The sequence below is a fragment of the Tyto alba genome, unplaced genomic scaffold, assembly GCF_018691265.1.
Source record: "Tyto alba isolate M040663 unplaced genomic scaffold, T.alba_DEE_v4.0 Super-Scaffold_21, whole genome shotgun sequence".
Classification (NCBI taxonomy): domain Eukaryota; kingdom Metazoa; phylum Chordata; class Aves; order Strigiformes; family Tytonidae; genus Tyto; species Tyto alba.
This window is the reverse complement of record NW_024881295.1, coordinates 7,324,790-7,468,968: the sequence shown is the minus strand read 5'-3', so window position 1 is coordinate 7,468,968 and position 144,179 is coordinate 7,324,790. Positions and strand designations below refer to the sequence as shown.

The window sequence follows — 144,179 nt, the reverse complement described above, 5'->3', positions numbered from 1 at the left end:
GCTATTACTAGAGGTTGTGTTTATTTAAACTAATTATGTCAGATCACCTTTGTCTAGGGGTTGCTTAAGTCATCAAACACATCTCAGAGACTGTGGAGATAAGTTGTCAGATAATTTACAGACTCCAATGGTCCCTAACTGATTTAGTACCATTGCGTACAGACAGCTGTTCTATAGTTTTTAAATTTGGGCGGGGCTAAAATATAACCTGTAAAAGTGAGCCAGATGGCTTTTTTATACACTTGATTGCAGTTTTACCTCTTCTTCCTTCAGTTTTCGGTTAGGTCCCCAGGCTACTCTGTGGGAAAATTGGTCCTATATGATGACCGTGACTTTCTGTAGCTTCTGGTCCTTTTTTCCTTGTGTTTTTATACAAGAATATGATAAATTATGATGCTAATCCCTCTGAGGCCTATTAACATATCTTTGTGGCAACTGATAGTCTTCTGATGGCAATTTGATCTCTAAACAACACTCTCAACTATCTGTATCTACTGAGAGGTGTCCAAATCTGATGATATAACTGTACTTTTTCTCCAGTAACTCTCTTTGGCACAAACTCCTGACAGTATTCTGGGCTGGGCCAAGTGAGGCGATACTCTTTTGACTTCTGGGAAGGAGCTCTTTTTAGGGCACAGAGTTGCTTGATCTTTGCAACGGTGAAGCTGCCTGACTCCTCAATATCTAATATGCTGTTAACATGGGCTTTAGGAAAGATTTCTAATTATTCCATTGGCTTTATTACTCCCATTACTTACTTCTTTGCATGTAATTGTTATTTTCAGCAGCAGCTGTTTAACCATCTGAATCATTTTATCCCAGCTGAAACATATTTGGAAACTATCTTCTTTATGCAAAAACATCCTGATAATCTTTTAGCAGCTTTTGCAAGGATGTGACAGTGCATTGTCTGTTGTGGGCATGTGTTTTGGTTTCCCTTGTGCATCCGTTCTATGACTCATTTCTGCCAGTTTTCGTGCCATCAAATTAAAGAACTCGCTTATTTCAGCTGTCATCACTAACTTCTGTGTTGTAAGCGCTGAATGAGATCTCAGCCTCTTTTCCAGGTAGTCTGCTTATAATTTAAACTGCTGTAGGAATACTGGGAACATGCAGTCTCATCATTTTAGCTTGGATAGGTTTAATTTTCTTCTTTTACATTGTGCTGGGGAAGTTTGTAGCTTGTTTTGACTACATTTGGACTTTCAGTGTCCTGCTTGTTTGCATGCTGTTTCGTTGTTTCAGCTGAGGTGTATCCCCTCTGCATCATCAGAATGGGCTGAAGGAACAAGCATCTTTGCTGTCTCTGCCATTGTCAATTACTTTTGGAGAATTCCTTTCATACAGTTCATTTAGTTAAGAGTTTTTCTTTCTAAGCAGTGTATTGTGTTTGTGTGGCCAGGTTTTGGTAGTGGGGGGCTACAGGGGTGGCTTCTGTGAAAAGCTGCTAGAAGCTTTCCCTGTGCCTGATGGAACCAACACAGCCGGCTCCACCTCTGGCCAAGGCCAAGCCCATCAGTGATGATGGTAGCACCTCTGGGATAACATATTTAAGAAGCAGGAAAAAACCTCTGCACAGCAGCAGCTGGAAGAGAGGAGTGAGAATACATGAGAGAAACAGCCCTGCAGACCCCAGGGTCAGTGCAGAAGGAGAGGAGGTGCTGCAGGTGCCGGAGCAGAGATTCCCCGGCAGCCCCTGGTGCAGCCCCTGGTGAGGCAGGCTGTGCCCTGCAGCCCAGGGAGGGCCATGGTGGGGCAGATCTCCACCTGCACCTCGTGGAGGACCCCACGCTGGAGCAGGTGGGTGCCCAAAGGAGGCTGTGGCCCTGTGGGAAGCCCATGCTAGAGCAGATTCCTGGCAGGACCTGTGGACCCAGGGAGAGAGGAGCCCACGCTGGAGCAGGTTTGCTGGCAGGACTTGAGACCCCGTGGGGGACCCACGCTGAAGCAGTTGGTGAAGAACTTGTAGCCCATGGGAAGGACTTATGTTGAAGAAGCTTGTGGAAGACTGTCTCCTGTGGGAGGGACCCCACGCTGGAGCAGGGGGAGTGTGAGGAGTCCTCTCCCTGAAGAGGAAGGAGCGGAAGAGACATCATGCAATGAACTGACCACAACCCCCACTTCCCATCCCCTGGTGCCACTCAGCGGGAGGAGGTAGAGAAATTGGGAGTAAAGTTAGGTCTGGGAAGAAGGGAGCAGTGGGGGGAGGATGTTTTAAGATTTAGTTTTTATTTTCTCATTATCCTACTCTGATTCGATTAATAATAAATTAAATTAACTTTTTCCCAAGTTAAGTCTGGTTTGCTCATGACAGTAATTGCTGAGTGATCTCTCCCTGTCCTTATCTCGACCCACGAGCCTTTTGTTATATTTTCTCTCCCCTGTCCACCTGAAGAGGGGAGCGACAGAGCAGCTTTTGGGGATACCTGCTGTCCAGCCAGGGTCAACCCACCACAAACAGTATTCAGCAATGCGCATTGATTGAAGGATGTGGGGTGGGAAAGTCTTTCTGCCTGTTTTCTAATTTGATGCAAGTGATTTAGTTACAGCCAACTACAGAAACCATCTATTTTTAGTATTTAACATATCCCAGAGTTCACTGTCGTGGACACTTGCTCTTAGCATGGGTTGACAAGCACTTAAAGTTTGGAAAATAGTACTGTTTAAAGGTGTAATTTGCTGAAATACAAGTTCAAATATAAGTGATAAAATATTCCTTAAACTTAAGAAAATTTTTATATTAAATTGATCCTTTGAAGGCAGTTTTAGGGAAGAGAAAGCAGGAAGTTATAATTACAGAGCATTAGTATTTTGCAATAATAACTATGATGTGTTGTTTGCTAATAGCAAGAGCATTACACTGTATTTCTTTACAAAAGCTTGGTGTCTTTCCGTATCTCATGGACTGTGGGGCCCTGTGATTTGCTTCAATTTTTACTATGGTTGTTTAGATTTGACTTTCACTACAAAGTTCCACTACAATGAATACCTTTGTATAAGCAGAGAAATAGAGAGCTTTCTTCTCAGCATGTAGTGGGAAGAAAATTTGACAGAAGTCAAAGTGTGCAGTACTTCAGTATCGTGGCATCAAGAAAGTTATTCCTCATGCAAGCTCAGATTTGCTGGGTTACACTGCACACCACTTTCGAGCCTGTCGTGTTCAAGCCCACTTATTCCCAGGAACTGAGTTTGCATTTTCTGCTTCCATGAAATATAGGAAGGAAGAGGGATTTTTGGATGTATAGCATCCTGAGCCCGCTGAGGTGAATTAATCATTAAAATCATCGGTTGTTCTGGATTTCAATTAAACAAGAGTTGAGACAGCATGAAAAATTTTCAAAGCACTTACTTCAAGTGTAACAAGTTTTGACTTACAACCACATGTAAGTCCTAGGGCTGAAGGAACTGCTTCATGGGTGTGATCCACACTCAAGGCATTGTAAAATTTTGCAAATTCAAAGACAGATTTTCTAAGTGTGTTTAATACTTAGAGAGCATTAGTAATCAGTTCATCACTGATTTTTAAAAGGAATCATTTCAAGCTCTTATTTATTAATATCTAATGTAATAAGGAGAAAATATGTCAGCTCACCTGTAACACTCGAAATAACTAGATTTACAGGTTTGTGGGTATGAGGTTTTAAAATTCCTTCAGTGCCTTCTCTTAATCCTGTGATCCTGGATCCAGGCAGAAAAGGTTAATCAATCTGCAGTAGGCCTTTAGGGAAATGCAACTCTACCTCTATTCTTTCAGAATTACGACAGCAGAAGAATTAAAGAGCTGCTCGAATGCTCAGTGCTGTCAGTGGAAAAACATCCCTTAACAAGACTTGGAATTTCTTTCTTTTCTGAGCAGGGAGTTTTCTTCTTAGATTAAAAATATATTCCTTGTTTACAGCATGCAGTCCTGCATCAAGCAAGAAGTACTAGAAAATATTGTTCTAATCAGACTTGGGAAAAGAGATATTTTGTAGATCTCGGGAGGCTGAGGACTATAATGAACATTTGCAGGACAGCATTTTTGTTTCTCCTAATTTAATTAATGGACATTTTGGCTGCAAGTACTTGAAATGTGGAAAACAGTATGTAATGAGATCCATCTGTCTAGCTTGAGAAAACATAACTTCCCAAAGAACAATCAGATTGTTTGTGTGATTGTACTTTACTTTTGGGGGGGTGTCCTGATGTATGTAGTGGGGAGGAGAAGTAGAAAGAAGGATGGAAAGACAGACATCATATGTTCAATGGAGCAATCGGCCTCCTTCATCCTATAAGCCACATGCCAAAACACCCTATGTGACTAACATCCCCGGGACCTGTGCCATGGGCCTTAAAAATGTGCAGAAGTATGTCTAGGAGTAATGCACAGGCAGGCGATAGAGATGATTCACAGAGCATCCTCTATGGAATGGGGACAGACATGCGGCTCAAATAGGTTTCAGTTTTTGTCTTTTTAATTAAGTTTTTTGTTTTCTTATTTGTGTTATTTTTATCTAGATGCTGGTAACTAGTTTCCGTCTCAGAACAGAATTTTTTTACCCTGTGCAGGCTTTTCCAGCCATCCTGACTACTCCAGAAAATTGTTGTGAAAGATTTTATTCCAGCAATACTAATCTGTCCATAGTTTTTCCATCTGATCCCTATATCCTCAACATGGAGCATGCAACATTTTTCTGTACACAGCAATGGCCATTTCAGCTGCCTGGAGCTGGGAACAATTAATTGAAGCATCAAAGTCTGGTTGGCTTAGCAGCAGCATTTTTTGAAAACCTGGACAAGTCAGAATTTGAAATTTGAAGGCCAAAATAAAAAATTGTTGTGATTCAATGTACAAACCTCAGTAAGTGCTTGCTTTTCAGTGTGCTGAGTACTATGTACACCAGCTGAAATAATCCATGGAAACTATACCACTTATTTTAGAGCATTTATATAAACTTAGGAGCAAATCCTAGAAACATTTTTCTCTTATGTTTGTCAAAAAAGTTTAGAAATAAAAAGGAATAATTCAACCTCCTAAGCCAATCTGTTGCTATGGAATGATTTACCAGGACAGTGCTTAGTCCAATACATTTTAAGATTTGAGTTATTCCTTTGGCAGAGCATAATGCTGTCTCATATATGGCACTAGCAGGAAGTTTTGCCTAATACAATCTCATAATTTATAAGTGATTTCTCTTTTCCTTATCATGTTAGTCCTCTTTGCCTAATGGGAAATTAATCTTCATGTTCAGCATTAAATTGTGGCTTCACTTTCATTGGTGGGAATGTTCCTGTTGACTTCAGGAGGCTGGGATTTTACTCTCGATGGTTACGTGCTTCAAATGCTTATAGGTAATGATCATATCTATTGGCAAGTCCATCCTGTCCCTTACAAGACCCTAGGATTACGTGCCTGTTATTTCCTTAACTTTGATGGTTTTCCAGTTCTTCCCAATCTGGTGCAATTTGCAAATTTTATTTATGTGCTATTCTGCCATTCTTCTGAATTGTAACTGGTGTGGCTGGACAGGGCTGAACTGAACCTATTCTTACTCCTTGTTTGTTCCAGCTACTATGCATGAACAAAAGCTATGAACCATTAGTTCTGATGCTGACAGTGTTCACATCATTTTGAACAACTCTGTTTTTCATACATTTTGAACTGTGCAAACATCCAAGATAATTTCTGCTTCATGTGGGAGAGTAACATCCTCTTTGTTTCCAACAACAGGAACTCCCCCAGGGACATCATACCTTGTACAGAAACCAGCAGAGACCTTTCTGGTTCAGTCAGTGTGACCCATTCCAGTGAAAACCATTAAGCCAATGAGTCACAGGCTTACTAATACACATCTTGCCAAATGCTTTGGGCTGACACTGATTTTAAATAACAGCAAAGAAAAATGTGTCCCATATACAAGTTACCAGCTGTACTCAGCCTATGTTATGTGATCTACAAGTCAAAGAAGTTCTGACACAAATATTGTCAAAAATTTAAGACAACAAAAAAGTCTTATTTTAACATATGTTTACAACAGAGTAGTTTCTTGTTTGGTTTTGGTGGGTTTTTTTATTTTCTTTCCCCTCCTCCCCAGTTCATACTGAATTGCTCAAAGGCTACAAGGCAGCAGGCAATGCTAGTTTAATTACTTTTTTGCATGGTCTGCAAGGTTAACTTTTGATGCTAACTGCAGTACAAAAAGGCCAGGAAATATCATCACACTTTATTGACTAGAAGAAGCCATGGATTACTGGTACACCAGGCTCCCCAATTATGTTTTTAGGTGAATAATTATTAACGTAGAGGCAAAGGAAGGTCTCAGACCTGTTTAAAGCCCTGCACGTAAAAGGATATTACAGAGGAATAACATGAGTTGGCATTTGGAAGCCCTTTAGTTCAATAGTCCAAGGTCACCACACATAACTAATTTGGGAGTATTAAATACTGTGCACTACACGTACAAAATTTCAGTGGTAATGAACTGTAAATGAAAGAAACAACCAAAACTCTGCATATGGTAGTGAGATAAACAAATGGTGATGAGAAGCTACATCACTGCCAAAGGTGTTCAGTAATTTTGACCAACTGTGGTGCAAAGCTCTACTGAGTTGCAGTCATAGTCCTGAAACAAGAGCATGGACTTTTTGTCAGAGACATTATGTCTTTTTCTGTCTCAAATTTTGAGAGATCCCATATCTAATGTTGAGTGAAGCTGTTTCCCACCACTCAACCCATTCACCTCTCCTAAACAATTTGGCATTTTTATTATTAGTTCTTTCAAAGCACAGACTTTTTTATTGCGGATTTCCTTTCTCCCATAACTGGTGGGACTTCTGAGCATCAGTGCAATGGTAAAGAGAATGAAATGGAAAATACCTGCTTGTGTCAGTATATCAGCCTCTTGAAGCAGAAAAATCCACGTTTTGGTGTGTTTATAGAAGCTAATTTCTGAAATATCACCAGCTAATGATTTAACTTGGTAAATGTGTGCATGCTTCTGAGTTGCTGAATTTTATCTTTCTTCCATTCATTTCCTTGTAGAGTGAACAACCATTTCTTCTTCAAACTGTATTTGATGGCTGTTTACTGAACATAGAATAACTGTGGTTTTCTCACTCGTTTTTTCACTAGCAAGTAAGAGGTATCTTGAAACTAATTCAGTTTTCTGATTTCAGCAGTACTGGTTTTAGATGCTCTGATTTAACTAGCTTTGCTGCACTGTAATTATCCAACTACTTTGTTGATTTAGTTAAAAGAACTATGATTAGGTAAATTCCTCTGAAAAGATGCTGTCATTGATTGAAGTAGGAGTAGTGAAGCCAGTATTTTGTATGAAATAAATGTCACTTTTATTGGCCAGAAAAATACTTCTAAATTAAGTAGCAATGAATAGTAAAAGAGTCTGGTTTCTTCAGGTGTATGATTTATAATAAGAAAACAAAATTGATTTTGGATTTTGGGCTTTCCAAAAGCACACGGGGGGAGTGAGGGCTTGGCATGGCCAATGCTGGGCTCAGCCCCCCACACCAGGCTGCTCCCTGACCCCTCAGGGTCAGTCCTAGGGCCCGTACCCATTAGTGATTTTGGTCATGACCTTCAACACAGTAGGGGATGCACCCTGAGCAAGAGCCCATGACCCTCACAGGGAGGCCGAGAGCACTTTTCTGGTGCAGGAGCAGCCTTTCTGGGAAGTGACATGCCCCAGGAGAATGGTCCCCAGGAAGGCATCCTGCATCCCCCATTCCCAGTGAAGGGCACGCACTGGCCCTGGGGTGCTCTCCTGGGGCAGAGTTCAGGAGGATCCCCCTGGTGTTGGGGGACCAAGCCAGGTGTGGCATCCCCACAGCCTCCCTGTGTCACCAGTGACCTCACTGCCTGCTGTTCCAGAGCTCTTACCAGGGCCTGTGGTGAGGGAGGGCTCATACCATGAGCCAGGCAGAGCAGCTTTGACAAAGGAGAAGGAAGAGGGGAAAACTGTCTGGGACAGATGCGCTGCTCTCCTTCCAGCCACCACTGCCACCACACAACACATGGACATGGACCTCCCTCAGGATGCCACCAAGGCAACTGTGTATTGCCCCCCTGGCCCACCCATTACTGCCTCGAGGCCATTTTAACAACTTACTCTATATAATATTACGGAGTACTTGCAGGATAGTCAGTCTATGGCGGGTCATATTTTTCTATGCATATTACATGCATAATAAGTTGTATTACTCTTAGCTTATAGTTAGTTATTGTATTCTGAGAGCATGCTTGTTCAGGTACCTGCAGGCTAGACATTGTGTCCTGGAATTTGTTATGCACAACAATCATCTGACTTCAGTGCTATGCAAGCACAGATCTTCCCCTATGGAGGAGTTAACAGCCTTAGAATGATAGGAAAATGGACTTAAATTTATGGAACAAATAAGTCTGCAAATACTGTTTGATTCTTTTCAAAATAAAAATGACTGAACAGTGGCATAAAATTGTTTGTCCAGATCACAAGACACTCGTGGGAGTGCATAGAAAGGAGTGGGACTGATGCACTGTAAGCACTTTTTGCATTTTAAGAAGAGTTGTTCAGATGTTTGCAAACACAATAATAGGTTTTATTACAGATTGCTCTGTTACTGAAAGTGAATATCGTTTACCATCAAAAAGAATATTTTGTCTTTGTATTAATAGTGTCTTTGTATTAATAGTGATAGAGGCTCAAACTTTTCCCATTAGAGCTTAGATTTTTTTTTTTTTTACCTCTTCAGTATACGTTTCCAGTCTGAATAACAGAAATACACATTTACTTCCAATGTTCAGTAAATAAAACTATCCTGAAATGAATGACACTGGCATAATTTGTATTGAGATTGAGTCTCTTCTTAGTGTGTCACCTGGTCTGAACTAACACCATGTCAAAAAAAGGCTTCAGGAGTGAAAAGGCTTCCCCAGCCACAGTCAGTCATGCCAGGCCACTTCATTACATCACTTCAGAATGAGCAAAATTTGGAAAAGGACTCGAGCAATGAGTTGGTTTTTACCTTTACTGAAAAAAGATGACCACACCTTGGTGAGGATGGCCCTTGCATGGTGACCTGGCATGGCAGCTATTCAATGCCAAGATGTCCCAGTCAACAGGCTTGGAAAGGGAGGGGGTCCTGCTAGCCTGCTTCTCCTTTGGGCACAGCTCCTCATGCCCTTGCCTCCTGACCGTTAGGAAAACTGCTGTATGTTTGTGTCACTACCAAACGCAGCCCAAATGCAAAAGACAGGCTGTCTTCAGCTCTGCACATCTTGAAAAATTAACCTGGGGCAGTAGGAGGGAGAAGGAGGAAGACAGAGGATTCAAAAACACAAGCATAAATGACAAAATGAAATGGCCTGGAGTAACTTCACACTGCAACTGAGCATCAGGGAAGGGAAGAAACATTCCCCCTCAGCATTAGCTGCCTTGGTGTATATGAGCTAGGACACACCACCATTCTTGACCAAGCCACATGGCCCAAGGCCTCATCCAAAAGGACACCTTCTTGTACCACCTCGGTGGGGCTGTGAAAGAGGGACTGGAGCTCCCAGGCCTTTGTGCAGGCTGGTCTGTGTAAAGCAGAGGGCTGCTGTATTAAAGGAAGCCATCAATACCTGCATCAGGCTAAGTGTTCAGTGCTTACCACCTTGTCCACCCTAACCTTGACCTAAGTAATCATATGTTTGGTTATGCTGGGAGAGGCATCCAGAGTATTTATTTTCCTGGTTTGCATATAATGCTGTTACATTCTCTTCTCTTCCTCCAAACATTTGCACTGCTTCTGCATGCAGCTGAGGCAAGCTAGGCAGCTCTGCTGAGGTTTGCACCCTGACAGATTCACAATGCTTTTGTCCTGACTCTGCTGTAGGGTAAAGTTGCCTGTTCTTTGTTGGACTTGTGGGTGGATGTGGCCCAAGAGGGACCTGAAAGTAACCCAGCTGGGGTGTCGGGCTCTTGTCATGTGCTAAGGAGCTGCATTCACCTCCCTGTATAATCATCAGGACTCAAACCTGAGGTCTCAGGTTTGATACGGCCACAAGGCCAGGTAGCTGGCTAAATGAGGATAGATGGGCTTGCTGGGGCCATGGCTGGGCAGTATTTCAAACACCAGAGCTTGGCAGTGCCGGGGGTCCCATGAGCAGTGTCAGCAGTGTGTGCTGGGCAGGGGAAGGCGACCCCCAGCCAAGGGCAAGGGTTGACATGGGCAGGGCAATAATAACTAAGAGGGGATCTTATGAGAGCCTGGAGAACCACAATCATAAGTGTCTACCTTGGGGTAGCAACCAATGTGAGATGCTGCCTTGGTTTCCTCCATAGCATGGGAATTACCCCACAGTACAGCAGTTTGTGCCCTGTATTCCCTAGGAGGTGAAATATCAAAGCCGGATAGGATGCTGGCATACTTTAGAGATAACAAAAGAGCCTGTTCATGGACTTAAGAAAACAACATAAGCACTTGGCACAGATGAAGAAACTCATCGCAGTGACACCAGATTTTTGTAGAATATTGATTAATTTCAGTTAATTTTGGTTTAAAGTCTGGTGGTGGTGCATAGAATGGGACAGATTATACCGTCTTCCCTGGAGAAAATGTTATGGGATTGTTTTATTTTTGCTCTCTGTGTTGCTGTCTGATAGCAAACAGTTCCTTTTGGTTGCTTTCAGATAGGCTTTAATTTGCTCAGCTATTGCAGCCTGTGACTGTCTTGCCTATTTCTTTTCCTCTGCAGCAAACAGTGTGTCTTGTAGCTCCCTGGTACCATTCTGCAATCCCTTATTTTTTGTTCAGCAGCATTAGTTATCATACCTAGCAGCTGTGGGTTTACTTCTGACACTGGAAGGGATTTCAAAATGTCCAAGACCTCATGCCAGAAAGCTGTAAGGCTTTTCCCTACGGGCTATATTGTTTCTGTGTTACATCCTAGAGACAGCTCTGATACCCCTGTTGACAGAGGCAGGGTTTTCACAACTGAATAGGCTGGCATGAGCTTGAACCTTACACGTTATGAGATCAAAGATGGGTTTAGGCTATTGCAGAATGTGCCTCTGTAAGATTGTAATGACAATAGCTCATATTTTTGTCTTCATCACTAACACTTGCTTTTATTATGTTTACATTGTAGTAGCTTGTACAGGTGAGTTATCCTGAGGCTACTACAGCTAAGACAATCCTGGTTTTATTCAGTACTGCTTCCAGAAAAAGAGAATCCAGGCAGAGGCACAGACTGATGTCAAAGACTTGTCCTATGTCAGAGTGAGGCGATGATCTTCCTAGGACTGGAAGGAGAACCCCACCTGATGATTATCTGGGATCTCAATTATTCTTGAACCTTTTAACTCATCGTATAAAATGACAAAAGAAGCCATGGCAAGAGCCAAGCTTTTCCACACATTTATGCTCAACTTTCTGTTCCTTTCAGTTTGGTATTGAGTGAGAACAGGATTAATAAGATTGACCACATTTAAAAACATACACATGATCCAGACCCTTGTTTGGGACTTAAGGAAAATCCAGAAAGAATTTCACATTCCTGTGAGTCTTTTATAGTCTATAATGTTTCTCACTTCCTAAGTCTTTTTCTTAATATTTCCACTTCTGGACAGAAAGCATTTCTGAACCCATGAATAGATTATCCACCTTTCCCTGGAATTCATCTTTATTCCTATTATAACCCTATTAGGCATTTCAGTGGAACGGTACCTTCAGCAATGTGTTTGCCAAGTTTGTTTAGTAAATGTTTTGAGCTCTGTGACCTGATCTTTCCAACATCCTTTTTCAGATATGTTTAATGTTCTAGGAGTAAAACCATACCTCCTTTTCACTGGCATCCTGATTCATTTGCTTTTTCCCATTTTGCCAGAACACTTGAGTCTGGACCAAAGACAGCCTTTCTTATGTCAGTGCCCTATTTTTACATTTAAGGGTTGCTGTGCCTGTTTTGATCAAATATAGACAGTACGAGGTATATACCCTCCTTCCCTTTTCTCACTTCCAGTAATCCTTTTACTTTTCCTGAAAGGACAGGCTTGTTCATCCACTGTTTCACTAACTGAGCCCAGAAGGAGAACCAGCTGAGAAGCCTAGATCTCAGCAACTAAGGTAAGGGAGATTATAGCTCCTCAAGGTACTAGATAGGAAATATGTGTGATTTAGGCCAGAACCACGAAGTCAGGACCACGGAACAAAATTAGGGATGTCAGACTTGAGTACACTCATTGAATGGACCAGAATCACACCTGATGGCTGAAGATGAGACCTATATTTTCAATGAGCAACCTTCCCTCAAAATCTTTGGGACCCAGGGCAGTAGCTAAGAAGTTGCAGCCAAATTTGGCAAATGTCATACCACACAAATCGTATTTGTTGAATAACTACTGAGTTCCTGTGCGGAAAAGGAGAGGGGAGTCCTTGACTGCATATCTTCAGCTGGACAAAACAGATCTAATCCAGAGTTACATAATGATAACTTTGCAACCATTTTTGTCTCAGCCAAGTATCTGGCTGATTTGCGTTTGAGTTGCTTTCATCACCAGTAGGAGTTAATTTAGTATTTGTCATGGATTTTGCCTACACAAACAATACACTCAGCATTTCAATGACTGTTAAACTGTTGTCTGAAATTTGGTTTAAATATAGAAATTGAGATTAAACAAAACTTTGAATTAGAACTCCAGTGAGACAAAAAAATTGGGCAATCCTTCTGGTAAGAAGTTGAATACTTTTGTTTAGTAGCTCTGCTGCTCCCTTTAGCTTCAATTAGCTTTCATTCCAAAGCATTTTATGCAATTCCATATGAACGGCAATAATCCATATTAAAACATCTCAGGCTTCTCCTTCCACTCACATAAAATTTCAGATGTTCAAAGAGTTGCCTTTCCAATCGTGATGCCAGTGTCAGTCAAGCTTACTCTGCAGTTCCTCAGCAGATTTACTTGGACTTGTGTACTCTTTAGATGGCTTCTTGTTCATTTGCAAAACTCAGCAGAGTCCAGTTTTCATTCCTTTATCCCTGGAAAACTCCCTCCTCAGGAACCCATAATAATTTAAGGAAAAATTTATGCTGTATGTGAGACCATTTAACATCTTTCATTCTGAAAGATCCTGAAGCGTGTAGAAGGCAGTATTGTCACAACTGACCATAGTGCTCAGACACACGGGTAGTCCTGTGTCGACTGGGATAAGTCAGTTGGGCTACAAATACAGGCAAAAGCATGTCTGAGCAGAGCTGTGTGTACAATCCCCTACCCTCCACTGAAAAGCAGCAGGACTTGACTTATGTTTAGCAGTAATGTGACTCCAATTAATGTCATCAGATATATTTTTAACAGTAGAGTTTAGGTGCAGGAGGAGATTCAGTGCAAAATGATAGTGGCCACAATGGTTTGGTTCACATCTGCCTTCTTAAGTGTCTTGAGGAACCTTTAGGGAGCACAAACCACAGGAACTTTATTTTGTGTCTCTTCAGAAAGCTTGGATCTCCTGAATCACAATGTAGCTCTTCATCAGGAAGGAATATGATAACGTGATATTGCTGCAGACATACAATTTCAGTTTATTCAGCCATGAGGGCCTCTGCCTGCTGCTGTTGCAAATGCATACACATTAAAGTTTAACATCACATTAAAAAGCCTTTTCATCTTCTCTACTGTAGGGCTTCCTCAACAGCTATTCTGTTTTCTTCCACTTCTATATAGCCTTCTCTGTTTATTTTTGCACTGAACACGTGGTACTTGACTTCTTTTCTTGACAACTGTGGCAATATTTCTGGAGTCTATAACACAAGTTTTCAGAGCATCAGAGGAAATTCGCATGTGGTACAGGATCTCCAGTATCCAGGCAAGGAGGAGAAAAGACACAGAGGCACTGGATTCCTGATGCCCTCTTCTCTCTGTTGGCAGCTGGAAAACAAGCTGCAGTTCAGTCTTCACTTCCAGGCAGCTCCACTACTGCCAGGATCCCTGGAGAAACAGTGGGGGTTCAGGCCACTAATGTATCCAAACCAGAAGGAAAACACTGTGATTTAAAAAAAGAAATCCAATTTTTTGAGCACATCTTAATACAGCAGAACAAGAGATACAGAAATATTTTTGTTTGGTTTGACTTATTCTCATTTTAAATGCAATTTCTTGGTTTTCTTGCTCTTAAATATCAAGGTCATGTATTCTGTGGTAACATCTGACACAGCTCCATTAATTGCAAGGAGGCAACTCTATGCTGCTTGAAGCTCTGGCCCTTTAGTCAAGCTTCATGTGTCAGAGACTCTTTGAGCTTACATTGATGTAAGGAGAAGAAATATGTATTTGGGATTCACGGTTTAACTCTGTATGATAATGTAACTCATATTGCTTTCATGCACCCTAGTACCAGTTTATTAAAAAATTATAACTACCTTCGTTTTATCCCTTCTCTGCTTGTCTCAATGCAGTATTTCACATGTGTTGATTATATTCAAAAATATCCAAGTGACTATTTCTCCTCTTTCATTATTCTGGTATTTCACACCCTATAAGACTTGATCTGAAACATATTTATTAAAAGTGACAGCTGAGAACATACGAACCCAAGCACAGTGAAGACATTATCTACCTAGCTGAGTTGTGTTCCTGGAAGTGTTCTGCTTCAGGCTAGGCTGCCCCTTGCAAGATTTTGTCATCTGAAAATTCACCGTTACACAAATGTATCCCTGGAAACATTGGTAACAAAATTGGTATAAAATTTCAACATTTAAAAAATTGGCTAATTTATAAGTAATTTTCAGTCTACAGGTTTTGAAAGGAAATAATTATGTGTCCAACAGTTTGCAGACATTTTCATACATGTTCTTTTGTCTTCCATGTAGTATTCCCTTTTTCATACCCTTTTTGTGTGTCCATATATCCTTTCCCAATCTTAGCATGCTGCTAAGCAAAGGAAAGAAATAAGGAGAGAAAAACTTAAAAGGTGCAGAAAACAGGTTTTTAAAGGAAGGGGACATTGACAAAAAAATGTGCATTTTCTCCTCTCCTGCTACAGAAAAAGCAGAAAATTGAGATGAAGAAGAGATAAAACACCCTTCTCTTTAAAAGTCTTTAGCCAATAATTTGCACGTTAATTGTAATTAATTAATGGCATTAATTCCTCCCACCACCAACACTGTCTTGTGGGCATAATTTCATTCTGTCCTCTGTAGAGGCACAATAGGGGGGTAGGGGGAAATTGCAGAATGAGAGGGCTGCAGCCCATCGCTGCACTGCAGCCACAAGGCATAGGTCTCGGGATAAGTAGATGAGCATGGGGAGAAACAAGCCCCTCTGCTGAATCCCAGCACTAGAGTTAAGCTCTTCTTCCCCTTTCACAGTGGTCGGGAAGGTAGATCAGGGTTGATGGCACATTCAACTGAGGGGGTGTAAATCCACACTGCAGCACTGTGTGGCCCTTCACCTGCAGTCCTGTTTTCCCACTGGTGAGAGTATCAGTGGTTTTGTAATAAGAGGGATTTCTGGCCAAAAGTGAGCTTTGTTAGGTACAAATAGATTCACAGGAGAGGGGACTGCAAGGAAAGAGGACTGATGCTCCTCACCCAATGGAGAATTGTGCTGGAACCGGAGCATGTGTCCACTGGGCACCATGAGCGTGGTCCAGTTGCTCCTATACTCCATGTCCAGCAGCAACCAGTTTGCAGCACTTCAGGGGAAAAGGAGAGAGCTAGTTTTTTTGGAATTACATGTCAGCACATAAGGAATATTTCCAATTTCACCTTCTGTCTGTGATAGTTACTACTCCGTTCTCAAGCAGTACCAATCATTTCTAAAACATCTGAACACAGCTGTACACAGATCTATGGATGGTAGTATAGACAGAAGCATGACTGCTCCTCAGCAGAAGCATAACCAAGAAGAGATCCCATGCTCAAAAGCAAGCAGGGCTCTAACTGGAGGAAGATAGGAAGGTCTGAAAAGCTTTTATGGTTTTACTGCACTTGACAGGATTTCTGTCAGGGCCCTGAGGGCAGGAATAGGCCTTAATGACCCTGACCAGCCTCACCTGGGGCCTCCACCCACACCCAGGGACTCTATTTAAACTCAGCCCTGAGGCATTTGCTGTAGAAGTGCTGATCCAAAATTGTTGCTATACTCATCCTTGATCTGGATCTCAACCCATGGACTGACTTCCAGGCTTAACCTGGGACCTGCCTTGTCTCTGTGGATCTGCAGTTGATAATACTACTGGGAGAGATGGGCTAGCAGAATAAGGAGTGAGTAGCATGGGAGAAACAGCTCACACCACTGGACCAGTGGTATCTTGGATCAGGGCTTGATACCGAGTGACAATTGATAGTCTCAGACTGTAGAGCAGTTCCTACACGTAGGGTTGGGAAAGGAAACCACTCGCTCACAGCAGCTGTCTCTCTAGAGGAGAGATCTCTGGGACACTTACAGCTGTACTTGAGGAATTAGGTGTTGTATATCAGCCTGTTTGGTCTTGGGGAACATGGGGGCTAGGACTGGCTCTTGGATAAAACATGAAATCATTGGAGCTAGAATATTTAGCTTCTCCAGATCTCTGGATGAGATGATCTGGTGTTGTATTAATGATGCTTTAAAATTTGGTCTGGAGCTGTTGCCTCTACTGAAATGCTGGCAAAAAGCTTGTATACATGTACTAAGAGAGAAGCTTAGAAAACTTATTCTGCAGTTGAGTTTCCTTCAGGGAAGGTATTTCAACAGTGACCATGGCAAGTTTTCAAACAATTTATCTAGAAAAGAATGGTCAAAGGTGTAAGGATGGTTAGGTGCCAGGCACCTCACGGGCAATGAAACAAATGCAAACTGGGTATACAGCTCCTACTTATCTCCTATAAACTCTTTGGCTGATAGTACTGTGGTATAACCAGTCTGTATTCCCTTTCTGCAACTGATTCCTACCTTTGTACAGGGAAAGGCTCTGAAGAATCACTCCATATGATACTCCTGATGTTTATGCAGAGTTGGTATGTCATGGTGAGGCTTGACTGTGAGCTCCAACAGCTTCTATAAACAATAACTCATGGCCATATGAGACTTCAGAGTACCCTACATTTCCTATCACGTTACAAAAAATAAGGGATGAACACTTGAGTGATGGATTTGTCAGGTGTTTTCACTGTTATAGCTTAATCTTTCTCCCTTCCCAAACCTTTTCCTGCTCCAGCCAGCTCTGCTGAATATTGCTGACTAACCCTTATATGGATGACTCAGAAGAACTCATCCTGGTTTAGTATTTCCCTGTGTAATTATAGGGTACCAAAGTTGTTATTAATGTTGGTGCAATTCAAGGATATTATCTTCATTCTCCATATGTTCTGTCAGAACAAATGTTATTGCTACAAATGACGTTTCTGTACCAAGTCATACAAATGTAGATGTTTTTCTCTTGCCACTGCTGTTCATTTTTACCTTCCAAATAACTGTTTACACTTTAGAAGATTAAGCGAATCCATCTGTGTTTTGCAAGTAACAGGACCATGTGTCTAGTAGAGGTCAGCTGTAGGAACTGTGTGAAACCGTGAGAGTCAAGAAAAGCAGTTAAAACAGCAGCCACCACACTGTCTTAATGATGACAGACATCAGATCTGATGTTTAGCCAAATACTTTTTCCAGACATTTTTGGAAGGAAGTGCCAATGACTGTCAGAAACATCCTCAGAATGGCAGAATGCTCCATCCAGCTGAATTGTGGGAACATTTGATTACTGGCTGTAAATATGAGTAAAGGAAGTGTTAAAGGAGGTGAGTGTAATGCTGTGCTGAATTGAGCAAAAGGGTCAGGCAGAACTACTGCTTTGATGACACCTGTGGTGGGTTGCAGGACTCTAAATTTGACATCAACAAAGTCTAGATTTTCTTCTCCTCTCCTCCAGGCAGAGGTCTGCTTTCACTTAGTAGGGTTATAACTGAAATCTTTTTTTTACCTCCTGAACTTCTTCATTCCTCACTTTCTCCACTGAGTTGAGTCAATCTTCTTGCTCAGCATTTACAGTCCATTCACGATCCAAGTGTTGCATTTCATTTGTTTTTTGTATTAGGGGGCTTAGTGAGCCTTCAGTTCTAACATCTTTGGTCTTTTCTTGTGAATAGAGGTGTGGACTAAATGATTTTTAGCTCACTGTACCTTTACACAGTGCAAGTAACGTTCACAGCTTCAACAGAGAACTGTGTCCCACCAGTCAACTCTAAACCGCTTATCCACAGCTTGATCATCTTCACCAAGCACCCAGAATCTGAAAAATGTTTGAGGTAGAAATGAGAATTTGGGGTCTCTTGGGTATCTATTACTAGTCAAAATGCAATGCATCAGGTTTACCCTTGGAGCATTTTGTATATAGTCTATAGACTTTTCATATTGCCATGGTAGTTCAAGCAGTCCTGGTATTCACAGCCATCTCCTTATCGTGGGTACATACACAGGAAAGATCTGTCAATGATAATCTGATGTAGTTGATGCAATCACAGCTATACAGATACACCATTCATACATTACTATGGCCTGTGAATATTTTCTTTAGGATGTAGTATCATCGTTTTGTGGGATGCAGGCAGACCACCCATTCAAAAATCATCTGAATTTCAGCCAAGGCAGTGAAACTGAATTACTCATGAATGCCTGTCACTAGACTTGCTTTTTGCTCACGTTTTTGGGAAGAAAAGAGGTAAAGTCTCTTTGCCTTCTTTGGCACTCTAACTTTGGGCAGCTGAATATCTTCCAGAGCAAATCAATAATGATGAATGCAAAGTGAATTAATGCAAATTACGGACTAGTTAATCATGTGGAATTTATCAGGTAGATATGGGTGTCTATTGTTAGGTGTCTCTGGACTTGTATAGGACTGTCCAGACTGTCCTGATATGGCAATAATGAACTGTTAGAAAAATCAGTCTGAAAAGAAAGGTATTTCTATAAAGCTTTTTTTTAATAAAAGATAAATATTTATCTCCCTATATTGCATGCAAGTCACATATAAAACAGATGTAGTAATTTACTTTCAAGGCATCTCTTCTAAAATGCATGGGACACATAATTCTATATTTCAATTTATAGTTGAATGATAAAGGAACTTATCATTAATAATATGGATTTTATATGAACATTATTTTTTGTGAACAAAAAAAGGGTATTTAATATTTTTTAATGTAAGTCATGGTCTTTATTAGTGTATTTGCTAGGTGTGCTGTAGCTCGGAGTGGCAGGCTGCTGAATACAGGTTTTGGTCACTGACTGCAGTTTAACAAAAAGCCCCTTCAGAATAAGTATATTGTTAAGTTTAAGCATGAAGGTGTCCTTATTTACCATGGCCCCTGCTGAATCAAGTTTTCCAGTTCCTACAACTTCAGTATCTTTGGCATGCTGCAAGACTGTTACAATTCCTCAGCAGTTAAATATTACTGTTGCAATAAAGTAGGGAATTTATGTCATCTTTTTCATCATTACAACTTCATAAGAGTGTGTTATGGCTCCTCCCATTTAAAACGTTGTCATTTTACATGGCAGATGCATGCCTATCTCTGAGTTATCCCTGACAATTTATCTGCAATTATTTATTTTTTTATTTCTTTGTGATTACAATTGTTATTCCAGTCTAGTTTACTCATTGCTTTAATTTCATGCTTATCATTTAGATGTTGTTAAAAGTTAGCTTGACCACTGCTCTGTTGTAAATAGAGCAAGACATACTAGATGTCTTAAGGAGTTTATAATTGAAAGCAGATTGACGACCATAGTTAATGCATTACATTCCAAAGCAGTCCTTCCTGGGTTTGTTTTTTCTGCTGGATTCCAAATGCTTGACAAACTGATTTCAGATTTAGAGCACTGGCTTTATGGTCCATAACTACTCACCAAACAACTTCTACAGCTTACATTGCCAGCCTTCTGTTTACTGGCTGTTGATGTTAAAGTTTGTACCTGGGGTTTACATTGCTACTTTCATGGAGATGAAAGAGATGTGGTAGATGGGCCACATAACAATTTCTGTTCTCTCCTTGGACACCCAGGGGTGTGACTTCACATCATACCCCTTCTGATGTATGATCTGCCGATAAGGGCAGCCCTGTCCCCATCAGCCCCTCTGCATTGAATATGGTGGCCTGCAGTCTCATTGGCAGGAGGTCACTGCACCCATCTCAAAGACAAGAACTTCCTTTTCTTGTTTCTGCAAAGTGATCTGATTCAATGCATGGCTGCAAAATCTGTGATATAATGAAAACAGTGGGATGGTACAGCCAAGAGAGGAGAGACCAGCACCTGCAGTTAGACAAGGTTAGGAATAATATTAAAATATACCACTAAGTCCCAGTGTTATTATTAATGTTATTTGTAGGTTTAAAGGTGACTTCTCCGAGTTGCTCCTAAATCATTGAATAGGAGACTAAGAAATAGAAAAAGAGTAACTAACAAGTGACTCATGTAAGTCATTATTTACTTGTAATGGTGGCTTCCAGAATGCAATCAAAAGTCCAAGCTACAAGTAGACAAAAAAAGGAAAGGTTGTGTAAAGTTTATGTCCTTCCTTTTGGGAGTGGTCATTGTATGAAATTTATATTTCATATAGAATTTTGTCCAAAACAGGGAACAGAAGACTTTCTTCACTTTGTAGAAAGCAATCATTTCTTTTACTATTCTTGAAAGCTTTGTATCAACAAGCGTTTGTAGCTGTTATAATCTAGACTCACATCTAGATTTCATTTATCTCAAACTTGCCTCTCTTCAGATAAGTAGGTATACCCTCAGGTCATCTAAGTATTCCCAAGGGATGAACAGTGCAACCTTGAAAGCTGATCTGCTTGCAAGTCAGCATTCCCGTGCACAATCATACTTCTTCTTTGCCTTTCTTGGTTTGTTTTTTGCCTAATCTAATGACAAACCACTCAGGTGAAGAATGCAGTCATTTAGGAGAGTTTGGAGGAGCCCTGCGTGAGGTGATGCAGGTCTCCTAAAAATATATCTTGTTCCTTTCATCTGCACAGCTTTCTAAAAGAGGCATGTTGGAAAAAGGGCTGCCTCCGAGAGAATTCCTGTGAACACAGGAAAAAGCAAAAAGTTGGCACATGTAAAGAACTAGCAAGCCTAGCAAAGATTTAGGAATGTCACTTGCCATATGTGCATGCCAAGTAAAGAAATGCGGCAAACTGTTTCTGCCTTGTTAGCTACACTGGGTTTTAGGACAAATACCTTTATTGTCTTCTCTTCTGGTGCATTTGTTTTCAACCATGCAGATTTGTTTTTTAGAAAATGATTTATGAAGCCTTTTGAACCCACTGATTACTTGTCCCCTTCCTTAGCAGAAACAAATGCAGGTAACTATGGAACAAACAGTGGTTATTTCACTGGAGTATCATTAGAATTTCCACTCTGGCTGCAGATGGTTTCAGGTCTTGTGGCCAAGCAAAATAGCCTAAGTTTTCCCAGAAAGAGAATGTATCTAAAGGCTTTACTTTTTTCGAGTTCACAATTACTAATTAGATAATCTACAGCTGCTTCTCCTATGTATTTTTTTTTTCCAGTTTGTAAAAAGCATGCTATCCTCAGACTAGCGCATGTTAAAAATTCTAGCATACCTATCTTACAAATTCAATGCAATTCTTTCTCAGGACAAAAAGATGTAAAGATTAGACACGTGTTGTGAATCGCAGCCAGGAACCTGTTTTTGCGCTGTAGCCAGAATTTCCTGAAGAGCTAAAGATGTTGCTTCTTGGTAACCTCAGGCTCTTTTTTGCCCAAAGAACATTTCTGAATGAACCTGATCCTCCCTGTACTGTTCAACTAGACAAGGCTCCAGGCCTGCCCTGGTCACCCCCTTTCTTCCCAGTTCTTACCATTCATTTTTCTGACACACTTTCTTCTATTTTATTGTTCTATTTTTGCATGCGTGTTTGTGTGGTGTGTGTGTGTAGCTTTCTTCCTCTGTAAGCCTAATTAAATCTAATTGCATTGCCTGGGTAGACTTCTACAGAGTTTTGTCTGCAACACCCCATTTGGTTTAACTCAAATGTTAACTAAACGTGCACGTCTTTCTGAAAGCATGTCAAATGAGAGCCTAGGATATTTAAAGCAAGTGTGGTTCTAGCACCTAGCACGTTCAACTTAACAGTAGATAATGAGAAATAAAATTAAACACCTTAGCTGTTCTCTCCCAAACTCTCCTTTGCTTGGAATTGTAAATGCAAGCAAATACTTGGCAATTTTTAGTATTTTTGTTGAGCTTTTTAATGTGTAGGGACTCGTATAGGTTCCTGAAGGGAGAGGGTGAGGTTAAGATGAAGTGAAACAAAGCGTCCTTCAGATTTTGAGGTGAGGATTAAGGAATTGCAAGTGGTAGAGCAAGGTGAGAGCTCAGTTAATTCTACAGGACATGGAGCAAGCTCCAGGAAAGATGCACCCTTCAGTGCATCATTTTACTCCCCAAAAAGGGAAAGGCTCATGCTTATCAAGTGAACAGCATTCACCATCCATTTGGGGCCTGGTTGAAGTCCTGTTGGATTTATGAATTTACTGGTAGCTCCAGTAGCTATGTTAATCTTTGAACTAAGTTGATATATTTTTTTTTTATGCCAAGGTACAGTGCATAGTTTAAACCGGTATGATGTTCTTGCTCATATGTTTTACAGGGACAAGGTGCAAAGTTTGTAGTAGATATTATGATAATGTTAGTCCAAATGATCTAACTCACAGGAGCAAGGGGTAGAGGGTGTAATAGATTTATGTTCAGATTGCTATAATGCCCACCCCTAGAAAGAAGAAAAGGTCTTCAGTGTTTGCACTCCTTTTTTCCCTCAAACTAATTACCTGAATTAATGATCAGACGTTTATGTTAATGGACAATAAATTGAATGAAATAAAAATTCCCTGAGTAGAGACTTTTGCTTGTGACTTTGCTGAAGGATGAGGAATACTCAGGTGAGATGAAAGAACAATCAAAAGGTCACAAGAAAAGTCTTTGAGTAGGAGGCCCTGGTTATCCAGGGGACCTGGGTCCAAACTAAAGAGCACATGAGAGAGCAAGGAAGTTGAGGAAAAGAGGTTTACTGGGCTTATTATTTTGCCTAGACCATTTATTTCTTGCATTCCTTGGCTAGAGTCAAGAAAAGCAGTAGTCTTGTGAGACTTGTGTGACACTTCTGTATATATGCCTATGTGACTGCATGCATATGTTTACACCTATAACACATCCAAAAAGGTAACTGTAAGCCAAAAAAAATTGCATCTTAATCATGTGTTTGGGGTTGGAGTTTGCTTAGGTCACTACAGAGCAGGGAATTGGGAAGTTATCTCAGTGCAGTAGTTCCCTAATTTGTCACCATTTTAATGGTGTTGTCATGGTTTGAGCTCAGAGGGCAACTGAGCACCACATAGCCACTCATTCCTCCCTTCCCTCCCAGCAATGAGAAGGAGAAAAATAAGCCATGCTTGGGATTCAAGATAGGACAGAGAGGGGCAGATCACCCCTTATGATCATGGGCAAAAGGCAGACTCGTTAGGGGAAGAAAAAAAAAAAAAAACAAACATACATTTATTACAGACACTAACGACAACACTTAACAGAGTAGGACAGTGAGAAGCATTGCCACATCTTGAGAACACCTTCCCCCCACCCCTCCCTTCTTCCAGGGCTCAGCTCTGCTCCGGATATATCTACCTCCTCCCCCAGTGGCGCAGGGGCAGGGAATGGGGGGTGCAGTCAGTGCTGCTGCTTCTTCCATCTTCAGTGGGGGGAGCTTCTGGAACTTGTTCCCCCTGCTCCATTGTGGTCCCCCTCTCACAGGAGACAGTCCTCCACAAACTTTCTCTGTTGTGAGTCCCTCCCATGGGCTGCAGTGTTCCCCATGCTGCTCCAGTGTGGGACACCCCCACATGCTGCAGTCCTCCCAGCACCAAACTGAAAGAGTGGAGGCTGCTTCTTCCTACAGGGTCCCGGCTGACTTTGGGTGCAGACACCTTAAATGGCCCTTCATGGTCCATAAATCAGTGTCTGTTCCACCACATATCCTCATGGGTGGCAGGGGCACTGCCCTGCCGTCTCCCCACAGGATACAGGGGGGTCTCTGCTCCGGCACACCTCCCCCCTCCTTTCTTCCTCCGTTCCTCCACTGACCTTGGTGTTCATGCAGCTGCAGCGACTCCTCCTCACAAGTCCGACTGCCCGTCACCACGTCCCTTCTTAAATACGTTATCACAGAGGTGCAGCTGATGGGCTCAGTTTTGGTGCAGAGGTGGAGCTGGGGGAGCTTTGAGAAGCTTCTCACAGGGGCCACCCCTATAGCCCCCCCCCCTGTTACCAAAAAACCCCACCACTCACTCAAACCCAGGATAGGTGTGATACCTCGAAAAAAAAAATAGATGTCTTTTGTCTGGTTCTGAACTTCTTAAGCTTCCAAACAATGCATCTTGTAATATTTGCTGCTAGTTTAACTATCCATCCCGTACCACAAGTCTTTTCTGTATGAGGCTTGTTAAGAGATCATTATCAGGTCTCCTCAAGTATTCATCTTGTGTCATAGAATGAAGGTAGGTTTTCCAGTCCCTAGTCATCCATCTTATCCTTATACCTTATTTTTCTGACTTTTGAAATCTAACATCAGCAGATAATCTGCTGCCTTGTAATTGGGAAAGGGAAAAGTCAAGAGACAATGATCTTTGAACCTTTTAATTTTTGCCATTGAATTTGTCTTTTCCTTTCACACAGGAGTCTAGGTATTTGGATAATACCAGACTTAGGCTAGAAATATCCATTGTTCTTAGATTTATTTGTGTCTCTGTGTGATGCAATGCAGATACATTTTTCTAAGAACATTTTTAAAACTGGGTAGGTTCTTCCTCCAAGAGCTAGGAGCTGTCTGTGTCTAGCTTCTTAAAAGATCCTGGTCCTTCACAGAACTTTAGCTGAATGGGTTTTTGGAAAGGCTAATGAAATCTGCTGCTTTTGATATTAAACCTCAGTGCTTTGAATCCTCCCTCCCCATCCCCCCCAGGAAATGGGAAATGTTGCCTCTTATTCACTAGCTACATAAGCAGCTATTACTCTGAATATGAAAGGACCTTAAGCTAAATGCCTGAAGAAGCTGGTGTGGGTTTTCCTTTCTGGTTATATCTGCATGGCATGGTGCAGTACTGTGTAAAGATACTCTTATTTCCATGCAGGGTCCCACTGAAATCAGTGGCTCTGTATTTACAGAGTGTTTGAAGCATCAGGTCCTCAGCTTCAGTTGATAAAATATATAGATACTTCACTGTATCCTAGGCTGAAGCAAGATTGATATTTTTGATATGTGCATAGTGATACAGCTAAACTTCACTCTTCTGAATTCTTCTACGCTTACACATTTCTCTCAGTATGACCTAAAACAGAAACACACTGAAGTGACTGCAGAGCATGAAAACATTTCTGAAGTATGTCAAATAATATGTTTCTATCATAAAGCTTTCACACATTATGTGGTGTGTATTCAGAAAAAAAAAAAAAAAAAAAGTACTGTGATTTAAGGCCTATCCTGGTTAAGTTAAATTACTGGGGAAAGAATAAAGGAATTGAGAATGCAGAACTAGAATTGGCTTTTCTGGAGCTATTTTGAGCTGGAATGCATATCCTCAATATGATACCTGGAGCACAGATTTTCTATGATCTTCCTTGTTGAAGGAGAGAAGCTTCATCCAGAATATCTCTCATTAATGTCATAAAAGTTGCATTTACTATTCTGGTATATTGTCATGAATGTGTCTTAGATGCAAAAATTATATTTGGTCTCTCCACTTTCTCTGCATATTCACTGTAGTGGGAGTAGGATCAGGCTTTCGTTAGATATTTTGTTCTGCACTCTGTCTATCCGTCTGCACCTCCCTCTCTCATGCTCTCTTTAATCTTTCTGAGCAATTTTCTCTCTTCCTGCAGGGGTGATTGAAATGATCCTTTGAAGCAACCAGCTTTGACATTTGGAAAAAAAAAAAAAAAAAAATCAAAAAGGAAAGCATGCTCTAATTAAGGAAAACATAAGTTAAAGCTCAAGCAAAAATATAAGATTCTGATCGGTTCTTTCATGTATGCTCAAAAACTGCACTGCATGAGCAGAGGAGCTCATTAGAGGGTGCTTACAGAAAGTCCAAATTATCAAGCAGAGACACCCATGAGTGATATCCAAGATTGTATGTAGGCAAATTAAATATTCACCACCCTTCACATAGGTCACACAGGTTGTGACCTACTGCCCAAGCAGTTCAGGAAAAGATAAAATGTTTGTTTACACGGGGACTGTTAAACACTGTTCTGGGAGTGAAGACGGGTGCAAAAGGATGTGTATGTTCTCCACTGTTGGTTTCACTGAGAACCGAGACCTCTCAGTCCAGGCACTTGCACGTGTGTGTGCTTAATCATACCTGTGTGATTTATCAAATATATGGTAACAGTAAGAAAAGGACCTTTTCAAGGCCATAGTCATTTGTTCCTTGAGAGTGTTGTCCCCATTGTAGGTGTACGGTAGGTTGAGGGAGTTCTGAAAGTATAAGCTTCACCTTGTATCACCACATCTTATGGCTATCTGATATAAAAAGATGAATTTGGATGTTGTGAGAGCTGAGTCTGGCACTTCTGCACGCAAAATGCACACAGCTCATTGTTTCACTTGTAATGCCATTGTAAGGATAGTAATTACATTTGTTGTGAAAATGGCACACACGATATAATGAAGAGGTGTTCTGAGTTTAACCTCAGAGAGGCTCTCTGCGGAGCAGGGCTGGGGAGGATGTTGGGGGCCAGCGGGTTCAGCCCTGCAGTGCCTCAGCCAGCCAGTTTGCAGAATCCACTTCATAACAGTAGTGAGATACAGCTTAAAAATGAATAATTGTGGTGTGCCCACACACCGCCCTTTGAAAAGCTGTTTAAGTGGAACGATATAAATTGTTCGCATTGTTTTACTCACTTTCCTTTTCTTTTTTGCTGAGCGAGGAATAATTTTCTGCAGTGAGGTTGTGCGCTGCTGAAGTTTTTTTCTGAAGCTTTTTCAACTCATTTGGTGTTGTTGGGTGAAAATGCTAGAGGAGCAAGATGGGTGGAACTCACAAAAGCCCCTGGTTTCAGCCTCCTTGAGTTTCTGGTGTGCCTGATTCCTGGCATGGATGGTTTTCATGTAGCCATAGGATTTTTTGCTATGAGACTGAAGACAGTTACATGTGTCCTTAAAAGCACTACCACAAGCCCTCCTGTTGGAAAGCTGCACGCCCACAGGAGGCAAAATGGATAAAATGGGCACAGAGGTAGGTGGAAGGTCACAGGACTTTGGCAGGACTGGGAGTTTATTGCCTGCATTAATAACATGCTAGCGCAGGAAAAATAAAGTTTGAGAACCGATTGCACACTTTTTCCTGTAAGAATCCACATCTTGCAGTGGCCGTTTGTCACCAAACACTGTCCTGGAGGACTGAGCACCTTTAGCCTGGCTGCTTCAGGTAGTTCTCTCCAGATTTTGCTGGCCTTGCCTGGCTTACAGCATAGGTATAATGCTTTCTCCCCATGGACTGCAGAAGGAACCTACTCAGCCTAGGAGGACACGCAGGTGTTAGGGGGGCAGTCCATGCATGCCAACAGGTTCTTGTGTCTTGTTGCTCTTCCTCATGCACAAGTACAGCATAGGTTAAAAAAAAAGTTCTTTTTGGAAAAAATTGGGCTCTGAAGTTCTAGAATCTTGAACTGTTGGCAGAAGAAGGAAGAGCCTGTTCTTTACTCCTTCAGTCATTAGGCTTTTGTAGACAATTATTTTGGCATGCGTAACACATATACAATGATTGACCATACATTTATGCAACCTTCTGAATAAAATAAGGATTCTACCGGTGTTTGATTCTGCAGCCTTCCCTGATGACCAGTGTGACAGAAAAGAACATCTAATAGAGTAAGTCTTGTGTTCCTTTACATTTAAATACATGTATTTTAGTTTTATATCACTCTCCCAGCATACTTACTGGCAGCAGTTATGATGATACCATTTTAAAGCTGACTCCTTTGATAGCTTCAATCAGATCTGACAAGGAGTCTGTTCCCTACAGATATTTGTTGGGGCTTCTTGGCTAAAGCATCTTCCCAATCTTTTGACAAATTCAGTGTCTCAACACTATGAATCTCACACCCACCACCCCCAAAATACTGTCAGAGCAAGTGGCTTTCTTTAGAAATGTCTTCTTTCAAAGTTTTGCATGCTGAAAGTTCCTCTTCAGATTTACTAAGTCTAGCTTGTAGGAGGATCTGATGACGTCTTCTCTTTTTATCTTCATCTGCAGCATATCAGTTGTTCCTGCCCTGCGGACTTGATGGCTGATCCCTCACTGCACGCACTCCCCTAGCCTGCCTCTGTGTACTAATGGGGCTGGAAAGTGAGTTTCTTGGTGCCAGTGAGCACCAAGTTTCTTGGTGTCCTGTGAGCAGGACCTTGCACCAGGGCGCCTGCGTCACTACCACAGGCAAAGGCCAGGAACTCAAATCATGTCACCGGATTGCCTAGCACAGTTCAGAGAGTAACAAATATTAACTGCCTGCTGCTGACTAAGAGGGACAGCTATCTGCGACAGACAGTATCTATTTTGCTTGTTCTTGCTTTGTAGATTATCTCGCTGTAAGAAGAGAGTATCTGGGTGAAGAGGCCCCTGGAAGGAGAAGGGATGCTCCTTCCCTTAGGGAGAAATTGAATCTGCCCAAGGGAGAGAAACATCTGGATTATGGGTGGATCAGAGGAAGCAGAAACAAGGCTTTAGCAAGGCAGCAATTTACAGCACAGTGAGGAAGCGGCACTGCTGAGAGAAACAGCGAGCATGCTTCAAGCTCTGTGCTGATGTAAGAGAAGACTTCTTAGAGAGCTGAGGAAACTCTGCAGACCGTTGCAACCCACCAAAAATCTCCAAAATGCAGCTTGAGAGTAATGACCTGCCTTTCTTAGATACAATGGACAGGGCGAGATTTGTTTACAAGCTTTTTAAACTCTTCCACTGTCTTACCTAGTCACCTGGCATCTTCTGATCTAAAAAGTCAACAAGTCAGCGTTTTGGTCTAATAAAGACTGTTTTTTTTCTAAATTTGAATGCCTTCTAGGTTGTCTTTGAGGAATTCCCTGTGAATGAAAATGTCTTGACAGATTAGTATCAAAGCTTGGGCTAGTCTGGGATTCTATCACACGATCTGGTGATTTTCATAAAATGAGTTAGCACTCTGACCCGATTTGAATCGAATCATCATAGTAGTAAATGACACTTTGTTCTCATGTTACCAGACTTAACAGAAAATGCTGATACTGAATCATCAGATCACCATGAAGATAAGATGCTTTTCCATCCTCTGTGTGTGGTCTCTGCAGATCTGCTCTAAGGTGCATGGCTAGACTGTCTCTGCCTGGCTGGAGGGACTTCAGCTTTGCAGAGCAGTGGACACTTCAATTCTCTTCCTCATCAGGGTATTGTACATCTCTAATACTGAGAAACTGCCTCCCCAAAATGTATCTTTGAGTTTTGCAGCATTCTGAAGTAGGTTATACTTTTCTCTGCCCTGGGGAGTAGAAGGCACTGGCAGGGACCTGGACTAGTGGTCAGGTGAAAATAATGCTTCCTTGTGTGGCTTTTTTTTTCTGCCCATCTCTGTTCAGTGGGCACCTCTTCTTTGAGCCACGAACTGTCTTGCATTACGTGACTTTATGATGACCATCAGTGGTCTTGCTCTGGGTTGAGGCTGCTCTGAAAAGCAAAAAGGAGCATTTATTTTCTCTGACTTCAGCAGATCAGGTATACTGCTGTTGTGCTGCCCTGAGCAGGCCATGGGTTGCATTAACCATATTGCCACTCTGACACTTGCCAGCAAATCAAACCATGTGAAGCAGGAGTGCGTGTTAAGCCTCTCCAAAGGTTGGTTTAGTAGCTCTATTCTCCCTTCCCTTCTCCACAGCTCTTTACGACTGAACCCTGACCAAGGCAGAATCACAGCCTCCTCTGTTTCTTTAGGAGTCAGCAGAGCTATAAGATTTGCCGCTGGTGCTTCAGACCCTCCATGGTCCTCTCTGGGCTTAGATTTATCACCAGTCTCAAGCTTTGGCAAAGGCAGAGGAAAATTTCTTGGGGAGGAGGAAGCTCTTTTCTGCCCAATATTCACAAACATGCTGGTGTATATTAAGTCCATACTGTCCATATGAGAAAGCACAGTAAAAGGAAAATAGGTACCTCCCACAGGAGAAAAAAAAAAAAAAATCAGTGCACAGATGAACTTGAAAAATGTTATACAATATCACTCTGAAACTCTTCAGTGGGTTTGTAGCTGGTCTAACCAGTCTTTTACATCATGGAATATTCCCCTACATATTATTCATTAAACAAAGGTATTTATTAGAGCAGAAACTGCAGCACGTGGCATAGATAACATCTCTAGTGCAGGGAAAAAAAGCTCTAATCATTCTTTAGAACACACCTTGCTCTTGTGTGAATGGTGGATGATGCTCCTTTGGTGGCAGGGACAACATATTCCTGAGGAGTACACAGAGAATTTCTACTCTCAGAGCAGTTAGGAGCCAGCAAATGCCCTATTACTGCTTCCACCCACCTCATTCATCTATGACTGTTGTTCTTAGTATGTTTTTCTATCTTGTTTTTCTTCATGTTCCATTCAGTGGGCTTCTACCTGCTCCTGAGGGGCAGCCTTTTAAACTGGTGCCTTTCACTTTTTCTTTTTCGTGGGCTCTTGAGTGCCTCTGATTTTAAGGAGTCCACCCAAAGGTACAAACAAAAAAGCCATTCTGTTGGCAAGTGAGCTTACATTTGGCATGTAGGAGGCTGTAGAGTTGCTTGGAAGGCTTTACAATTGCACAGCTAAAACGAGATTGAAAACCGTAGTTTTGACGAAAGCAGAAAGAATTATTATACTTGTACTCGTGTATGTTTTGGCTGCTGCATCAGAGCAAAGGCCTTCTCCAAAGGAATTGTATGGGCAGTGTTTACCATTCTGCTGCCACACAAGCCTTTCTTCCAGTAATTTGCATAGGTGATTCATCTTTCTGTACTGATAAATGTTTTTCTTGTGGATACCTTGAAGAGAGACAGTTCAAGGAAAGTTATAAGATAAAAACTCTGTAAAGACTACACATTGCTCCACAATCAAGGATATTTCTCTTCTACGGAGCTGTTCTTTGGAAATGTCATGTTTTGACCAGGGAGCAGAGCTGCTCATGATAGAAAAGCTGTCCTTTAAGCAGGAATGCTACGTACCTATGTATGTACCCATCCACGTGGATATGCCACTTGACCTTTTCAAAATATAAAACTTGCTGACTTTGGATCTTGACTGAATATCAAACTACCTACTGCCATTTTTTAATACAACTCCTAAAGTCTTCAGCCATTCCGCAACAGAGATAATGCTCATCAACAGCTGGAATTTTCCCAGTCTACCTTTATTGCTCCTCTCCCCCAGAGTGCCCTACAAAGGTGTCTGTAAGATGTCTGAATGCCTTATGCACCCAGTAGAGGCCAGCAGCTTAAGCTCAAGAAATTACTAACCCACAAATATACAAGATTTTAATTAATTTCTATTTTCTGTTGGAGAAAGGTCAGGTATGGGTGCTGCTGCAAACAAGTGTTAGCCGAAGTAGAAATGACATGGAGTGGATCTAAACAGTCCTGGGCAGCCAGTCATTATGCGAGCAATGTATCTGGATACATTAAAAGAAATCAAACATTTTTTAAATTTGGAAACAGTGATGGCTGTGCAAAGACAAATACAATATGCTGTTGGAGTCTCATAGGCATTTCAGATCTTGTTATGGTGATGTTTTTGGAGGAACTGTTACAACCATGGGTATAAGGGAGAAAATATGTATGAATTATAATTTTATTACTATTAGTCTAGCATCATATTTGTAATGTTATTTATTAAAGTCACTTTGGTATATGGATTTTAAAGAAGATATTATTCCCTACAGTATCACTAGTATGCTGCTATTAATATTTAAAATCTGTTACGTAGGACTGCTGCAAGTTTGATCTTCAGGGTATTAAAACCAGTACTTAAAAAAGAAAACAGACTCTCAAGAAAGAGCCTCACCAATGTAATGAGCAAATTATTTAAAAAAAAGACATCAGAAAATATAAAATTAAAAATATTAAAATGAAAATATTTGTATAAGTACTTGAAATCACTGTAAATAATACATGTGGGATCTTTAGCCAAATATTTTTTCTTAAAGTCTCTATGTCATTTCACACTCGCCTCTGAGTGTCTCATTGTTCTGGGAGATTTAATCTTGTTAATTATGTACCATCTCTTCTTTGACAAAGACCCTTAGCACTTAACAAATGTTTAATGATATTACGAGGTGTAAGAATCACTTTTGCAATCAGGGAAATGCAGCCAGCACTGGCATGGAATGTGGCAACCACTTAGTGGCAAGGCAAAGGTGCTACATGGTGTCACAGTCATGGAAGGAATTGTTGAATTGGATCCAGTGGTGAAATAAACAGTGGTCCCAATTTATTCATCACCTAAAATCTTAGAAAGGATAGCCAAAGAAGTTCTAGAACTTAGTTCCCTGGACCAGAACGAGTTACTGATTCGGAAGGGCAAGACAAAAAAACACCTGCATCATTCCCTGCAGTACCTGCACCAGAGCAGCGCAGAAACAGTTCTTACTCCCTGCAGCACTTCTCAAGATTCAAAATATTTTTTTGTTGTTAGCGTTTCTCTGCTTTGAGGATGTCATCAGATATTCCATGTGGCCAGGAAGGTCCCAGTACCTGCCCACTAGTGAGAGGCAGGGGCTGTCTAGACCTGAGTGGAGCACGAGGGAGGTTTGGGAGATGGAGGAACAGAGGGGACAGTGGTGTCTGCATCCCTGTGACACAGTAAGGGAGAGTGAGCCTCTACACAGCCCTTGCCAATAGGGGTGGGAATAGGGTGAGAGAGCAGCAATAGCTTCTTTGATAGATTCCTTTTGCTGGCAGTTATCACGTGCTGGGGATGGAGGTACTCCCATGATTCGTGTCATCGCGGTGCAGTTCCCTGATGTCCAACAGCAAGGTCATTGGGCAAGAGCCTGTTTCTCTGTCCAGTTCCCAGCAAACGAGTCACACCAAATTGAGTAGTTCCAAAGACAAGACAGAGACAGGTCCTCCCTCAAGCAGCTGAAGTCACAGTTGTTGTTTTGTTCCTACAGATCTGGGTCACCTGCCTGCAAATTCAACAGTTGAATCAAAGCAGGACCTGGAGTCCCTGGCATCCTGGACAAGCGTTTCCAGTCCTCAGGTGCATTGTGTATTCTCAGGGCAGCCTCACTGATTTGGATCAGAAGTTTCAGTTTGGATTTGAGATTCTTTTTCTTATGAAAGCTTCATTTGAAAACTACCCCATCCTGGTTATTCTACAAGATAAGATAAAAACAAGAGGAAGGATAGTCTCTCTCTCCCCTCAGTGGTTCATAACCATCTCGTATCTGGGATGGTGGGTTTGGGACTGTGGGCTCCTGCCAGACTTCACTCAAGCGTGTGTTTAAGCAATGCTGAGTGCAAAAAGAGCAGAAATCCCAGCTGGCATCTCTGCAGAGTACTGCTACCAGTAATTGTGCTCAGGCCTGACATTGCACTGAATTGCATCATCAGAGATGCTGGTTTTCGAAACGTCAGCTGAACTGCAGTTCCTTTTCCTTCTCTGCTGACTGTCAAGTTGAAACCTCTGGTTTATTTCATCTCTTCTCAGATGTTGGCCAAGACAACTCCAAAATAAAAAACAATTCTAATGTTCAAACATGTTTGTTTATGCCGAATCCTTGGTGGCAGCCATCTACTGCTGTACTTAGATTTGACTTACCAGAACGCTTGGAGATATCTTGAGGTTGGAAACTTCCTAGACCACTGAGAAGCACTATGAGATGTGATATAGGATGTCTAAGGCAAATGTCAGTGGTACATTGCTGATTGCTACATGCCCTTCAGCAACTCATACCTGCTTTTACATCTATTTTTTTTTTTTGTGTAAGTACACTTACGTGTATTTTGATGTTTTACCTATTGCAGCTATTTTTCAAAACAGCTATTGGTGTGTTATGGTTTAACCCCAGCTGGCAACTAAGCACCACAGAGCTGCTCACTCACTGCTCCCACCCAGTGGGATGGCGGGGAGAATCAAGGATAAAAAAAAAAAAAAAAAGTAAAACTTGTGAGTTGAGATAAAGACAGTTTAATAGAACAGAAAAGGAATAAAATAATAATAATGAAAATAACAATAAAATAATTAGAATATATAAACCAAGTGATGCACAATGCAATTGTTCCCACTCACTGGCCAATGCCCAGTCAGTTCCCGAGCAGCAGTCCCTGGCCAGCTTTGGGCCCAGTGTATATACTGGTCATGATGTCATATGGTATGGAACATCCTCTGGGCCAGTTGGGGTCAACTGTCCTGCCTGTGCCCCCTCCCACCTTCTTGTGCCCATCCAGCCTTCTTGCTGGCAGGGCAGTACGAGAAGCTGGAAAGTCCTTGACTTAATATAAATATTACTTAGCAACAACTAAAAAATTGTCAGTGTGTTATCAACGTTATTCTCATACTAAATCCAAAAGACAACACTATACCAACTACTAGGAAGAAAATTAACTCTATCCCAGCTGAAACTAGGACACTGTATCTCAACTAGATGCTTTGAAAGAGCTAATTAATTAATGTTAGGGAAGCATTTGATATTCATGGATAAAAGACACTACAGAAAACAAATTATTATCCCTTATGTTGTAAATTGGATTCTACTCCATTTCTCCATTTGTAAATACTTGCTTTATCTAAGGCTGATATCAAAAACCAACAAGCTCAGAAAAAAAAAAAAAAAAAAAAAAAAAGGTAAAATACAGTTGCCCGAGGGCATCCTTAATCGGAGAAGATCTTTCCTTTTCATATGAAAAAGACATCTACAGTAAACAATTTCACTAGCCAAGAAACAATAAAGGAAAGGCTTCCCAAGCTAAGTTAAATAGGTGGTAATTACTTTGCAGCTAGAGAAGGGGGTGTGGGAAGAAGGCTGAGACAAGCATCCCTCCTCTGAGCCACTTAAGCTATCAAGGAGGCCAGAGTCCTATGGGTACCTAGGTAGGTTTCCTTTACCGCTGTCTGCACCTGTACATTTGTGTTACAAGCCCTGTTTAAAATTTTGTGATTATGGTTCATCTTCACTTCCCCTGAGCTTCCTGTCCTCAGCCCCTCTGACAACACACTCGTGTAATTTGAGGAGATGCAACAGCAGGCATATGTAAAACAAGTGTGCACACAAAACCCATAACTGTGTGCAATAAAGTAAATCCGGCCTTGTATTAATTTTAACCAGCTGGTGAAAACTGAGCTTTCTTTTTCTATGCTCTTACTTCATTGTTTAGAAAAATGACTGGTTGGTGAGGTATTGTTCTTGCAGAAGGAGGGAAACTTCTGCCTCCCGTAATGTCTGTGGAATGAAGTTGCCTGGAGTGGGCATACTATGGCTTAACTGAGGATGCTCTCTGGCAGTCATACACTTCGACAGCATGAGCTGGTAGTTTTCCACAGCCTTTACCCACTATCAGGACATCAACTTTTTTTCCATTAACTCATCCTTTCTGCAGCTTTGTGGTTTCCTGTGCTTGTTCTAGTGCAAATTTCCTTCCATCCACAACTTTGTTGTGCAGCTTCTACTTCAGGAGGAAAGAGGTTTGCCCTTGTTTTGGTAATTGTGAACTGCTGAGGGCACCAAAAAAAAAAAAGCGCTAACCGCTAATGCCCTACATTTCCAAAAACCCTGCATATTCTTTCTGCTGCCATAGCCGAGACATCTAAAAAACGTGTCACCTCAGCATATCTAGGCGCCAGGAAACGCTGGCTTAAAATTAACTTTACCAATCTCTCCTGTCTCTTTGGCAGCCTGAGAACACGAGCACCAGCTTCCCCAACAGCACATGGATGACCGCATTTCTTGCAGAGCTGTCTCGGAGCTCAGCAGCCTGGCTTTGTGCGGGCTGCTCTCACTGCTCGTCTCATCTTTTGCTGCTGCTCAGGCTGCCCTGGTGATAAACATTGCTGGCGGGGGTGGCCCTGCTCCTTGCAAATATTCCAGTTGATTTTGCCATCTAACGAAGTCTCCTTGGTGGCAACACCCATGGGAGGGAAATGAACCTCATAAATCTGGTGATCTAACTTAAAAGCTCCTGCTGGCTCTAACCACATCTGTCTACTTGTGTGTGATGTTGCTGTTCCCTTTGGTCACCTAGCACAGGAGAACAAAGAGAGATGGAAGGTAGAAGAGGTCCTGTTGGTGGGATAGCCCCCCAAGGCCTGGCCCCTCCTGCCAGGCATAATTACCTCACTGCTTAGCACAGGCCATCTGTTACAAAAGCTCCCTCAGGTAGAGAAACTTCCTACTCCGGCCATATAAACTTCTGCCCCCCTTGACAGTCGACCAAGAGTGTACTTGCACATGCAAGGCAGCACTTCAGGCTTTTGCAGTGTGAGTGTGTCCTGCCAGCAAAACCATCTTTGCGAGGAGGTGAGGAGCAGTGAGGGGATCCTTCTGCATCACCGCCCCGGCCGGCTCCACACACCTCCTGTTTTCCTGGAAGCACATTTTTGGACAGGAATCTAAAACTGGCTCTGGGAGGAACAGAAACACAGAGAATGGGGCTGAGCTGCCTGTTGATTTGGCTTCTGCTGCCTTCCTGGGCATGCTTTGGTTGATCGTTTCCAGTTTTATACAGGTACTGAAGAGGGCTTGCTTTCTCCTTGGCTGTGTCCTTTAAGACAGGGAAAAAAATTAACAATTGGTTCCTGTGTACAGATAACTCTACACCAGAATGTTTTGCTGCCCTAGGCACCTGGGCTGACTACAGTTATAACACTCCCAGTTTGCTGCTTGATGCAGTTATTTCAGTATTGAACTGGTAGAGAGCAATAAAATCAGTTGACACTTTTTCTGAACTGTTGCTATCTCCATGTTAGAACTGTTGCCAGTGTAACTACGCTGTACTAAACTCTTCCAGTCATCTCTTGTATTTACACTAGTAAAAAGTGTAAGTGTACAGATTCAACCTTAATAATAAAATGCTGCTAGTGATGGTTTTTTGTTTTTTGTTGTTTTTTGTGTGTTTTTTGTTTGTCTGTTTGTTTTTTGGTGTTTTGTTTTGTTTGTTCTTGGGGTTTGTTTTGTTTTGTTTTTTTCTGAAGCAAGTGGATGTATTTGGCTGTTAGCAAAGGATTTGAGTGTATTCTGAATAATGCTACTCCATCTTTGGCACAGACATTAATTTGAATCTTTTGGTATTTTTTCCTATTGTGAAAACCAAGCATAATTAAATATTTCTCACACCAACATACCACATCAGGGTGGTATTTCACCTACCCAGAGTAATCATAAGTTAAAAATGCAAAATGAGGCTCTGATCCCATCAGAAGTCCTTAACAGAAGGGGTTTTGTCCCCATAGTAGTTTTGATGGAAGTCAGCCGGGCTGTGGAGGGGTGAAGAGCTGTTGCTCATTTGGCTGTAACTATGATCCTGGTAGTCGTCACTAAAACCAAGTGTAAGTACTAATTCTCTCATTTTTATGCTTGCTAGGAAGTATGCAGTTTTTAAAGCAAAGCTTTTGGAAAACTTCCAGATAGAATGTAACCTGTTTGTTTTCGCTTTGTTAAATAAACAAATTAATGTATTTGAGGCTTCTGATGACAAATTCAGATTCCAGTTCCTACCAAAGAAGCATTGTTTAATAGTGATTCTGTGACACATATGGATCAAAGACCCAACTCGGGTTCCTTTACATGTTAATTAATTGTGTTTTAATAACTTGGTTTAGATTTTCTAAAAAGGAGAAAACAGACTGTGATGAAAATGTCTCTTCCAAGAGCTTTAGTTTGTCGTAGAGACCTACTGTTTGAAAACATGCCAGATCTGGAGAAGAGACTGCTCCCTGATCCTCCAATTAACTCTTCTTTGCATTCAGGGACAAGGACGATCAGGGACATTCCTCTCATTCTTCCACCAAAAGATTTGAAGGGCAAAGTTGTCTTCCCCAGATTTCTGGGTCAGTTAAGCTGATGAGAAACCATGGCTTTCTCATATGCAGAAGTGTAGTTTTATGGGTTACGTGTGTCTTGGACTAGTCATGAACTTGATTGCTTCACTGTTTAATCGCAAAAGACACCCTGAATTCTGCAGGTATACCCAATGACAACTCATGCACGGCTGTTGTTGTCTTTGCAGTCAGAAAATAGGCAACAATGTATTTTATTAATTGCTTTTAAAGTGTAACTGAGTGCCCGGAACACCGCAAAGGACTTCTTTGTATGATCCTGACTTCTCTATTAGATTCATCCATCTAGTGTTACCATTCAAAGTAATTATAATCTGAACACAAATGGGATCAAATCAGTATAGTAAGTCACTGATAAGATGGGATCAAATCAGTATAGTAAGTCCAGCTTCCACTGAAATGGGAAGAAGGTGAAGCATCAACAGCCCCTTCCGAGATCAGAAGACCGTGTATTTTGAAGCCTATGGCACTGTGACATGATGTTGTGGCATTAACACCCAACACAGCTGTTATTTGAGTCTGTTTCTGGGCACTGTTGTTCCCTCGGGCAGGACAGCCGAAGCAGGTAGGAAACCCAAGCTGCGTGCCTGCCAGATACCCCAAACGAGCCACGATTTGATGTGGCTGAAACTCGTGGTGGAATTGGTTTGTATAAAGCTTCCTTTGGTTTGAATCCCTGGAGGGCGTGCTTTGAATCCCGTAACTCAGAACAAAACTACCAACTACAGACCAGGCGAAACCACAAGTTTTGATTGATACACAGCCATAAAGCAAACTCCAGCCAGCCAGCGTTACGCTGCCCCTGCGCAGGATTTCACGCTCCAGCAAAACCCTCGCCCGGGACCTCAGCACACGCGAGTCCTTGTGCCGACGGCACACGGCCGGACGCTTCCCCGTGGGCTTCCAGTTCCTCCGGCACCCGAGCGCCTGGAGCAGCACCGGCTCTCCTGGAGAAAGGCCACATTCGCTTGACACCCGTGGACGGGCTCGTTTGTACTCCTGCCTCCATCTGCACCTTACTCCTAGGAATTAGGGCGCCGGATTTGCTGCCTGCGTATCGTCGCTCCCTCCTCTTCCCCGCCCGCAGCCGCAACCCAGCAGCTCGCTGGAGCAGAGGGGAGGAGGGGGGGGGGGGGGGGGGGCCCATCGGCCGGGCTCCAGCTCGGCGGTTTTTCCGCAAAACCCCTCGGAGGCTGCAGGACCTCGCTCAGCGCTGAGCTCCCCCGAACCGGCCGCCGCTCCCCCGCCAGCCGGGACCGGGGGGGCACCGGGCGGGCGGGGTGGGGGGGAAGGGACTGCTGAGGGGTTTGGTTGATTTGGGGTTTCTGAGGTCTTGTTTTCCCCTTGGCTGCCTCCCGGCGGGGAGGCGGCCCCGCCCCGCCCCGCCCCGCCCCGCCGGCGCGGCTCCCGCGGCCGCGTATTGTGCATCGCGCCGCTGCCCCGGGCGGCAGCACCGGCGCCGGTTCTTCTGCGCTGCGGGGCTGCCGGACACCCCAACCGCACCCCCCTGGGCCGGGCCTAAGGCTCCTGCCCCCCCGCCCCGAACCCCCCCCCCCCCCCCCCCCCGGAGGCGCCGGCCGGGGTCGCGCACGGTGAGTGGGGCGGGGGGGCGGTCTGGGGGTACCGGGAGCTGCCGCCGCCGGGTCTGTGCCCAGCCGCGGGCTCGCCCCGGAAAATTGGGGGAAGGGAAAGCGGGTCTGGCCCTGTCCCACACACCTCCCACGGCAGCCACGGTGGCTGGGGGGCGGGGGGGTGCGGTGCCGGGGACCCCCTCGTGCGGGGGGTCGCGTGGCCGTGGGAGGGCAGGGGGTTTCCCGTGGGGAGGGGTGAGCCCGCGGAGGGGCGGGCTCCGGGGTCTGAGGGGGCTCCCGGCTTTGTTTATTCTCGTGAAGCCCCTGTAGCCGTTTAGATGATTTCTGTTAATTCCAGACCTCGGGCTCGCAGTTTTTGCACACTACGTGAATATTAAATTAATGTTTGTGCAGACGCTCTTTTTTTTTTTTTTTTTTTTTTTTTTTACAGTCTGAAATAGCTCTCTCAGGTAACTGGAGTTGACTCTAAATGTGATTCCTGTGGGTTGACTGCTGTAAGCCTTATTCACGCAAGTAAGATCTATGTGCATGAGTAAGATATTTTTTGCAGAATGATTTTGCATGTTTCCACCCTGAAGTGTATAATCTCTGATAGCTTTTGCAGAAGAGGGACTTGTGTGTTTAAATTTTTGCGTGTGTGTGTGCGTGTGTGCAGTCGCTATTAATTTTGGCAGCTCGTAAGTGATTGTTGGTAAAGGTCCGGTGTCTTCGTTTTCTTCAAGAATACATTAAGTTGGGTGTATGCCCGTGTTTTAATATTGTAGAAGCAGCCTTAGAAAAAGGATTGAGGAAATCATTTAGCTTTTCTGATGTTCATCGTTTCCAGCCCGTGTACTTTTAAGCATTTTGTTTTAAATTACAGGAAACAATCAGTTTTTGTGTTTAGAAGCATGTTGATTAATAATGGAAACATAGGTCTAAAACTAAATTTCAGAGCTTCGTTTGAAATAAATGCTTTTCATTTCTTCTGTCTCACATGCCTATTAGCTTTTAGGAAAATGAAGACTGTTAGGTGATTAGGCAGCTTTCTTACAATTAGAATAAAAGAAACAGTTCAGTATAGGCCAGCTATAGAATGATAGACACACTTGGCATCTAGTGTATAGTTGGATGTAGAGCTGTGGTGCTGCCTAGCAGACTGCTCTCTTTGTTCATAATTTCTCCTGTAACCAAAGAACAGTGCATCTAAAACTTAGTTCTGGGAGTCATGAATACTGCATATAACTCTAGTTTCTCGATGGTAGACTGTTAATACATGACTTACTGCGAAGCATGTATTGACAAGGATTTCATATTTATAACATACACCATTGGTTGAATGACTTAATGTTTCATCTTTCTTTTTCTCATTAATAATCTAATTAGGGGAAGACTCTGGAAGGAATATGGAATTAAGACACGTTCCCAGTGGATATGTAGTAAAAAAGGCACTGCAAAGCAGACAGTGTAAAAGGAATTTCCAGAAGTACTCATCACCCAAGATAGAGCCAGGTTTTGAACGCTCCTAGGCTTGTGTTAGGCTCTAGAGGCTAATTTTTGTGTCTTTCTTTCCAGTTCGCAAACTTTTGTATCCAGAATTCCTTGGGGGACCTTGAGGGAAATACATCTGTATAAGCCAAGTTCTGAGTCTTCAGCACTTAAGAAAATCAAGCCCTGAGCACTGCAAAAAATTTGATCCTTGGGTTACAGTCATACCTCCTCCTATTTCCATTCTAGAGGCATTTCCTTTTAATTTTTATGACAGCTAGAATTATAGTTGTAAAATGTAGCCACAATAAAGAAAGCCAGTAAAATTACCTTTTTTTTTTTTTTTAAATGTAAAAGCCAGCAGGATTAATGAACAGTTCCATAAATACACATCATAAAATACAAGATCAGTAATAGAACTGTAAGTGGCACTTAATCTTTGAACAAAAATAATAGGTAATGGCTAAAAATAGTATTTCCTGTTTCAACAATAGAGTTAAATATCATAATGGATATTAATTGCAACAAGGTAGATTGGTCCAGAGTTGGAGGCTCTGACCATTTGTATACACTGACCTTCTGGACTATTTCTTTATTTTCCTTTAAAGTATCACTCTTGCATGTGTCTTTGATAATAAACCACAAATGCAAACCAAAACACTGTTCTTTAAAGGGAAAATCTGTGCTTTTTTACTGCACAATAGTGGCACTGTAATTTCTAGAACTTAGTCTGATCTCGTGTAGCTCAGTGTGAACTGCTGAGCTGTATTGGGGTTGTACCTAGTTCTACACGAGTGGTTGGTCCCACACATGGGCAAGAGCATCCTTGCACCAGAAAGAAAACCATTAGGTCTGTTTCTGATCATTTAACAGTGTTTGAAGTGTTTCCACATCGCTGCTAGATAAATGCCTTCATATTAAGGTCAATGAAGAATTTGCCTCTCCAATAGCTCTGGCCACAGACTCTCAAGAAACTGCTGAATTATGAGAGCTGGTAATTATCTGCCTACATCTGTGGCCTGGGACTCATTGACACTGAGCACAAAGAAGAGAAGAAAACGGTAAATGCTTGTCCAGAAGCACATCCTCTCAGTGGTGTTTGCTTTCCCCTTGTTTTTTTTAGGATAAGACTGGTGAGTTTGGGGTGTGGAGAAAACAGTGACTAATTAGCTAGTGCATATCTAGCCCTTGAAAGATGGAAAATACTGTGTGGGGATGATTTGAATTAAGTGCTGTTATTCCCTGCTATTAAAGAAATTGCTTGCCTGCTCTGCGTCTCAAGTTGGAGTCGTAGGCGATTTTAAAGCATTGTTTAAACTGTGGTTTAGGTCTGTTTAAGCAGAAGGGCCAGGGAAAGTCTTTCAGTAGGAAAAAATAATAGATAAAATTTTTCTTGTTTAGGACTTTTTTTTTTTAGTAGCTGCAAAATCTGTGTATATGGAAGGGAGGAAAAGGGAATCGAATGGAGCCAAGCAAGGAGCTGTGGTGTGAGGTAAAATTCTGATATTGTTCTTTCATGCCACCCTGCAAATAAATTTGCATGTAAAATTTCCAGGCTAGCCAAACTGTAGGACCGGTGCAGAATGCTAAATGAAACCTGACAGCTAGCATGGAAAATGCTACATAACAATGGCGGGCATTCCCTTGCTCTGACAATTGAGTTGAAGATTGTTTCTTGTAATGATTGTGGATCTGAAACAAAGACAGGCACAGGGAGAAAAAAAAAAAAAAAAAAAAAAAAAGGGCATCAATTTTATTTGGAGCTATGATCACTTGAAAGATGTTTACTTTCTGTGACATTACCCTGTGACTGCTGGAAGATTCACAGGAACTGTAAACTCCAAGTCACTGTGTGCCCATCAGCTAGCCACAATATACTCCTTTGTGTTGCTGGGGCTGAAATTCAATCTGCTTGGGAGGCTGAGGAGTAGTTCAGGGCCCAGTTTTGATCTGAAAGATACTGTGTATCACCAGGGAGGTACCCTTTGTGTCGCTTGTGTGAGCAGACAAAGCAGCAACTCTTTTGGGGAACTTGGTGATGCATCTCCTGTAAAAGAATAAAATGTATTTATGCTCAGTGGTGGTGTGATATAAAAGCCAGGATGATGACACCCGAGCAAGGAACATGAAAGGCATCAGGTGAGCTCGGTGGGTTTTACCTTTTCACGTATAAAGCTTGGGTGTCTGCAGCTACTGGCAATGAAGTGTCCCTCTGCAGACAGACTGACAGTGCAGAACAATCTGAGGAGACTGAGGGATGGAAATGGGAAAATAAAGTGAATGATGGGTTGGCATATGTATTGGGTGTGAAAGAGCACACGCAAAGTCACAGGGCTGAAACAAATCAGGGGCCTGTAGTCAGGCACGGCTGCTGCAGTGACACAGCGATACAAGGCAGCCCACTTGTCCGTGCTATCCCGGTTATGACTGGAGGAGTAACAGGCCTTACGTATGCAGTGTGGGTACACGTGGCTCCGTGGCTTGAATTTAGGACACCTGCTCTTGGAAAGTTTGAGAGAGAAGAGGGAGAGCTGATCAGGAGAGCAAAGGGATTGATTTCTGAGGAAAGATTAAAAATGTGTAATAAAGATAATCTAAGAAGCAAAGATACCAACAATTTCAGGTGTGGATGCTCAAGAGATAATCACTTAGACTTTGCATGAGGGTGCAACTAGACTTAACAGGCTGCAAAAGAGAAGGTAACTTGAACATCAAGCAAAACTTCTTGATGGAATGACGCTAAATAATCTTCCATGAAAAATGCTGGTACCGTTGTTGGTTGGGGTTTTGTAAAGCTCCTAGAGAGCCCTGAAAAATGTTCTGCAGGGCTGGCAGCTCAGGGTCACACCTCCCCTGGCTGAACTGTGCCTGGGGTTTAGGGTGGAGGCTTTAGGAACAAGGCTCTTTAGTTAGCAGGCCAACTCCTCTGCTGGGAATCAGCTTCCCAACTCCCCTGTGAGGTCTGCTGGAAGGGACAGAGTGTTGCTTTGCTAGCTTGGATTAGATGCCTATGGGGAGGGGGATGGACTGGATGAATTAACAGATCTTATTCCATCTTTCGCATGTGTTCCAGGAAATACACAAACACTTGTCTTGCTGACAGCTGACATGCATGCCGTTATTCTGTAAAACAAATGCTATAGCACCTCATATGCCTTTCTGATCACACAATGAGGAAGGATGGGAGGAGGGAAGTGATGGAAGACACTTTCCTGTGGTGAGCACAGCAGACAGGGCTAGAAATATTGCATGGCTTACATTGACTGTTAATTTGTATCCTTGGACCCTTGCTGAATCTTCCACTTGAGGAAAAGCTAGAAAGCAACAGGCTCAAGGTGTTTTCCTGCTTTTAAGTTCTAGCCATTATGGGGAAAAAAAAAAATATATATATATATATTATTGGACAGTAGTTACCTCTTCCTTTGCTGAGTCCTGTAATAGACACAACATTGCATACTTGCTGAAATGTGAAGAGCAACTTCAAAGGGGTGCGCAGCTCTGCTGAAGTGGTAGGCGATGCGCAAACAGATTAGGAGGGCTGAGGGCTGGGATCCAAAACACACCGCAGTCGGGGGAGGGACTGCTGCTTTGGAGCAGCTCCAGCAGTTCTTCAGTCCAAGATCTCATGTTTGCTTATGTTTGGATTTAACCAATTTCTTTGGGATTAAGGTGTTTTTTAGGATGTGGTTCCAAGGATATAAAGAGGTTGCAATTTTGAACTTGATTAGTTTTATTGTGTTACTGTATACTAGTGATATTGTTCTTTTCCAAGGTGGGTCAGTTTGTGTGAAGTCTGATTAAAGAGACCACTAAAAAGTATGATGTATGATAACATACGTCTCCCATGTGGTTTGGTGTCTTAACATATAATCTTTCCTCCACTGGATTTATTGTATCCCAGAATAAACCAGAGTTTATATAAATTACACATGCTCTTACTGCAGAACAGGTGGAGTTATAAGTGCTCGAAGATGGTATGTTGTTGCTAGATAGGGAGGAATATTTTTATCCTGATTCATAGCGGCTGCATTTAAAATTTGAGACAGTTTGTCTTCAGCATGAATGGTTTATTGGAGGGCAGGCAGGCAAAACATTGACAAACATTTACAACGCTGGTTTAAGGATGACTCTCCTTTAATTAAGTGTAACTTGTGTTGTAAAATTTCCTCATCTGGTAACTTGGTACCAGGTTTTCACTTCCTGCCCTGCCCATTTGAAGTGGAAAGTCAGAAGTAAAGAAACTTACGAAATTTTGTTGTCTTGATTGCAGAGGAAATCAGAAGACTGAGAGAAGTTAAGCATTCTTCCAGAAAGTGCATTACTCCAGCTTGGATATGCTCATCCAGCCCCTCAATAAACCAGTACTGCTGGCTTTCTTTTCACCACTATGTTAATTTTTCTTTCTGTAAAATACTGTATTAAGATTCTCTCCAGGAAGAATGGAGGGCCACTTCTTTTTCCTTTGATTAACTACTAATATCCTGATCTAGAGAAATACCAGCAAACTGGTTGAGTTTAGCAATTTCCTTTGATTTCAGTGAGTAAATTAGTTTCACATCCAGTTGTCCCTGTAAGAGGAATACCTGCTGTTGTCTGCATTAGTTCATATGTATGCCTTGGGTTTATAGTATCAATTACTTTCTAAAGTACAGGCACTAAGGATTACATACAGAGAGTCTTGATTCACTCCTGACTGCTCCACTGGTGGTTACCATGACTTTGTGGTCATGGTTTTGCTTCTTTGTTTTGCTCTGGTTTGTGGTGTTTTTTTTTTTTGTTTTTTTTTTTTTTTTTTAATTTATTTATTTGTTTGTTTGGTGTTTTTTTTTAATTTATTTTAATTTTTGCTCTGGAGGACTAGGCAACAGCTGCTGTCAGCAGGTTATAGACCTTACAAATTATTGGGTTGGCTTGGCATAATAAAACCACCTAAGCAAAACATCATTGTAGTGCATCCTATCAGTGAGGTCTGAATCAGTTCAATTCAGAATGCCAGGAAAAAGACATTCTTGTGGTAATTCTGGCATCCCTGAACATAAAAAGTATTGGAAAATTTGAGAGCGTGCTTGTTCTCATAAAATATCCAGGCCAGTTTTGTATAACTGAGAAGCAGCTTGGAAAGTTGAGATAAGAAACCAGATGTTAGCCCAAACTTGTGAGATTTGCTTGCATGGATCAAATTTGGCATTACAACATGCTTCCCAAATTAATTCTGTAATGTTTAATTCCAGCATGAGTCGATTTTCCATTTTATTCTGCATGACTTCTGTTCATTTATCATTATTAAATAATTTCCTGGAGATACTCGGGCTTAAGTATTGTGTTTGTATGACTACCAGAGTTGTCTGTGGATATACAGACAGGACAGAAAATATTAATGCAGGTTGGAAGATAAATTTTCCCCATCTACAGCACTGTGTATACCTTGTTAAAGTCATTGACAATTTCTCAAAGTTTACCAGAAGATTTAATTTGAAGAATGGTCCCAGCCAGAAACAAGATGCAAGTTTTATGCTTAGTATACTCATGTATAGTAATTTCCTCTTTCTTTTGCTGTTTTTAGGCTCAAGTTTTTAACATTGATAATACACTACTGGCATCATCCCTGTTTACTCTTTGGCTGGGAAAAGAGTATCCAAAAGAATATTTATTAGCTGATTTAAATTCAATTTACTTAATTTCCCTTTCATGGAGTTTTTAACAGTGTTCAATGAGAGATGCAATTGAATTGCAGAGTTATTCTATCCCCCTGAATACATCCAGGACTTTCTTGAATTCCCATGACTATTTACATTTTATTTCTGGCCCTCATAATTATTTTGTAGCATATGGAAAGTCCCATAGATGCTAAGTCTGGTAGCCTTTCTCATGCTTATTTAACAAAGAGTTCCAGTCCCTCGTTTTTCTGCTGTAGTATCTATTGTTTATTGGTGATTGGATTTTTTTTCTGCCTGTAAAACCTTGGGTTGAGGAACTAAGACCACCCTGTGCTAGGCAGAGTACCAACATGAAAAAAGTGCAGGCCCTGCCCTGCACATTAACACTTTATTTTTATGACTAAATGAGGGAGATTCCTCTTGACAGGGCTGTACTCAGACCTCTCCAGACTCTCAGTTCCCACTTTAGCAGCATTTAGATATCCTAGAAAGTAAATCTCCAGTTTAGGGAAAACAGTTTAAAACTGAGCACCACTCTTGCAAAAACAAGCCTGGTTCCTGCTGGAAGCTGTAAAAATCTAAGTTTATAAAGCCTACCTATCATCTGTGTGCTTAGGCAAAAGTGTGATGCTCTTTCCTCTCTTTTTTTGCCTTGCTTTTCCTCTCATTCAAGCAAATGGGCTCATGAATGCTTAGGCGAAATGTGCCCCCCCCCCCCCCCCCCCCCCATTGTCTTGTTTGCTTGCCTTCTTTCAACAGCTTCTCTGTTCAGTGTTAAACAACAAGAAAAGAAAACCGCTACTAAAAATGAAGATATTCTAATATCACGTAATCCTGTGAAGAAGGATCTTCTGCTTCCCCCACAAATGGTCCAACTAGAAAGGTTCCTTGATGGCCTTAAAATCTGTGGTGGCAAGAAGAACGATAAAAGCACATTGAAATTGCAAGCCATTGCATTTCTGAACTCAAACTACTGTACGTGGAGCGCTCTGTACCCTTTGAAGACCACAGCCCGGAGTGTGGCTCTGTAGGCGGCAGAGCTTGGGGATGTTGGAGGGCAGTGGCCTGAACTAGGCTCTTCCCTAAGCACCCCTGGCTCTTCCTTTGGTTTTCCATACAGGTGCTTGTAGGTGCACAGGCGCATGCAGGGGTGCCACTTTAACAGACCGAGCACGAAGGCTGACCCACCGCTCTTAAAACAGCGGCCACCACGCTGCAGGTTTTGCAACGTGTCCTCCCTAGCGAGTGCCCCATGTAACCTTGTTTGGGGAATTATATGGAATATGACTCCCGGAAAGATACGTCGGGTATCTAGATGATGCCGTTCTCGTACTGACACCACAGCTGGTGGCCAAAGCGTATGGGGCTTGGCATTCTTTTGATCCAGGAGAAGGCATGTCCAGACAGACCCCTCACAGCTGTGTGGTGCTGGGAAGGATGGACGTGGCTTTCTGCTGCTAGAACGTACCCTCGAATGCTCCTTGCTTCACGCTTTTACAGGGAATGTGGGGAATGCTAGGTAGTCATGAAGACCAGCGAAGCAGCTGACACATCTGTTGGGATTCCTGCTCTTTCAACCTGACTCTTTCAAAGCCTGGTGAGATATATCTGGTAGAGCCATGAAGAGCTAGGAATGACTTTTTATCCACGAGTCCTAGCGAGCAATATTTACCTAACATGCAGCAGGGTCCCCGGTGGTTTGATCTTTCTGTATGACTCAACCCTCTGCCACTGTGTGATCCCATGTAAAGTCTAGAGGAGTGTTGTGGTTTGGGATGGCCACAGTGATTAAGGGGACTCCTCTTGGAGGGACATGGGGAGCTTGGGCAACCATTTCTACTGCTTTGGCTGGCCCCTGCAGCTTTGAGCACACATTCAGAGATCCCAAATACAAGCAAATAAAAGCCTTTTGCTTAGGCTCCCCCTGCAACAGCCTTTTTATTTTGATTCCTACATCGGCAGTGTTGCAGTCTCCTGCCTGCCTCTACAAATGAGACAGTAATGGAGCAGATTTATTAAGCTGATAAATTAAAGAACAGGAAATAACAGTGGATTTAGTGGAATTTGAAGACAGTTCTGACCTCTGAGGAGCACAGCATGGTGTGTTGGAATAAAGCTGAAAGATGGTGCCCTTGGTCAGGGTGTACAAAGTCATGGGGGATGTTTAAAGTCATTTAGGAGAGACTCACTTTGCTTATGTTTTAAAAACACCTTGCTGTTTTGCTGACTCTACAGCAAAGCCCTTATCTTCCTACCTTGGAAACAAAGTACAAAGCCTTTAGCATGCTAGTGATGCAGGTCCCTCACAGACCAACACTCAGTTTAGTTCTTAATTTATTACGTGTTTTGCTTACTGAGAGGCAGTCAAATGGATTGTGGTGCTTTGCGTGGTGGCAGGAGGTGTCTGGGAATGGTGAGTCCAGCACTGTTGCAAACAAATCTCTGTGCTCGTGGCTTGCTTTGTAGCTGCTGAGCGCGGTGTGATGGGCCGGGGCTTACTGTCCTGTTACAGACTTGGGCAAATTCTGAGAGAGCACTCGAGTAAGAAATCTAAGTGTTGGGTTTATGTGAACAAGTGCGGAGAAGGTGAGGAATGTCCGTGCCTTTAGAGTAGCTACAGGTATCAAGTAATTTTGCACTGAGTTTTTAGGTATGAATCCTGCCCTCTTCCTTGGAGCTTTTCCATGCAAACGGTGCTATGTCGTGCTGTAGCTGATGCCTGCAGCACTGACAGCCAAGTCTTCTGTGCTGTCCTGTTTCCCATCCCTCTCCCTTCCCTACCCACTCCGATTACTTTTTGGTTTCTTCTGTTTAAGAACTGTAAATTACTGCAGTAAACCTATTGCTCTCTGGGGTTATGTATATCTGTTGCCAGTTTTACTGAGTGGAACTGTGCAACAGCCTAAAAGGTAAGACCATGTGAATTAGGTTGCTAGGTCATGTTGGGGGCTTTTAGTTTCTACTAAGTGGAAGAGCAAATATTGCAAGCTTGAGGAAATATAAAGGAAATATCTGCTGCAGCCTCTGTGCATGGAATAACTTCAGGGGAGGAGGCAGATCCTCCAGCCCTGCTGTACCTCAGTACAGAGAAGTGAAATGCAGTGCAGCTCCCTGGTACCTAAGTGGAAGATGGACGTTTGGCACAGCACAGCTTGATACAGCTGTGACCTTGTGCCTTCTCCCAGCAAGGTTGTGCAATGGGGGACAGTGGCAGCAGGGAATGAGGACATCAGGGAAATGACGTTCCCATTTTCTCTCCTCCCTCTCAGGAAAACCTGGGCCTTGTGAAGTCACCCTAAAGCTAAAGCAATTTAAAAACTCAACACCCTTGCCAGAGAGAAGAAATCTGGTCTTCATTTCAGTTAATTCTGGTTCAGCCACCAAAGCCTCTTTGTATTTGGCCCATAGGGTGATATTCCAGCTGTTTATTTTAAAAAAGCTAGTCTGGCTAGCGGCTTCCTTTCTTCTGCAGGGGATACCAAGCCTGGAGAGTCCTCTGGCTGCACAGAAGACATTTATGTTCAAATAAAAACAAGCAGATCTTTTTACTGAATTGAAAATCCTTGTCTCCGGTGTGTTTGCAGGCTGACTGCGGCAGCATCTTACTGCTGTGCTGTCGTGGCTCCCTGGCAGTGCTCTCTGCTGTTGCGTTTCGTTGCATGTTTTCTGTGAACAGAAAAGCATCTGTGCTAATCTCTCATTTGCCAGGTGATTTGGTGTTCTCTTCCAGCCTCTGGTCACCTCCTTTTTCTCAGATTTTTCCCAAGGTGGAAGTCGAATTTGGTAAAAATGAGGAACAAATGTGTATAAGGGAGATTGACCCAAGTTTTCAAGACTTGAAAAGTACTGTGAAAAGAAACCAAGTGGGCTTATGTCCTTCTGTATTTCTTTTTGATTTTTCAGTAGAAAGTCAGGTCCAGCCCAGCCTGTGAGTCTCCATGACCATAGTAAGTCGGGCAAGACAAGAAGGGCTCTTGCATTTCTTTCTTTATCAAAATCTGTAGCATTCTGGTCAAATCCCACCACCTTAGAAAGGCAGCAGATAATTTCAGCTCTTGAAGGCCTGCCTGCAGACTACCCTATCACTGAAGAAAAAGTGCTTGGGGGGCTGTGAGGGATGGACTGTTCCCTTGACTTTGATTTTTTTTTTTTATTTTTGAGGGCTATTTTTGTTCATATGTTTTGTTTTTTTTTTTTCACTTCCTTGAGCATCACTATCGCATCAGAATCTGACTTTTTAGAGTATCTTTCTTCTCCTGCCCTTTAATTAGCAGATGAGAGCTACCAAACATCATCCCATGAATATTTCAGCAAAGCCAAGACATTCCTGGTGTGTGTGTATATATACACACATATATACACATAAAGTAAACAAACTGAAGGGAAAAAAAAAAAAAAAACACATGAGGGAGTGTTTTTATAGTAGTCATATAATATTAGTAGTAGCCTTTCAAATTCTTCGGAGGCTTCAGAATTAATTTCAAGGCAGGGAAGTAATTTTTTAATTACCTTTAAATAGTGTTGAATAAAAAAAGCTGCTTCGACTCTGCTTGAGGAATGGAGCAGCAACGACCCAGACCATCTTTCTGTGGGGACCGCTGCATTGTAGTTGTCTTGGTGAGGTCTTCAGTATTCAGAGTCAGATACCAACTCTGTGTGAAACAAATGGAGCCTGCCAGCCTTTTGTGACATCTTGTAAAAGCCTTTTTCTCCCTCATCATTTGAAAATGAAGGGAAAAGGGGAGGAATTTTTTGAGTCGGCTGGCTTGCTGCTATGAGATCATATTGAAATGCTTTTGCTACTCTTTAGTTACTCATGAATGATTGTGCCGAGAACATATCCTGAGAGAACATATGCTTCTGGTTTTGCTTATGCTTAATTATCTTTTTTTTGTGCTGCCTTCCCACAGCACCTACCTCAATCAGATTTTGGTCTGTAAATTTGTGACTGAGGCTCCATAGTTTGAGAATAATGCAAAAAACCCCAATGAAAAATAATTCAAAATCCTTAAATACAAGTACTTTTATGCTATTTTGTAGATGCTTAGGAGCCTGCTTGATAAAACTTAGAGGAAAAATTGTCTAACTTTTAATTAATTTTTATTGAGGTGTGGTTGCCATTGAAGCTCAGAGAGAGTTTTCCCCAAATAAAAAGTCTGAGAAACTGTGCTTAGACTTGTGCAGTCTCTTGAGCAGTTTTCAGGTTTGGGGTTTGTGTTCTTTGGGGTTTCCCCCTCTTCGTTCTCTTTGCGTCTGAACCCTTGGCAGCTTTCCAGCATTGTTCTGGGACCTGCTGCGAACGGGTGGAGGAGCTGTGCTCTCACCACTAATTCAGCAGAGATGGAGCGATAACCTTTGGTAAAGGTTAGAGACACAGCTGGGGATAGGTTCAGAGTCGCCCACCTGGCCACGAGCGTCAGCTTGTGGTTCCTCCCTGTTGTATGTGCCTGTTTCTTACTCAGTGAAGGTAAGCGCTACCAAAGCTGTCCATCACTCTTCAGGACTCTTCTGATTTACCTTTTTTTTTTTTTCTCATATTTTTTCTTTTTTTTGTTGCATAAGTGTAATAACTGGTGCTCCAGTGTAAATACTGTGGCCTTGGCAAAAGCCTCTGTCTCTCCCTTTATTATAAATGCTATACAGATGATTGTGTCTCTGTATAATGGAGAACAGTGGCAAACAAGACACCAGGTAAATTCATCATCAAAGCACGCACCAGCCAGTATTGTCCACCAGCACTGCTTTGATAAGTTCTACAGTGCGCCTTAATATCCAGATTCTTCCTTCTCTTTGGTTATTACCTAACTTTTGTTATTGTAATGTAGAGTTTTCGTAAGACTTCACAAAGTTTGGTTTCACGTATAGCAAGATCTTCTGGTTGGGTTGTGCTGCTGGATCTGAAATCTAAATTGCATTGCCTTCCAACGGCTTGTGATACTGGATCTCCAGTGTTTCCTTTGTTTTCATGGAAGCTTGAAAATTCTCCAACTATATAATCTTTTGTTGAAGAAGAGTTTTGTTCAGGTTTTAAATGACTCCTCCTACTCAGATAAGGTTGTTACCCGCTTACAAAAGGGTTATGATAATAGTGTTAAAAAGTTTGTAGGTTTGTGTTTTCTTTTGCACCAGCAAAAAATTGCATTGAGGCTTTTGTTGTATGACTCGGATAAAGTGCAGTGAAGATGTTGTGCTGTCGTCCACTTTATGAACTGCTGTTGTTAGTTAAAATATGGAGAGGCACCCTTTGCCCCAGCTGTTTGGTACTACCCCAGCCCCTCTGCCAGCATTTAAGTCTTGCATGTGCCTGTTTAGCAGAATAGACTGTGTGAGCACTTACTAACCCACTTCAGGCAACATCAGAAAGCTCAGATTACACTGCAGATGCAGATGCTTAAATGAGGATGGCTCTCGGTGCTGGTTCAGTGGTGGCTGTGCCTCCTTTGCCCCAGGCAGGAGGGATCCCTGGACCAGTGACTGCTTTACCCCTCCCACTTGCATCTGCAAGGGGATTTGTTTTCACAGTGTGGCAGTATCTAAACAGAAGCTTAGAGTGGTTTAAATAAATCCATTTAACACTAGTGCAGCAGTCGTGTTTTGGCAGAACTGGAGTGTTCCTGTGAGCATGGATAACGTATTTGCAAAATGTTCACCTTTAAATTGCCCAGTATTCTTTTTCTAGCAGTTCTCTTCCTCTCCTCTGCCTGGTGGGAGGCTAATGCCTGAGGCTTTCATTTATGAGTGGGTATTTTGTCCATGTGTCTTGATACACGCTTCCAAAGCTCACAGAGCGCTGTGCAGGTAGCAGGCTGCCTGTGGTCTCTCAGCAGGCGGTAACTCTTCTTTGGAAGCGAACTCATCCATCTGTTCAGGTGTGAAAATCTCAACAGTTGTGGAAATTTTGGTAGAAATTAAGACATGACAACGAAAATCTCTCAGAACCACCTGGCAAATTAAAATGGGGAAGAAAAAGACACCACCACCCAGTCCGAAAAGGGTCTTATTTTAAAAAGTTTAAAGTTGTGTAGAACTTTAGTCAAGTTGGGAACCAGTTGGGTAGTCCAGGATAACTCGCTGCTTTTACCAAGTGGAGGATAATGGAGAAGTTGTCTTAGGCTTTTCTTTTTACTGATGAATCAGGGTTGCTTTTTTCTTCTTTTTCTTGTAAGGATGTTTCTTTTTAGTTCAGCTGGTAACAGTTTAGCCCTCAAGATGGTCTTGAAGCTTTCACATTTGTATGCTCGCAGCAGTGGTAGGTTGGGACAAAGCAGTGCCATAGTGGTTGATGAAGTGACATCATATTGTGGCTGAAGAATGACCAAATGGAGACTTAGTGGTATTGCTGCTGGTGCAATTATTTGATGATGATTGTACTTAAGTAACCTATTAGTAGAAACATTGTATTAGGCTTTACATAGCTGCATGGAAATAGACACTTAAAAGGAGTATATATACACACATATATATGTATACACGTTCTAAATTAATAGAAAATAAGATGTTTGGTAAGAACTCCTTGGAGTGAGAAGATACCTAGAGCCAGCACCAGCAAGGATGCTACAGCCTCCTTCAGACCTCTGGTAAATGCCTGCTGTCGACTGGCATGATCTTAATGGACAAGTATATATTAGATTTTTCTCTGATTAAGCTGCCAGCCATCCTGCAGGAGCAGCTTCCAAATCACATTCTCCTCAGCCGATAGGCTGGGTTTTCTTCCTCTATTTCTTTGCAGCTGGTGAGCCAAACCAGCATCACACCTGCCTGCCGTTCGTCTGCTGGCTTTGCCAGTGCCGGGCCAGCTGTGCAGCAGCAGTTGCCATCTGTCTGGGGTGAGGACAGATTGTTAGCACAGAGGCTCAGGAAGTAATTAGAAGGTGAATTTAATTTGCTCTTCAAGCATGTTGAGGTCCAAGTAGCTCTCCCTCCCCCCACTGGAAGAATTGGGAGGGGGGTAATGGGGTAGGGAAGGAAAGAAAATTATAGGAGAGAAATACAGGGAGAAAAGAATCGAGCTGCGTCCTTGCCATCTGTCCGCTTGGACTCGCGCAGCTGCTCTGCCAGTGACAGGTTGCCATCTCTCCACCCGGCGCTGACAGCCAAATGACTTGCATCATGAGCACAAACCACTGAAGATGAATACTAGTAAATAGCCTGGTCAGAATAAACTGTACTTGGAAGCAGAGGCTCTCGCTGCATGAAAACATTGAACATCCTCTTCTTTCTTCTCTCATTTCTCCCTTTTCTCTACCCAAGATTTTCCCAGAATTTGGAAGCCAAATATAATTTCAGTACGCATGCTTTTAATGGATCAATCCTGTGCCTCCAAATGCAGCATGATCACTTCTGGAACATTAAAAGGTTATCTAGAAGCAAAGGGGAATGGACAGTTAGAGCTCCAGTGGGACTATTTCTGTGCTTAAAATTAGTTAAAGATGTGCTTAAATGTTTATTAGCTCAGGGCTTCAATTTGCTACCTGGGGCTGCACAGTTTCTGACAGTCCCAGCTCCAGGGTCATGTGGAAGATGCCTTCCTTTTATTTGTGAAGAATATGTATGTTGCTTCAATTGCTGTGGAAACATGGAAAACAAGCAAACGTGGACTTCAAGGTACCTCAATACTCAAAAGTAAGCAGAAATACTGAGGGTGTAGTGTGCTTTTGTGAATGGCTTTAGATACCTTTCTTGAAATCTCAGTTGGGCACTTGAGGTATCTGAGGAGTTCCCCCAGTGCAAGGTGTGTAGAGTCCACCTCTCTTCTCCCAGAGACACAGGCTCTTCAGGGTGGTCGCATAACAACCTGGGTCTTGACGTTGACATTAGTAGAAAAATACCTTGTGTACCCAATATAAAAAAATCCAGCACACCACTATTTTTTGTTTTCCTCTCCTGATATAACTAATGATCATAGAGATTTTCCAGAGATTAGTCACTGGCAAGTGTCCCTTCCTGAGCCTGAAAGACCATTCAGGCAGTTGTTAATCCCCAAGGACATCTCTGCATTTAAGCCATTACTGAAAAATTAAATATTGTTTAGAGGCTCAAGGTGTCTCATATCTGTTCAGAGAGGTAATGATGGGATGACAGTTTTTATATCCCTAGTATTTGCACTGTAGGACTTTAACTTATTGATGGCAGATAGCTGAGTTGAATCCAGGTACTTTTTGTGATAGTCCTGTAATTGCTGCTACTTCTATTTACCTCCTCTTTTCTGAAGTCAGTTTATTTCCTGCAAAACCCTTCCCTACATACTGCCTCCAGCATACTGAGCCCTGACACTGCTGCACAGTTTATTTAGCCTCTGGCTGGTTTTAGTGATGGAGGATCGATGGAGCCACATGAACTTGCTGACTTCTGTGTAAGGCCAAGCCCAACATTCACATCTCCCCAGACTTTGGCAGCTGAGAGATTAGAGACCTGGTCTGCTCCCAACAGGAGCTTATCCTCTGTTCTCCAGGCATATCATCCTCACTAGAGAGGAGACAAAAACTTCTTTTATATCATTTTCTCCTTTTATTCTCAAGGGGTTCAGGCAGCAGTATCTGCTTTGAGAATGGCAGCAGATGCAGGCTGTGGAGCTGTATTCTTGTGTTACTTGTGTTACTGGGTTTCCTTGGGAAGCTTTTGACTAAACAGCTGCCGTCTCATGCATAGTCAGAAGCTGGGTCTGAGAGTGTAGTAGAAACGTCAGAGGAAATATAAGAAGCCGCAGCCTCCAGCTATTTGCTACCTTTCTTCAAAATCTGCAGGGCTGGTAGGGCAGAAAGTATCTCAATATTGCATCTGGCAGCTTCACTGGAACCTCACCTTCCTTGGCAGTGGAGCTGACACCACTGGATTTTGCACAGAAACAGAGTATAGTACATCCCCCCCGCCAGCCTTGCTTTGATAGAGCAGGGGAGGGGGCAGAAAGGGTGGAAATGTCATCATTTCTTAAATTTCTCTTTGCAGACTTGCAAGCCATCTGTAATGACCTTAGGATGAACTGCCTGCTTACTGTTCTTATTGTGGTTTTTTTCCCCCTTTTCCCTCGTTATTAAATGCAAGTGGCAATTACTTCAGCTTTCAGGATGCATGACCACAGAGTACTACCCATGTAAAGATCAGACTGATTTTGTTTTTTTTTTCTTCTCCCCCACCCCAGTTATAGTGATCCTGGAAATGGAGAATTACAATGTTTCATGTTCCTTTTGACCAATCCATGCAACCCACCCAAAATTTTATTTTGCAGCCTTCTCTTCTAAAACTCCACTACAGATCCTGTGTAAATCTCTAATCTAGTGCCAGTGCTGGCATCATTATGCTCGGTTATCCCTACTGTGGCCATAAGTAACCCCAGATCTCTATTCTAAAAGTAGAGAAATGTGAGTGGCTTTTGCTCAGGTGCATGCCTGAGGTGCTGAGCCAGAAGCTTCGAGGTTTGAGCAGGGAAGTCCACGTTAATGTTGGTAGGCCTTGGAGCATGTCTAGCAAAGTCTACAGGTTTGTGAAAAGAGACGGATAAAGTTGTCAAGGGTGTTTGTGGGTTGTGACCTTGTCATTCCTTTTTGCCATGCAGACGTTAAATTCTTGCTGCATGGGAAGTCGCTCCTGGCTCTGCTTTGCCTCTCTCTCACTCCTGTTGCTTCTTCCAAAGCTTGCTTATCGCTGCCTGTGCCAGGAAGCGATGGACCAGCTGAGAAGGGTGTGATTTGTTGCTCTAAGCTGGTTATGAGTCTCAGTGGCCCGGGATTCATCAGTCTTTTAACCTCTCCATAGAGGGTTGCTGTTGTTCTTAATGGGAAGCTACTGTTTGTGGCGGATGTTTTTCGTGTAGGCTTCAGAAGCAGCTGTCTTAAATGTGGTCTGGCACCTCTGCAGGCAGAGGCTGAGCACTGGGCTCGGAGAGGGGCTGGGGTGAGGATGGCTGTGGGCAGAATCTCCCCGCAGTGCAGGAATTGCTTATAAATAGGAAGACAAATTGAAATGTTCCCTTTTTGGTTTTCTACCTCCTGCAGTTCTTGGGAATGAGGAAGGAGGCCAATGAGAAATGTTGGCATTTTAGTCAAAAGCAAAGGCAGCTGAAGGAGAATGCCCTTTTTTCTTTTAAAAAAAAAAAAAAAAAAACAAAAAAAACGTTGCTGCAGAGATAGTGCCAGGCTGCTGTGCAAAAAAAAAAAAAAAAAAAAATCCTGCCTGGATTTGTTCAGTTTTCAAATACAGGGGTGTGGAAGTTGACAGTCCCTGTCCGTGAGATTTCCTAAAGTGACTGAGCCAGCAAAGGAGACGCAGCAGGTGCTCAAGTGAGATTCTTCCAAAATGCCCTCATTTACATTCCCTGCATCCTTTCCCAGTAAAACCCTTAAATGCTGCTTCAAAAATTCATGAGTTTGAGTGCTTTAATGGAAGCAAAGGAGACACCTTTCTGTTTTGTCCTTAAAGAGCCTGTGGAAAGTTCAACGGGAAATTCTACTGTTTAGTTATACTGTGTTCACCCATCCAAGAACTTTTCTCTGTGAGTTAGATGAAGCTTTATTGTTTTATTAAAATCACCGTGGGATGTTGACTTTCATGTAAAACCTGTAAATGGGCAGCCTGTAAAACCAAAGCACTAATATATCAAATACAAATTTAGCTTAAAATGATGTACATTATGAATAGAGTTTTCCAGTCTTCCTGATTAAATTGTTGAATATTTTTCTATAATTTTAATTAAAGCAGAGCCATGGCAGTGCAGAAAGATTTAAAAATCTTGTCTATAAAGACATTTATGAATTCAAGGTGCACTGCCACCAGGATTTTTTTTTTTTTGTTCGTTTTGTTAAATCACAGTCACCCCTTGAAAAATGTGTTACTGTTCTACCTCCACAATTAAATTCACAGCCTGCTTGAAGTGTGAAAATGCTGGCAGTGATGCAGTTACATTTGCAAGCTTTGCTTGTGAGATGTTTTCACTTAGCTGAATATGAATTAAACTTGGGGTGCTGTGAAATCCAGTTCACAAGGTGCTCCCTGCAAAATGGAGCACCACCACCTATGTCTGTGCAAGCGCGCTTGGAGTAACTTGTGTGCCGCTTCTCTGTGCCATCGATTAGTCCTTAAGTTTAAGACATGGTCTGTGGGAAATTAAGAGAGAGGGATTTTAAATATGAATTATTGGGGGTTTGAATGTGGGCAGAGATTTTAAGTAAGAGTTTTGAGTGTGGAGAAAGTCATAATCTGAGACAAGAGGGGAGACCTTTTGGTGTTTGTAGATTAGGCTAATTCTGTAATTAGCCCCTTTAAATTTCATTTTTGTTTTTTTGTATGTTCTAGCTTTTTCTTTGCCTCCATAGAGTTAAATTTTACACTTTTAAATGCAGAGCTTCCTATAACTTTCATCTGACTTCTTTTAAGAATAACAATAAGCACTTTCAGGAGAAATTATTGCCTTCAGGTTTCTATCTTCATAAATGTATGTCCTCGGAGATATAAAAGCAGACTAAGTGTCACTATTGGAGCAGAAAAGAAACTCAGCAGTACATGCAACAGAAACAGACTGTCAGCAAAAAAAAAAAAATAAGCCATGAGAAGTCAGCATTAAAAACAACCTTATTATTTGTCTGAGGTACAGTGTTGCCCCAGGGAAAGTCAACAGGGTCTTTCCTATCCATTTCTGTAGCCAGCATTCATCAGAATTCATCCTTTAGTTATAATTTTAATTTATAGTATGAGCTTTAATTCCATTAAAATGAAATATTTTTAAAAGGAGAAAGATCGGAGAAGTAAAGCCCAGAAAGCATACTGACATCTTTTTATCTCGGGGTGGGGGGGGGGGAATAAAAAATAAAAAAAAGAAAAAATACTTTATACCTGAAAATGTTTCACAGGTGAAAGAAGAGTGAACAATGGTGCTTGGGAAGCTGGGTATGGCATAGGCTGAACCCCATGATCTTGCTTTTTGGGACCGGTTGTAGACTGGCCTGTTAAATGGCTGGGGAGAGGAAGGCCAAAAGCACAAAAGGCCACTTCCCTCATAGACTGAAATAAGGCTTAGCTAGCCCAAAGGAAAACCTACACGTATGTAACTCGAGGATTAAAGCCAAAAGTACAGATGGTACATTTTATATTGATGTCTTTTCACTTCATTCTTCCCATGAACTTTTTCTCCACACTTCTGGTTGATTGTACTGAGCTTGCAAAACTCTGAAAATAGTGACCAAGCCTTTGCAATTTCTAGCCATCGATATGCTTCCTGTTCATTGCAGCCCCAAATTAAAGTCTTCCAGTAGAAAAAGGTCTGTAATGGTGCTGCTATGGATTTTCACACAACAGACCTTGATCACAGCCTGCCAGGCTGATTGTAGTTTAATTGCAATCACCATTTCCAGCCAGTGTGTTGATTCTTGGCTTGCACCTTTGTAGACTGCAGTCACTGAAATGATAGAGCTTATTTGCCAGCCACTCATGGCTGAATTGAAAGACATACACAGTAATAGCCAAAATTAGTCTGTGTGACTGATTTCTCTGGCTGTAGCTGGCTGAGCAGTAGGTGTAAGTGGGGCAACTGTGTCAGCTCCACTGAAATACTGATTTACAGCAGCTCTTGTTGTCAGTCCTAAGGAGGAACTGACACTCCCTTCACTGAGCAAGTTCATGCTGTCTGAGAAATGAATTTCACCCACGCTCACAAATGATTTTAAAGTACAGTCACTTAGAAAAGAAGGGCAGTTATATTAATGTATTATTTATAATGCACCTGTGGTGCGTGATCCTGTGGTTTACCCTATAGTTTTGAATACTCTCTAGCATTTGGACAGCTAGCCTCTCTGCCAGAAGTAGAGTTTTGAATTTGAACACATTCCAAAATAACTGTTTTTTTCAAGCAGTATCACCAGCCATGCTGTATACCTTTTCCTCCTCAGGCTCTCATGCAGCATGTAACTGGAAATCACACTGCCCTGTGGCTCAGAACAGTATGAGCTGAATCTGGATTTGTGACAGCTTTAGGGTCCAAAAACCTCTGGAGTCATGTTTCTTTCCACCCTGGCCAGGAGGTCCCTAAAGCTATAATGTGACGGTTACATCTGCAAAAGTATTTTTGGTTGCTCACAGTGATTCTCCTCAGAGACCTGTATTGCTGCTTTCCCTATAGCGAGGTGGAGGGATGGATAAGTAGTATGCCCCTGAGAAAACTGTAAAACAGTTCTGAAATTCTCTGGGAAATGACTGGTTTAAGGCACGGTATCAATACTTGATAACAAAAGCCTGTATGAATTTTTGATTTGCTTTACCTGCCAAAAAAACGTACTGATTGCTCAGCTGGTGCAAGGAATGCACTTAATTACGGCCTCCTAGAACTTCTGTACAACAGCATCATGGGTTGTTTTTTTTTTCAGGCATTGTCTTTTTCCCTTTCTCCTGAACCTATAAATAGTTTAAGATAAATGGGATATTAGATGAAAGCAAGATAAATGTAATTCACAAGTTGAAAAAAAAAAATATATACTTCTTGCACGCATTGATGAAGTAGCTGAGCTTTGATCATCAAAGTTAGGTCGATTTAAATAAAAAAGGCAGTGGAGTGTTATTCTGAAATAACCCTCTCAAATCCTGAATAATAGCACTGTGATGTTGGTTTATTATCCCAGCTAATCAAATTATCACAGTTTATAGGCAAAATGGAGGATTTTTTTTTTTTTTAATATGCTATCATAGAAATGTCAAAGTATCATCTCCGAGCAAAATGCTATTTTCATACCCATAAGCATCTAATCTTTTGAGAACCAAATAGCTATTATTACACTTTCTGTTCATACTATCTGTATAAGATCAGTGGATTTCTCATATACTTTAAATTAGAAGATTAAGAATTAAAATTTCCATTCAGTTTGCCTTTTCAAGCAGGGAGGGGGGAAAAGCCAAAATTCACGACAAGACCTATTATTTTAGATACGTACTTTAATAATATTCACTTCCAGCTGAGATCGGTTGGTTGTAGCTTTTGAAAGACCCCAATGTCCTGACCACTTCAGCAGTTTTGGCAAACACTCCTAATATAAACCCAGCTATATCAAGAAAGCTCTACTCTGATACAGCTTGCTTTGCTTAGAGGAGTTTTTTGTATATTGGTACAACGTCTCACTGTGTCCACAGCAGCCTTTGCTGGTATAGCATTTTTGTATCTAGAGTACTATGCTCATATCTTGCGTTTTTTCTATACATCCCTCACTTCAAATTTGTTCACGTGTTGTCACTCAGATGCATGTGTGTTGCTGAAAAGGTTGCTTTTCCTGCCTTGCCCCCAGGTACTCCAAATCTCGGGCCAGGGCTCTGTAGCCTACAAGCTGCAGATAGTTTCTCCCATTCTGCAGGCTGTCGTCTGAGCTGCTTGTGTGCGCGCTCCTTAACGCATTGCAGTCAAAATGCACTGACTTCGCACAGTGCTGTTATTTAAACTAACACCTCTGATTTTGACTAAAATAGGTGGTAACAGAAAGAAGCTCACACCCATAGAGCAGACAAAAAGTGGGAGTATAAGGGGATTACTTAGTTCTCTCAAATGCAGAAAAGATTATCCTTAAAATACATATTTTTAAACACATGCAGTTATTTACATCCTTGAAAAGTGGGTATGAAATGCCACAAAACAAAAGCAAGAGCTGTTTGTATGTAGGATAAACTGAGCCAAAAGGGACATCTATCTATTCCTAGTTAGATTTAGCAGCGTGTTAGAGCTGGTACTAGTGACTGTGCAAGGCACGAAGAACGGCACTCAGACTGTGGATGCAGATGTGTGTAAGCACTGCTGTGTGTCTGTGTGTGTGTATGTGTATATATTTTATTATTTTTTTTATAATAGTGTTTTATGCTTATTGACCAGTGATTTTTAAAAAATAGATCTTTAAATTATGAAGGTATTCGTATTGTAAGTTACATAATTACAAATTCTATGCTGCACCAAGATATCCACTCTGGGCTTGTTTATGGTGTTAATAGTTGTCTCAGAGAGGCACTTCAAGACCAGCTCAGGACAGACGGTGATATTGCAACCATCATTTGAAGCCCTAAAGAATGAATTTACAGTATTTTTAAATGATGTATTCAAGACTTTTCTGGGCCTTATAGGACAACTGCTCTGCAAAGTTGATCGCTGCAGATCATGAAGCATATTTCAAACCTTTTTCTGCCAGTCACGTCTTTAGTACTGGAACACAGAACTGCTTGCTCTGGGTGTGCTCGTGGAAACTCTCTCGTCCTCTTTAGTGATAAGTGTAGCTCCCAGTGTTCGTGTCAATGAGTCGCTCCCCTTGAAGAAAATGAAACAGAAAAGGGAGAAGTGTGAGAAGTGGTGTTCAGTACTGTTAGTAATGAGATAGAACAGCACTGATTATTGCACTTATTTTACTTCTGTGTATGTCATGTATGGGCTTATTGGTGCACTCTTGAGAAACAATTCATAGAATAGCAATATTTGCAATACTACTTTTTGTTCATCTTTTGTTGCAGAGCTGCCTTTTTTGCAAGGGGCTGACTTTTTTCCACCAAACTGTATCATCTGTCAAGAATTTTCATGTGACTCTTGGAAACCTGCTGCAGAGTCTTCCCTATTTGCTATTCAGTCCTGTTTTCTTCTCTCTTTAGCAGGTAAGCACATATTTCTGCAACACTATTTGCAACTGGAAAATGTTTCCAGTTTCAGACACGTGGAGAGTTAATTTTGTTGGACTCAATAGGGTTAACATCTCTCTTCCAAAATTTCCTGCAGAACCCACTGTATTTTCTGACAGAAAAATATCTGAATAACAATGCAGTACTTCAGGATTTTTAACATCAGCTCATGTCAGTCTACATCCCTCTAGCATTAGTGCAGCTTAAAAAATGGTATGCATGAACTTTCAGCTGTGAATCTATTTACAGCTGAATCAGGGTTGTGAGCAAGCAATATAGAAAATTGCTCGAATTTCTGCTCTCTGTTAAGAGCCTCTAAATAACTTTATGTCCTTGGGAAAAAAGCCCTGAAGTAGGGAGCCAGAATGGGTGATGCAAAAGCTTGGGTGGTGCCCACCATGGCGACCTCAGGCTGAATGAGACCATTCAGATACTGTGCACCAAGATCATAGTCAGACAACTGTTGCAGAAACAGATTAAGCTGCCCCGGCTGACTGTGCACTGAAGCATATAAAGAATTCTCAGATGACCTATATATGATTGATGTATATGTGGGTGTGGCAAGAAGCGGCACCAAACAGCTGAGTGGTAGTAATATCTTACGCAGCTGCAGCTATTTCTGCAGAGGTGCTTGGCACAACCCTCTAGAGTTCCTTAATATTCATTGCTAGAACTGGATCAGCATTTGAGATTCAATATTTTTAGGAAGGAGGAAATTTTTACAGATTTCTTGAAATCACTTTCAATAAATGCTAGTCATTAAAGGAGAGTATGTTGGGGGGTGTGTGCATGTATGTGAAAGGAAAGTAAATGTGCTTAATCAGTCTTTGATGTTGTTCTGTTTTTCTTTTAACTTTGTCATTGCATGTAGTAGCTCTTATTTTTTCAAAGCAACCTAGAAATTTTCTCAGAAACAATTGCCAGTTTCCTTCTCCAAAAGAATTTTCTTTTTAAATATATTAAGAGACTTATTTTATTTTAAAGACTTATTTATCACTAGGCTGCAGAATTTAACCTCTGCCATGGCTTCGACTTTTTTTCTGTGTTTTCTAAGCAAAGAGATCATTTCTAAAAGGTTTGCTCTTGAAAATTTCTGTTTTGATTTACTTGGCAGTAATGCATGCTTTCCTCCCAGTTTGTATCGTGCAGTAAGTGACGGGAATGCCTATTCCATGCTACTCCATTGCAGTGGTAGCTGAATATTGCTACAGTGGCTACTTGGTCTCATCTCAGGCTGCAGGGGTAAATGGTCCCTTATAATCTGCAGCTCCCACTGAAGCCTTGCCCCATAACCTAGTGCAAGGCTGTGACCTGCAGAACAATTTAGCTTGGTCTTTAAACTCAGCACAGATGTTTAAAAAGGAGAGAAATCATTTTCACTTGCACTGAACTTTTTTCCCCAAGGATTTCCAGGGTGTTGTTACCTACTGCCAGTCTGGATTCCCTGAGAAGTGAGTTAGCACCAGTAGCAGAGAGGGGGTATTTGACAGCTCTGCATTGTACAACGGGAACTTGATAGTCTCAGGTCATGAGTATGGGTATCGGCATCGCTCTTTGCCTTACAAGTGATTCTTCTGGAAAAGTTGAGGGAAAAATCTGAGTATAGCTCAGTCAAGAAATCCCCACTACCTCTGCCCGTATTATTTCAAGCATACCCAGATTTCTGCTCCTGAAATTTACAGCCTTTTCTGAAACAAATAGCCATGTCTGCCATTAACTAAATCAGCAGTCTACCAACTAATCTGTTACCAAACATGAGTTCTGTCAGCAGCAGCTCCAAATACAGCTGCTGGGAGGATTCAGCCATTGCCAGCAGAACTAAAAGCTGCTCTAATGCCTCACCGAAATACTTTGAGAAGTTCACCGTGAACTTCTTTGTTTTGTTTGTTGTTAAACTTTTTATTCTTGGTATTCTAAATAACTGCTCTTAAACGGAGAGACATGTGCATGCCTTCTGTTTCTAGAAGAGCATTTGCAAACTATCCCACTGTTTATAGATTACTATGTAATCTGTAGCCTTACTATGATGGACAACCAGATCAGAGTTCCCACCATGCAAGGAGACATTATGAGACCTTCTGCCTTGAGCAACTTACTGCTACACTGACAGAGTGTTTGCTGACTGGAAATACAATGCCTTATGAAAAAGCACTGCCTGCCTACTGCAAACCCAGTGTTTTATAACCACTTGTGTCTTTTTCTTTGCAGAAGTCATAACCTCTCGCTGGCAATAAGAGTTTTAAGTGATGCTTATGGATTTAAGTGCAGCATTGTATTCAGATTTTATATTCCAACAGTGTGCATATTTTTATAGCTACATTTACTATTTGCTCTTCATTATGGTATGATATAATTCAAAGGTTTTAGGAGTCTGGTCCTACTGTAACAGGGACCATAGAAAACATGTATGGAAGATTTCAGGCCCCCATGAGTTTACACCTGCAGGACATGGAATTTGCCAAATGGTTGTAAATAGGTTTTATTTTCTGCATGTGTAGAGTCCCATCTTATTCTGTGGAAACACCACAGGTTTCAAATCTAGCACTTATAGAAGCCTTGGCATTGCAGGGGCATAATCAGAAACAGCAAAGTAATGTGTTTGCTGTGCTCACAGGGGGCAGTAGGAGAGTCTTGAGATAATAAAGGAGGTTAGCAATGTTTACTGTGTCACAGCTGATAAGCACTCAATCTTTTCATAGTTAGTATTATGAGAAGTTCCTGGCAAAGTTGTAACTCTTGGTTTACTCCCTTTTTTTCTCCTCCTCCAATACAAAGAGGAGAAGCTGACTATTTTTGTTTATTGTTTAATTCTCTTGTCCACTGCTGGAGTGGGTGTTACTCTCAGCTCAACTCTTCCTTAAAATTTCAGCTGATTCCCTAGCCAGAAGATGCTCTTAAGCAGCAAATCTCATTTGCTTTTCTGTTGAGGCTCTCCCACAAAGGCTGCAAGCTTTGCCCCTTTTCTCTCAATCCCTCAATGCAGACTCTCCTAGAAATACTCCTAAATTAGTATCTTCCTACTTGAATTACCAACTGAGTTTGTAAGCCAAAGACCTCTCCCAAAGGTCTCTTCATCTAGGGTGTACTTGAGTTGTACCTCATGTGCCTGAGGAAGTGAAACATTCATTAGTTGGATGCCAGATTATTTACACTTTTATCATGATCAATCAGGCAGTAAGAAACTGAGGATGACATTCATCTCATCTAATTTTAGGTATTTGTGGCTTGGAATACCATATCCATATCTGAACTACTCACATTATGTTCTCTTTGTAGTCTGTGGAGAGAACAGGCACATCCCCAGCATGACTTTCCTGATCAGGTTTAAATATCGTTTATAGAATGCGATGAAGTGCACCCTGGATGTGTCCAGGTTTAACCAGCAACTACAGAATGAGGTCTAGATTTTCCTGTACATCTCTACTTGTGAGACGTACATATCCCACTCCCAATGTCGATTACCTCATTTTCTAGCAGCTAGTGCTGAATGAGCTTAAGAAATGGAAGGCCAAGCTAGAGCGACTGAACTTTAATCACAAGGGTGTCTTAATAGCACCTTCCAGTTCTCACCTCCCAGGTCACTACGCTGCTGTCACTGTGGTCATGAGTGTCTTGTGTGTCTTCAGAGCTCTTATGGAAAATTTAATCAAAGGAAGAATTATTTCAAATGTTATTCCCAATGTTCTTCCTGTTACTTATTTACCATCTCAGTAAAATACAGACAGTAGTAAAATGTAGATGAAAGGATAAGTATTCTATCTGTTGATCTGCCTATCTAAAGGTATGTAAAATAACTGTCAACTATATAACAGCTGAAGTCTTACATTTATTACATTTAATTTTGCTGTAAGTAAAGGAAGGTGAAAATGATATCTTTCATTCCTTTTTTTTTCCCCGACACTACACAGATGCAACCCAAACAACTTTTATAGAGCTGAGCAAAGGAGGACAAGTCACCTCACTGAGGTTTGAATAATCTTTTAAAAGTTAAATAATGAGGTTTACCAAAATAAGGCCTTTAAAAAAATCATATAGCATGCACAAAAAATCATGATGTGGGCTTGAAAATTTATTATTTTTTACTTCTTTAGAACTTGTGTTCTGCTTTTGAACTGAAATGGGACTGTTTCAGTACCTGATGTTGAAGACTAGATAGCATTTATTGGTAAAGTAGTAAGAAAAGTATGTGAATAAATGCAAGTGGGTCCTGGTCACCTTTTAATGAAGCTTAACAAAGTATCCAATAAGTTTGTATGCCTTTAGTTTTGACTCACTCAGGGGAAAAAATGTTACATAGTATTAAGTATTCAATCTTTTAAAATAAGGCTCCTATACTTTTTTTTTAAAAAAAAAAAAAAAACACTAGTGGGTACCAATAGTAGAGTTGGAAAGCTTTTTGCCTTTAAAAAAAAAAAATGCTTCAAAACACTTGAAACAAGATTTTCTTTTGAAAGCATGGATAGGAAGTAGTGCACTGCAGTAAATGAACAGTGAAAATTTCTGTTCCAGCAAAACAAGTTTAGATGTGTTTATGTTTCATATGACATGCTAAATTCTTGTACCAAAACAAAGGAAACTCAAATGGAGTCAAAAACCAAAAACCTGGATTGAAAAAACTGTTTATGCCAGTCTGAGTAAAAAGTTCAGTTCTGGATATTCTCCTTCATGTTCAAATCTGGATCCAGAAGTTTCTGTTGGAGCCAGTCAGAGATTACTAATAAAGCTAACATCATGACATGCATAGCTCTTTAACATGCTGAGGGCCAGGATTGTTTTAGATTTATTTTATGTATAAAGTGATTCAATTTTCCCTTCCCTGTCCTCCTCCCTTCTCCCAGTCTGGCCAAATCTTTGTGCTGTCTCCTATTGCTACATAGCCAAATACTGCAGAAAGGAAGAAGTGCTGCCTTTTTTTTTTTTTTTTTTTTTTTTTTAAAAAAAAAAAAAGTAAGTTTAAAGTTTTGGTTTACTTTTTCCCCTCATATTCATCAATCAAATTAGAAAGATGGCTTATAAAATTGATGCAAGCAAATGGCATCCAAAGTGCCATTGTGCATTTTATCATTTTATAATTGTATCCAGCTGTGATTACAGTCCCACAGAATACATTTTTGCATGTTCTTTTCTTTCGGTACACTTCACTGGTGATTCACTCCCTAGAAGGGATTCACCCCTTTTAGGAGAGACAGAATTCACTGGTTTCATGACCTTTTATTTCTGCAGTAGAAATGGGTGAACTCACTTGGAATAAATACAAACCAAACCAAAGCATTACACAGGACAAAATTAATTCAAAATCTGACCTTTCTGAGTCTTAGGGAAAAAAAAAAAAAAAAAAGAGAAAAAGGTTGTGTCTATCTTTTGACTGGTGCCCTACAATTTGCAAGCACCAAAATATCACAGCAGTGGGTGTGTGTCCTGGTGAACAGCAGATAAGTGGCAAAACTGGAAGACTCTTAGTGCTACAGCCACTCCTCAGGTACGTACGTGCCAGGAGTGTGATGGGGGAGCCCCCATGGCCGCCTGGAATTGCCCAAATGCCCCAGCTGGTTTGAAGCTGTGGGTACACCTTGCTGCTCCGACCCACCTCACCCCCACCGCTTGTGGTGGCTGTGGCTCAAAAGAGCAGGAACAAGAAAAGCAGCGCTTAAAAACATAATGCTGTTTTGCCCCCCGTTTGATGCCGGGCTGTGGAGAACAGAGCAAAACTTCAAAGCAAGGAGGTTCCGTTTGCTTGCCAGGGACACAGGTATCCCATGGGAAGCATCTCCCACCAAGGAGGGGTAGAAGCCTCAGATTTTTGTCCCCTTCTAAATGGGGCGCTGACACGCCGCTGCTCCTGTGAGCTGCCTGAGGGAACGGGGGACCAGAGGTGGGCCCTGCCTGTCATGTTTGTGCTGCTGCCACTGCCCCTTTCCTGCCATCTAGAAACCCAAAAGATGGCTATCTTCTATTAAAAAAAAACACACATGATGGAACAGCGGTTGATTTATAAATGTTTGCGGGAGGTAAACAGTTTCAGTCACGCAGCTGCCAGCCTAGCTGTCAGGCGGTGGGGTCTCCGCTGCCATTTTGTGTGGCCCCCCCCGGGGCTGGCAGGAGGCAAGGTGGCTGCCGGCCCTCCCCGCCCAGCCGCTGGCGTTGGGGTGCGCAGAAGGGCAGGGCCCCTGGGGGGTCATCGGGCCCTCGCCTCTGGCGGGTGATAATAAAATGGCTTCTTTGGCAGCATCTCCTCAGGTCGGGTGGCAGGAACATGCGCCCTGCCTGGAGGAGGCAGTAACAGGTCGTGAAGGGATCTGTCAAAAAAGTTAAAATCTGGTTAAAAGCAAGATGCCCGGGAGCATGCCTTCACAGATGTTATGGTGCATTTTTAATTGTTTTGGGGGGGGGGGGGGTGGTTGTGCTTCATAGGGCTGTTTTCAGGGCTTCCTCCCCATGCACCCGGTGGGTGGAGATGCTCAATGCTACTGCAGCAACCCCTGTGCTGCTGAGGGGGGGACACAGGCCCAACCTGGCCCCGCTGCTCTCCCAGGTGTTCTCATCCTCAGGTCTTCAGCCCTTCAGCTATGGCTCGGCTGAAACCTGACATGTGGCTTAGATGGGCTTGAAATTAAAAAAAAAAAAAAAAAAAAAAAAAAGAAGTAGGCTGACACAAATGGATTTGTCAAATTTTAAACCAGGGTGAGCAAAGGTGGCAGTTTCTCCATGAGGCCAAGCTTTGTCTGCCCTGCTGCGATCCCCTCAGTGATCACCCTGTCTCACCGTGAAAATGTCGAGTTGGTGAAGTTTGGTACCAACCTCGTTATAAAGACCAAAGTATCTTAAAGAGACCTGAGACAGAGGTTTGAGCATGGAGCTCGTCACAGTCCAGGCCTCCTTGCTCATGAGATGTTTTCAATTTTTTTTTTTTTTTTTTTCCCCAATGACGTTCCCAAAATGGAGTATGCTCTGGTGGAAGCAATTTAAGCAACTGCTGGCTGCAAGCTTGGGACTACCTGGCCTATGTCTTTCTGTGATGGAGGAGCCATGCATCCTAGAAACATGGCCCAGGGCTTTCGGTACCAGGATCACAGTGGTCCGGCAGAGCACCTGGGAGCCTTCCTCGAGCTAAGTCCTTCAACCTTTCTGCTTTGGAGTGGAGGATCTCAGTCTGTGTGGGCTCTCAAACTTCTGGCCATAGAGCAGCAAGCCTGAAAAACCCTGGATGGCTCACAGCTCCAGATGCCATGAAGCCTGAAACCTGTGTGGTCCCAGCCGTTTTCTGGGAAGGGGTGGTGGGGAGGAATAATTTGTTTTCCATACATTTAGACAACTTGAACTATTTTGCAGTGAAAAGTTAATTAATATAGCCTGAGTTTGAAGAACAGATGATTGGAAATGACTAAAGGAAGCTAAAGCAGCAGGACTCATCAGGAGAGAGAGAGATAGGAAAGATACCACAGAGCTGCTGAAGATGCATAAACCTTCTGAATGACACCTCTTCTCCCACCATGTCCCTCAGTAGCTTGAAAAGACTGATGTTTATGCTGACTTTAGGGAGGGAGGAATACCTCACTAGTTACCTAGTTGTTGCTACCTTGTGGGAAAAAAAAAAGTGTTTTCTGGAAGGAAATGTAATGGAATTTGTCCTACTTCCTTGATAATGAGGCATTCCTTCCAGGTGATTACTCAAACAGTGATGTCATGTTGATGTCTGATTGAAGATTGAGACCGGCTAATGATCTGGAGCGAGAGTGAAAGGACTTTATCCAAGCCTTGCTGTGGAGTCTTAAAAATTCCAGCACTCTGCCCTTTGAGATAAATTATTTCCCAGAGCATCCTGAAAAAACACTGATGTGATACACATGGGCAGGTCAGTGCTGGACCTGCTGACCTACTGAAATGAAGATTTAAAGGTACAAGTGTAAAATAATTTGTGTGATGAAGGCCTTTTTTACCCTTGCTGTTTCCACTGCCTGCAGGGACCATCTCAGCATGTGTGTATGAAAAGATGGCAAAAGGTCCCCATTTTTTATTTCCTAATGAAAGCTCCACCATGCTGAAGGCTACAGAGTCCAACTACACAGCTAGATGTTGCAATTTTGAATTATCTTTAAAATCTGTCTGGTGATTTTTCTGTTCAGAAAAATATCCTTGTGATGCCAAGGGAGAATGATAAATTTTCTGAAAGAATCCATTTGTACTGAAGGCCAGGCTTTTGTGACTTTTACAGGACTACGGTATTTTTTCTAGAGAGCTTTAGCACCGTTTGAGTAACAGCAGCCTAGTACCACCAGAGTCAAAGATCCCCAAAATTTGCAAGGCTTTGTCTTGCATGGCTCAGTACCGAAGTGACCTCCCTGACTTACGCACAGGAGGTGGCAGTAATCTCAAGGCATGGCTCATGTTCCCAGCTATGCTCACATTCTCATAGAGAGTGAATATCACACAAGTGATATCCTGGCTTTGAGAATAATGCCAGGTATCACTCATAACTAGCAGCTGGCCACCAGTGCAGTTTATTAGTAACTCAGTTAGTACCAAAGCGGGTTCTTTATCTTGGTGACCTTCCAAGGCAATCAGAGCCTTCTTGGAAGACCTTGCATCAGAAATGTTTGGATATAAGAAAAATAGCGCTGCGCAGCACACAATTCCAATCTCCCAGGGTTCACGGATTTGGAAGGCGCTGTACCATATATAACTGTAGAAGACAGCACTGAGCTACTGTAGCTGCTGCATCGAGGTCATGGTGTTCTGGGATCCAATTAAAATTATGCAAGATAGGCAATTTAGGAAAGAATTCACATAGAGCTCAGGAAGGAAGAAAAATCATATGCGTTATGAGCTCAGTTACTTTGTAAGATTAATTTTCCACTCTCTCATGATCTTGTAATAAGAGGAGGAAGTATTTTAAACATTTGTTTTGCTTATCGATCAGAACTCTTGAGACCTTACTTTCTAAATCACAGGTTTGACTTCTATTTAGCAGCTAAGTTGTGGGCTTGCCTTGGAGTATACACTGGTTGCAATGGGTTGTGAATTCAGTGAGTGGGCAACAGTGAAACCTGGAACAGGCACATCTGATGGTTGGAAACCCACCTCCTTCCCTGGAGGTGACATGAATGGAAGGTGGTAATGCCACAGGTCCTGTGATCCAGAGCATTGATCCTCACCTCCTCCAACATAATCATAATGCTTACTGAGATCATTGTGCTTTTTTTTAATTCCCAGAACCTATGAAGAGATAATGAGGAACGATACTGCAAGCTAGGGGAATTGCCATTTGATGGAAAGCTTGATATTTTGGATGGATGTGTAACAGGTCTATTCCTATCCTAATTCTTTCCTAATTCCTGTCTCCTGAAGGACAAAGACAAAAGATTTAGATATATACTGTATTTTAAGAGCTATATACTGTATTCTGATGCTCTGTAAACTAAAATCTGCTGCTGGCAAAGGGAATGGGATTTCATGGATGCTTTGAGCAAAGGTTTCCTTACAGGTATTGCTAGATTTGTGACTTGTGTTAGATTAGGCTGGTGACTGAGGACCTATTGTGAGCTCAGGGCCCTCTTTTGCCAGCTGGAGTACAGGCACTGAGTGAAAAGGGTAAAGAAGAACTAAAGAGCTCACAGTCCAAACAAGCAAGATGAAGACTTGATTCCCTCAGAGCCAGCCAAAGAGTGGTTTGCAAACACTGTGTTAGTACCAGCGTTTTGGTCTCCTTTTTATTTTTTTCTTTCCTTTTCCTTTGCCTGAGGAAGAATTAGCGAACCAAAAAAAGATAAAAAAGGAAGAGTGAACACAACAACAAAGGGTGATGGAGGAACAGGAAGGGAGCAAGGTGGGGAGGCTAAGCAGCTCAGTCAGTGATGTTGAGACGATAAGAAATGTCCAGTGGAAAACTGTGAAAAGAAACAGGATGTGGATAGTTGTTGCAGTCCGGATGGTCCTGTGCTCGGATGCTGGTCTCTCTTGCTGCTAAGAAAGTCTCCTAAGCACATTCACACTGCTCTGCCTCACACTAAACAACACTGGGAGGGGAAGATGCAGGAAATTGGCCCTGATCATCTGCAGGTTGCAGTGATTATGGGAGTCCTTGTTTGGTGCAAGCCAGTGTATCTCCAGGGCAGCCAGTGGAACTGCAGCAGCTGTGGCTGCCTGCGGGTCCGATCTGAAGCTTTGTAGGTGTTGCTGCAGAAATGGCAAGGGGGCCAAAGCGCCCCTTCCTGGCTGTAGTCAAAAGACTCTTCTTAGCTGTCACCTTCTGCTTGCTTAGGAAGGACATACTTGCGTCTTGAGCGTTTCTTCTTTTTCACAGTGTAAAAGACAAAGAAACCCCATGTGTGAGTCCTACATGCAGCTGAAGGAGCAGAAAGCCCAGCTCTGTCTAAAGGGAGGTGACTGTGGTCATGTGGGCACGACTGGTCACAGGATGCAGAAGTGCAGGAATCCGCAGGAGGTGTTTCAGAGGTTGGGGAGATAGCCCCGTAAGCCCAGGTCCCCTCCTATAAATCAGTGCTTGGCTGCGGTGAGGGCAGAAATAAAGCAAAAGACTAGTAAAACCAAGGCTGTCCTGTGACCAGCACTCAATAAACGACAGGCAGAAACTGTCCTTGAGTGTGCCTTTATCTCAAGGCTGCAGAGCCAGTGGGATGGAGGGGGAAGGGTGTAAATAATGCCTGTTTGGTTGCGTACTTTCTGTATTTTCTTTATTCTTTGTTTTCTGATGATAAAAGAGCTTTATGTGGCTATTGTAGCAAAGGATTTGATGAGTCATAAGGTTTGCAACTTCATTTCCCCCTCCACTCTTCATTTTTTTCCTGATAGTCCCATCTTCTTCCTTTCTGCCTTGCCCCTCCTTTGCTGGTGCAGCAGGATGTGCTGTGCCTTTAAGAAGTGTGGTTTTTTCAGAAGACTAATTCCTTAGCTTTGGCATGTGTTGAGGCATGCCCTAAGTTTTGTGGTGTGGTTTATGAAAAACTAAAGTGCATTTGTCTAAGGAGGTTTGTAACTCCTTTCTGCCGTAGATACACTTTACCTCATTGTTCTTCACTTGCAGAGCGTACACCATTCGGCATTTCCATAGGGATTTCTGCTCTCTTCTCCAAAAGAGGAGGGGAGATAAAGTAGCTGGATTTTTTTTTTTTTTTATGCCCAATTAAAATTTATATTTGTTGAGTTGTTTTTTACATGAGAAAGCTCTGGTGAATAAAGCTGAGATAGCAAATTCTCTTGCTGATTATATCCTCCCCCCTGGCACCAATATCGCTGCAGTGTTAACCTGTCATTGCAGTAGTAGAACGGTGTAGCCGAAGACACGTTGACCCGTAGCAATCACAGCACTGGCAGCTTCATTATGAATTTCATATATTGTGAATTTCTTAATGTTCCCATTCATGAACATTACTTTTTCCTTCCTTTCCCCTCTCATCATGGTCAAAAAGAAACCTGTAAGAAGACAATATAATTGTAATGTAAAAGTTAACATAGCATTATGCGCATAAAATGATGGGGGGGGGTGTTTTGTTTTTTTGTTTCTTTTAGCAAATCTCATTCTTTTGCAGCCAAGCATATGCCTTTAACATTTTCTGGGGGCTGCAATGTGGTCTTTAATCCACAGCTCCTAGTGAGAACATTGCTGGTGTTACGGGCATACCAGGAGGTAACTACAGAGTTACCCTTGGCGATTATTTTAAAAGACGTGTTTGCTATGAGGTCCTGGCTCTATACGCCAATGTTCTCTTGTAATAACAGCATAAATCCTCTTGGGCTGTCAGCTATATTCATGTACCTGTACATTGGTTTAGGCCTCAAGATAGCAAGTAAGTCCAGGTGAGCAGAATTCCCCTCTGTCTCCAGCACCGTGGCAGCTCCGGGACTTACTGTGCAGTCACCCGCAGGATGTGGGCCCCACAGAATCGTTTCTAGTAGAGACAGGCCTGTTTTTATGAGGAGAGATGTTGGAAGGGAAGGGAGGGAGCAGGAGCTAGGGCTGCATGTGCCTTCCACACTGAGGTGGTTGTGTGGCTTTGATTAAATCACTTAACCTTTGAGCTGCAGGTTCCGTGCGAGTGAAATAGTGGTATTAGCACCATGTGCGGCATGCTGGGATTAAATGAATTAACGTAACAGTACTTTACAGTCTCAGCTCTGTAAATGTGCTGAGTGCAGTCGTTCTATTTAAGAAGCTTGTAGTGCTCGTTATTGAGCCTACGGGAGGGCCCCTGCCAATCCCCTGTCCTCCCCTCCCTCCCAATTAGCCTGGTCAGTGCTCTTATCCCTCTCCATGACCAATAGCGAGCAATCCCTGCCGCTCAGCCTCTCGATCTTGAAGCAGTGCTGTATTGCGACAAGTCTTTTCACCAGTGGCTAGAGGAACAGCCACACTGCAAGCCCTGGTGAGGAGCTCTGTCTTCTGCACCGCCCTCCAGCCGCCCCGGCCCAAGGAGTCCCTGGCTACCCAGTCCCTGCAGTGTCCCCTCAGTGGCGTGCTGGAACGGGAGGCAGAGGTCCTGGGATCTCTTGACATGTCTGCCATCTGCTCACGGGGTGGCCTGGGCAAGTCACATCACCTTTCTCTTCTTCACTCTTAATGCTGAAGTGCGGATCGTATCTTTTACCTTCATACCCAGGAGCTGCTCAGGCTGAATTAATGACTGCCGTGAAGTCAAGGATGTCTGTGGACGCACAGCAAAATGTAAATGTGAAGTATTGCTCTGTAATTATGGGTGGAGGTAACCCTTGTTGAAGATGATTTATTTTATCATAAATCAATACTTGCTCTGGCAGAATTTTGGGAAGGAGGAAGGAGCGTAGAGAAAGCCTGTCCTCTGTTACCTCAATCTGAAATTTTTCAGGAAACTCGAATGCTGCCTCTCCCATGTGTTTTGTGCATGCATCGACTCTGAATCTAGTACTGGTTATTGAGATTGATGGGGTGGCATAAAAGTGGTCTGACTTCTATAGGTGTAATATTTCACCATACAGATGGAAAGCGGACCTTTTCTTTTTTTCTTCTCTTGGGATTCGACATTTTATGAGGAAGCAAAGTGCTGCTTTTTGCAGCATTGTCTGGCATATTCAAGGTTGGCACTGCAGCTCCTTGGGTTCAGTTAATTAGCTAGCTGAGGATTTTAGGAAAAAAGGCAGATGAAATGTTATTATGTAGCTGCTGACATACTGGCATCATTAGGGTACAGTTTATAAGGTCTCCGGTGCTGCTAAGGAATCAAAGAGTTAAAAATTCCAAGGGTTTAATCCAGTATAATAACATTTTGCAAGGCCTATCAAATTCACAGCGAGTGAGAAGCAGAAAAACAACTGAACTAGGTGGAAGATGAAATTAGAAGGAATTATATTGCCACAGGTTTATCTTAACTAGTCGCTTCACTTAACAGGGTAGACACACGTTTATCTGAGCCCTCAGCAGAAGCTCAGACCGAGTTGTGCTCCCCTGCTCTCCCGGGCTGTATTAACCACAGAAATGGAGTGCCCTTCATCCGATTTGAACAAAGCAGTGTTCGGCTGTATCTATTTTTGGTCACTGATTTGTATGCTGTAGAAGCCATCTCATTCCTTAGAATACAGCTATATATTGTTGTATTTGTTTTCCTTTTGCTGCTGCGTACATAGTAGACTGTTGTTCGTTTGTTTGAAGGATTTAAACATCTGGAAGAGACCAGGGATAGCGATGTCTTTGTACATAGGTTAGACGTGGAGCTGCAGGTCCCTTCCAAAGTGAAACGTTATGTGGCATCTACAGTGATGCTCATTTGTATATTTGAGAGTTTTGGTGTGGGAATGACAATCAGTATAATGCTAATGCAAGCAGCTAGATAAAACTAATAATGCTACAACTAGCACAAGGTAAAAATGAATTTATTTCCCTAGATATTTCTGCAACTGGTTCTCACAGAGATAATACCAAATATAAATTTCGGAAGTAAATATTTATATGCAATAAGCTTAGCTGAATTTGGGTAAGTAGTGAGAGGAATCATTTTTTACTGAAGTATGTCAGTAAATGATGCACGTAAGGCAGATCTCACTGTGAGAAATTCAGTTCTCCTGTAACGTAAGCTTTGCCATCTTATTTGGACACAAATCCAATTATAGCCTGAATCTAGGCAATAGGTTGTCACAGATTAAAAGAGTAAGTAGAAAGTGGGTAAAAAAAAGAAAGGATAAGTTCTGCTGTATTGCAGCCCCCTTTCAAGTGAGCGGAATGTTATTCTGCCAGGTGCCCTCGTGGCTTTTACCAGGCTATTTGCAGACCAAAGCCAGAGCAACAGAAGAGCAGTTCTTACGCTCTGGCTCAGTCTATTGCAAACAATTTATTTTCTGAGACAACTAATCACTGTTTTGTTACATTACTTCCCAACAGATGAGCCACACACTCCTGAATTTAAAACAGAGCCACAAGTGAGTGACAGCAAGCTAAGCATGGGCTGGAGTCTTGTAGCAGCATATCTTTCAGCTCCAGTGCTGCAGTCAGAGAGAGAAAGAAGATTTTTCCTTTGAAGATAAGACACCTGGGGCTTTTGTAGAAATTAAATATGCCCTGAGTTGTGCAGCTGTTATCTCGATTTAAAAAAAAAAAAAAAAAAAAAAAGGCAGAGAAAGACAAAGCATCTGGCTTTTCTATGCGCCACCAAAAATTCCTCAAGATGCTAAAATCCAAACGAGCACTTTTCATTCTGCAGTTGTGTTGCTTGCGAGTACTTTCTGTCTTGTGGCTTATGTGACACTTTCAGCTGAAGCAGGCTCCCAGGCAAGCCGTGCGGCTGTGCTGTGTGCATACGGGAGAGGGGACTGCGGGACTGTGCGTATGTATATGTATGAGCGAGGGAGCGCATGTGTGCAGTGTCATAACGTGGCAGGGCACAGGCAGTTATGAAACTTTCCAATAAAGTCTCAGTGCGTCATTATTGGTTGCTTGGGGTTTTTTTTTGTTGGTTTGTTTTTTTTTTTTTTTTTTTTTTTTCTGTCTGTTGCCCTCCGGTTTCATTTCCATTTATGAGTGCAGAGGGAGAGAGAGAGAGGTTGAGAAATGCTAGCAGACCCCCCCAAGCCGCCGGAGGAGCCGAGCAGTTCCCACGACAGGTGGAGCACGCCGCCGCGGCGCTGAGCGAGATTCCCGGGTCGTGGTGCCCGGGGCCAGGGGGAGGGGAAGCCCTCGCACTCGGGGCAGCTTCGGCTGCGTGGGGCCCCTTCAAAGTGCTGCAGCAGCAGCCAGAAGTTCGACTTTTGTTTTTTGAAAGGACTGGAGAAATTATTAACCACAGTTGATGACGTCAGAGTTGATCTGATTAAAGGTTTGTTTTCTTGCTGGCAGAGGTGTGCTCCGTAGAGACTGGTTCTCTCTTCTTTTTTTTTTAAGTTTCTTTTTTGAACAGCAAACGGAGGGAACTGCTCGCATTGCTGCTGCTGCTGCTGCCGCTGCCGCTGCTCCAGCTGCGTGTGTGTGTGTGTGAACAGGATGGTGTATCTGTAGCTGCCACGCGCAAGCACACATTTGACCATGAGGACTCTTCGCAGGTTGAAGTTCATGAGTTCGCCCAGCCTCAGTGATCTGGGCAAGAGAGAGCAGGCAGCCTTGGATGAGCGGGGGACCCAGCAGCGACGGGCCTGCTCCAACGCTACCTGGAACAGGTAAGGTCTCGCCCGACGTGCCAACTCCCTGGTAGCCTCTCTGCGCTCCCGCAGCCGTGGTTAATGTGCCGGTGGCCGCTCTGTCGGCGTGCAGGCTGGGCTGCCTTGCTCCCAGCTCGGCAAGGTTACAGCACGTCGGGCTTCTGCGGCGGTGTTACACGTATCGGGGATCGCGTTCAGGTAAAAGACGGGAGCGGCTTTCTTCCCGTTGCTGTTAACCTTTGTCTGAAGGCTAATAGCAAAAAGCTTTCCTGCAGATGGCTTAGCCTCCTCTTCCTTGTGGTGGACAAGGACTTAATTTACAAGGTCCGGCTACAAATACGTCTTTGTGTCTACCTAGATATTCTTATTTGAGGTTGATTTGGTTTATTATAGTTTAAAAAAAATTATGCACACACAACTATTAAAATCTGCATAACTCTACTTATTGCTGGTTGTTGATACAGATACGATGAAGTCTACTCAAATTGCTCACATTAATACAAATATCTCTGTGCATGTGTGTATGTGCGCACACAAGCACACGCACTTTGAACAGGGAAAAATAAGCCCTGATTGTTTTCTTTATTGTGTTTATACATCTGAATATTATTACCACTTAAAAAAAAAAAAAACAAACCCATGCAAACATTTTGTTGAGAATGTGTCATTTAACACAGATATTCAGAAAGCATCTTAATGACCATTTTGGTGACACTCTTAAAGATGAGTCTAAGCCTCTAAGTCATTAGGAATTCTATTCATACGTCCTTTTTGAAAATGAAATGTCATCTCCTGGGTCACAGCTTGGAAAGCATAATTTGTAATGTTTTATAATTGTATGGCAGTACAGCTGTAGGAAGAAAAATACCAGTGAACTGTAGACACATTTATTAAAGGTATTTGAGTTCTGAGAGAAAAAAAAAAAAATATCATCTGTCCCTCTCACCACTCAATTTGTGGTTTCATGCCTGCATTATGAATTAGTTGTTTAATGCCAGCAGCACACCAAGCACTGAAACTGTACCATTCACAAAAGAGACTGCATTTCTGCTCAGATATCGTGCTATTCATATGACCTGGGGTTGCCCCCGAGGTCTGCACAGTGGTGGTAACTAAAGGCTGGATTGGACCACCTTGGCTTGTACCAGTTGGGGTTTCAGTTGGCCAGTAGCCTCATGGGAAGCAGCAGGGAGTAAGATACTCCTTGGTGTGAACCAAGGTGACAGAATATGGTCCCCAAAGCCTTTTTGTGATGGTGTGCTGACAGCTTTTGTTGGCAGGGTTTCGCGTTTCCAGGTCTTGCTTGCAGGGAGGGAGCTGTGGAGGCGGGTGTGAATGGAGAGCAGCTCGGGCACCGGGCTTGCTGAGAGGCGGGGAGCTCCAGGCTTACGGGCTGCCGATACTCAGACCAGAGGGGTTTCCTAAGTGAGCCAGAGCAAGAGTTTGTTATTTTTAATTTGGACAGGACAGATACCGCTCTGGCCAGAATCAGTTGCCGATCAGCAAGCTAGACGTCTGCACATTTCATCCAAACGATTAGATGACTGTTCCTGTTCCTCGAATAGGTGTCCGCGAATCATCCTGTCGCCGCTTTGTGTGAACTGAGGCCTAACTGTGCCCTCCTGCCACGGGTTGCCTTTTCCCCGTGCATGTATCACCGGGCCGTGCCTGCCGTTCAGCAGCATGTGCCTCCAAAGCGCCTCAGGAGCGCTGGCAGGGCTGCTGTCGTGCGGTGGCAGGCTGGTGCTACCTGCGGCGGCAAGGCAAGTGGGCATCGCGTGTCTGCGTGAACAGCTGCCGACAGCTATGGCAAGTACGGCAGGTTACGAGCCAGCTGCACTGCATGGGCAAGGGGAAGACCCCCTCTTTTCTACTTAATAGTAAAGTATTTATTAAGTAAAACTTATTTAATAGTATTTAATAGAAATACGCTTTTTCCGGAGTTGAAGAGAGAGTGAGGGTAATCCTTCTTTCAGGTGCCAAAAGACTTGTATCCTCACCGGAGCTTATCCTCAAGAAAGCTTAAATAATGTTGGATTAGTTGTATTAAGAAGTTATCTAGTGTAGCTTCTGCCTATCACCAGTGCATGCCCATCTCGGCATGTGTAACAAACAAGGTCTGGTCTCGAGGGAGTCGTTCAGCTCTCCTGGTGAGACCATAATGTTGATGTGGCAAACTGGGCAACTAAACTTTGTCTCAACAGAAATCTCAGGTGAGTTTTGAAAATCTTGGGCTGTAGAAGGTCTTTTATTTTTCTCTTGCAAAATTAAAACACCCCAACAGAGGACTAGCATACCATACTTTGGTTTATGGGAATATTTGTTCTTCCAAATGAAAGGATTGCCTGTGCTGCTTCATTCTGTGCAGTATTGAGCGTAAGAGCTTGCTGATTAAGGAAGTGGAGATGCACCAGCAGAGCTCTTCCCTCTCACCAAGCCTGGCTGTTCTATATTTAAATGTCTGCTGGTTTCTTGCCTAATGTTAGCAGCTGTGCCTGGGTGTGGCATGTGTGTATCTGCTTTTGAAAGAGGCTTTGAACCAAGTTCATCAAAACTGATGCGGGGAGAGTTAAAGCGCAACCCCAGGGCAGGCCCTGCCTTGCACGGGACTGCCGATCCCGCGCTGAAAGTCAGCCCTTTGAGGTGGAGCAAGGACGCTGCCTCGGCCGTGCCAGGGACCCTGCTGAAACGCTGCCGAGCCAGAGGTTTGCTAATAGGGCCTCCTGCAAGGTAGCAGCTCTGTCACCTTTCTGAGCTTTTCCTGAGGAGGATAGGTGGCTCCCCGTCTGGAATCAGCTTGTGTGTGGCTACAGCCTGGCTGCCCAGTGAAGTCCCCTCTGCCACCTCCGCCCTGTTCAGACCAGTATCAGCCCCCAGAGTGTTTATACCTGAGGATGCCTGCTGCTTTCTGGCACCAAGGGCGGGCAAACTGCAGGAGGTTAATCGCAGGGTTCAGTGTGCAGGGGGCACATGGCACTCAGTGCTAGCAGGGAAGGTCTCTTCCTCACTGATAACTTTCCTTCACCTCCAGACTAAAAAGCTGTGAAACTTCTCGACACTGTTAGATCAAAGGGAAATCGGTGCTGAGCTGCTGTCTGCTACTATGCAAATTAGACTTCATATCATGGCTTTTTCTGAGCTTGCTTTCCCATGAACCCCAAAAGATCTGTACATCAACACACCAGCAGTGCACGTTAACTAGCAACCAACAGCAACATACTGGAACAATACAGTTTCATTACAGCTCACAGAATTTGCATTGGATTAAAATAGCTTCAATTTTTTCAGTAGCATTGTCTTCAATTCCTTTTCTCCCCCCCTTTTCTGCTTCAGGCGAAAAATGAGGGCTGAATGCTGACTAAACCAATTGGACTGAGAAACCCAGGGTTTTTAATTTTGAGCTTGCAAGCTGGGGGGGCCCCCCTCTCAGGGCAAATAAAATCCATCGCGAGGTTTTCATTCTGACTGAACTAGCACAGACTGCCTAATCAGGAGCTAATACTGTCTGAGTTGTGCTGTGGCAAAGCCTCTAGTCAAAGGCATTTAGAGACTCTTTGCTGTAAGAAAATGGGGAAAATTCACGGAAACATGAAGGAGAAGGAGATAGCAAAGGAAAGGCGGAGAAAACACAGATAAGATGCCTGTGACATTAGTGAGATCAGCAGTAAATTCAAGGAGACGTGGAATCAGAAAGAGTTTTATGGTTTGGGCTAATTTTTACAGGGTTGTAATAAGGACAATAATTTGCTGTAAAGTAATTTTTACAGTCATGGGAACCATATTTAATCTTCTAATTAAAAATGAATGTTTTTTCGGATCACAGGGAGGCTTTTCTAGTGGAGAAAACATTCCAGACCAGCATATTTATCTACGACTTACTCAGAAATTTTCTGTATTCCAACATTCAGTGTTTATTCAGAAACATTTCTGCCTGTCTGAGGATCACTTTCTTTGTCCTGACCCTTTATTTGGAGCCCTTTCTGGAGCACTGGGCCATGTGCGTGCATGGGGGGGCAGCCAGAGCCGAGCCGTGGGTTGGGGAGGAGGGACAGGGTGGGGGGGCTGAAGGGGACTTCCCAGCTGGTCAAGTCACCACTGCACTGCGGAGCATGTGCCAGCCTTGACTACTGTAATAGAAAGTGGTGGTGGTAGAGAATTGCTGCTCCCCATAGCCCTCCAGACATATTTATACTTGCTTGAATGCAGATATAATTGGAAGCCAAAATCTCCTTAGCCCTATGCTCCGCAGAGATATGAACTCTTAGTAACACCTTAGGGAAGTCCCTTCACCTGTCTGTCTTAACTTCTTCATGGGTGAGAGTAGTGTTTATAGTCGGTGAAGTTAGTGAACTAATGCCTCTCAAACTCTTTGAAGATGGAGTTTTGCAGACCAGCTTATTTTCACTTGTATGATCCAGTGCGTAATTACAGCCCATCCCTCTTTGCAGATTACTCTACCTTGGGCAGAAATTTCAGAAGCGTAAGTGAACTAGCAGCTGCAAGCTTGTTTTGAAAGGGTCAGGGCCTCATGAAAAGCCTGTGGAGTAGCAGCTGGACTGAAGCTGTGCTGAAAATGGGCCCTTCCTGATTGGATTATGCTAATTCAGATAAATGGGGTTTTATTCTGGACCGAGGGTGTCTTCAAGGAGGTTTTAATGCAAGTATAGCAGGTTAATTATTGTTAATTAGCTATTCCCCTAACTGTCCGGAGGAAATAAGCCCTAAGTCACTTAGTCCCTTTTGAAAATGAAAATCCTGTCTTTTACTACCCGGTACTTGCAGGGTGTGATTATTCACACAGTATTGTTTTTGCTCATGGACTTCACCTGGAGCTCTGAAAAGGGCAGAATTTGCAAACACTAAATAATAAATGCTGTGATATTTTCACCCGTGCTGTTTGCATACGATGGTAGTGACTGCTTTAGAGAACCAAAATTACGTGCGTGCTGTGCATGAATGAAAACGTGGGCCACACCACTTGCTTTGTCAGGAAGCACCGAGCTGGGAGGGCCGTGGACAGGGTCGAAGCAAACAGAAAGCCAGGATTCAGAGACTTGCAAGCCCAACTTTGCAGTTGTTCCTCAACTCTGTGGACAAACTGATCCTGATCTGGCAGAAAACAGTGTTTTAATCACAATAGTTTTTCCTTCTTGGTTGCTTAAAAACATCAGTGAAAGAACAGGGGCGGGTGGCACTTCAGTTCTGGAGGAAGCCAGCCTCCCCTCCCCTGAAGGCTGTGGTGTCTGGGTGGAAAACAAGCAACTCAAGGGAAATGTATGTTTTGGTGGTATCAAGATACACAGGTAGTGGCTTTCTATTAAGCAAAAATCAGAATAGTAAACCCCACTCTCCCCATCTTGGCACTCACACTGTTAGGCTGATTGGGAGTGCCATCAGTGAGCATCCAACTTTGTGCTGTGGGGATTGACACCTTCCAGATCCCTTTGTGCTGAGGGAAACAGTGGGAAGCGCCTGCTCTGTGTGTGATGGAGCTGCCATTCCCCACACTGCAGGCAGCTGAATCGCCATCCTGGAGCTGTCACCTCCACTGGAAGATTGGGCAAATCTAGAATGAGTAGTCTCTCCAAAGAGGTGAAGTTTCTTAGTCTGCTGGGTTGATTTTTGTTGCTGTGAGTGTCTTCTTAGTTGTAGGTAGTTTTCTTTTGGCAATCTGTGGCCACTGTGGGATAGATAATTATAATACATTGCTGGAGTCATCTGACATTTTGTCTTCATTCTAAAGGCAACCCCCAAAAAAACTGGTCTCTGCAGTTTTCTGACCTTTATTTCCCCTCCTACAGCCAGCCTGTTCTAGCCATGCTTCCCTCTTCCCTGCCCACCCACTGACCCAGGGGAAACCTCCTAGCAGGCTTCTTTCTGCTGGTCTCTCAATGTCTTTCTCTAGCTATAGTCTTCAGACAAAGAGTGACCCATGGCATATGTTTTTATGGAAGGGTGCCTGCACAATATTTCTTAGTGCTTGGGCTCAGGTTAAGTAAGACTGCCTCAGCAATTTAACCCAATTCATGCCAGTTGACGAGCTGGCTAATGAACTGGTGTTGTGCTTTCAAGAAATGCCATCATCCCAAAACTTATAGATTTTTCTTTTCTGGCAGTGTGAGGGTGGCTGTAGCTTGTTTCAAAGGTGCGCTGCTCAGGCGCAGAGAGCTTCCAGGTCACCCCCTTGTTCCATCAGAATATATTGGCTGGGGAGCATTAGAAATTGCTTATTTTCTTAAGTGGGAGAAAGTGCAGCACTGCAGGAGTAGGAGGTTACACCTGTGCTTCTGTGAAAAATGTGTCTGTTGGTACAATACAGCAAACCAGAAGCATTTATATCCCTGGACATACAGTGTGAGGTCTGGTCTTGATTGGAAAATGGAACCTTAATTCAGTACTGAACACGGGCAATTCAGGGACTTTCAGGCTCTTTTTTTGTCTCCTCTGTGATGCTGTGTTCTTGTGCACACATTGACATACACAGCAACTACAGGGAAGGGGTTCAGAGTAGTATCAATGCATGAGTGTGCCCATTATTAACTTCTGTGTTGTAAAAGAGTTACAGAAAGGTGTTTACAAGGCATTTTCAGTTCAGGTTAACAATTAAAATATAAGTTTAATTGCATACATTATTGACTTAAGTCTCAGTGGAGTCTGGTCACAGGCACAAGTAAAAATGATCCACCTACCTCAAGCATCTTGCAGGACTTCTGTGTGTAAGCAGCAGCTCAGATTTTCTTTACACTAAAAGGTTGTACCATTCTGACTACACCCTTTGGAACAATCCCTCATAGAAACCAAAGCATTGCTTCAATTTAAGCAAGGGTTGGGTTTGTTCCTTTCATTAGCTTAAGGTAACTAAGAAGATTTAAGCTAGCTTTTTATTATCCTGACACCAGTTTATGACACTGATAGCACCTTGGTTATTCTGACTCCTCTTTGTTGCCTCCTGAGCAAGAGTGAAGGGCCAGCTGATGGTGGCATTCCTGTGTCACCTGCAGCCTGGGACTGCATGCCTGCACCCTGCATGCAAGTGCTGCTGTCTGCGATGGGAGGGAAAGGCAGATGGTCAGTGTAGCAGGCCCAAGACTTCTTTTCCAGACAAGGCAGTTGTCCTTCACTACGAGGAAGATCCCAGGCAGATTGAAAGATCACCACTAGGATGTTTTATGTAGGTGCAGTTCTACTACAAAGGCGGTAACTTAAATGCTCACAACCTGTTCCCCTTAGTTCTTGTTAAAAAAGCCTGCCCTCTTACTTCTTTGAGGAATAATAATGGACCTGTTAAGCTGGAAAGAGAAAACCTCCCCCTCGTTTAGAAAGGAGTGCCAGAGAGTAGGAGAGAGAGCATGTTGACTTTTAGGAGAGATATTTAGTCATTCTTCTCTGCAGAAAGCTGGCAGGGAACATTGCAAAGTTCATTTCCGAATCAGAAGAGCGTGTAAAGACTGCTTGTTTTATTCACTACATTAATCGTACTTCACATATTACTCATAATATTAAAATACTCAAGTCGCTTCACTGTATACCACAGACATTTAGCTGCCAATTTTCAATTAATCGTAAATTGAGTGTGTCTGTTTGAGCCAGCCAAAATAAGCAGGGTTGGATCATGATTGTATGTCTGTGCACATGGGTATAGAGGGTAAAGAGGGACCACTGTGGCAGGGAGCCTTGGAAAAGTCATCAAAGGAGCAAAGGAGAGAAGAGGATAATGGTTCCTATTTTTATCTGCTTGTGCATTTCTTCATAGTGGGTCATATCCTTCACCTGCCACTTTTAATTTCCTTTTTCCACAGATGAACGTGGCTGAGCTTTTCTAACAGTGCATCTCTTTGCTGTTCAGCGTTGTGTGGCTGCATTTTGAATCTCTCAGTGAATAGCATCAAGTTTACCTTCCAGCCCAGTCTTCTGCTCCCAGCAAGCACTGAAAGGGGTAGTCTTACCGTGGACCTGGGGAGGTTCACTGTGGGTGCCTGAAGCCCCCAGATCTCCCGCCTGGCATAGTGCCTGCAGTGACATCCTCTTGTGGTGGGAGCAGCCGCACGTGGCTGACTCTGGCCCTGAGCCCACCAAGCTTCTCTGCCAGTAGGAATCAGAGGAATCAGGCTTCCTCCCTCTGGAGACCTTGCAAACAGATACTGCCTTTAAGCTCTTCTTCACAGGACAGGGCAACCCCAAATCCTGGTACCTCCAGGATGGGCAAATCTAGTCCTGGTTTTGCTTTCCAGAGCTCCAAAGCTGGTTGCTGCTCCATTGTACCAGACTCCAGTGCAGTGTGAGCAGGGGGAGGTCAGGTGCAAAGCTCTGAAAAATGATATAGCGGAGTGACTGGTAAAACCAGATCCCTGGGAGGGACGTGCATGCTGTAGCTTCTCATTCTTTGAAGATCTTTTCAGGTGTTCTAGGGATGAGATTCAATTTGGTGGCTCTTAAATATACCTCCTGAGTGTCCTTGAGGCTGGTTGTCGCTGTTCCTTGCTTCTGCTGAGTACAGGCTGGGAGGTGGAATGCAGAATGAGAGACACCCAGAGAGATGGTGCAGTTCAGGAAGACTTCTGCCCTGTTTTTTTTTTGTAATATGCCTTAGGATGCCATCTCCCCTTCTCAGGTGCAACCTTGGATAGGGAGAGCTGCATGCCAAAACCTGTATTTTCCCTTTGCAGTTAGCAGGACTGTGAGGGAAGAAAAAACCAGAGACATGGCATGTAGTACTGCTATTGATAATCACACTCATTGCTTTTGTTATGATTTTCATAAATATATCTTAAAATGCTCTTTAGTGGTCAGTGTCATCATCTTTATTTTACACATGGGGAAACTGAGTCAGACAGAAATTAAATAACTTACAGTCACTACCAGTGGTGGGAATGATCATTTTAGTAAAAACAGTCATATTGGAAATCAAGTAGCGGTAGTACAAGCAGTAGAGCAGATAAAGGCTGCTTTTTGTATTGGTGTCAGGAAGCTAAAGTATCTGTGTTCATGTCGGGTAAAGGCTGAGCTCACCCTGCAGTCTGGTTTTGGTCACTAAAAGATGCTCCTGCTACCCCAGCTGAAACCTAGAAGACCTTCATGTTTGGGGGACTTCCACTCCATAGGTAAACATGGTAGAAGTTGCCAAACAATTCCAAGAGTGGAGGAGTGGGGATAAGCTGACAGACAGAGGGACCACACGAGTCTCCTTCTAGAGTGAAAGCTCTGAAGCTGTACTGGGGAAGGGGAAGGAGACTTCTACTCTTCTACTAATGCTGGAACAGGTTTGGTCTCACCTTTCGCCGGCATTTCTTTACCTTTGTCCTCAGATGTAAGCTCAGTGATTTAGACTGATGTGTCATCATGCTAATTGTGTCAGGCGTATTTCAGGAGCATTTCAGAGCTTCATCTTGAAGCACATACTCATTTAAGTAACCCTTTGAGGTGCAGACTTGCTAAGTTCATGGGACCGGTAAGCATCCCTGCTAAGCACGTGGATTGTCGGGTACCTGGCAGATTTTTGCCATTCAGCATCCTAGAATTTAGGGGGCTGGTGGCCATACGGCCTGGGGATGGACAGCATTGGGTGTATGACTTTCTGCTGAGCTAGAGAATTTTGTGGTCTCAATGCTATCTTCGGTTGCATCTGATTGCAGCAGAAAGTCACCACCTCTAAGCAACATCTGCTTGCAGAACAGTTACAAATGTCATTGCAAATGAAAAGGGAGCATTTCTGTAGGACAGATGGTTGGCCTATGCTGAGCACATCACTGCCTCTCTTGCTGTCCTCCTCAGAAACCAGATCTGTTGTTCTTTCAGTTCAGCCTTGGTTTTCCTTTTGATGAAGCAAAAGTGTAAATCTTTGAGAAATGAGTAAGTGACAATTGGAAACAGTCTTTGTAACCAATTGCCCCTTTTCTAGTGTTTCATTTTTGAAAATAAATGAAAAATTGGTTAAATTGACTTAAAATTCATAGTTGTCCAGTGTTTCTTTCATTCTTTTTTAAAGAACTAACCATTCTTGTGATTATATTCTACTTAAAGGATGCTATAGTTGTGGATTAAACTTCAAGTATAGTGGCCAGTCTGGATAAATGCAGGTTTGTTGATGAAGGAGTCAAGCAACCATAGCTCAGAAAAATATATGCCAACAATGCTGGGATTATCATCACTGATCTCATAGTGAAGATGTTATACATTTAAATACTTCAGACATACTTAATATATGAATATATTAAAAGTTATATTTAATACACTTTAAGTACCTAAAATATATAATCCTGAGTTTTCTGAAATTCCTGATTTTGGATGTGCAACTGTTAAAGTTGCCAAGTTGCAACAAATAAAAAAGAACCGATTTTCAAAGATGTCATCTATTTTCTAGGCAGTAATTGGGGTACCTGAAGTTATCTATGACTTTTAAAAAGGTCCTTCAGTGTCTAGGCAGAGATGTGAGGCTTATTGTGGAAGTGATACCCTTCTAAATGTGATCGGGTGCTAATGACTCCTAATGTCCTCTTTCAGTATCCACAATGGAGTAATAGCGGTGTTCCAGCGTAAGGGTCTCCCAGACCATGAACTTTACAACCTCAATGAAGGAGTCAGGTAAGAGACTCGACTCTCTACACAAGGTGTTATTAGCCAGTATGCACAGTACTGTTCGGGAGCACTCGCATTTGAAAGCTTCTACAGCAGTATTAACACGTTTTTTCTCCCAGTGGTAGTTTCAACCAGTACAGTCTATTTGGCCTCAGTGAAGAGCAGTTGCTGATGTGTATCACCACCTCGCTGCGTAGCGAGAGCTGGGTTCCTCCTTCTGCACAGGAGGTATTTAGCCATGAGAAGGATGGATTATTTCAGTCTGTCTTAACGTACAGGATTGGAACTAAGGAAGGGAAAGCCTAGACCCCTCCAGTAATGCAGCCCTATTCTACTGCAATGAGGCTGCCCTTTCCATAGGTGCCAGGCCTAGCTCTGAGGTGCTTCCCTTGCATCCATGGAGGATGTAAAGCCTCCAAGTGCTCAGAGCAACACAGCAAGGAAAGATGTCCTGCCTGGTGGTAGGAGCATCTAGCTGCTCCTTCTGCACAGGCTGAATGTGCTGTGAGTGTTATAAAGCTGTCTTGTTAACTCAGTGACCTGAATAATGCATTTAAAGTTCCTATTTCTTTCTCACACAGTGATGATACTGTTTGCAACAGACTAAATACAGACTAGTGATATGTATAATAGGAACTTTTTTCTTTTTTTTTAAAAAAAAAAAAAGAGAAAAGGTGAAAATCCTACCATTTGAGTTGAGGAAAAGTTTACCAAGAGATAAGCTGATATCTGGATTTACAGCACTTCACTTTTTACCACCTTTTCTAGCACTTACTATTTACTAAACCCTCTCTCACTGACAAGGGCAAAGTAGCAGATTTCCTTGTAGAAATTTGTCCCAATGCTTTGAAGAATAAGCAATGGAAAAGAAGCTGCACTTACAAAAGACAGACAGCTTATTACATTCCCTGGCTATCTTCAGATAAGAGCCTCAGTGATTCCCTTTCCCTTACTGCTTATTCCCACTCTATCCAGGCACTAGAGTCTGACAAAATCCACAGAATATCCAGATAATATGGGATTATCTGTCCCTGTCTGGCTCCCAGTCTGGGATACCTGGCCCAGTCTGGTTCCTTTAATTGGGGGAATGTCTTCAGAGAAGTCCAGGTGGATGACGTTTGGCCTGTGATCTATTTTTCCCTCTCTATCTGTCTTTTTGAAATTAAAAGAAACTTATTCTCCAGTTATTTCTTACTTCTCCAGGGAGAAAATGACATACAAAGAATAGCTTTTCCAGGATGGCTGTCAGTTAGCATGATCCGTCAATCATTTTGAGTTACTTACTGGAATAATGGTTGATCATTATTACCGTAAGTGCAGTTGAGATTCTTCAGCTTTGTCTGAATGACAAAAAATGGTAGTTCTGGGCTGAGATTCCCTGGCCCAATCCGCTTGCCTCAGGATGGATGCATGTCTGCTGGTGAGGGACAGGAGAGGAAAAATTATCTGCTGACATGACAAATATAATCTTGCATGAACCAACAAATAGAAGATACATAGATAGATGTTACTTGGTGAATGGTGCCCAAATTTTGATTTTATTTACTTAGTTATAAACCCTACAGCATGATGATGCTTGCTAATATAGTTGTGTTGAACTTATTGCAACATCCCAGGCACCCGAACAGGCAAGTGAACTGCAAATAGACTGATTTTTTTTCCATTTTATGATGGGCTTTTCTGCTGCATGATAGGCCCATTTCTTTTTGTTAGAGTAAGGATAATGCTGCTTCGTTGTTATCTCATCTGATCACTCAGTTTTGCTCTGCTTTGGGGAGAACAACGCCTGCCTGGTGACTCATTCCTGAGCTGGTGGACAAAATATTATGAAATCTAGACCAAGCTAGAAAGCTGCTGCTGTAAACAAGGCATCAGCAGTGTAACTCTCCTGGGATGAGTGAGTGGTGAGATACAGCATGGCTTTCAAGACTGGTTCTTGTCTACTGCTGCTTTGTGGTTGGTTCCTCTTGCCTCCAACTTGGCCTGAACAGCCTTCTAATTTATTGCCAAAAGCTGTCCATCCTCTTGGTGACAACTCTGAGCTTGTTTTTGTGAGGCTTCTCGTGTGTGTCCCGTCTGCTCCATTCATAGAAAAAAGCTAAGATGAGAAAACCACGAGTGGGTGAGGATGACAAAACAGCCGGAAGATCAGTTTCTAGAGGAGAGCTTGGTAGTGGTATTTTTTAAACACACCTGTTCATGCGTGCAGCCACGTCCTCTTTCCAGAAGCTGCTACACTCCTGCTGTGTGCTTCATTTTACTGCCAAACAGTCAATAATGTTTTAGGGCCTCCTGACTATTTGCAACCAAAGCCCTTTTGCCTCACTTAAATTCAGCTCAAAACCTAACTAAGAAATTACTGATTTGACACACACCAAACATATGTGGCTTATTACTGTTGATTGGGTTAATGTTATTATTAAATGCAAAAATATCTGATTCATAAACATGACCTCAGAAGTAGTACAAGTATATATTTGCCTTACGATTGTTCCAGATGCGTTTTCCCCACAAGTACATAAATAGAAAGAAACAAATAGCCACTATTTCCACTGGGCAGAATTTGAGTGTGGAAGTGTTCATGTAAATAGCTAGTATCAGTAACTTTTTTCAACAGTTAGAGAACAGTAAAAGAAGTTATTTTATTTTACCACTTTAATTAGAGCAGAGTCTGGGATACTTTTCATAATTAAACCTTGAATATCCAAGTTGACTCACAGACCAAGTGTAAATATTTGAACTGTTAGGTTATGCCCACAAGATTTTCACACCATCATTTTGACTCAGGAATGTCACGTATATTTAACTTCTGTATGTCACATACATGCAAACAAACATACATAACTTCCTTTTCTGAACATACATCTCGAGGCTTTGAACTCTGATTATGTATGCACTGATTATTTAAGAAACCATCAGAGGGTACAAATCTGTCCGGTACCATTTACTTTTCTTCTAGGTTTGGCTGATAAAAGCTGCCACTTGTTTACACCAATGCCTTTTGACGCCATTCTTGCATTCTTCTGGCATTAAAAAGTGGCCTTAAATATGGAGTTATGTAGCACGCAGAAGACCTATTGCCAATAAAACTAGTGTGTGATTTCAGTCTCTTTCATATTGCTGGAACTCCTGAATAACTCTGCTAAAGCTAATGAAGTACAGTAAGGTGATGACAAGATATTCCAGTAACTGGGAGTATCACCAGTGTGTGGCCTGTATATTACTTCTTTTGAGCCCTTACTAGGTCCTTTAATAGATGATTGATTCAAAAGTCAAGTAATAAAAATCTATATACATATGCTTAGTTTTTAGTATTTCTCTCGGTGCATGTGTGCGAGATTAGTAATCACATAGTGTTTTTTCCTTTTGCATTTCATGTACCATATGTCATTTCAGAGTGTTTATTTACACTACTTGTAAATCAAGGAAGAAAAAGAAGGAAAGGGAAACACAGTGGAAGCAGGATGTCCTGCATTAGAGCTAATACATATTTATAGCTGCGTCTTTTCTGAGTTTCAGGATACTGATTTGATGCAAACAAAGCACATTTTAGTGGCATTTCCTCTTTTGCAGCAAGAGTTCAAACACAGTAAAATCACTTTGATTCCATTTGCTTCATTTAATTTTTATGTAACAGATATTACACAATGTCAGATTTCCCATTCTGAGTAATGTTGCATGAGTTAATTTCAAAACGAAACAAAGAAGCAGCAGCAGGAAGATACAAAAAAGTCAGGAGCTGTTTTAGCATATTTTATGTGTATTTCTATTATCATCTTAATTTTTGAAGTCATTAAACAGGCAGTGAAGACCTGATACCAATGATACACGAGCTTGGTAAGACTGCAAAATGACTGGCTTCAAAATCAGATGCACTTGAAACAAGGTCTGCTGTCTGATCAGGGGTCTCTTTTAGTTTTCGTCAGATCTTTACCTGGATTCCACCATGATGTATATCTAGATAAGATTATGCAGTAATCTCAGTTATCCAGGATCCGACAGGTAACAACCTAACTGATTTTTGTTACAGGAAATCAGGCAAGGATGAAAAAAAATTGCAAGCAATGTCTTGGATCCAGTTTTGTTGTGGATCTCTTTTAAGTTAATATGGGTACAGAGCACATCAAACACCAGTGTTCTGATGTGGCCTGAGGGCCTCACTATTTCACTAGAAGTTAATTAAGTAGCATGAAGTATCTGTATTATTAGGGATTCAAAAAGCAAGACACATTAATTTTGCTGTCAGTTCTTCTACTCTGTAAACAGAGATGCTAATGTAGCCATAGTGCTGCTTGGAGCAATGCACTCCAGTGCATATAATGGACTACAAGCTGGTTGGTTAGTTCACACAGCTGAAAAGATGGAAATGTGAGGTTTTGTTTTATCAGAGGGGTAGTTATTGGATAAGTAGAACATCATTTTACGTTTTCTGCCATAAGTGACAGGAATTATCAGTAGAACCTAAAATATAAAAAGATAAGTTATTTGCAAATCACCTGTTCAAGACTATGAGGAATCTAGGACTAGACTTCAAAGAGCTGCTAGCTTGAGGAGAGGGTAGAATATTAAGCAAAACCTGTCAGCATAAAGTATCATTATTTTTTTGAAATAGTGTCACAAAGAGATATCTGGGAATAAATTGTCTCTATCATAGGAAAATTTAAAACTGCAACTTAATTGTTATTTTAACCTAAAAATGGTTTATCTATCCATGTTCAAAGTAAAATAAAACAAAACCAAACCTTCAGTGCCATCACTTGCGATCCAGAAAAAAATTACACCACTTGGACAGTAAATTTCCACTTCGAGTGAGCATGCCACGATTTGGCTATAGCATCTTTGTACTCATTGACATACTCTTAAGGCTTTAAGACTTTAACAGTCTTTGGGCAAGGTGGGTTTTAACCCCTGCCAACAGCTTGTCAGTGGGTACAACTGAGGATGGAATCTCAGGGCATTGCAAGGGTTGTCCTCTGCCTTATGTTGCAGCAGCATGCCAGGGGGACTACCCATACAATGGCTATGCATGGCAATGACAGACCTATGGCTAAAGCCTGAGCTGGCTTGGTGCTTAGGAGCATCTGAAAACCCCCTTCCTTTTGTTTATTTTCTGTTTCATTTATGTCTAGATCATTTCCACAGGGTGCTGTAAGGTCAGTGTGGACATGTGCTTAACGATAAATAAATAAGATATTGTATTTCAGCCTCCTAAAGACTGACCTGCTGTTCCTTTCCCTGAACTTTCAGAAGATCTCAAGAGGCTGTGCTAAAGCATGTTGGTGTTAAAAACAATGGATCCAGCTCCTGCAAATTTTTTCATGGAGTGTAGAGATATGCTGGACTTTTTAAACCATGCATGTAATATTTACTAGTTAAATAATTTGATTAATTAGTTATTTGTTAGCGAAATACATAACCCAAAGGGATAGGTGATAACATGCTACTGAATATATAATTTATATAACTACCCTAACTGAAGTGGGTATTTAGATTTTAAGTTGGATTTGACCTCATTTCTTCATGGGACCTGAGGTGGTCACACAGAGACAGTTTTCAAAAGAGTTCCAGGCCAGATTCGCATGTGTTCAGAAAACCCAGCTGGGGCTACATTTCTATAAGGTCCAAGCTCCCATTTATGCATCTAAATAGTGACCTGAGCGCAGAGAAGTATATCTAGCATCCAGCCTGTGAGACTTGAATGACATACAGCTTTTTAGCAACATAGTGAGTTTTACCTGGATACAAATGTTGGGCTCGTGGATCAGGCTGAATTCAGTTTCTGAATTTGAGGGATGTTGCGGGAATTTTTTTGCATGTGAGTTTGGTTTGCTCTCTGAGATTACTTTGTAGGTTTTAGTGTAGAGGAATCATGACAGGCAGAGGTAAACTGTTAAATTCCTACCTGCTTTTTAACCGAAACCATATGAAACTTCAGCATTTGTGTCTCCTGAATGGAAGATCCGTGACCCTTTCAATGAAAACTGGCCAAGTTTCACACCTGCAACAAAACCCACAGGATATCATGCTGCTTCAGGTTTCTATCTAAACAATTTGTCACAGCTCTTTTTTTTCAACCTCATGTGGGACAGGGGTGATTTGGTTCTGAACATGTCAGCCAAGTGACGTGCTTGGTTTTTGGCTCAGACGTATGGATGGGCAGAGAGCACCAGGTATTCTCCCACATTTGCAACACCAAGCACCACTGAAGCCCTGTCTCAGCAGGAGAACAATTCAAGCATTTTTAAAAAACAATACATGTAGGATTGAAAGTATTCTCTTTTCGTGAAATCCCAATTTCCTTTCATACGTATTTCTGCTACTGAGCCATCTAAAAGCAGAGCAGATGTTTTTCAACACACAGAAGTGCTGGTTGTGAATCTTGGTATTGTTGACTCTGTTTGCTCTATTGTTAGGCATTATTGACAGGATCTGTGCTCATATGAAAATATTTCTCTATTAGTGACCTCCCCTTTTCTGTGCAGTGCACAGCTAATATGATTCGCTGATTACAGAGATCCTTTTCTTATTTTTTTAATACAGGCAATTATTGAAAACAGAACTGGGTTCCTTTTTCACTGAATATCTACAGGTAGGCATGTATTTTCTTTCATTTAAATCAGATTTCATTATATGCTACTGAGCAAAATCATTTTACCCACTCTAAATGCTGATCTGAAGCCCCTCAAAATCATTCGGAGATATCCACTGAATTCTCTGTGTTCTGTCATCTGTGAGATTTGGATTTTATATATGTGTGTGTATATATATACACACACATGTAGATAGTGAAAGCCTAAGCTGTGGAATAGATTTGTGCAGTCACTTTGTTTCTGTATGACATTGCTGTCTTTCAGTAAATTTAAGACATTCTCTTTTAACTTAAAATTGAAGTTCCTGAGTAAACCGGTTAAGTTCATTGCAGTATAGTTAATAGGACAGACATTTAGTAGTAAGTATACTTGTCAGTTGAAGGAGTATTCTTTCTGCTTCTCTAAGACAGAGTACATGCTTTGTGGGTCAGCCATTTGAAGTTTGAGAAGTATTGTACCACACAGAATATGCGCTGTATCCTGAAAGCAGTAGGTTATTATATCATTATTTGGCAAGTGATTTAAGCAAAATGCACACAGGAAGAGTCCTTTGATGATTGATCATTAAAATAAAAGACCCCCTTTATTGTCAAAAGTTAAGAATGAACAAAAGGTGAAATACGATGGCTGTAGGGAAGTACAGAATTGAGTAAAGATAGTCTGTATTTTATTTACAGAATCAGCTGCTCACAAAAGGCATGGTGATCCTAAGGGACAAGATCCGGTTTTATGAAGGTAACTTGGATTTTAGCATGACTATCTATGTCTGTCACAAGAGTTTTAGCAAATGCATTCTGGAGGCAGTGTGGTGCTTTCCACTATCTTCCTGGGACCCATGGATTAGCTTGTATTGATTAATTCCTGCAGTCTCTTGTTGTGTCTTGCCTCGGTGTTCCCATTGGCTTTCATCAGGGAGAGGTGATCGTCTAGAGCAGCAGCAAGGGAGTAAAGGAAAGATTACCTCCATCGTGGACACTTCTCCTTCAGTTATAGCCTGCTCAATGTTAAGGAGAAATGGGAAAATAGAGTGAGATATCTTAATGACAAAACACTAAGCACTAAGATCCCAGTTAGTTGAGGTGTCTGGCTAAGTCCAAAATAATGCTGTAGGTTGTTTTAAGAGTTATTCTGGATTCATGCTTACATAAATGAACTCAGGCACTGTCTTTTTTTACAGTCAGGGCTCCATTTGTCTATCTGCGCCTTCTAGAGGTGTCATCTTATAGAAGTAAATGTCAAGGATAACCTCCACCCGACATGTCGTTTGACAGTCACCCTCATTTTGTGTCCTATGCTGTTGTGTGGCATTTAGATGTGCCATTTTGTCCTAGATGTAGGCATACAAGTTGCACCAGGGGAAGTCTAGATTGGATATTAGGAACAATTTCTTCACTGAAAGGGTTATCAAGCACTGGAACAGGCTGCTGAGGGAAGTGATTGAGTCACCATCCCTGGAGGTATTTGAAAGACATGTAGATGTGGCACTTAGGGACATGGTTTAGTGGGACTTGGCAGTGTTATGCTTATGGTTGGACTCAGTGAACTTAAAGGTCTTTTCTAACCTAAATGATTGTGTGATTCTGTACATCATCAGATGGTGAAATGGTTTCGGAATATCTTCAGGAATTATTGCCCATGTAAATAGCTTGAAGATCTTTGGGGAGTCGTGAGGCAATTTTAAAGAAATGCATCTTTCCTTTTCCAAAGCTGCAGTCATAATACCACTTAGTCTAAGTATACTGTTTAAGCAGTAGCATGGAAACAATTTCCATTAGTTTCAGCTATCTATAAATCCTAAATTTGACCTTTCATTACTGACGGTACAGTTGATCAGATTAAGATGGTGCTATGGGACCCGGCTTTTCTGATGACAATAGCCCTGAACACTGCAAAAAAGAGAACAAATTTCACATTAAAAAAATATCCCCAAAAAAGTACCCACACTTAAGCTGAACACAGAATTCCTCATTTATTTAAAATAACAGTTTAGAGAGACAGGGGAGCTGTAAGTATCTCAAGACCTTCATAGCTGCTTTGTAAATCACAAAGAAAGTTGTTTTTTAAGTATCATATCGGCAAATTGGATGCAGAACCAACCAAAGTCCAACTCCTTTTTCTTCTGGTTTTACTAGCTTGAAAATCAAAAATACTGTCTCTGATTTTGAGGTCAAAGCTGAGATGAAAAGTTGAAATGTGACACCACTAAATGGCTTACAAATGTAGGAGCATGTTTAGCAAATACAGAATTTCAGCAAGCTGTTAAGTTTATTTTGGTTTTGAATTTGGTGTATCATTTTGTGGTTGCCCCTTAATATATGGTCAGAAATGGTGGTAAGGTGGGGATTAAATTCTTTTATTCTAACTCCATCCTCGGAAATGTCAGCTCACTAAAACTGGCAAGTTACAGGAGAGTAGCTGTAATTTAGGACTCTTTCAGAGGCAGAGGTCTTTCTGACAGACAGCTTTCTGTTAGCTTGCCTGGGGAGCTGCTGATGAAAGTGTTTCCAAGGCTGGAATTTGGGTTTCCTAGCAGCAGAGGCATCAGTGCCCCAGAGCCTATCCCATAGTCAGTGACCTCACGGCAAAACACCTGAGACAAGGTTGGGAGCACGAAAATATTGGGAGCTTCCATTCTGAGTAGGGCTCCCTTCCTGGGTCTGCAGCAGCCGTGGTCCTGCCCTCAAATCTCAGGTTGTCCCACATCCCGTAGTTTGAGTTTCCCTGTCCATTTAGTGTTGAGGTTTTCAAAAGAGAAAAAAGATCACTTCAGAGCAAAATTTGGAAGGTTTTTGTCTTGCAGGAGGTTTTGAAAATTTTAGCTTTTGTTTTGAAATTATGATTTTTTTATTATTATATTTCTTTCAGGAATTTCAATTAACTTTTAGAAGCACTGTAAAAAGTCCTACATGCATTTTTATGTCACACAAAATTGACTATATTGTACTTCATTAAAATAAGCATTTAGAGTAACCCAGCTTCCTGGAAATGCTTATGGTAAATGCAGGGATCTTTGCCTGACAGTAAAACAAACATATTCTTGAAAGGACATGGAGTGAAGGATGCTCAAAGATGCTCGTCATCAACAAACTGTAGAAATTCTTCCACAGCCCTCAGCAAAAGGTCTGCCTGGCAAAGGTAGTTAACTCTGCAGCCTTTCTGAGCTGCTGTACAGAAATCCATCACTGCACAAAACAAGCTGCCCACAACATGGAAAGAGTGTGCAACAGTAAAGGCGTGTCTATCTCAACAGGTTAGTTTGACTTCATGCAGTTCTAGCAGCGAGATTTGGAAAGGACCAATGTTCAGCACCCATACCTGGAGCCAGATTTGTAAGGGCTTAGCTTCCACTTGACCTCAACTTGTGGGCAACTAACCCATGTAACTCTTTAAAGCTCTGCCCGCAAGGCATGGTGTGGTTGGGCTTCTCATTCATGGCTGGATTTACATCTTTGAAACACATTAGTGTTTCGGACACTAGTATATGGAGGTTATAATGCAACAGTATTTAATATTATTACTGGTACAGCTGCTGTGAAATGTTGGACCTGGTTCCCTGCTATGTTTCACTAGAACTAATGCACAACAAATTTTTTAAAAATTAAAACCGAGAACACCCTTTTCAGTCTTATGCATGAGTGTGTAGGACAGAGAGAACTCCTGCCTGGTGGTGCAGAAATGAAGACCTTGGCATGGTTCACAAGCCAGCAGCTGCAGTATAGCATGGTGATCCACATTTGTCACTGAAAGCACTTAAAGTCATCAACCCAGGAATAATTCAGGAGTTGCAGATAGGCCAGAGCTGGTGCTGTTTGTCATGTGCTTAAAAATGCAGGGAGATCGAGTATCCCATAATAAAGATTGGCACTTGACTAACTCTGTAGATGCTTTCATGCAGAGTTTCTTTGTGATATGTGTGTAATTCTGGGCAAAATGTTCCCTGACTGAGGCCCTAAGTAATGCTGTAATACAAAAATTAAGAATAATGTCTGATTCTGACACCAGTAGTAATATTGATTGATTGCTATTGAATTTGCTTCCTGATAAGTCATATTGTCTTGTCTGAATGCCTCATAATCATTGATGTATTTATCTCCATACTTGCTGGTGGAGGTGCAATGGCATTGCTCTCCTTTCATAGTTGGGTTAGGGCCACGGGGATGGTAAAGAACTTGCCCAAGGTCACACAGACCATTTTGGAGAACAGGAATTTGAAGCCAGCATCTAGCCATCACGCCAGACTTCCTCTCCTGTAGATTTCAGCTCCTGCATTTGCCTCTGTGTTTTACAAAATGTTCTGTGAGGATCTTGGTGTCCAGCTTGGTTCTGCGACCTGGCCAGAGCTTCTCCGGTCGCTACTGAGGTGGCTTCCAGGGGGCTGCAGCTGGGAAGGGAATGGACAAGGTGGTGGCCTTGCTGTGAGGACCATGTGGAACTCGCATCATATGGCAGGTTTGGACTGCATCGTTTGAAAGTTACAGTAAAAAATAGAGCTGCAACACCATTGTCTTCTTCCATAGATCTTGGGTGAGATTTGCTGTGTAAGTGGAGATACAGGGATGCTGAGGGATCGATTTGAGGGGACGTTTTGTGCAGCATCTCCATAGAATGTGGTTTGCTCTGCTGCCTTGCATCTTGGAGGGCAGAGGAGCAAAGTGCATGAGAATTCTCTGCAAGAATGCTTCCACATTTAACCTGCTCTGTCCTTCTCCTACTGTTCTCCTCCATAGTCTTGTCCAGTAGGTATTAGTTCAAAAAGAGGAGGTGGTGACCTGGGCTTTTCCTCTTTGTTCTTCACAGTGATTTTCTGAGTAAGCTTTAACCTCAGAGTCTCTGAGTTCACTAAGAACATTAGATGTGTCACCTGAAAAGACACAAATACTGAATGATCTGATACACCGAAAGGAGTACTAATTCCATACTGCTAATAGTAGCTGGTACATGATTCATCTTTTTGTATAATAGCAGATTCACATTGTTTCCTGCATGTTTTAGTCTTTGCAGTTAGCTGATTACAACCTAAATGGTTCACTAGTTTGTTTTGTATTTTTTCAGGGCAGAAACTGCTGGATACCTTAGCTGAAACCTGGGATTTTTTCTTCAGCGATGTCCTGCCCATGCTTCAGGCTATTTTCTATCCTGTGCAGGTGAAAAATTACTCTGTTACTATAGAATCTTGAAAAACCAGAAAAAGCAACTTTACTGGTTCATCAACAGATTGATGCAATCATTTACTCTCTCTCCTTAGGCCAACCTCCCAGTGCAGCTGTTCTGTATAGTCATGTCATGCAAATAAGTTACTTATGCAAACGGGTTTGAAGTGCTTGGGTGAAAAAGATGAAGAGGAACTTTGAAAACAAAAGTGGAGTACAGGGAGGATGGTTAGTCTTTCTGCCAACTCACATTAAAAGTCAAAAAAGGTTATGAAGGATAAACTGAAATATGTGCACAGTGAAATAAGTGGAGCTGTGGTGACTTTAATATATGCATTTCCTTCTCTGCAATGTGAATTTGTCTCTAAAGTATCTCCACTTTTGAAAAGGAGTTGTATTTCCGAGATCAAATTCTGTGCTACTATAAGTGGACAGCAATAGTCAGTGGAGTTAGACCAGTTTGCATGAGCGCAGAATTTGAGTCCAGTAATTTTAAATCCACAGTAGGTACTTGATCCAATCTGGATGAATGCTCAATCTTCTAATCTAGTGATGGCCACAGGGTTTTGTTTATTACTTAAGTCCCAAGGAAGTCTGTGCCAGATAGGCATATGTTACCTTCTGGTAGGCACCTATAGATTTTAGAGGGAACTTGGTGACTAAACATATTTAAGGACACTTTGGAAACCTCCCACTTTTCTAAGTGGACTTTATGCCTAAAGTGATTGTCCAAATGTTAGTGATGTTACCATTTGCATCTGCAGATAACTACACGTATGAAATCTGAATTCAGTGGAAAAGATGCAAACTTACACAGAATTTGATTCTGAAAGAGTAGAAAGAGAAAGCTCTAAAAATATACAGGGCTACTTCACCCATTGACTTGTATCTTACAAGTAGAAACTTTAAAATGATATAAATAAGATGGTATTAAAAGCCTATTAGAACATGATGGGAGATTTTTCTGGGTGCCACATAATTTAAATCCATTGGGCACCTAGAGGCTCTCAACCTGTTTTTTCCAAAGCACTTGACTAAATTAGAACTCACTCAGATGCTTTTGAAAATTGCACCAAATACCCCTTTTCACTGTTGTGTTCCTGAGGCCTTTGAAAATAATTTAGCAACACAAGTCTCCTCACCATTCAGATGGAAATAATTGCTTGAATTTTCAAAGGAACCTAGAGGGGGTAAGTCCCATGTAATTTCAAATAGATCTAGGTGCCTGGTGTTCTGAGGTTGCTTCAGAAAGCCCAGCTGGTGCTCATGTTCTCTTGTAAATTCTCTTCATTAGCAATTGAAGCAGATTTGGGGCCTTCTTTTTTACTTCAGTATAAATAATTAACAAAGTGAAAAAGAATGGGTGGGGTGGAGTGGGAGCAGGCTTCTTTCTTCTAAACTAAGATAAGTCAATACCAGGCCTTCCAGAAGTATAATACTTAGCTGGCAGCACTCATAACTGCAGGCAAGAATATATATGTACAGCCATATATACCCAAGGAAAAAACCCTGATGCCAGAAACAATATTGTAACTCCTCATTATGCAAGTGCTGTTAATCTTTGCAGGCAGAACTAGCATTGTATTCTTCAGATGAGATTTTTTTCAATGAGAAGCTATTCTTGAACTGCAAAAAGATGTCTTTGAACGTGGAATACAAAACTTCAGGTCTGGTCCTGCCTTATTGTGACTGTCCCAAACTGTAGAGAAAAGGGAGAACCACAGGTGGGCTGAGTTAGGATTCCCACTGTGATTTCAAGACAGTACCCAGCCAGTACTCAAAATCTTGAGGGAATAATGGAAATTCAACACTCTTTCAACCCTGCCTTCTTTTTTTTTTTTTTTTTTAATTAAAAACCCCCATATGATACATTTCATTACTGTTAAAGTAAAAAATATTCATATATATCCAGAGCTTAGGAATGATCCCCCACACCCTACCACACCCCTTCATCGTCTTCACACAGACTCTGTCATTGTCTGTAATGTTCATTACTGCCAAATCAAAGTCACTGTGCAGACTTGTAGGCTGCTCTGTGTCCTTTGTTATGTTTCCTTTACTTTTCATTCAGGTTTACCATAGTTATAATCCCTCAGAAGTGGAGGAAGGAATTTTGACAGAGGATTTTGAAACTCATTTTCACACTGCTCATAATCCATCTTGCTGTGTTTCTGTTTCCAAGGGGAAGGAGCCCTCAGTTCGGCAGCTGGCTCTTCTGCATTTTAGGAATATAATTACCCTCAACATTAAACTGGAAGATGCATTATCACGTTCCAGAGCCAGAGTTCCACCTTCTATTATTCAGATGCTGTTAATACTCCAGGTAAATTGATTACATTTCTCAGTCTGTTTTCTTTATCTGTCTTTACTGTATTGCTGAAGTCTTCTTAAGCAGTCTCTGATTTTGCTCATTCATTGAAAAATTCTTGCCCAGAATGTCAGAGCTTCTGTGTGATTGAATGTGGCCAAAATACCTAAAAGCAGAGACTGTAGAAATTCAGAATTTGTGCCTTAAGATCCAGAGGGTCTGAGAGTAAAGACACATTTTGAAACTGTGGGCCTTGAAATAGGAAGTTTTGCAAACAGACCCGTGTGTGTGGTAATAACATGACTTCCATTAAATGCAGTGTGTTGTTGCATTAGCAGTTCTGGGTATGAAGCTTCATGTCTGGAGTAGGAAATAATGTGAATATGCAATTTATGGTTGAATCCTTGTCATATTTGGTCACTGGAACCAAATTCTAGCAAAGCTGTTGATACAAAAACATTAAGAGCAGATACTGGTATTTGCCTTCAGTATTAGATTTTATATATTTTTTTTAAGTAGTAGTGAGGAGAATCAAAAAGAGGAAGTCCAGACAAAAGGAAAATTTAAGACTTTTTTTTGCTTAATTAAAGAAAAGCATGAGCTTGTGTTGAGGAGAAGGGGGGATGAGGCAGAAAGTGGGGAGAGAGCCAGGAGTGGATTCTTAGGGGGTGAGGAAGTTGAGATTTTTTTTATAAACAAATAGATTTACAGCAAATGAAAGGATATAGTTTCTCACACTTAAACTGTTTCTTTGCCCTTCATCACATTATGAATTAGTTCGGTGTCTGAAATTGTTTCGAAGAGAAGCATAATCTAATGGCCAGTGATGACAGTGGAGCAAGGAATAAGATTCTCTGCTGGTTCAAGGAATGGTATTTCACCCCTGCTATCGCATTGTACATTTGTTGGAGTGTTATAATGGTGCGGTTAACCTAGTTTTCTCAGAAAAAGATACTTACATGATAGAATTGCCTTCTTGCCCCTTGTCTCCCTTCTCCCAAGCCTCCATCTTGCCAAATGCTTCTTCAAACTGCTGGCTAGTTGTGGCAGCATGACAGCAATATTGGAGATACTAAGATTCTTATGAGTTTTGTGGAAATTAGTATCTGGAGAGAGGAGAGGAGCCTCGGGGAAAAACTGGAGCATGGGCTTAACAGCATAATGAGACATCAAAGAATTCACATAATTGAACTGTGAACCCAGCTGTGTTAATAGACACCTGAGACTCCACATGAGAGAGTTACCATGTTGAAAAACTTAATCACAGGAAGATTGTCTATCAGGCCTCATCCCTTCTTAGATGTGAGGTAAACTGTCCATTTGAAACCAGGCTTCAGCAGCGTTGTTGCTAACAGATCTGCTGGCTTGTTTTGTGGTTTCTTCTTTTAAGAGTCTGTGCTGGCTGTGGGCAGGATCTGACTTCGAATGAATTCAGTGGTGAGCTGGGAACTGAATAACATCCTGATTTAGAAAGTTCATACTAGGTGATGTGGAGTCATTTACCAGGATCAGTGCTACAAGAAACAGTTTAATTGCAAATCTGCTTTCTTCAACAACCAGAAGTATTAACAAGGTGGATGCCTGTTTAGGGTAAAAGGCCAAATACCTCCTCATTGTAAATCTGTTGATGGAAGTCAATAATGAAGTGAGAGGGAGTTTGCCCCTTATTTTTTTCTGCATGTGTTACCCATGGTTGTGTGATGGGGATGGTGAAAGTCCTTTTTTTGGCAGTAGCTCTGCCAAACTTGTGGTTTAAAATCTAATGGAAATTACAGGAAAAGGTCAGAAGAAGATCTGGGAATGAGCTTTTTACATGCTTAGGAGTGTTAGTCAATAATTGGATTTCAGAGCAAAGTCTTTTTCCCAAACTCAAATGTCACGTTAAACAAAAGCAAATTTTATACATTTATGGTATAATAATGGATTTTTCTTGACTTAGTTTAAGTTAACATGTGAATAAGGCTGGAAGAGATGTAACAATTCAGATGTCCAAGGAGCACGTGGTGGACTGAAAGACAGTGTCTTGATGTGGAAATTGTCTAATCCCTATTTCCATCTACCATGGATATCGCTTCTGTAACAAACTCTGTGGCACTGGAGCAGAATCCCTTGGCTAGAAGATGAGTCTAGTAATCTTGATCCTGGACCAAGTGTTGAACTTGGTGCTAAATTTCTCCACTTCTGTCCTTGACAGCCTTGTGCAGCTGTGTTATGTAATTAAGGAGTAGGTCATATTCTTCAAGACAGCAGCTGTAATGTGAGCTGAAGGTCACAGGTTGATGAAGGCCCATGCTGACATGCACCAGTCTGTCCTGTTGGACTGGATTAAAGTGGCATAGATTTGGTAACTAACACAGAGTGCATCTGGTATTGCTTGTGTTTTAGCTTGTCATGGTGTAGGGAAAGAGCTCTGCCAGTTTGTCAGGAGAAGATACTTTCCTTATGGAGGGGAAGGGAAGCTTTTTAAAGAGGAAATGGAAGCTGCAGCAACCCTTGACCTTTATTCAGGAGGCAGGTGCTGATCTGGCAAAGCTCAGTAAGGACACGTTTTACCTGAGCTTGGGTTAGCTTCATTGGCTTCGGCATGTGAGGGATTTAAGTGACCTCTGTGAAGTTACTGACCTATTGCAAGTTGCACACATTCCTGCTTGCTCAGCTGGCTGAGCTCTGGCAAGGAGAATAAAACAGTCCCTGCCTCCTGAATATGAGGACCTGAAATGAAGTTGCACCCATTACTTCATTGTTTGGGTGATTGTTTTTCCTTTTTTGCAAAAAATCTTTTTTGCTGTCCACAGTAAACTGTTTGTTGGAAGTGTGTCTACCAGCCTTGCATATAACACCCTAGCATGTGATACAGCACCAACGCCAGTCCTCTGGCATACAGTGACATGATAGAGGATATACATGTCAGAAGGGACATGTATACAGGACAAAAGGGGTCACCAACCTGACACATACCTCACAGTTTGCCCAGAGAGCCAAATACCTCAATTCCTTTGTGTTTAAGACATCAAAGGCTAAAAAAAAAAAAAAAAAAAAAAAAAGGTAGAAGGAAAACCTTATCTGTATCTCTTCTTTATGCAGTCCCTTTTTGAAGGAAAGAACCATTTCCAGGACAAAGCTGTTTCAAATTTTGTAATAGCAAATTGTATATCTCAAGCTTTATTGCAAGATACCCTCTATTTAAAGGGTCAGAAATTAGTCTTCAGGTTAATTATTAGACTTGGGTTCTCCAATCCAGTAGAGCTACTTCTCACCAGAGCTATAACCTGGTCTAATTACAAACCAGCAATCTACTGGGCAAGAAGCAGTGCCCCGGAACTGGGGGAAGGACTGATATTCCTGTGCTGTTGAAGTCAGTGGGAGTTTTATCACAGATTGGAAGAAGGGCCTTATACCACTCAGACGTTCAGTTGCTGACATAGCCTGACCCAGTTACAAAGCACAAACTGAAATGCTAATCCTTTGTGGCTGCTTGTAGGCAACATAAGCCGAGGTGCCTCCAGCATGCTCCTGTTGAAGTTGCAGGGAGCAAGAGCAGAGTCGTGACTGAGGGAAATAAAAGAACTAAAACTGCTTTTGAGCACAGAGCAATGCACAGGAACTCACGTAACTACACTGAGTTGTCAGTCTTGCCTCGATGACTTTTCACTTTAGGAGAAATTAGGAAGGTGGAGGAAGAGGGATAAACAGAAAGAGAGATTAGAAAATAATTTTCTTCTTTAGGATCTGTGAACGAAAGAGAACAAAACTGCCACCAGAGAATAAAAAAATCTGAGTTACTTCCCAAAGCATGTTGTCAAAGAAGACCTTTGCCACTTATCTCCAGGTATCTCTCCTGAGGTCTGAGAAAGTTGGAAGAGAAGAATTAAGGAATGTTTATCAGCATCTTTTGGTTAACATCAGGATTATTTCAGCTCACAGAATTTCTCTGGGTGACCTGTGGTATTTAAAACGCCTAGAAGAGCACAGCACAATATCTCTCACGCTGAGGGATGAGGCCTCACTAAACATAAGCTCTGAAGAGAAAAATAAAACCTGTGGTTTCCTTTTTGGCTTCTCTAAGCTTCATTTGAACTCTCTTGCCTGTTGTCATTCTCTGTAAAGGAAGACAAAATAAATACATAAAACTACCCAGTGGGACCTGTTTGTTATCTCTGGAAAGTTCCTAAATGTAGGTTCATCTCCTTGCACTTTAAAGAGGTGGAAAGCACACTGCAAGAGCTGAAAGCAAAATGCAGAGTGCTCTTTTTCCATCTCAGCAGCCACATAGCAAACCAAAGACAGTGTAGTGGTTAAAAACAAAATAACCTTTGCTATTGGAAAACTGCAGAGTCCTGCCTGTGGAACAACAGATTTGCTGTCACACGACAGTGTGTGTCAACTGGGGTCAATTCTTTATGGCCATAGGTTTTGAATTTGGTGGTTGCTTTTGAGAGGTTGTCTTACTGAGTGTCTTGGACCTAAAGCATAGATTGAACAAAGTGGTGTGGGCATGAGGTTTCAACGTGATCTTAAGTTCTCTACTTTTTTCTGAATTCCTGGTTTATAAGACACAAAAAGTAGAAACCAGTAAATAAATGTATCGTAAACCCTATTTAAATATAAATCACCATATCAAAAACGTGTGCTTCCCCTGGGTTGTGCATAAATGTGTTTTCTTCCTTCCTGGTGAAAGGGTGGCTTGTCTGTGTCATTTGCATCAACCCCATAGGCACGTAAGGGGTCAGGTAAGAAATCTTACAGCGAGGACATTGCCTGACAAAAAGGAGGGAGTCCTCCATTGCTTTTTGTTGACGTACATGAAACTGAGAATCTGGCCCTCAAGATTTACACCATAGAATATTTTGTAGAAACAACACTTGCTTCTAAGCAATATCCTGTCTTATTCTGTGTTATTTATTATCTCTCTCAGCAAGTGTAGTTTGCAGTAATTAAATTGGCAGAGGTTTGTTATCCTGCAATGAATTTGTATTGCCATGATTTTTAACAAGGCATAACATTCGTTTGTTGTAGGAAAAAGATTTTTTTGAAAGAAAATCTTGACCTTTTTGCTAGTGAGGAGTACTTGTCTTATTTGATTTTTAATTTCTCCATATGGTTTTTATTATTGTGCTAGTTTTCTGATGCTGGGAATCATTTCTTCATGGAAGCAGCAGAAATGCTAGAACTGTTTCATCTGCATCTTGGGGTATTGCCTCTAGCAGAGAACTATTTCGACTACACCTTGGGGTATTGCCTCAAGCAGGTTGGGATGTGCTGTGTTAATGAGTATGAGACAAGAAGCTGGGAACTGACCAGAGAGTTCAAAAAAGGTGACAGCAGCAGCAGCAGCAGCCTGAATGCAACACAGGGGAACCAGAAAGGTCTAAATGTACATTACAGCAGTGCCGATACTTTGTTCAGCCGATGGCGCCAGACAGTAGTGCTAAATACACTATTTGTACTAACCAAAGTACCACCTTCACTTGCTTGCATGTCAATCAAGAGCAATTCCCCTGCCATAGGCTGGTGTAAGTGGTAAGGACGAGAGTCAGTGACAGTCGGTGGCTATCTGTTTTCCATTTGCAGGCTGTGGGCTTATAGTTAAGCAGGGAAACCACATCAGAAGCATTTACCCTCTATAATGTTTTTAGCTCTGTTTCCACCTGGCACTTATTTCATGGCTCACCACAAGTATGTTTTCTCTAGGGGCAGAGATAGGGGGAGCGATAATGATTGCTCTTAACCATTCTGTAAGCCTGATTGATGGGACGTTTTCAATAGTAACTCCAACGCAGCCAGCATTTCTGCACCATGGATCTTAAAAGATCAGCGTTCATGTGGGACCCTCTTTGTAACTAAGGCCGATGGAAGTCCATTGCCATATGAGAAGAACAGATTTTGTTTTGAAAGTGAGTACTCTCCAAAACTAGCTCTCAGCGTATTTGACAACACTACATGTTGCCACTTCTGTAAGCTTAAGCAGTGGGAAACCAGGAAAGCAACATAAAATGTTGTAGTTGTTTTGCTTTGTTATATGTGAAACTGTCTCATGAACACCATGGCATAGTAATTCAAATGTACATCTTGCCTCTCCTCTTAACAGAAAGACAGTGTTCAAGGGAACATGACCATAACCTTCTTCATACCAATTAAACACAATTGTTACAAAAGGCAATTGCATTGTTCAAACTCCCCTTGGGCATACATTCACAGTGCATTTTAAGAGTACCTCACATTAAGTAAAATATCACTTCTGTGAATGATACCAGTTAGTTAACCAAAGGTATGGCTTCAGTCGGAGCTGGTCCGACACCGCAGCAGTCGTCTGGACTGCCCTGAGTTATGCTGTTACTGTCCATCAGGTCCTCTGCTGTTACTGCCCATTTGCTGTCTTGCACCGTTGTAGGTGAGAAGTGCTTACTTGTCCTCCTTCAAATAACTCCATGCTTGACTTGGGGCTAGAGTGGGCATGCATGGAGTTACGGTGTAGCTGCCACTTATGGCACCCGAGACTACCTTAGCCCACAATAATTCATGTGTGCAACCTAAGTGTGAGTTGTTTCAGCTCAGGTCAGTTAGATACATGTTTAACCTCAACTAAACCAGGTTATTCTTCCTAAAATAGATGCCTGTATCCTGGAGTTTGCCTCCATTAATTAAACTGGCCTATTAAAACCAGCACAAGTTCATTGGCAGGCAAATCCTTAATCCTTAACAAAATAGAGTTAAATCAGTAAAATCATTCCTAACTTGAATTAAAATGTCCCTGCAGTTCCTATAATTTTATCAAGTAAGAGGGAGAAGGTTTTAACTAATTGCATTAGTTTGTACAAATGTCTTTTGTGGACCCATTTGGGCCAGTAGACTAAAACTGGCACAAAAGATAGCATAGAAATTTTGACTGTTGAAAAACTCAGAGCAGGAAACATTCCCATGGTGCAAGAATGTTCTGAGGCAGGGTGCTTTAATACTGTAATTCACGGGTTGTCTATAGGAGGAACATAAGAAAGTTAATCTAAGCTACCTTTTAAAGAAGATTAATTAAAACTCTGTATGAACACCCATTCTGAGAATTAAAGGGGTAGGAAGGGAGGCAAGTTAAATTGATGACACTTCAATTCTACATCAGAGGCCTAAGCACAATAGCTTTTTGTTCTTAATTTAGTGAATATCATTTCATTTTCCTGAGTGTCCCCAGGTGGACAAAGCCACGAGGGAATCACAGCTGTTGAATTGCCCAGGGTACCACAGGGGGGGTCCCCAAGAGGTGGCAGTCACTTCCAGGCTGTTATGGCCGACCACAGACCTGGGAGCCACCCCAGGGTATCTACCAGCTCTGGCAGCGGTGGTACCCGGCACAGACAGGGAGGACCGTTTGCTCGCCGTGCCTGGGGTGTGTCCGTGCAGGTAGCGAGGTCAGTCGGTGCTGTGGTCGGGGTTGCCGGTGCAGCACCTCCTGTTCCATCCTGCTGGGATTCACCGGGCCCTGCTCGTGAGAAGAATGGCAAAAATAATATTCAACAGAAAGGCCGTGCAGGGTCATTTCGTCGTGTTACATACATGAGCTTCCCCGTGGTTTTCAGAAACAAGACAACATGTTTTCCAGTCAGATCTGTACTGAGCTGGAGCTGGGTGCAGAGCGGCTCGGATAGTCCCCTGTGCAGGTACCACCATGCCCTTGCCTTCTCACTGCCTAAAGCATTCTGGCTGAGCACGGGGCCACCAGAGAAGCTTCCCACTAGGAGATTTCAGAGGCAGCCCGTGTGCCCATTCTCCTGCTCTGTGAGCCCTTCTTGCGGCAGACATGGGGCTGCACAGTGCTTGTTGGATTTTGAACACTGGTGGTTGCTGGCAGCACAGCTTCTTCTCCCATCGTCTTCCTGGTTGCTTCATCACCTTTTACCTTCCCAGTGTTGCCTTCTAACTGTGTTCCTCCCCCGGCGCCAACTTATTTTCCCACAGGGCAGAAAGGAGGAACTCCGAGCGGGAAGTAGCTGGCAGCATGGAGGACAGCTGGAAGCTCATCCTTGCAGGCAGCTCTTTTCTCTGATCTCAGTTTCCCCTCCTGTCTTCAACTATGCCCATTAACCGGGTCGAGACCCAGTAGCAGCTGGTTGCAGAGTGCCAGGACACACAACGGGGGGGGCTGCCTGTGCCGCGGGCCCATTAGACGGCTGTGACTGATGAGCATCTCTCAGCAATGCCCAAACTGCTGAGTCCTCCCAAAGGCAGCGGTGACCTGAGCGAGTTATGGGGACCTGGGCGGCAGCTGGTGGAAGCGTAGATGCTCTGAAGCTCTGTTGGCCATGTAGGCAGCGGGAGCTGGAGCTGGTTGTGCTCTCTGGCAGGCAGCCAGCTGCCCATCCAGTTTGGGGACAGATGAGGGCACAGCCAGCACTCCTTGCCCAAGAAAGGAGGTGTCCCCCACTAGCAGACACGGAGTTGTTTGCCCATACCAATGTGACTGGCAACTTCGTGGAAGAGTCCCCTGTAATTAGAGAGGAGTGAAACGAATTGTTTCCTGTATGAATTGTTTGGAGGCAACTCTGGCAGCTGTTCGCTTTCCATCAGGAGTAATTTCTCCTGGGATTTTGGTGTTTGCCTTTTTCTCTGTCTATGCTATGGAATTTTGTTATGGAAAGATGCGTTTCTATTTAAGCCAACAGGGTGGTCAAAACAAATGATGTAAAATGTCCTAGCCTCTGCCTTCTCCCCAGAAAGTGCACTGAGAAGGGGGGAGTTGTGAAAGGTATGGAAGCTCCTGCTCTGCAATGCTACCCAAGCGCCGTCCCCAAGCCTTTCCTCTCCTGGTCTGTGGTTGCTGGTGCCAGAACCAGCAGCCCCTGGAAACAGCGTGTACCAGGCTCATAGCACAGGGACTTGTGCAGAGAGTGGCTGCTTTGCGGTGTATTTCTTCCAAAAGTAAAAAAGCTGCATGTTGCAATCTGCAAAAGATAGGGGATTGATTGAATGAGTCTTTTGGAGGCATTCTTTCTCCCATGGTGAGTGGACAGGGGTAATTGTTTTCTATCAGTAATTTCACAGTCTTACCCTTAGCTCTGCTGCAGCTGCAGAAGTAACAACTAAGTGGCATGGTAATATGCGACATGTACTGTGAAATTCATTAACTTACCACTACCCAATTATTACAAGCAATTAAAAGGTAAACAGTTAGTCGTGTGACAGAGCAGGATTCAGTTTACAATATTTGATTTAAACTGTTATCTGTTGGGACCCTTCTCGTGTTTCCAGGGAGCTAGCAGGTGGTTGCAGCAAAACTTCTGCAGCATAAGGTGACAAGGATGTGACAGGTCATGCCTGCGAGTCAGGCGTGTGGGCAATCACGCTGAGTATCCCCGCTACGTTACAGCTTTGCTGTGAGGGAGCTGGCTGGCTGTGGCAGCGTGGTTTTGCCGAGAAGCAAACAGCCATCAGAAGGAGGGTGGCAGCTGCGGTGGGACAAGCCAGGGGCACAGGGAGGGGAGGTGACCCCTCCCGACTCATGTGCTTTTCAAAATGGACCCAGAGGCCTCTGATTTGAAGTCATTAGGCAGGGGATTTCGCTTTAGTGCTGCAGTCAAGCAGATGCTGGCAGGAGGAAAAGCTATCGTTTAGCTTGGCTGAAATCTGTCAGAAAGGTATTTTGCAAAATACAGCCGTTGTACTCATAGTGGCTCTCACATAAAACCAATTAAATTTCTTCTCCTTGAGCAGCTAAGAGCTGTCAGCTGCTTCCGTTACCAGCCTCCATGTATCTCCAAGCCTCCTTTCTTGCTAGTGTGGGTAGACAAGAGCCTTCATGCACTGGGCACTGTATAGACACAATGAAAACATGGTCTCTGCACTAAAGGTCGTGCAGCCTGATGCAAGAGATGATAGATGTATCGGGACAGACAAATGGGGAACAGAAGGAAACAAGGAGACAAACATACTAGAAGTGATTTTATGACATTCATTGGCCTTAGAGGTCTAGATGTCCTCTAGAGAGTGAGGGCAATGTGATTCTTCTTGTTCTCTTGTTAAGGATTGGTTGTTGGGCTCCAAGAAAAAAAATACATCCCTCATTCCTCCTGTATCACTCATGAGCCTTTCTTGTGGTTTCCTTGTTTAGTTGAAGAGAACAAAACCTTGGAAGAAGCAGTGGGGTATTTCCGTTGTTTCTCAGAATGTCTGAATCACATGAGGACAGATGTTTAGGCAGTATGAAGCTAATGCAGCTTTGCTAAAGCCCATGTATAGTAGAGGAGGAATTGGGAAGCAGTTTTTCCTGAAAAACTCTAGAATATAGTTATGTACGTATCTGTGTTGTTAACATTTAAAACAGAAGCAAAGAGAACCTTGCTCTATGGAGGTGGCGGTGTGTTATTAAAGTACAAGCCAGCACTGAGGGGAGGAGCCGGCAGGGGAAGACTTTCATTTCAGCAGTAGGGTCATATTGACAAGAGATAGGTCAGGGCGTCTGTTGGTTTCAACCACACAGGTTTCCACTGCATGTAGATCTACCATGGTTGTTGCAAGAATTGCTGAACGCTGTTGACTTTTGCCAGAGCGCGGAGTTGCCAGTGTGCATGTCCCTGGTGGGTGATGGGGACAAAGGAGAGAAGGACAGCGCTTTAGAGCCACTCCTGCAATCACATCCCTAATCCATGTACTGTTTGCACTTGGGGAGTACACTGTTCAGTGCTATCTGGCTGTAAACTCGGATTTTGTATGCTTGTATTTCTTTGTTTCCTTTTATCTTGGGTTGCTGAATGAGGGTTTCTGCTCTAGATCCAGTCAGTTACTTCCCAAGTATTTTGAATTGGCAAACACAACACTTTTTTAGTGAAATTAAATTGTTCTGTAGAAAAGTGTTGTTTTCAGCAAAGCTTTTTCTGCGAGCATACAGCTCCCCCAGGCCCAGCCTGCCAGGCACCTGAACTCCAAAATTCTGTGTTCTGGGATTGATGGAAGCTCGACCTCCTTGTGCAAGAGAATAACCACAAAGCGCTCGCTCATCAGTGCGCTGCTCAGTTTCCAGTTATCCTGGTGGGTTTTTCCCTGCCTGCACAAGCAGCAAGCTGTGGGCAAGCAGCTGTCCTGAGTGGCTAGTTACCCAAGCAGACAGCTGCCCACGGGTGGTGTCTGAACCACACACCTTCTTAAGCCAGGCTAGACTGGTGATCTGGTGGTGATCTGCTGCTTTCTGGTTCACAGGGATGAGTTGATGGTGGTGAAAATGATATAGAAATAGCAAAACTTTTGAAAACCTAGAGGGCACAGCTGACATGTCTTCTCAGTCTATTCAGGTGTATTTCAGAAAAGAAGAAAAATTCATGGACTAGACTCAGTCACCTGCAAAGGATGAAGCGGCATGGAGGATGCTGAGGGATGAATGTTCATTAATGATTTAAAAAGGGGAGCATGGCTGTGAAAGGCAGTATCAGAAATCCTCACAAGTAGATAACAGCAGTCAGGTTAATGTTTGCAGCTCTTCAAGAGCATTTCTTGGATGTCTCTTCAAAAGATCCTGGGTGCACTGAGGGAGGGCTCTGCCATCCTTTTTTCTGTTTGAGTACCCACCTGAAAATAAATGCAAGATGGATTTTCTTGTAATAAATGTTAAATGAGAAAACATTCAGAGCCAAGATTAGGTAAAAGACTTCAATGCTCAGAGTTAAAAGTCATCAATTCCCCAGCAAGGTTAGATGAGCTTAATGTGTATAGATCAGCAAGAACTTCAGGAGGGAACCTAAAAAGAAATGAGAAGATTTATTCTCTTGGACATTAAACATCACATCTAATTATTTGGTAACTCACGGGGTGATCTCTGCATGGGGCTGCACATGCGCTTCTGTACACATGTATATGTGCCTTTGAGTTCAATGTGGCAGTGCTAAAGCATTTGTAAATGCAGATAAACTAACTCCAGCTCAAATTTATTCCATAAACAGCTCTTCAGAGACACTCACCTCTGCGTAGAGTCATTTGGTGGGTTGTTTCAAAGTCACATTAGCTTATTTGACTGAGATGATTGCAGCTCTTGCCTGTGCCCAGGGGAGTCACTTAGCTGGGAATCAGACAACCTCTAGCCCTAAAACTATGAAAGGCAGAAATGCATGCCATTATTTTTGTTGGATCTTTATTAGCAAACTGGCTGTTCAGCTTCTACAGGATCCTAAGCACTGTGTTTAAAGCCTCAAAGTAACTTCCTTCTAATCATTTCATATCTTTTACTTATCTTCAGTCTTCATCTTTTTGTCTTTCTCAGTTTAATAACAAAGAAAAATAATGCATTGTGTTTCTGTGGGTCAGGAGAAGACTAGCCCGTTCTTAATGTTTGATCCTTTCTGGAAAGAAAAATCCTATTGCTGTCTTTCTGCAGCCAAGCCATTTGAAAAACTCACCAGCTGAACACAAATCGTGTCTGGGAGTTTTGTCTTCCTTATCTTTTGTCGGTGTCTCAGTGCCATCAATGAAAGGAAGAGAGAGACGGAGCAGCTTCTCATACTGACATTGACGTAACTTGGCACTTGCTGGAGATTAAAGTGAATATGACAAGATCTTTATTTCTGAGGCAGTCACAGGGATCTGAAGTGCTGACTTCTGTCAATATGGCAATGGCAAGCTTCTCTGCCTCCCTCCTCTGAACACTGTTGCTATGAGAAAATCAGGAGGCAGAGATGAGACAAGACATGATTTAACCCTTCAGATGTTGTAGGCTTTACTGGTATGCCAATGGCTTGGGATAAAATGAAGAGAGGAAAAAATAATGTGAGGCAACACTACTGAAGGCTCGTAACAATACAACCATGAATTGTGCAGCTCCATCTGTCCGACATGTGCAAAAAGGATACCATTGCCTAGGAATGGACATGTAATGCATAGGGCACAGCCTCCCATGCTTGTAAACCAGTATAAAATTATTAACCTTATTCTGACTTAAAGCAATTGAGAATTTGATGTACAAGTCCTACCTTTCACATTTCCTCCTGCTGTGAGATATACCTGTTTGTGAACGCACATAACGTAAGAGGTTTACTGAAAGTGAGTCCATAATGAATTCTTAGCTCCCAGTGACTGGGCTGAGGTGGCCCTCCGAGAGGTGAAACTGCTTTCTTCCAGCTTGTTCCAGTCTGCAAAGGCATGGCCTCCATTTCCCCCCAGCCCAGGCACATTTGTTCATTCTGCCTTTGGACTGCTGCAGACAACCCCCACTGGGAAGTGGGCACAGATAGTTTAAGTGGATCAGGTTCAGCTTAGTCAACGCAGGCTTGGACAAAGCAAAATTAAGTCCCTACTTGAAGCAGTTTTGATCCTGTTTTGAGTCTGTTTCCTAAAGGCTAAAAAATGTCTGAGTTGTCTGCTTGGGATGAAAGCAGCATGAATCATCAGGGAAACCTAGGAGGAAGTACCTGAAATTTTCTGTCCTGGCAAACACAGGCAAGTGGACTAGAAGCAGGAGCAGGAAGATTAAACTCCCAGTCCTTGACCCCTTTCTTCTCCCAGTTAGTTTGATGCAAGGCATTTCTTTTTACTCAGATGTCTCCTCAAAATGGATCAATTGATCTTGTAGTCCCTCTCAGTGAGCTCCCAGAGTTTACTCAATGTTTTTATGGGACTTGAAGCTCTCGGATGGAGAGTCCTCCAGAAATTCTGGGCCCCACTGAAGCTAGTAGAAGAACATGAGCCAGCAGTGTGCCTTTGCTGCAAAGAAAGCTAATGGTATCCTGGGCTGCATCAGACAAAGTATTGTCAGCAGGTTGAGGGAGGTGATCTTTCCCCTCTACTCAGTACTCGTGAGGCCACACCTGGAGTACTGTGTCCAGTTGTGGATTCCTCAGTATAAAAGACATGGACATACTGGAGAGAGTTCAACAAAGGACCATGAAGATGATAAAGGGACTGGACCATCTCTCACTTGAGGACAGGCTGAGAGAACTGGGACTGTTCAGCCTGGAGAAGAGAAGGCTCAGGGGGGATCTTATCAATTGTTATAAATACCTGAAGGGTGAATGTAAAGAAGATGAAACCAAGCTCTTTCCAGTGGTGCCCAGTGACAAGACCAGAAGCAGTGGGCACAAACTGAAACACAGGAGGGTCTCTCTGAACATAAGGAAGCACTGTTTTCCTGTGAGGGTGGCTGAGCACTGGCACACATTGCCCAGAGAGGCGGTGGGGTATCCATCCTTAGAGACATTCAAAGACCATCTGGACATGGTCCTGGGAAACTGGCTCTAGGTGGCTCTGCTTGAACAGCAGGGTTGGACCAGGTGACTCCAGAGGTCCCTTCCAACCTTAGTCATTCTGTGATTCTGTCACATCAGGATTTCATCAATGTAAGTGGAAAAATTCATCACTCTCCCCATGTCTTGCCTGTTTTCACCCTGTTTCCACCCTTGCTGGCTTGGGCTGGACTACCAGTTGATGTCAGTCAACATAGTTCCACTTAACTGCAATTAACATTCAGAGTCAAGCTGAATAATTCTTGCCAACAGTCTGATCCTCCTCTGTTGGACAGCAGATGGGTTCAGCACTGCACTCGCTCGCCTCTTAACTAGGAAAAGCACAACTACACAAGAAAAGCACTTAGCAAAAGTACCAAAGAAATTCATCCTCTCCCCTGTTCGGAGGACCCAGTAGTTAGGCTGGTTCTTTATTTCTGGAAACTAGTTATTCTATCATTTATTGACCAACTTCATCTTACTGATTAAATAATTTCTAGCACAGATTGTTTATGCTTAAGGGCCACTGCAAAGTCCCATGCAGCAAGTTTTTACATCACTATTTGCCAGAAGCACCAACATATTCTACAAGAAAGCCTGTACTGCGTGTGCCCTGTTTCCTTTTTTAGCCTGTGCACTTCTCCTGCTATCACTGTTAGCAAGAAAATGTTGAATTTAGTTTACTTTTGGTCTGCCATTGCACGGCTGATTCTACACACTGTGTTACCCTTGGTGTTAAGATTGAAAAGGCTGAGAAGAATCCATTATCATATCTGATACCTCTATGAGTTTACTCATGCGTTTGCATTTACTCCATGTGTAAATGAAGGCCAGATGCTGCTCCAAACGTGTAATTCCATTTGTATAATACTGGGGGATTTGCTCTGCAGGGTTGACTCCCAGGGAACAATGTGGGCAGCTGGGGGTGAGAGAGCCCAGTATCTCCACCTACTTGGGCTTTGTGATTTTGTGTTGGAGCCCAGGGGGTTCCTGCAGGGTATGTAAGAACAAGATCTTTCAGTTTTTCAGCAGAATGCTGTGCATGTCAGCTGAAGGTGGCATAAATGTGAGCAAGAGATTCCCACAATGATGCTCCACAGTGCAGTAAGAGCAGCAGCTCCGAACAGCTGTGCAGAGGAGGACAGCTTCGGCTGTTTGGGCAACAGTTGCTGCTCTGAGAGCCACTGTGGTCTCCTCCAAAGCAAGAGGCTGGGTGGGCTTGGTCAATGAAAGTGCCACAGTGTGCTGTAAACAAAAATTCTACACAGCTAGGGACCAGTCCTGAAGCCTCTTCTCAACCAAGTAGACCATAAGGTAACTTTGCTGCCATAGGTTTGTGTGTGAGCATTGCCAGATCAGCAAAAATAAGATGATTAGCTATTAGACGATATTAAATATGTGCATATGTCTATTCAAAGGAACATGGAGTGATGCAGATCTCAGTCCAGAATGTGACCCATAGCATAACTGGGAGCACGTCCTTGTGCCATCAGTGGTGCACATGGCAAGGACTGGTGGCCCGTTTGTCCCCAAGTCCTCCTCACAGTGATTTCATGCCTGTCCTGAGACAGGGTTGCTCTGTGTTGCTCAAGTTTTAGAAGGCTAAATATGATGCAATGAAAGGTGTTGCATGCACCGAAGTGGGATAACAATGAGTCATGGCCTGTAAGGGCACTGGTTTCCAAATCTCTTACAAGCAAAGCTGCTGCTATCTCTTTGACTAAAACAAGCAGCAGATCTTGCCGTTTATGTGGTCACCAGGGTGTGCACTGCAGTTTGCACACCCTTATCAATTCTCCACCAGCAGTGTTAGCTGAGTAATGTGTATTTTCACTATAGATAATATTCTGTGTCTGCCTTGCCGCATGTCTTGTGACTTTTAATTTTAGTTTTCCTTGGGAGTAGTTGGGCAACTGTTATTATCCAGTATTTGTCAGCTTATCACCACTGCATGTATGTTTCTTTCAGTCATATCGATCTGACCCGTTGGCAGTTAAAGAAAGAAATGTGCTTCTTAATGCATTTTTCTTTTCTTCAAGGTATCTGCTGCTTTCAAGCAAAAAATAGTTACCTTTCTTAGCTGTTTTCCTGTGTGGTTAAGACAGGTCAGTACATGAGGCCAGGACCTTGCTTTGCATTTGGGCCTGACCCTGTAAATGCTTCCAGCAGCAAGTTTCCTTTCATGTAACACCAGGTCAGGACTGCTTCAGCAGCAGGTAGGTCACAGCTTTTTGCTGGTAGACCAGGGTGGAGGCCAGCCATCAAGGACACCCCAGCAGACTCAGATTCAGGGCGTGTTATTTGGCCATGAGCTGAGTCATACACAGCCGATTCCCATCCCCTGGGCAGAGGACTTCGTTCTTCTGGGCCATCAAGTCACCACAAGTAATGATTGCTGAGATGATTTGCTTGAGTAATCCAGAAATCTGGCTTTTACTCCTCTCCTTCCTGAATCCAGAAGCTGGTAACCCAGGATCTAGCTCGCAGCTGTTCCTGCTTGGTGTCCCCTGTGGTAGAGCTGCTCCCACGTCAAACACCAAGATGTGCTGTGCCTCCCTCAGTGCCGTGCCCACCCCTGGCTGGGTGCGGGGCTTGGGTCCACCCTGACCTGGGGGAAGGCAGATTTTATTTATGTTTTATTTGGTTTATTTTATTCTCTTTTGTTTTTCATTTAAAAGCTGTCCAGCAGCTTGTCAGTTGAAACAAAAGGCAGTCTTGTGCACCAATACTTGCTCATGGAAACATGCCGTTCAGCTGAAGCATTAAAGCTGAAGTTGAGTGCTACACCATGTAATCAGTGACCAGCGGATACTTGAGCACATCTACAGTTGCAGGTGGGCATGAAGTAGTTCCCACCGTCACATCCAGTTGTTAGGGTACACTTAGACACGAGATAATCTTTTAATGTAGAATTTATTAGGTAAATGATCCTATAATACTCTATGCTAAAGAGGAAAGGGAAAAGCAACTGAGCAATGCCACCATTTCCAGATATTACTAGTGGTGGGTGCTATTAGTCAGAACTGGAAACTGCAGAGGACCTATGACCTTTTAGAAGTACTCAGCAAAACACTAAGTTACTGCTGGTCAGTTAAAACCAGTAACTTTTATATTAATTTAACTTTTAATTTAGCCAGACTGTCTAATGAGACATACCGGACCATCAGCAGCATAAATAGTTTTTCATGGCTGTGACTCTGGGGATTGCTTCATGTCTCATTTTTTTACCAGAGCCTGAGGAAGTGAAGTAAACCAACACCAGGTGAAAAGTGGTGGGAGGTGGATGATTAATTTCTGGGCTCCTTTGCAACTCACAGCCTGAACGCCTCCCTGATGGGCTGAGCTTGGCACAGCCAGGTTTATGGTCATTTCAGACCATTCGGTTGGAAGCGTTGATACTATCTGCTTATATGTTAGGTGTCTTTTTTTCTACCAAAAATTAAAGGATTTTGGTTATGGTAATGAGTAAAAAGATGGATACTGAGCCTTGGGGAGTATGCATCAATGACTACCTAGTTGCACAGGGGCAGAGGCTGCAGGCAGGCTCGTATCTTAACACCAAGTTGGGTCCATGGCAGGTCTACCTACCCGCGTGCCACTATCACTGTTCACTGCCTATGGAGAGAAGCGCAGGGTGTTAAAAATTAATATAATAGGATATAAAAATAAAGAGCTGTGATTGTGATTATGTCATTGCCATGATAAAATAAAGCAAGGACATTTATTTTTTTTTTTAAGAAAAATTGTGGCAAATGTTTCCAAAACAGAGTTTAGGTTTCTGGCAGCTTTGCAAGTCATGTGGCCTTTGCTTAGATACAATGTTGATAATGGCTTAACAGTATTTTTTGTTAAAACATATGTTCATTAAAAAAATCTTCAAAGCAATCCATTTTAAGATTAAAGTAATACACCTTAGCCTGAGGCAGGTTTTAAGGTTATGTTTGAGGAGGACTCTTCAAGTCCTTAAATGCCTGCCTGGAGTGGCCTCCACTTTAGGACCGCTTTGAGTCTTAAAGAATTCCTATATATTGAAAAAGGAGGATGTGGCCTTACATGAGGTTACAAAACCCCCAGCTATTCTTCTGAACATATCTGTTTATTAGGAGTGCCAAAAGATGAATTTATTCGTTCCTCTGTGCTTTCATAGGAAGCCCTTGTGCCCTTTAAAAACTCAGTAGGAGTTTGTGGTTAGCTTACAGAATTAACAGGGATGGAAATGTGAGCAGTTCGGTTCATCCATTCTCACTGGAATGACTTATGGCCTTGACTCATGGGATTTTGTTCCCGAACGAACGAATGTTTTGTTCCAGCAACATACTTGAGTGCAGCAACCCCCCCTGTTTGCTGGTGTCACACTTCAGCAGGCAGGGCAGTAATTTCATAAAGTAGCTACCTCAATAACCTGTAGTCTTTAGGCCCCTGTGGGAGTGCTTACAGATTTACATAACAAAAATAGTAGTGCATAGGGTCCTTTTAATGCTTTTGAACTACTACATGGAATTCTCTGTTTCTAAATTTTTTAATTACAGGTTCATGAAGTAAGGGACTTGGACACTGTGTTACAGGCAGAAATACATGTCTCTGTTCTTGATGATGAGTACAGACCTTTTCCATTTGTAACGGTGTTCCCATGTTCAGGATTCAAATCCCCGTTACCCATGCCTTGAGAGTAGGGCAGACTCTTGTCATAATATTGCATTATAATCCTTCAAAAGATAATGAGGTGACTCTTGTTGCATTTCAAAACAGTGTGACCAAGATGAGGATTTGATTCAGCAGCTACACTGTTCTAGAAGTACGAAGGTAGTTGCAGCTATTTGATATTGAGCTATTTTGGCCCTCAATCAAGAAATAAATAGGTCAGGCAAGGCCTTTGAAAGGAATTTAATAGATACATCTCACACTTGCAGGGAAGCATGAAACTCTCCTGCTAAAATGAAATTGGGTTCATGAAAGGTCACAGTTATCTTTTAAAGTAGGGTTTTGCATGTCTGCAGAGCAAATATTGCATTAAAGATAAGGATAGAGTCTCTGTTTTACTGATAATGTTCCAAATTTTCTTTTTTCCTCCAAATTACGATATAGCTTCCTGCAAGCTAAGCAGCCAGCCTACTAGATATGACTCTTGCTTTATTGCTATATAATGACATACCAAACTAGTAAGGCATCAAGCAGTAAATACAAGAACCGTGAGCTGCCAAAATAACAGGAAAATCCTTTTTTTATTATTATTCTGTTGGTGACTTTTAAGTCCTGCTATCAGTTCTTCAGAAACTATTGTGACATAGATAACAATCCCAAATTGGCTTTACTCTAAAGCTAATTTTTGCCTTTATAAGAACAATCATTACAAATTTGGAAAAGTGTCTAAAAAAGACGTCATATATCCTTAAGAATATATAGATATCCATGTAGATAGATGTATAGATATCTATACATGTATATCTATCTATCTATATTTACATACAGATTTGTGAGACATTTATAACCATACTTTGCTCCACCCTAAACTTCCACCAGAAGCGAAGACCCACTGAATTTGGTGTCACACAAACAAGTGATTTCACGTGTGGCACAATGGATGGGGTGGAAACCTCTGGTGGAGAGAAGAGTTTAAGTGCACCCTTGGGGCTGGCAGCTAAAGGAAAACAGAAGCTTCCTCCAACCCGATAAGGCTGATCTGCTTTAGGCAGTGTCCATCCTTTCCCTTGAAGCTCCTTGCCCCTCTCAGCCCCATACGGTGCTGAAGTACAGTACCCTCTCAAGTGAGGTTTGCGGACTGCTGTGGTAACAAGAAATGGCAGGTCGGCCACCATTTCAGACCCCTCCTCTAACCCAGCTATGCTGGATACTGGTATCGGTGAGGCAGTAAGAGCTGGGACCCTGTAGCCCCCCCAGGGCCCTGGGATCTGCCCGCTGCTGCAGCCCCTGCTGCTGTGGGCTCGCTGTTCTCCGCGCTCCACTCCCGGCTGGCTCAGAGGTGCCGGTGCCGCAGCAAGCCCCTCTCTGGCTGCCCTCAGCTGCACCAAGGGCAGCACCAGCCACGCCTGGGGTTCACTAAAGAACTGAAGCTGGAAGAAATGTGGAATAGGAAAGCCCCACTTTCTTGATAGGACTGTGGGGCACACCTACCCCTGTTACTACCTTCAGTATGTCTCAGCTAACCCGCTGTGGGCTGATGTGTGAACCTACAGCTACCTTCTTCCTGGGCCGTGATCTTAGAAGCTCATGAAGAAGAGCAGGGGCTGCTTTACACCCTGTGACCCAAGCTTCAACAGCCTACAGCCCAGACCCAGGGGTCGGGACACTTCCCAGCCTGCGTCATGTTGACACAGCTGCAGCAAGGACCAGCTGGCTCTGGGTCAGGGGATGTTTGGCTTTGTGAGCAGCACACAGAGACTGCAGCGTGGTGCTGCTCTGCCCCTGGGCAGGGGCTGCAGCCAGGCAAAAGTGGCCCCAGCTTGCTCTGACCCTGCAGACACTCCTCTGGGCCTCTCGGGCTGGGGTAATTCGTAAAAAAGTGATGGTGTCATTCAGGGCATATGGCAAGTTTAGGTTTGGAAAGCTGAGATAGTCATTACTGAGTATTGGGATGTACTTGTATTTGGTTAAATAGAGGCCCAGAGGATGTTTGTCATTGAATAACACAGCAGAAAGTAATGCAGGAAGAACACTCTTCTACAAGTTCAGGACATGGTCTGCAGCCTGTTACGCTCCTGCTCTCGCAGAAGCTCCACACCAAGAAAACGGTTTAAGGGAACGACCCCATCGGGCGCCTGCAGGAAGGCCGGGAACAATGGCCAACGCAGGAAGGACGTCGCAGGTGTATGCAGCACGTTTGTGCCAAGGTGCAGAGCAGAAGCAAAGTCACCACAGCTCCAGCGGATGCTCCATGTTTTATGACTTTTCAGTATGTTTTGAAAAGCATCCCATGGATGATCACAGAGCTGAGGAGTAAGACTAATGTCAGGCTGTGTTAACACCGGGTGGTTTTACACTGTAAAGGTGGTATTTTGTGGCCTCTTCACTTCAAAGGTGAGAACTAAAAGCAGCTGAAGAGAAAAGGATGGTAGGGATTAGCACCGCTCTTGGGAGAGCAGGAGTGAAGGTTGAGGGCAAGACTGAAGAAGCAGCTGATGCAAGTGGTTTAGGGAGTTGGGATTTTGAGAGAGTGTTTCTGAGGAGCAGTGAGCCGACAGGCTTTCCAGGCACAGCAACAGCGGGGCAGCAGTGGTGGGGACGAGGTGAATCAGTGCCCCAGCATAGCTGCTCCCTGGCCCTGTGATGGAGGGGTGTTGCAGCAGCTGGATCTTGAGGGTCAAGTCTCCGTCTTCTAAGCCCACCCCAGGAGCCTACCCCAACCCAGCAGAGCTCCTGGAAGCCTCATTGTATCCCTGCCAGAGCAGCAGTCAGTGCAGAATACAGCTTGGGCTTTTGAGGTGTTCATCAGGGAAGAATGAGTGTATAGCAGAACAGATAATTCACAGCCAAGAGGGAAACCGAAAGAACTTTTCAGGGGTGTAAGGCTGATAGGAAATAAGGCAGTGTTAAGATGACACTGGGCAAGGGCACTTATCACTCGTACAGTGTCACAGTTCTGCTAGTGGTAAGAGTTATTTTGTGGGCAGCATGGTACTAGTGAATTACTGGATTTCATGCTCCACAGTTTTAGCTACCCTTTTCAGAAGTATCAAAAATACTTAAGTGGCAGAAAAGTAAATAAAGCCTTACCACAAAGTCTGGGCATGAGCAATGCTAAATATCACTGGCTTTTACCATTAGTATTATACGTCACGTTTAGGAGACTGGGTCTGGAGGTGATTGGTGGGGGAGCCTGGAGTGGATGGTCTAACCTGCTGGCCTTTGCCAGTGGGTTATGAGCTTGATGTGATTGTGAATATGTAGTAAGGTAGAAGGCATGTTGCCCTTCTGAGAACTGAAAAGATCTTGGCTAAATCCCAGCAAGACAGGAGGGGAAACCCTGGAGCAGAGTTCAACACGATAAAAATTGAGACTCTTCTTCCTGTTATTTGAAATGTTTTCTCTGATAGATGCCAACAAGGACTTGGAAATAATACATGCATCTTCACTAAGCCTTCTGAATTATTCCTGTATTATTTCTATCTGGTTTAAATTGGTTGAATAACTATGGGCTCATTCTGCTGTTACTTTGGTGTTTGCAAGCTGTCAGATTCACTGCATACACCCTTGTGTTCATATTTGTATTTGTGACTCTCCCAAACTTTTACAGGACATAGCACATCTCCAAAGATTGTTATTCATTATTTAAAACCCACTGAACTGGAATCCAAATACTGTCCATTCTCTGTTGGCCATTATTTATTTTCCATTCATAAACTTTTATCAAGTAACGCCAGGCAGCATTCAGGCAGCACAGCAGCCAAAAGGTGAAGTAAACCATTCACAAACACATTGCAGGCTGATAGTCACTCGTAGACACTGGTTGATGAATCATACTGAGCAGCAAATACATCCTGAACATCAGGATCCTTTCACATGCTGAAGGAAGTGTTGCAATTTTACACATTTGATCTGCATATTGCTCTCCGGATGCTTTCATCCCAACATATTTCTTTTTACAATAATTCCGGGACATATTATGAAATCTGGAATTCTGCTGAATTCAAGCAAACTTGCTGAGTATGACATTTAGGAACTTGTATGACATTTAGGAACTTAATTCTGCAACAGGATATGTCAAACATATGGCCACATAGCAACACACAAATATGTGAATTTACTTTGCATTGCAAGAGGAATCCTACACGAGTATACAGGGCTCTGCTCAGACAATGCAGGAGCACACATGCTGCAGCTGTAAGTGGAAGGGAGACTACAGCTCCACGGGGTTTTCCTGTCACCTCTGCAGCCTTATAAGCCCATTTGTGACTGGAAGTGCAGAGTTAATAGCTAAGGGGAAAAGATTTTGCCTATGGGTGAATGTTACCATGCTGTTTATAATGTGGCTTTTGCCTGGACAGTGGCAAGTGCCAGGGAGGGGGTGAGGAAGGAGATACAATCCTCTTCACTGTAAATATTTTGTGTTGAAAATATCCTGGAAGAAATATTTCTGAGTCTCAGTTTCACCTTTTTCTTACTTCACCAATCTTTCTATTGGTATTGCTTAGCTGGCAGTGACACCCTGTGGTACCAGCTGCTGGTGCAGCACTCAGCAGTAGTTCCTTCAGGAAGTCAGTATAAGATTGCAATAACAAAAGATCCAGGGATGTTTTTAATTCGTCTTCACAGACCGCCTTAGTGCCTTCACACTAAGCAGGATGTACCTTTCTGGATTTAAATGTCCTGGAAGTAGCTACTGCCTGTCTCTGAGCATTTGTGCAGTGCCTGCATGGTGAGTCTCTCTGGTTTGACTCATCTCCTGGTTTTACAGTAAGAGGCGTCAGCTGTAGTAACGAGCCAGTATCACATCATGGTGCACCTTTGCTATATAAATTAGTGAAAATGCTTGCTGCCTCTCTGCTTGCCCCAGGGAGCCAGGAAAGCTTGTGGTTGGAGGGGACAGTGCTGATCTTGGGTATTTTCTCTCTTTCAGGGGGTTCACGAGTCAAAAGGTGTGACTGAAGATTATTTGAAACTGGAATCCCTGATCCAGAAAGTTGTTTCTCCTTACTTGGGCACATACGGTCTGTATTCCAGTGACGGACCCTTCACGCACTCTTCCTGTATCTTGGGTAAGAATAACAGAGGCTTGATTTGACATAACACAGAGGGCTTCACCAAAGTCTTGGTCAGCACAGGGCCAGGCCCCACACAAGAGGAGCCTGCAAGTGCTAACACAGTGTGGTCAGGCTCCTTTTCTAAGGCCATGCTCTTTGCAGTGTACAAATCACAGTAAAACATGCCAGTGGCAGATGAAAACAGATCATCATAACAGTGCTCATTAATAAATCTGTGAATCTAGAGTGCGTTTAGCATTTCCATTCTACCTTTTTTAATGAGAGGGCTTTAACACAGGGTGCTCTATGGACAGTGAGAGGAAGAAGCAAGAAGCCATTTCTAGAGTGCTGAGTAGTGTCTGTTCATTAGTGCACAGTAGTACAAGGCTGTTTAAAGCAGGGAAGAGAGTAGTAATTTGTCTTAGAGAAGACTAACTGGTGAGTCTTCAAACATGTAAAAGCTTCCTGTAGAGTGGAAGGTAATAAGCTGTTCTCCATCCCACTGGAGATAAGAAAAATAGAGTGGTCCACACATAGCAGGGGAAATTCAGATTACATGGAAGGAGAAATCTCTAATGTCACATAAACCGCCCCTGGAGGCTGTTGAATCTTCCCTGCTAGAGGTTCTATATACATGTCACCATACACAGGCATCCATAAGGAGCAAGGTGGGTAAACATGGTCCAGCCTGGTGGCCGAGGATGAGTGTGACCTTCTCGAATCCCTTCCAGCTTATTTTCTATGATTCTCTGAGATCTGAGGCATTCAGTGACTTCTGTGAAGGCAAGATTTGGCCAAGATGAAGGTCTTTTGAATATCCCACATAGTAATTCAATCTGCTGAAAATTGAAGGGGGATACTACCAGCGTAAATCAAGAAGGAAATGTGGTAGTACCTGAGTATTTTAATGTAAATACTGTGATGGCCTGCTTGAATAGAGAAAACAGGGGAAAATAAGTTCAGTTGTATGTTTTCTGTGCAGTCAATTTACTCTGTTTGTTTGTCAGAAATAGTCAATAAGGTAGTTGTTTTTTCCCTTGAAGCTGAGTAGAAAAATTGTTGTACTGCAGTAGGCATTTAAGAAACAAATCAGTTTTATGTGAAAAAATAGAGGCCCGTTATTTATGGAAAATTGTTCAGGATTACTACTTTGTATTCATTGCTTGCCATTAAAAGGCCACAAACATTTAAATGGACCCTCAAATTGATGTTTTCTGAATACAAGCTCTTGTATGTCAGGACAGAAGAAACATACACAAAGAGAAAAAAACTCCAATGAAATGGATTGTTAGAAAATAAATGTATTACATGACTGCAGAAGACAGGCAGGTTTTGGTGAACTGGGCACTTCCCCTTGCTGTGGTCTGGGGTGTAGGTCAGCACCAGTACTGAATGAACTAGGACCAGTCAATGAACCTGGATCCAAGGAGCTGGGTGCGTAAGTGTCTGTTGCCTTTAAACTAATGCATCTAGTTCTGTTCAGCTATTTTGGTAGCATGATTTAAAGCTGTGACATCTTGTGTTTGGGACTGTTGAGGCCTCGTTTCTTCATTGTCTGGCCAGTACTCCCAGCCTTCCCATCCAGCCAAGCCTTGGTTTGACCAAAAAGCCAGAGTTCCTGTGGCAGGGCAGCCCCAGGGAACTTTCTCTGCTTGCCGGGTCAAACTTGTAACAAAGAAAAAGTCCAAAGAGGAACTTGGTGCAGTTGATTTCACAGCTGAGGCAGACACAGTTGCAAAGTACAATCTTAAGTACAGAAAATGGCTGTTATATTAGTACAGCATATGGTTGGAATTTGTGTCCAGGTAAGCACATAATTATACATATGTATAATTTTAGAAGAGACTGGCATTTGTAAAGGAAATCATGTGGTTTGCAGAGGAACATATACCTGTATACTGATTTAAGGCAGACAATTTGTATGCAGTGGCTGTGGTTGACTTCCAGGGTGTAACTTGATTTGCTTCTCCATCTGTGCCCCTTTCATGAGGATGGCAAAGTGAGAGTAGCAGGAAGAAAGCTTCAAAAGTGAGACTTATTATTCAGACCACTTTTATTTTTTAGCACAAATGAGTCTGAGCACTGAGGTCTGCAAAAAGTTTGCGTAATGGTTATTTTGATGTAGCTGCTGAAGAGCACTCCAGCCCTAAACCACTGGTGAAGGATCTATGTGCTGACTTGCTGCCACCTGCTGCTCATTCTTTGGAAAGAGCCCACTTGGTTAACAGCAACATTCATAAAATCGCTGCTGGATTGAGTGCAGGTTTGTTCCCCAAAAAGGTTGCTATGGGCACTGCCCTCCAGTTAACATTTCCAAACACTCTTGGTGCTCTCTCCTTGTGTGGTCTCTGAACAGTGCTTTGAATCTAAGTTTTTCCAGAATTATTAGTAAAACTGCCTGTCTTAATCCTTTTGCCCTAAATTTGAAGTGACTTGATTTTCCCAGCGTGGGTAAAAAAGTTAAATTTCAACTACTAGACTTCAGTGATGACCTTTATAGCCTGAACAAGAATAGAATTGCACTTTCTCTTCTTGTCTAAAGAAAGTATTTGCAATTGTATGTCAGGTCTCCCACGATATTTACTGGTTTATTCCAGCTGCTGAAGTTGTATGAATATAAGGGAAACTCAGCTATTATTTTTAAAGATAGGTTTGGGGTCTTCAATATGCTAAAGAAATCTAGGAATTCCAAAGCCTATGGATCTACAAAGCCAGCAAAATTTATTATTTTATAAAAGTTTCTGTCATTCAAGAAAAGTTTATGATAATTCATGCCTTGACTTTTCTTCTGAACACTCATAATTATTAGTACCATGCAAACAGGAGACTGTAGATAATACTCTGGACCTTTCTTTATTTACAGAGAAGCGGTTCTTCAGGCGTTCAAAATCAGGTGACATCCTCGCCAAGAACCCTGTGGTGAGATCGAAAAGCTACAACAATCCACTGCTGACGCCAGTGGCCGAGTATGAAACCGAGGGCATGGCTGCCAATGGAACAGGCATCCGAAGGCACTCCGTTTCGGAAATGACCTCCTGCCTGGAGCTCCAGGGGTACTCCAACCTCACCACCATCATGGACAATGGTTCCAAGAGCTCCATGACTGCCACGAAAAGCTCGCTGTCGGGAGACCAGGAGAGGCCCAGCACCGGGTCAGTGCAGTGCTCTAGCAAACTCACCACAGTTGAGCAACAGAAAGGACTCTTCCACTCAATGGATGACCCACATAGGTCTTTTGAGCTGGACAGGGACCCTTCATTGATTCCAGTTCCCTCTTCCAGTCCTGAGAACATAGTGGATCAGATTTTGGAGTCGATCGACTCTGATTCTGAAGGCATTTTTATTGATTTTGGCCGAGGCTGTTCCAATTCATCAACATACAACGTGGACGTGAACAGACAGAGCATTATGTGAAGGACATTGGGAGACAAACCTTGGGTTTTAATATTATATATGAAAGTTACTAACGCACCGAGTCAGACTATGGGCAAGCTGTATATGTCTAGGTCAGAACCTCTGTTGTAGGTCATCACAGCTGTACTGAAGTACACAAACACAGCTTTACAGCAGGCAGACATCTGCAGCGAGGGGGAAGAAACTCCAACCACTTCTCCCTGTCCCCATCACTCTGCAGTCGGATTTCCTGTTGTCCTTATAAACTTAGGGATTCACAAGCTGACAAGTGTCTGGTAAAATGCTATTAGTGCAGATGGCAGTGTTTGTTCAGTAAAACAGCCTAGCAAATTGCTGTGTTCACTTTTAATTTTCTCAAGAGATTTCCTGTAGATGGCAGGTTGTTCCTGAACTGTAACACCTCAGCCAGAGTAAAAACATATCCTTTTAAAGAAACCAAAAAACCCCAGAGGCTGTGGGCCTTCATGCCACAGAATATGGTGATAAAGAAGTCTCTTTTAATCTTGTACATCTTGTATGCACTCCTCTGCCCAATGGTGAGTTAGAGTTCTTGAGGAAAGGCAAATAAACAGAAATGTGCTACCTGATGTCACATGATGCCTCATGTCTCATGTTCTGTTTCACAGCCAATACCTTGTGCCTGTGGGAGAATTGTCTTGAAACTGGCCTTTAAGGCCGTGCTAGTTTGCTCTGAATGTGGCACTGCCAAGAAATTGTGCACCGTCAGCTCCTGGAGCATCTGTTGTATGGAGAGATTCCAGCAGAATTCAACATATTACTTGTTCCCTAAATAAATAAAAATATGGCCTCTTGGTGTAAATCCTCATTATGTACTTAAATTCTTGAAGAAATACATTAATGTATATACTGTCAATTATGTGTTGATATTTGGGGAGTGTGAACCTTCTCATCCTGAGCACTCCCAGCTCCTTGATTCCCCCTCACAGTAACATGGTGGTGTAGGAGCTGTGTCAGTGGTTTTACGGAGGATTTACACAGAAGTAGAAATCCTGATGCACGACAGATTTTTGAGCAGATGATTTTACAGTGAAGAAGTTGCTCCTTTGGGTCATTCCATTCTAGGCACCTCCTCTGGAGGAAGGTGTCAGTCAGTAGCTCCTGAGCTGCTCAGCAGAGACTCGTCCTCAGTTTGGTCTGGCAGCTTCTGGCACTTAGCTCAGATGTCCAAGGACTCTCCAGCTTCGCTCTGCACTTGCACTGCTTGACCCCAACAGTTGCCAAACTCTTCCCCAGGTTTTGATTACATTTCTAGGCTGAAGGCCCCTCTTCTGATACTTAATTTCCATTGGCCTCAGTGCCTGATCTTTTGGAAAGGAGCTCAATCTTTTGCTACTGCCTTGTTTCACTGCTGGAGATTTCAGCTTCTGGATAGATGTGCAGGCTCCTCATCACACAGAGATTTGAAAACTTCAGAAGCCAGCCGAGGAATGGGTGCCATAAATGAGGCAGCTCTTTGGTGTCTGTTTTGCTGCTTTGTGTTTGGCATGTTCAGCTGTGCAGCCTTCCCTATAGGCAGGCACTTAAGTTTGGTCATACTTAAAAGTTTCTTTTGCACAGAGATAAATAATTGTTTCTGTGTCCCAGCAGTCTCAAACCTAGCGGCCGGGGAACACACCTGGATGGGAGCATCCTACGTGGGGCAGAGTCAGCACAGAGGGACCTAACGCCAACTGGCAGAAATGCAGGTGCAGCAGAACATACCCTGAGCAAGAGCAACTCCGGTGCCTCCAGGGTCTTTGAGGTCCAATAAACAAAACGGCACCTAACTAGTGCTCTGGATGTGCAACTAAAAGTTACAGATTATCGGGTCGCCCGTTTGGCCACTTCCCGGCCACGGTGACGCCTGTACAATCCCGCAGTTGTGCACCAGGGCACACTCAGGAGAATTTGGCTCCTGGTGGGGCTGAGCACATTGGCAGCTTGCTCGCAGCTGAGGTTTGTCAGGTTCCTACCAACCGGTTGGTGCTGCCAGTGGGTGTTTGCCCACCCTCTCCTAGCTGGGGGGCACGGTGGGCCCACAGTCTCACGACACATTTGGCCCTGTGCAAACCACAGGGGAGAGAGGAGGTCTCACTGAACTTGGATCTAATATGTGACAGGACCAGTGATTTCCAAGCATGCTAAAGTGCTATAAGCCCCGGTGCTGGTGCCCTCAGCCCCCACCCTCGTTCCCTTTAGCAAACACTGTTCTATTTCCTGAATTTTCATTTAGGTTGGAGAAAAAGAGTATCCACAGCCTTGTTCTAAGGACACAGTGCAGGGAAGAGAAGATAGATTTAAATCCCTACAAGAAAATTACAAAAAATAAAGTGGATCAAGGCCTTTGCACACCTTCTTCCTTTAGGGAATGTTAACTGTAGTAAGAGTCATAAGCTTGCTTAATTATTGGGGAATATTTAAGCATAGTTTCAACTGAGGGAAGAAAGGGATGGCTACGACCCTTCCCACCTGAGCTTTTGCATGGTTCATCCCTTCCCCTGTGATAGGAAACCTTGAATCCCCTGGTACGCTGGTTATGAACCAACCCCTGCCACCTGGCACACATGGAGCTAGTGAATGAAAATCCTCCTCTGTCTGTTTTGAAAGCTTATTTAAAGATAGGGCTCAAGATAGTGACTATGTAGGAGGAGTATTCCTAACAGCCACCTCAGAAAACCTCAAAGAGAAGCAGGATTTAGGAGACAGTCTTGTCTTCAGTGTTTCCTCTTGGCCAAGGCAGGCAGCTTGGTGCCTGTTGTACAACCCTGTTCTTGGACACTTCGCTTTTCTACATGCACTGCGTGGGGAACCTGCTATCCTGGAGCGTTGCAGCCCAGCACTTCCAATCTAGCTTTTACATTTCTAACTCTTAAAGTGTGCTCTTCGGAGTCAAAGCTCTAGCAGCAGAAAGATCTAATGTAGGCTTTCACGAGCAGCATTCACAAGATACAGACCAAGGCCCATTCACCCAGATCACACTGGAGAAAGAAACCCAAACCTTGCCTTGCCTTGCCTCACCCCACCCCTAAAACTGTGATTACCAGCTGTGAGAGGGTTGAATTAGTATTTAAGGAAATTGGGATCAGCCCTGTTGGGATTCATTACTTCTTGTTAGGTGTTGAGATGATCTGAAGTAAAGATGCTTGATCCTCTTTAGGACGAGGAGTACATCAACTGGCTTCAGTTAAAGTTAGTTAGCCTGATGATGCTGTAAGGGAGTAGGCTGAGCTCTGCTGCTGTTGTAGTTTAGAGTTTGCTGAACTAAACTTGCCTCTCTGCTAGTAAATGTGGTATTTACAAAAGTGTTTTGTCTGCTGTGCTAAAGCTCTTTTACTAGGGTAATGACTAAAGAAGGAACAAATGTGTTCTGATTCCGAGGGTTCCAGCTGCAGTTTCAGGGCTACTTTTTAATTAAAGAAAACATTATAAATTCATCAGACTTGCTGTGAAGAGCCTGAAAAGCTGGAATTCAGAGGTAAGTTTCCTACTGTAATGGTGATAGGGTGGCATTCTGTCTCTCCTTCAAGTTTATATTAAAATATGCAGGCAGATATGACTGTAAACTGAAAAACTGAGTGTGGTGGTCTAGCTAATCCCTATGAAAGCCACCATCTCCATTGACCTTGGAGATGAAGTGCCATCAACTCATTCCCCAAGGAGCAATGTGGCTTGGGGGCTCTATGTGCTCTGTAGAAAGATGCAGGTGGAGCAGTGCTCTAGCTCTGTGCTCTGAGCCTTTGTTCAGGTCTGGTCTGTAATTACAAGACCATGCGTGTGAACGTGCAAAGTGTGGAGGGGCACAGCCAGACCTGGCCCTGGGAGAACAAATCATGTGAGTGATGCTGAGCCAGTTGCGTGCAGGCAACCAAAGCCCAGTGTTCAGCGACCTTAAGTGCTGCACAGGTGTGAGGCTACCCTAATTTGTGATCCTTCTACTAGCAATGCAGATGAGTCAGGGATGTGGTCTTTGTGAGACAAAGCATGGAGTTATTACACAGGAAAAATGTGTATTGAAAAGAATAGTGCAGGTTATTGCCAAAATATATTTATGAAGTGATGGCTTTCAGCTTTCAAAAGCTGCTACATGGCAGTGTCCCAGTGCACCAGTGGTACTCAATATTTGTCCCTAAGGGGGCATTCTCAGTATGCCAGTTATTTCTCTCTACCCTTCCTTTGTTATGATAAGCCGTGGCATTTTGTATCCTAATCCAAAAATCAAAAGGTCTCTGCTCTTTCTCTGGTTGGGATGGGTTCCAAAACCCCACAAGGGATAATACAGAGCAACAGACAGCATTTAAAGCTCCTGTCATCTGGCACTGCAGGGTGAATGTTATGCAAGTAAAAGGAACTGGGGAGACAAACCTAATGAACAGCTGCTGAGCTCTGGAGAAGTAATACAGCTCCCTGAAGCACAACTGGAAACAGCAGAATAATTGGCTGCAAATAATGCTGCCCAAATAGACGACTTTTTTTTTCATAGAAATGGGGAAAATTAATTTCTATTATTCAATTAGCTCCTGGCAAGCTGGTTTTGATAGCACTTTCCACTGAAACAAATCTGCTTGCTGATACCATCTGAAACACTAAGCTTTGGTGACAGAAGAGCTATGGGCCACCTTCTTCTAGGACCACCACATGGACATGTAAGTATATGAAAATACCTGATATCTGCCTAAAGTTCTGGTTGGAGATGGACTGATTTCCCCGTGTCAGAAAGCCCTTTAATGTTATTTTGACCTCTGGAATGCGGGTGTGATTGTCATTCCAGAACTTTTCTCAAAGTACCAAAATTTGGAGGTAGGGAGCAGAAACCCAGATATCATTTGAGCTGGCAGTGCTGCAAATAACATCTGCAGCCATTTTAATAATTACACAAATTCTTGCCATCATGCTCTCCAGGAGAATAAAATGCTTGTTTTATAAATGAAGTTGCCTGCACCTTTCCCTAAGGGAAAAAATACACTTCTAGAGGGGGAATAAATATATTTTGCCTTGAAGAGCCTTCTAACATCCCTTTCTCTCCATGTGGTGTGGCAGCAACACCAGCAGATTGCTGTGCTTAGTAGTTTGCAAGTTCCTAGGTTCTTCTTCCTGTGCAAAAGGAGGAGACGGTGCTTGGGGCTGGAAGAACAGGCCAGCACCTCGAGCTGGGTGCAGGGTGAAAGGTGCCAAGAAAGCAGCTGTGCCATTGTGTTCCCCAAAATCCAGCTTGGGTTAGAGCTGCTCAAGGCACTTTGCTTTAACTGGCAGCAGGCTTCAGAAAACCATAGACCACCTGAAGTTTTTTGGGCTGCTGCGGCTCAGTTGCCAGCCCACCCTTCCCAGGAGGGGGATGCAGAGAAGAGCTGCCAGGAAATAGCTGCTGGAGGCATCTGAGGTGGCTCCTTGTCCCTCCATATGGTCTGAAGGACCTCAGGCTCCTGCCTGTTTTCTGACGTTACCAATGGGTTAGGGACCTCTGAGGGATGGAGATGATATCAAATGACTGAACTCCCCAAGCTATTGAGAGAAGTCTTAGAACGTGGTTAAAATGTTTTGTGTGGTCCCAGGATACTGCAAACACAAACTCTCCCAAGTGCTGTGTGTTGGCCTAGTTGCTCCATCAAAACCAATGTTTAAATTTGTCTGGTTTCATCAGACTCAGAATTAGGCTAATGTGTCACCTCCCTGAAATCCCCTACCTTGCTTAAAGCTGCTGCTTACTCCTCTGTGTTGCCCTCAGAAGGCACTGTTTGGGGTGATCAGCAGAAAGGAGCTAGCTTTGACCTAGTATCTCAATGTCATAATGATGCTGGCATTTTAATATTCTTCAGGCAGGTAACTTGACTAGTAATTAAATAATGAAAATAGCCTATTCTTTCACAAATGATGCATCCCTCAGGTCTTGTGTTGCATAATTGGATTAGCAGATTGGCTGCTCGCCTGCCTGCAGCAGGATTGCCTACCCAAGAGAGGAACTGCCAGGACGCTCTGTCAAAGCCAGAGGAGAGAGGGAAGGGAAAGCTGGGTGTGTGAACAGCCGTGGGACTGCCGGGCTAACAAACCTGCCAGAAGTTTATTGTTTGTTAGTTGCCTTTGTAAAATGAGGTATTGCAGGGGCTAACCTTATACTTGAATTACTGAGGGTCTGCATCAGCATTTTTACCTTGAGATTCCTACCCCTTCCAGAATATACTTATTTCCTAATTATTTTTCCTAATTATTTTAGAATTAAATAATTTTTCCCTTGCAAAAGCAAATAGTCTTAGGGAGAGTTTTAGCTAGATTTCAAAATGCATTCCCTTTATAAATCCTATCCCTCTGAACTCTGGGTTTGGAAATCAGAATTTGAAGAGAATTCTTAGGGCACTGTTGTCTTTACAAAGATCAGTCTTGGGATCAGATTTCTGGGCTGAAACTCAGATACTGGGATGGCTTAATTCTATGTCCTCTACAGGCTTTTTGCATAGATTTAAGTCACTTAATAGCTCTACACCTCTTCAGAACATGGGGATAATGTTCTTATCAGTCTTTCCTACATTTTAAATTGTTGAATGGATTGTCTGTTGCTTGAAGGTTTCATGATAAAGCATGCCCAACAAGAGGAGAAGAGGCGGTGTATCAGAGAATGATTGAATGTAAATTAGCAATGTTACCCTAACTTTTGTGTATTTAACTTTGTTGCAATCGTATTCTTTCAGTGTAGCTGCATCATTGTTTTAGGTCTATATGTACTAATTAATTCTTATTTATGATCCATTCCCTTTCTACCTACATGCCTTGTTTGGATTTCCTCCTCAAGAGCAGTCTTCACTGACATGTTTATGATGACACTAGTCTCTGTTTCTTTAGCTGATGTTACCTCTTTAATACTCTGTGAGCTTTGAGCACTTCATGTTTTATTGTTTTGTTTTTTGGTTTTTTTTTTTTTTTCAGTCCATGTTACTCCGTTCTTATCAATATCAAGCTTCTTATTGCCCATTACCCTAAATAGTTTAGGTCCCTCTGAAATTCCTCATGTTCTGTCCTGAATACACTCAGTAACCCCCCAAGAGCAAATATCTCTGCTTAACACCTCATCCATCTCTTCCAATCAGAAAACTGGAAAACATTAGGCTTGATTTCCAAAGAGGAAAATTTATCTTCCCACTTGCAGTAGTTTTGTGGAAAATTGAGATCATAGTGTTTTGTTCTTCGTGATCACTCAAACTGTTTTTTTCCCAGATACAGCTGTAAAGGTTACCAGTTTGTCAGCATTTAAATCATACCCTCAGGCTTATTTCAAAATACAGGAATGGTACTTGTGCTCTCCAGTTCTCCACTAACATGTCTGTCTTTCCTAAATACTCCATTTGCTGTGTATTATTAAACCACATCATTCTTAAACCTCATGGGTATGCAATCACCTGGGATGGTAACAACATTCAGAAAGATGGAGAAGCTGGTAGCCACTTGGAATATCCACAGGCTATCTCTTTACACGGCAAGACAGAGTAGTAAAAGTAGAAATGGAAGTAAAGTACTGCACCTAAAAGTTGGAAGCAGAATGGCATGTGGGTGCTAAAGCAGACAAGAGGCAAAACTTAACTGTCTTCAAATTCAGCTAAGATGTTACCCCATATCAGCAGCTTTGACATGTCCCTATTCCTAAACCTTGTTCAAGCCTCCCTGGGGGAGGAGAGTGAGCAGAAACTGAAGAAAAAAATTATACACAGCTCTGAATGGACAATTTTGTAAGGCTTGTGAGGGGAGTAATTTGTCAGGGTAAGGGTGGAAAACATTTTCAGTTTCACTGGTTCAATTTAAATCTTGATTTGCCATACAAATGTTCCCAATCTTTGTCAAAATTGGCTTTAAAAATTATTTTTAACTGTTTGTTCTGTCATCCGCTCCAGGAGTGAGGAGTGGCGGCAGTTGAGTACATTGTACCCCTGGCAAACCAGGCAGTACTCAAGTGGATAAAAGCTTTCTGAAGGAAACTCCAGATTTCCAGGCCATGTCGACTGAGAGGAGGAAGAATAGGCTTTGTTGCACAAACATTCTTGTAACTCCCCAGCTGCTGCTGTGCACAATGAGGGGGAAGGCAATCGGCTGCACTCTGGGTCCAGGATATGATGAATGTCGCTGAGAAAAACAAGCTTGAGACATTAGTTATTTTCTAGCTTCACTTCTCCCCTCCTTAGGTCAAATGCCATGGACACTGTTCATGCACAAAATGGCATTTGGGTGCCAAGACCCAAGGTGGCATTTGAAGTTTTACTGTCATATCCAGACACAGCCAGACATATCTGTGGCAGTGCTAGTCCCCTGCCTCCTCTTTTTCTTTGACTTCCTATGAGCAAGTAATTGATGATCATTGACAAACAGCTCTAATATTTTGAAATTGGTATTGCATGAGTCAAGCCCTGGAAGGCACTACAGGTGTATCCACAGCATACAGATGCATCCAGCTACATTTTTCACACAGATACTTCCACCAAGCTTGTCCATGGAGCGTCAGGGACCCTTCTGCAATCAGAGACTGCAAGCATCCAGTTCAGCTCAGAATCTGGCCCTGTCAGACTGGAATTAGCAAATGATGAAGAAACAGAGCAAACTGATGCCACACTTAGCAGGGAAAGAAACTGCACATTGATGTCTCCTGTTTGCATGTGCAGTCTGGAAGGACCACGCATGTGACTGCTGTGCAGATTCAAGTGAATCCAAGTTTCTGTCATCAAGAATTGCTTAATGATTTGCTCACACTGAAGAACTAACTTGGTATTCTACCTATTGCATGTTCCAAAAGTTGTTCCTTAAATGTTGTGTGTGGGCGGGCGTTCTTGGCTGGTAATGCTGCGGTTCAAATGCTTCATTTTAAATGCTCACAACACGTGTATCAGTCTTCGTTCAGGTTGTAGGAGTATTTGAATATAGCACCAGGTCACTGCTAAATAGTCTCATACATACAAATATATGACTTTTTTTTTTCCTCAGTCTTGAAACTGTCATGTATTTTCCTCTTACTAGTTAAGTAGAGTTCAGAGATTTATGTGTGTGATGGGTGGGGTTTTTTTACTTTTTTTTTTTTTTTCCCAGAGGATGCTTTAAATTAAACCTGAATTCCCGCTTTTCTGCTCTTGGCACATGTTGGAATTATCTCTCTGGGTTTTTTTATAATATAGATGACTATACTGTTCTTATTTCTTCTTTTTGTACCGAAAACATGCCAGTTAGCTCATTGGAACACTCTGTGACAAAAACTCACCACTGGCTTCATGTAAGGAGATGCTCCCTCAGTGGTGTGCCAATGGCCAGGCTGCACGTTTAAGAAGGGAGACATAACTGTAAACAGGACTAACTCAAAAAGGTTATGCTGTTTGCTCTTTCCACTGGAATTTCTCTTTTCTCTCATTAATCTAGCTGCTGCTGCCTTTCTCACCAATCTTGTTGACACTACAAGCTACAAAGAAAGACGCCACAGTAATCTTGTTGGGGTTCAGGATCTGTTTCTTGGTCTTCTTTTTGCATGGCCAAGAAGCCTGTTGATGACGGATGGGAAGAGCCCAGGGAGATGCATCCAGAGCTGAACATCTCCTTGGAGGTACTCCTTTAGCAGCCTGGCTTGCAGAAGAGAAGTCCTCATCTCATATGGTCAAAAGTGGTTGAACAGCTTCCTCCAGCAATGCTTCTTCCTCTCACTTCTCCAGGTTAAAGCATATGTGAAAACTACAGAGAAAGGAGTCTACTCAGCATAAATACTTCCCCTTCCAGCAGAGGCTTTTCAGGAGAGCTACTCAGTGCAAGGTTTGCTCAAGTCACTGCCACAAGCTGACCTTTTCCCAGTGCAGGAGTCCAAATGCAGTTCTTGCAGGGTAGATACTCACAACTGGCTGGGTAGCAGTCAGTCTTCAGACTAAGGCTTTCTACAGTCTGTTTCTGCAGGATTTCTATGGCCTCACTTCTGTGATTCCTTGGGTAAGCTGTGATATTAAGCCTACAGCATTGCCTATTGGGATGAAAGGATCCTGCAGGCCCACTTCTTTGCCTCTCTTCATGTGCTCTCCACGCCAAAATGTTTCATCTGTAGCAACAGATCAAATAAATCCCTATTCCTGCCTCCAGATGCTGTTCCTCAGAAAATCAACATATTTCAAATGTTAATTTATTACTGACAGTGGCAGTGCTAATGCCTTCTAGATGGTGGGCCCCTTCCTCGCTGGAGGGCTGTTGTGGAAGTAGTATGTTCTCTGGTCTGGGGTGCAAGTCCTCTTCTGAGACGTGCTTTTTGCTCCAGAGCAGTGTGGTGCTGGGCTTGGTGCCAGCATGCACAGCACCTGTGCTTAGCACCACAGGGAGATAATACTAAGAAAAATGTTAGTGATGGTTGTACGGTTTTGTGAGGATGGGCCCTACTGCCCCTAAAGAAGAGCCGCCTCATTTATTGATTCCAACAGCTCAGTCCTGAGCCTCTCTTATCAAGAAACATGGATCTTCTGTGAATCTCTTAAGATCATACACTGATAGACATCACTGCTTCTTTGCAGGCTTGGTGGTATCGCAGCTTCCTTTAGGTGCTTCCTGGTTTTGCAGTGGATTAGAGCTTGTTCAGTATTGCTGTGTTACTATCCAAACTGTCCACTGGATTGCACCATTGCTCCAAATAAGTGCATCTGAAAGCAGTGCAGCATCTGAGGGCGGAGAAGCCAGCTCTGTATGTAAAGGGCCTTTTGTGTTCTCACTTTCCAAAGTCCCTCTGAGAGAACAGCAGTAACACGCTGAGCTTGCTATAAGAAAATCTGTCTCTGATCTAACTTGTGTCTTCATTTGTGGGTTAACAGGGACTGAGAAACACGGCAACCCTAGCACCCTTTGGTTTCCTTGGACCCTGGTTCCTGTGGCATATTCAGCCGTGCGCACTCTGGTGATGAGCCGGTCAAGAGCTGCAGTGTGGTGTTTCAGAAGAATGCCCCTTCTGTTGTCTCTCATCTCATGGTGAAGGTGAGAAGACTGAGCAACTTGGAGAACTAACTGCTCTTTTGAAAGGCCCTGATGGGAGGAAGAAACAGAAGAGGGGCAGCACAGAAAGGCAGAGTCCAGGCTGCCCAACACAGCCATCACAGCAGGAACATCTCCTGAGATGTGGAGAAATAGGATGTGGAAGGCCCTTTAATGATCTGGAGCACGTAGCTCCTGCAGTAACTCTCTTGCTGCCACCCCACACCATCACCTCTCTACCTCCAGGCATGCCTGGAGTTGCTGGTATCTTCCCCAGAAGAGGAAGTTCACCAGGCCTGCACAGTTGCACCAAGTCAGGATGTCACCTCCTACTCGAGAACAATGTTGAACGCTGTCACTCCAGCCTGGTGAAAACCATTTGTGAAAGGCTTGTGCCCTTCCTAGTTATCCTCATGTGACACAGGACAGAAAAGAGCCTGAAAAGACTGTCTGCAAAGTGAATGAGCCACTTCACATTTGGACCATTTCACCTGGCACAGAGCAGAAACTGTGCAAGCAAATGCTCAGTGCAGGCTCTGTCAGCCGAGGTGCCCGGGCACTGCAAACGCGCGGAGCTAGCAGAAGCATATGGTGGAAAATTTTCTGTTGAGAATCCCACTCCCTAGAGTTGCCACTGTATCACCACATCCTGATCTCACAACCCTCCAAAGTACCCAGCGAAGGCAATACTGGTCTCTCCTGTTCTTTTATCCAGGGCTGTAGTCAGTACTATAAAGGAACATATGCTTTTGTTGTAGTCAGTTTAGAACTTGTTGTTTTAAGTTACATATGCTTAAGCAACTGAGATGTGAATATATTCCCTGTTAAAAGAGTACAAGCATGAGGCGAATGATGTGGAAGGAGGGAAAACCAGGCAGCTGTTTTAAAAACTTCCTAAAATAACCATAGCGGGTTTTATCAGACTCGCTTTATCAGTTTTCAGCCCTCTGTGGTTCAACAGTGCAGCATACCCAGCTGTGAGGTTTGTAGGGCCAGATGCAAACTGTCACAGCCATGGGATGCAAAGTGCTGAACTAACATAAACTCACTCTACTGGTCACACTTGTTTTAAAAGTAATTGTAAACCAACTGGACAATAGCAAGGTGGAGCAGGGGTTGTTGGCCCTTTTACACCTAGCATAAGGTCTGTGTCATGTGCTGGTAAACTTGATAAAAATTTGATCAACGCTTGCCACAGACTGTATTTTTGTGGTTAAGTGATCTGGTCATATGAAGGTCTGGCACTAGGCTGCACGGAATCATGTGGTCCTGCAAAAGCCACTTTGCTTTGTACTTCTAAGGGAATTTGCAACAGGGTTTTTCTAGAAAGCGCTTGGGAAAATACTTCTAATTACAAGCGCTTGCTGTACACTGGACTAATTAAAAGCACAAGCAATGTGATGGGAATTCTTTAACCTTGTGAACTCAGAGAAAAGGGCTTGTAACAAACAAGGACAGCAGCGTTTAATCCATGACCTTACAAGGAAAGCGTAGCAGGAGCATCAAACTGCACTCCCTTTGATAGACTTTGTGCAGCCAGCCATCAGAAATGCAAAAAGGGACAGAGTATCAAGTGGAAGTGAGGCACCCTGAAAGCCTTGGAGTAGGAGCACATTGTGAACTCCAAGCTATGCACATAAGATCAGATTTTAAATCGAGATTTTCAAAGAGACTGAAAAAGACCAGAGTGGCAGTATTGCTTGGTTTTTATCTGGAGTGGAGCAAGTAAGTCTCGGGTGGGATTTTCCTAAGGTTTCTAATCTACAGGAGTTTGGTCTCATTTCTCTGCTTCCACTGAGCATTAACAGAGAGGAGACGTGTGGGTATAGCCAGCAGAATGTTTTGTTTTCTCTTTACAAATGTGAAGACTGCTTTGAGGCAGGAACTGGTCAGTGACTGATGGTTGAATATGGGGGAAGAACAAGATGTGAAACATGATTTTTCATTTCTTTTGTCTTCAGAGCCTTTTGAAAAGTCATGTGATTTAAAGAAGGGCTTGGCTCTGTTTCCCTCTCTAGGAATCTGACTAACAAATCATTTGGGTTCTCAGCAGTACTGGGGTCAAAGCCCTTCAAACTCATTATATGGTTCTTAAGTCAGAGAAGGAAACAAAGGAAACACTTTTTTTTTTTTTTTTTGTACTCTCAGTGTGTGTCATATCTGTCAGGGGCTGGGTAGTACCATGAAAGACTTTGTAAAAACAAAACTGGCTGTTAATTAGAAGCACGTACATCTGTCTGCATTTTGTTCAAGGCAGGAACACCAGCTGCAAACAGATGTGAAATCTGGGAAGAGTTTC

At 42.7% G+C, this 144,179-nt stretch overlaps 1 protein-coding gene across 7 annotated transcripts; it reads left to right on the top strand.

The window, feature by feature from the left end:
* Nucleotides 1-39,423: 39,423 nt before the first annotated feature.
* Nucleotides 39,424-131,516, top strand: PRR5 (proline rich 5). Of its 7 annotated transcripts, none has more exons than XM_042795377.1 (11): nt 39,424-39,638; nt 40,069-40,087; nt 63,224-63,361; nt 78,747-79,018; nt 89,501-89,581; nt 96,116-96,164; nt 96,843-96,900; nt 101,218-101,309; nt 103,498-103,638; nt 127,387-127,525; nt 130,374-131,516. In XM_042795377.1, the coding sequence occupies exons 4-11, from the start codon at nt 78,888-78,890 to the stop codon at nt 130,922-130,924; spliced, it is 1,242 nt and encodes a 413-aa protein (XP_042651311.1). In that variant the 5' UTR covers nt 39,424-39,638; nt 40,069-40,087; nt 63,224-63,361; nt 78,747-78,887; the 3' UTR covers nt 130,925-131,516. The 7 variants fall into 7 exon arrangements, with proteins under 7 accessions (XP_042651311.1, XP_042651308.1, XP_042651310.1 ...); XM_042795374.1 differs by having other exon boundaries at nt 40,069-40,151; XM_042795378.1 differs by having other exon boundaries at nt 39,425-39,638; nt 40,069-40,151; nt 78,905-79,018.
* The last annotated feature ends 12,663 nt before the right edge of the window (nt 131,517-144,179 follow it).

Bases quoted from the DNA above. Each gene is read 5' to 3' on its own strand.
- PRR5 (XM_042795376.1), top strand. From the start codon at position 78,888: ATGAGGACTCTTCGCAGGTTGAAGTTCATGAGTTCGCCCAGCCTCAGT. The intron at 96,901-101,217 runs GTAACTTGGATT...GTATTTTTTCAG, and splicing joins CAAGATCCGGTTTTATGAAG to GGCAGAAACTGCTGGATACC. The intron at 101,310-103,497 runs GTGAAAAATTAC...TCTGTTTCCAAG, and splicing joins CTATTTTCTATCCTGTGCAG to GGGAAGGAGCCCTCAGTTCG.